General features: G+C 36.7%; 1 non-coding gene and 1 pseudogene across 1 annotated transcript; one reads left to right on the forward strand and one right to left on the reverse strand.

Moving 5' to 3' along the window:
- Positions 1-17,124: 17,124 nt before the first annotated feature.
- Positions 17,125-103,807, forward strand: LOC131813585 (heme-binding protein 1-like; annotated as a pseudogene).
- On the reverse strand, positions 32,490-32,593 carry LOC131814178 (U6 spliceosomal RNA). The gene has a single exon (XR_009347179.1). It is a non-coding gene; the product is annotated as a U6 spliceosomal RNA (small nuclear RNA).
- Positions 103,808-144,179: the final 40,372 nt, after the last annotated feature.

The following is a 144,179-nucleotide window of genomic DNA, read 5'->3' on the forward strand; positions in this document are numbered from 1 at the left end:
TCTAGTTCCATCCACGTCATCGCAAATGGCAAGATTTCATTTCTTTTGATGGCTGCATAGTATTCCATTGTGTATATATACCACATCTTCTTTATCCATTCATCTGTTGATGGACATCTAGGTTCTTTCCATAGTTTGGCTATTGTAGACATTGCTGCTATAAACATTCAGGTGCACGTGCCCCTTTGGATCACTACATTTGTATCTTTGGGGTAAATACCCAGTAGTGCAATTGCTGGGTCATAGGGTCAAATACAGTCATTCTTGAATACTTAGCCTACAGAACAGTAGGCTAAGTATTCAAGCCCAATTTCTGCAGTGTGGCTTATATGTAGGATGCTTGTGGCACAGACTCCCTCTCTAGTATCCTAATTCTCTCCCCAACCACACTTTGTTACCCAAAAACACATTCATGCAGATGCACATACATACATGCTCAGCATATGTGTGTTTTTAGAGCATTTTAAGATTTACAGCAAAATTCAGGGAAAGGTAAAGAGATTCCCCACATATCCCCTGCACCCACACATGCATAACCTCCCCCACTGGAGTCATCAACATCCCCCAGTAGAATGGGACATTTCTTACACTTGATGATCCTATATTGACACATCATGATTACCCAAAGTTCACACTTTGGTTTTGTTCACTCCTGGTGTTGTATATCATTCTATGGTTTGGGACAAATAAGTCATATGTATCAATCATTATGGTATCATACAGAGTATCTCCACTGCCTTAAAAAATCTCCTGCCCTCTACCTATTCATCCTCCCACTCCCTGCCAACCCCTGGCAACAACTGATCTTTCAATGGCCTCTGTAGTTCTACCTTTTCCAGAATGTCATATACTTGGGATCACACATTATACAGCCTTTTCAGATTGGTTTCTTTCACTCACAGCTGCCTTAAAACTCCTTGAAGTTTCATAAATGAATCAGATGAAAGTTAAAAGCTAGGCCGTATGTGGTCAGCCTAAATTCTAGATTATCTTGCCACTCAGAGGAAACTTCAAAAGGACTTTGGTTTGCTCAGGTGCCTTAGGCCTGTGGGGAAGGGCTGCTCCTCACCTACCCTCCCTCCCGCTGCACGGTGAACCACAAGGATCTCATGGAGCAGACATGCACTGGCCACACCACCCATAGCCACTCTCAAGGCAGACCGCTAACTGGACCCACGGAGGAAATGCCTCCTGCACCACCCAGGGGAGGGCCATATTATGATCTCTCGCTCTCCCTGAGGACCAGGAAGGAAGCAAAGACCAGCTTCATTTCTGGCACCTACCATGCCGCTAGAATTCTGCTAGTCTGTTATTTGCTGTGCTCCACAGGTCATTGGGGATGGAATCCTCCAAGGCTCATACCCCACTTTGTTCTAGAGCTAGCACTGTGCTCTGTTACTAATGACCTAAAGTAAATTGATAAATAAATATTAACAGCAATCCTAGCTACCATATATTGAGCGTTTCCAGTATACCAGGAATAGAATTACCCGTTTTTTATATGCTCTCATTTGGTTGAACAGTATCATCTACATTATACTGATGAGAAAGCAGATGATGAACATCATCGTCATTATCATTGCAACTAATATTTACGGAGTTTTGCTTTGGCCAGTCACTATGCTCAGTGTCTTAGCTATAATAACTCATTTAATTTTTATTGTCAGGTGAATTATAGATCACAGCAAATGAGGAAATTGGGACAGAGAGAAGTAAACTTGCCCAAAGTCAATCAGCTACTAACTGTCAATATCTGGATTTTAGCATAAGTACTTGGACTTCAGAGCAATGGTCTTAATGATGATGCAGTACACTGTTATTTCAACACTAGCCTCTTCAACTCTCCTATTATTATCCAATACTTTTTTTTTTTTTAAAGATTTTATTTATTTATTTGACAGATAGAGATCTCAAGTAGGTAGAGTGGCAGGCAGAGAGGGAAGAAGGGAAGCAGGCTCCCCGCTGAGCAGAGAGCCCCATGCGGGGCTTGATCCCAGGACCCTGAGATCATGATCTGAGCCGAAGGCAGAGGCTTTAACCCACTGAGCCACCCAGGTGCCCCTATTATCCAATACTTAAAGACTTAATGATATATAATGATTACATGAATTACAAAACTATTCCTCTTCAAAAATTGTAAGCCGTATTTGTTAGTCTTTCTTGTAACATACAATCTAGAGTACAGATATTTAATAAGATATATGGAGAAAGAAACATATCTAGGATATAAGAAATTGAAAGAAAATTAAATTTTACTATGAATCGAGAAATAAAAATAAATTTCATTAATTAAAAGCAGTTTGCGGGACGCCTGGCGGGCTCAGTTGGTTAAGCAGCTGCCTTCGGCTCAGGTCATGATCCCAGCGTCCTGGGATCGAGTCCCACATAGGGTTCCTTGCTCGGAGGGGAGCCTGCTTCTCCCTGTGCCTCTGCCTGCCATTCTGTCTGCCTGTGCTCACTCTCCCCCCCTCCCCGATAAATAAAAAAAGTCTTAAAAAAAAAAAAAAAGCAGTTTGCAAAAATAAACAAAAGTAAGCTGTTTGCTAAGAGTACATTATATTAGTCCCCTAGAGAATGTTATTCATTTGCACCCTGGTGCAAGGCCACTGGCCTATATTTAGAGAATATTTTAAGAAACTATCTCTATGAATCTTTGTGCTTCACTTGCGTATGGTTGGTGATGAGATAGTTGTTTGTGTATCACAATGTCTTCTTAATTGGAACCATTGGGGAAACATCTCTCTCATCTCATTTTCATTAAAAGTTGTGCTTCCCCTGAGAAAATGCTTTGCTTTAATTTTGTGAACCTTGTGAATCATGTAACATATTTTGATTACCCCTTCATAATGGCTGCTAAAAATCACAGACAAAATTATAACATACCTAAAGGAAATGTTTAGAGTATCATAGCCCACATTTGATATACCAATTTCTGTAAAAAGTATACTTTGCACTCCTACATTTATTTCATCATCAATACTAAAATATCTTTGTTAAGCCAAGACTATGGTAATATTATCATAGTGCCCACACCAGCAGATAAATCTGCTCCATTCTTGTTTGCCTTGATTGAAAAAAAAAAAAGAATCTATTTTTGGAGATTCAGCACACCAAGGATCTAAAATGGAAATAACCAAAATGTGAGGGTTCTTGAATTTGCAGAATATAGGAACAGGAAATGCAATTTTGTCTGGAAGGCCTAAATGTAGAAGTACAACACAACTATATTCAAAAGCAAAAGCTGTGATCTTCACTAGATGTTAGTCACTAAGTCCACAGACTCTGGAGCCAGACTTTGTGGGTTCCATCCTGTCTCTTATTTAAAGAACTAAGTCAGCTACTTAACATCACCATGTCTCAGTTTCCTAATCTTTATAATTGAGAGAACAGTTCTTACTGTATAGGAATTATTGCAATGATTAAATGAATTTATTTACATGAACTTCTTAACTGTGTCTTTCATATTGTAAGCACTGTAAGTGTTAGATTTTACTGTTTGCTGGATTTCCCACAAGTGCTGATATTATCAAGAATGATATTAAGAGTAGGAATAGAAAGAAGGAATAGAAAGAAGTAGGGGCACCGGGGTGGCTCAGTCAGTTAAGCGTCCAACTCTTGACTTTGCCTCAGGTCATAATCTCAAGGTTGTGAGAAGGAGGCTCGCAACAGGGTCTACACTCAGTGGGGAGTCTTTTCCTCTCCCTCTGCCCCTCTCTCCACTTGCATGAGGGCTCTGTCTAAAATAAATAAATAAATCTTTAAAAAAGGAAGGAAGGATGGAAGAAAAGGTGAATGTCTTCAATGAATGAAGAAAAATAACTGGGCGGTGAGTTTATGATCACCCAAGGAGGAGGAGTAGGAAAAGTCCTTTAAGACAAAGGGCACTTTGAAAGATGCAAGAGAAAGCAAAAACAAAAATGAAAACAAAAAACAAAACGAAAGAAAACAAAAACCAGAATGGAAGCTTCAATAGGATCAAGCATGATAATACTTCCACCTTTAGATCCTGGGGTCACAGGTGAGGTAAAAACCAGGTCTCCCCCTGAAAAGGCTGCAGGAACAGGAACTATTGCAGAAGCTAGTTTTCAGTGAAGAAGGTCATGGGAAAAGCTAAATAAATTTGAGGACTGTAGGTATTTTTTATTGCCTCTCTATCAAAAGTTACAGTTTCAAACTAGTTTTGCTGTACTCCTTCCATTCTCTGGGATTTGTTACAGGTCTTCAACTATTTCAATTCTTCCTAAATAATACCTTTTCCATTTTCATATTATTACAAGCCTCTTCTGAATGACTAGATGCCCTCTTGCCACATCTGTGTTAGATGCTTCATATATGTGTTTCCTTTTTATACCTGAAACAGAAACCACCTTTTATTGTATATAGTGTCAATGTGAAGAAGCTAATTTCCCCCACAGTCTATACTGGAATGCCAAAAAGAGAGAAATTGACCCTATCCATTAAATTTCATCCATCTTCAGAGACCAGCATTTTGCTGAAAATGTATCATCTAGAATGTCAGACATCATCAATAATGCTACTTACTTTAGAAGTCATTGCGGAGTAGAAGACAGACTAAGGTATTTTATCACTGATTGGTAGGCATCGAACACCTATGTCCTTTCCCTCCTTCATATCAATAGGAAGCTGAGAAGAAAACATGTATTCACATGGATTGTATTTGGTGTTTAAGGCTGAAAAACAATGAGAGATGTTGGAAAAATCCAAGATATCCAGAGGTAGTCATTACCAAATATTTTCCAGTTCACTGAATTGATTATTAAATGTATCCCAAAAACTTGGAATAAGGAGGTTCCAGAACTTGATTTTGGGTATGAGCACAAAGCTCTACCTGAGGACACTTTGGGGATACATCATTCTCATGGAAGTCAGGTGTGAGTTAGGGTATGAAGGTGATAGAAAAGCCAAACAAATTTGAGGATTCTAGAGTTTGTTGATCATTCCACAGTAATTTCAGAGCATACAATGGAAAGGTTTTGTAGATCTCAGATTAGAGGATGCAGAGAAGAGTAAGTCAAAGTAGGTGCTCTGGGAGTTTTGGGTTTCTGGAAGTTAGATAAGAATATCCACAAAGCATGATAGGATTGGTCTTGAAAATTGTTTAAAGAAAGGTAGTCTTGGGGCGCCTGGGTGGCTCAGTGGGTTAAAGCTTCTGCCTTCAGTTCAGGTCATGATCCCAGGGTCCTGGGATTGAGCCCCTGCAGGAGGCTCTCTGCTCAGCAGGGAGCCTGCTTCCTCCTCTTTCTCTCTCTGCCTGCCTCTCTGCCTACTTGTGATCTCTATCAAATAAATAAATCTTTAAAAAAATAAAGAAAGGTAGTCTATAGATTTAAGCTAAAATTAGTGATTCTTAGCTGCATGAAATGGGGCTTCTGAATAGTTACCCCCTTCAAGGACCCTGAATGATTGACGGATAAGGAAGGAAATCTAACAGAGAACACCTGGTAAGGTAAAGACACCTCTGACAGTACTTTCCCCAAAAGCCATAGGAGGCATGGCAACGCCAGAGAAAGATGCTAAATGATAATTCTTTAGAAGACTGTTTTCACTTCTGTTAATGTTGTTTAAATGAGAGAGGGCATATATTAAGTGGATTTATCCATTAATGGGCCAGAAGAGTATGGAATAAGTGAATATATTGCTGAAATTTGCCCAGTGATGGAACATATGCCTCGCTCTTAGTGAGTTTGTTGCCAGTTGGAAAGAAAGCAAGAGGTCATGAAAAAACTTAGTAGTAAGTCAAGTAACAAAGGGTAATATCCTGAGAATAGCACAGGCCATGGGTTTGAGGTGTGATGGAGTTTGCCCAGTAGAGAGGTTGAGAGGGCAAAGTAGCTAGAGTACAAAATGGCGAAGTGGCAGACAGGGGAGCTAGAGATGGAAGCAGACCATTTTAGGAGTGGTTTTGAGTACTGAAGCAGGGGGTTAAACTAAGGTTTGCTTTAGTCTGGAGCTTTGAACAGTTAAAAGGCTGCAGCAATAGTACTGATCAGAAGAATCTACAATAATTGCGGAATTCAGTTGCCACCTGAGATTTTCCTGTCCATAGAATCCAAATTTTTGTAGGAAGACTATACAGTCCCCTTAATTTGGTTTAATTCTTTGGGGCTTATGTTCTGATGATATTTAAAAATTTTAATTTATTAACATATAATGTATTATTAACCCCACGGGTACAGGTCTGTGAATCACCAGATTTACACACTTCACAGCACTCACCATAGCACACACCCTCTCCAATGTCCATAACCCCACCACCCTCTACCTCCACCCCTCCCCCCAGCAACCCTTAGTTTGTTTTGTGAGATTAAGAGTCTCTTATGGTTTGTCTCGCTCCGGATCCCCTCTTGTTTCATTTTTCCTTCCCCACCCCCTAAACCCCCCACGTTGTCTCTCAAATTCTTCATGTCAGGGAGATCATAGGATAGTTGTCTTTCTCTGATTGACTTATTTTGCTCAGCATAATACCCTCTAGCTCTCTGATGATTATTTTTTGACTTGACTTTCTACTGCTGTTGGGTGCTTGGTCTGTCACAGTTTACTTGCAATGGCTGAACCCTTCTCTGCCTCAGTGTGCACCAGCCGTACTTTGCAGGGCATGTTCCATGCTTTCTTCAATACAACACTCACCCATGACATTTTTAGACTCGGTAACTTCTATGGAGGCTTTTTTGGTGATGGGAAGAGAAGCCTACCCTACAGTAAAAACGAAACTTAGTATTGAAATTAGACATCATTGTGCCTAAAAGTATTTGACGCTCACCCTAGCAGCCAGAAATTCCTCCTGAGGGCGTTTCCCTGTTCACTGCAGATTGCACACATTCTCAACCTTTCAATATCTCATCTATCTCCCAGCAACTTAGTCTGCATCCATACCCCTGAATTTAGATGAATTCACATGCAAAACACTTTAGCTGTCACTATGTCACTGTTATATTATCTCATGGAAGTATTTTACCTTCAACAAAAAGCAACTTGCACCAGAGGAAAAATTATGACAATATTTTGTGCAGAAAGGACTGCAGTCATTTGTGGTTTTAAACAACATGTTTTTATGCCTTGAAAAACACAGACAGCTACTGATTATATACTTACTGAGAAAAGAAAACACCAGAGGAAGTTTCTAATAGAGATCAGGAGTTGTATTCAAATGGAATCTTTCAAATTGAGTTTATCCTTACCTGCTAACATCTGGACAATCTGCCAATGCAATAAAAATTCAACAAACTTACAAATTATTACCAGAGCATGAAGGTCTCTTTTTCTAAAAGTGTGTATAAAGATCGCTTATAGTATTAAGCTTGTGAAAAATTAATTAATAACTATAACTGCTACTTGTGTAACAATTTACTATTACTGATTTTTATTCTTTGGTCTAAATATAGTGCTATGGGAGAAATGAGGATAGACAGGGAAAAATGAAACTAGACTTAAAAAGTTTTTAAGATCTGCAGCTGAGATGAGAGAGGAGCTCAACCTAAAGGAAGTACTTTTGTTTCTCTGTCGCTGTGCATGAATCTAGTTGGACTTCTCCATTACTTCATTCTGAACTTTCAAGTTCAGAATATATTTTTATGTATCTTAAAGAAGATTTCCAGATGGAAGTATTAACAAGTACATTTTTAAATAACAGGTACCCATTGGGAAATAAACTGGATTCACCGAAAAATTCACCTGCCTTTGTTAAAATTCACTATCTTGTAGAGAAACGTCTTTGATTTCCAATGCCAGATATGCTTTTGAGTTCTTGAATGAGCCATTGATTCTGGAATAAATCCTTGGGATAGCTTTGTTGGAAAAACCATGTAGGGATAGGACAGTCTGTTTTTGCCAAATTCAGGATTCATTGAAGCAGTGCTGACTTCAGGAATTACTTTGTATCATGCTGAGTAGGTACATAGAAATATATATGACAAAATAATTCGCAACACATTTCTGGTGGGATTCACCTGAAAATAAATGACTTCTGTTCAGTTACTGTTGAATTTATCTCAATACCGATGAAATCATTGATTTAACTGGGTATTTACTGTACATGGCATTAGAGTCAGTCCACAAGGGGGCTCCCTTGCTTTAATTTTTAGATTTCCTTTAAAATGGATTATACTTCGGAAGATTTTTTTTTTTTACCTTTGCAGAAGAATTTAATAAACCAATTTTAAATGCACCAGAAACTCTGAAATGTATTAATGGGTCACATTAACCTGAAAGAAAAAAGTACAGCCTCCACACTCTCTGAGGCATCTGATTTTTCTTAGTAAAAACTTTTATTTATTTATTTTTTTAACAAATGTTAAAAAATTTGTTTAGTTAGCTGTGACAAAATTGTACTTCTCTAAGTCATGCAAAGCCAACTGTATCCATGCTATACAAATCCTATGAGTCAGATAACACAATTGCAATGGTTAGTTTAATGAGATCATCATGATTTCCATAGGACAAAGTGCTATGTCAAATGGATAGATACCCAGCACATGTCATTTTTGTAATGTGAGTCTTAAAAAAAAAAAAAAAAAGGTATTCATTTCTTCCATAATATAGGATTTAGTGGCCTTTGAAAACATGTATTTGACTATGCATTTGTTAGGTTCTTTTTCATGAATCCCACTGTGTAGTCAAGAGATTGCTTGAGTGTGGTCTTTGTCACAAACATTGTTCTAAACTAGATGGATTTTATAAATGAACTGATACCTCCAAGCAACTTACATTTTCCTAGTAGGAGTGAAATAGTAAGCATGTAATTGTATGGCAACACGATGGAGGTACTGGATATGGGGAGGTTTGTAGCTTGGTAAGATAAAAAGGAAGACTATGGATTTATGTTAGGTTTACCAATACATGAAATACTGCATAATGTAACATTAAGGAAATTTTGTTGCTTATTTGTCTTACATCAGTCACTGCTGAATATATTTTTCTGTGCATCCTTTTATATAATCTTCATACTAAACCATGGCATGGCCTGCATTTCCGTCTGTTGAGCTCTAATTCCCTACGGGCCAGCAATGGAGGGCTAAACGATCCGGTGATTCCCAGTTTGGCCTCTAGGTGGCAAACAAGTCTTTTTTGTTAACCAAGAGGATGTCCCCATCCTGTTCTATCCCCTCTTTTTTAAGAGTAAAATCCTCAGGAAATATTATAGGCTTCCAAGTTTCATAAAATTCTGTGAGCAGCAACACAACGTAGATATTAATTCAGAAGAGGAAGAGTACACGTGACTGGAAAATTAATGGTACCGGGAACAACTCTAAAGTAACTGAAATATTTTTATATAGAGGGGCTGGGACTAGGAGGAGATTACATGGAACTGAGATGTAGAAATAAATATGAGCTGAGTCTGGAAGATAAGCTATAAAAGATCAAGGACCTTTATGTCTTTTCTCACTTCTATATTCCCTGCACCTAATATAGAGTAAATGTTGGAAAATTATTTGGTTGATAATCTGCTGCCCCAACTTTTTAAGACTCCAAGAGTAAATATTTTGAGTTTGTTGGCCATACTGGGTTTGTCACACCTATTCAACTCTGTTGTCGTAATATGAGAGCAGCCACATTCTCCCCCGCCAAAAAAAAAAAAAAAAAAAAAAAAAAAAAAGAATGAACGTGTCTATGTTCCAGATAAATTTAGCAAAAAACCCCCAAACCAAAAGCAAACCAAACAACAAAAAAAAAAAAACAGGTGTCCAGCTTATAGTCTAGGTTCCTTGGTTCCTGCTGCACATCTTCTTACCTATGCCTTGGATACTCAAGAGTTTAGAAAGTTCATGGTTTCCTGACAAACCAGATACTCTGAGAATACAGAACAGTGCCTTAAAATTTACAATGGGATCTTTTTTATGGCCTAATTTCGTCTCTTCTGAAGGCAGTGATCATTTGTGAGCCCCTCTAACTCTATTGGTCCTCTCCAAGCTCCCACATCATCAAGTCGCTAATAGCTCTGGAAATGAGTAGTAGTTACCACACACACAGCAGATTAAAGCCGAGGTCCTTACTATTTGGTGATTTTCAGTGTAAGTGTTTGTTTGCCCTGTAATACTTCCTTTACAATAATCACAATTAATGAAAAAATATTAAAAATCTGCCTCTAAACTCTCAATTTCTATAGCACAGCAAGAAACATCAGCCAGGTAGCACACAATTCTTAAAGAACTACGTTTAGTAGACAAAATTGTACAAATTCTGTTACTTTCATTCTCTATCCTCCATCTCCATCTTCCCCATCAGATCTTTACTATGATGGTGTCAGTGAAGAAGAGACACAATAACCAACCTAACAGAGGTATCCTTGAAAAGAGAATAAAGATACACTTAGCACATGTATTTCTAATTAATCTTTGGCATATGGTGATGGTAAATTTAATGTGTCAACTTGACTGGGTCATGGGCTATTCAAATATTTGCCCAAACATAATTCTGGGTGCATCTGTGAGGGATTTTTGGAATGAGATTAACATTTAAATCAATAGACCAAGTAAAAAATGGGTCCTGACTAATTTCTTTGAACTTGGAGGTAGTCTTTCTTCTTGCCTTTGAACGGGAACTGAATCATAGATTCTTCCTGGATTGGGAGTTTCCTGACACTTTAAATTGGAACTACACCATTCATTCTCTTAGTTCTTAAGCCTTCAAACTAAAACTGGAATTAAACCACTGGCTCTCTTGGATCTTCAGCTTGGTGACTCAACATGAAGATCTTGGGACTTGTTAGCCTCCATAATCACTTGAGCCAATTATTTATAATAAATCTCTACATAAATATTTAACATATATACTACACACATGCCACACTGGTTCTCTGGAGAACCCTCGTATATACACACATATGTATGGTTTCACTGGTACCTAGCTCCCTGCTTTCACAGTCTAGATACTCTCCTATATGCTCCATGCTTCATCTGTGAACACTGACTACAGACCGACCTTTTCTCTGTTTTGACTGGGGATTCAATGAACCTGCCACATTTTTTTTTTTTTTTCTTGGCTGCCTGCTGCAGCTGGAATCTTGATATTCTTATTTCTACAATGAATGTTTCCACTACTAAAGTTGAGTATAGGAAGGGAGCATACTTCTTCCACAGCTGGGTATACACCAGGAGAGATGATGTGCTAATATCCCAAACTGGAACATCATTGTGTTTTCCTAATACATTCTGGTGAAGCTGAATTACAAATATGTCTTCTTTTTAACTCTTTTAAGTTTTCATAGAAAATAAGCTTAGGAAAACATTCTTTCAAAATATAAAGACATTCAATCTTCCACAGAATTCTCAAATAACTCTTGAAACACAATATTGATGCAATTTAGAAACCAAGAAATGTCATCGTTCTTTTTGGTTTGTTGCCTAATTTCTTAAGGCTTGGATTGATTTTTTTATAAGTCTCTGGCTTGTGAATATACACTGATTTGTTTAATTTATGCAATGGATTAAAAAAAAAGCAGACATTAAAATGCACTGACATTAGTGATGAGGTTGGAGAAACCAAGGCATTTGGTTTACATAAAGTTCTATTGAAATGTCTGGAACCAGAGCAGCAGTCTGTATTTCAAGGCTGTTTAGAAAACAAGACATAAATCTTTACTTGATAAGAGGAACAAATCAATAGAAAACAAAACACATTTATATGTTCCTGATAGCACTACAAATGGGGTATAGGACACTTAGGTTAACCTATTGTTCAAGAAGAGCCATTCAACTGTGTTGTGCACAGTGAATATAATTCAGGAATTTTGATACTTTTTGAAGTAAGGTCTTCTATTTTTTAAGTACCTCTAACCCCTCTTGTATGAGTTGAAAGTTTGATAAGTTTTCTTATTTTTAACACTGTTATATTTCCCTGCAAAGTACAGAAACAAACAGAAAAAGAACACGGTGTCTCTTAGAACTGAAGAAAATCTACGTTGACATTCACAGTTGCTAGACAAAGTCACTGTTCTTTGTTTCATTTTATGAAGAGCTAGAAAATATGGAATAGTAATGAAGAAAGAAAATAATTGTGATCTCATATATATTGAATATTAAATTAACAGGCAAAGATAGAATTATGACCCCAGAGATTATATAAGGAAACAAATTTCTATCAGATCTGGAACTTGATTTATATCTGTTAGTGATGAAAACAATGAAAAATTATCTTTGTGTTATATTTTCTTAACCCTGTCTAATGAAGAGGGTTTTTGTCTTTTTTTATATGATTCTACTGAAAAATCCTAGTGATTCACTACTTGAAACAAAATCTAGCATTGTGAAAAATAAACTCCTCACTATAACTTCCCGTTTTATGCTCTCTATAGACATGCTTCAGAAAGTGATCATGCATAAAAGCAGAGAGAGGAATCCTGTATTCCTCTTCTATGACTGAGTAGAGCTCAGCCATGCAAAGCCAGGCTTCATTGTCCCATTTTAAAATGGACTTGGACATTCCATTTGGAGATGGATTTTGGACATCCCATGTGTTCTTTACACATTATAATAAAAAAATACACTTATTTCTGGTCACACAGCACAAACTTGCTGCTTCTGCTCTGACATTGGTAGATAGAGCACTAAAGGGTAATTAGAAGTATTTTTTTTTTAAGATTTTATTTATTTATTCGACAGAGAGAAATCACAAGTAGGCAGAGAGGCAGGCAGAGAGAGAGAGGAGGAAGCAGGCTCCCCGCCGAGCAGAGAGTCCGATGCGGGACTCGATCCCAGGACCCTGAGATCATGACCTGAGCCGAAGGCAGCAGCCTAACCACTGAACCACCCAGGCACCCGGTAATTAGAAGTATTAAAAAACGCTGAATGATATGGCCATGGGTCACACAGATGTTGAGAAGTTTCCCCTGTTGCAGTTTAAAGCAGTGAGTGTGATTAAACTATAAAGTAAGATTTCCAGTCTAGTGCCAAAAGAAAGGAACAAACAAATGAACAAACAGTCAAAGAAAGAAAACGGAAGAAATCTTTTAATTCAAATTTTGTTAAATTTAAAACTTTTTGATTTCTACCTTTTTCTTGCAATCTTTCACTTTCCTCTGTTTACACTAATATTTAAATTGGTTCCAATTAAATGAATGATTGGACTGCAAATTCTAATTTGTTTGAGCAATTGTAAATAAACATTCTTCTGATAATAAGATATAGGTGTGTGGCACTGGTACAAGAGATGAATTTATGAGAAAATCTCTTCTTATAAGACAAAACTTACAAAACCATTAAAATAGTAGGTCCACAAGCCCCTGGCCTTGATCCAACTCTTAAATGACCTCTCCAGAAATGCGAAAGGTGACTGCGAGATTGTCTACCTGACCCAGACTGCATACACTTAGAGGGATATCTGAATTATCTCCAACACACCAACTTTGTATTCTTCTAAGAACATTGCTTATGTATGGCTTTTTTCCCAAGAGGGTGAAAAATATTTTTATTCAACTTTTAAGCTATCTTTATAATTAATTGTTTATAATAGTTGACTTAATAAAATATGATTCTCTATTTAATAGGTTAAATATGGACGAGTAGGAGAACACACAGGCCACCACTTGGTGGTAAGAAACACAACATTCATGAGTCCTCTGATATATATTAACTGTTACATCCTACTAGTGTATATAGATACACAGCCGGGGTTCATAATACTATATGAGAGTGCAGGTTTCCTTGTCTCCGGTACTGTTCTTTCCCAAAGCACACTAAATGTATCTACATAATTGTTCACATAGAGTCAATGAAGAGTTGATCATCATTTCATAATCTCAAAACAAAAGCAAAGTTGATGGACAGATAATGCATCACAGAGGATCTGGGCATTTTCCTGAGCATCTAATGTTAGAAAGTGTCCATTTTGCTACAGTTTTCAAGTGATCTTTGATGATACAGCCCATTTTTTTTTTTCTTTGAACTTATCTTCCTTTCTCCACTGCCTCCCAAAGCCACCATGGGTCTTCCTTTCTTCTTCAAGATGTGCTCCTTCTCCATTTTTTTAGTCCTATCAATCCTTCAGGATTAATTAATTTGATTTCTGACCATTCTACAATTCTGGATGCTCTCACAATCTGACAATGGTCATGTTTTACTATTAAACTTATCATACAGTATTATAATTAATCTTATATTGAATATATTTCCTAAAATTGGCCAGGTACTTTTTAAGGGAAATTACCACATCTTAGATATTTGTGGACTTCCTTTGAATCACACAGTGGTTCAGTAGAAGGTCAAAGAGTGTGTGATGAACTTGTAGTTACTTAAAAACCTAAATCTGTTCTCTGTATCAATTCTATTTGCTTACTGCATTTCTCAGAGCGAGCATAAAATAATTGTTTTATATTTATATTGAATTCATGAATTCTACTCTATAATGTGGGCATCAATGGATCTCAGAATATTCAAGAAAATAAATTTTTTTGCCCATTCTGATGCCCATTAAACTTTCAATTAATGATTTTAATAACATTGAAATAAGTAACGGATAAATAATTAGTTGATTGAGAAATTCCTAACTTCACATTTCTTGATAGTTTAAATTATTGATCTTATTTGCTATGGTGCTGGCATTTGGCCAAGTATCCTGCCAAGTTAGTAATTAAAATACAAATTGCTTTTATGAATCAAAGTGCTTCCTTTCTAGATAAATAAATCCTCTGAGACACTGGCAATTGATATCATACACACTTCTAATGTCAAACAAGAAAAGGTTAGTTGCAATTGTAGACAGAAAACCATTAGTAGAGTTCTGGTTTGTATTGACAGAATAATTCTAAACAGAGATTCCCGTCTAAGCATTATCATGGTGATAAAACTTGCCAGGAAATCTGCACTATGAAGCATTTAGTTGATAATAATCCCCTTTAAAATTCAGATAACCCAATCTCATATGTGTCTGTGTTTATTTGTAAATCTATAATTTCAAGTTCAGAAAAATAAACACCTCTCATGATCATTATGATTCCTTTCTATCCTTGACAGGCTTATTTCAAACATAAACCATTCCTGGGGAATGAACTACAAGCATTAGAAGGCCTGAGCATCATATTTAGGGGAATATTGCCTAAAAGTTTAATTTTAAAAACTCAGTACACATGTTTCACTTCTATTGGGATTTTCCACCCCACCCCCACCTGTTAGACAGTGAAGAAGCATGAGTGCCTTCGAGGGAGAAACCAGGTCCTAGATGGGGAGTACTAGGGAATTAAACTTAGTGAGAGTCTGGGGATATGAGCAAGGGAACAAGCTGTAAATATAAGAACTGATGTATCATTCCACCTTGTGGGTATTATTGTTTTAGTTCCCCATACATTTCTGTTCCTCCTAACCAAGAACAGAATGAGAAAAAGAGGGCGTTACAGTAGTCCGGGGGGGGGTGTTTCCCTCATTTTCAAGGATATCCTTATTGAGGTTGATTTGGTTAAGTCTTGTAAGACTAGTGCCACTTCTTGTGATCTAGATATTTTTTCCTCAACGTATCATTTAGATCTTCCTCTTTTCCTGTGGATTTTCTGAAAACCAAAGAGATACTCCAGCTACTTTTCTATTTAAATAATAAGAGATTCAGACCCCTTCTCCTAGCCATATTCTCCACTGTATTCCAGCATAAAAAGAAAGTGAGAAAGCCATAGCTGTAAATGCGACAGGGTGTACAAAGCTGGGGTCCCCAGGCAGTGGTTCTCCATTTCTCTCTTGCTATTTAATCCTTTATCATGTAGGTAGGACAAGGGGGCTAGAATTAAAGTAGCCACCGTACATAGTTCATTTAGTTCATGTACATTTTAAAAATACTTCTAAAATGGTTCAGTATAGAATACTTCTAAAATGGTTCAATTCTCAGCTGACTACAGCAAACAAGAAAGGGGGATCTTGGATGGCTTCTTGTCATGGCCCTGTTCCTTAGCATCCCCCGTGGACCTAGGTGGCAAGACATCAAGAGCAAAGTATTAATCCAAAATGTTAATTAAAATGACACATTCTGTAGGTATTGTATGTTCATATCTCGGTCCAAGATCCCGTTGGGTGGAAAATCACCCACCTTTTCCCAGGTTACACAGATTAAAGCAGTAAGATAAAAGTCTCCATGGCCAAGCCATTCCAAGCATTTACAATGGCATATGCCATTGTTTGTATATAGGGATGTATATATGTGCCTGTGCACATACAAGTAGGTTTTGTGCAATAAAAGGAAGAGAGAGGAAAAAAAGAAGGGGAGAGAAGGCCAAGAGGGAAAACAGGGAGCAGCAGACCACACTACAAGGTGATCACAGCAGACCACACTACAAGGTGATCACAGCAGACCACACTACAAGGTGATCACAGCAGACCACACTACAGGGTGATCACAGCAGACCACACTACAGGGTGATCACAGCAGACCACACTACAAGGTGATCACAGCAGGGGGCTGAAGGAATCCAAATAGGCCTAGGAGGGCGACCAATGTGTGTAGGATGAAGACTGCTCTCCCTTTTCCCTCTGCCCGTTTAAATGTATCCTCCTAGCTACATGAATGTTATCGTTTAATACTGGAGCTTGGTTTAAAAAAAAAGAGAGAAAGAGGACAGACACTGATTGGGTCTGGGGTGTAGCAAAGGCAGCTCAGTGATTTGAACTGTAGGGCTGGTGGACAGCAGGTAAGAAATCATTCCCCTACACACCCAGAGAGCAAAAACAGTTCTTGTAAGACTCAGGGTATAGATGCCGTTCTTAGGTAACGTACGTACAGATGGATGGGGGAGATGACTTGTATTATCTGAATCACAAAGAGTTTTCAACAGGCCAAAACGATCTTATTTTTTCTAATTTTATAGGCTTAGTTGCCATTAAAAATCTTTATTATTTATAATAACAAAAATATGTGTTCCTCAGGAATCCTGTCAAAGTCATGATTATATTTTCTTTAAAAAATAATCTTTTTAGGGCGCCTGGGTGGCTCAGTGGGTTAAGCCACTGCCTTCGGCTCAGGTCATGATCTCAGGGTCCTGGGATCGAGCCCCACGTCAGGCTCTCTGCTCGGCAGGGAACCTGCTTCCTCCTCTCTCTCTGCCTGCCTCTCTGCCTGCTTATCATCTCTCTCTGTCAAATAAATAAATAAAATCTTTAAAAAAAAATAATCTTTTTAAACTCACATCCAGTCATGTGGAAACCCTCAGAGTCTCAAGCCAACAGAATCGACACAGATGAGGAAGTGGCAGACTTCGCGGGTTCTTCCAGAAAGAAGGTTTGGCTGGAGGGAGTAATTAGGAGGTGGAAGGGGAAAAAAATTCTTGCCTAGTATGGGATGATGCCACCCTCACTTCTTTCAAAGTCTTAGTAAAATTTATTCTTACAGAATGTTTTAAGCAAGTCATTTTTTTGTGGGGAGAGGGATAGGAAAGAGTTGGTCTTTAGCTTACTATAGGAGACATTACGTCAGCAAATCTGGAGCAGGAATCCATGGAAAAACAAGTAGAGAAGAAACTGTATAGAATTTGAAAAATTCCAAAAGCTGTGTGGAGGAGATAATCTAGACTTGTATATGATGTGACATTAGGAGTTAATCCAAATTTAATCAATCTACAGGGGGTCCTCATCTAACAGTTGGTTATTATAGAACATTTGAATTCACTTTTGGGGGGTCCAAATATAAGGGTGTATAAATATACACTTATAGGCAGTTGAGATCTTATTATATCGAGATGTCTTTTCATTTTTGAGGCGACAATTTGTTCTACAAAAACTAAAAATGTAGAAGTAAACATAATTTTTATAATATTTCATAAAAGGAACATTCCATATTTTATTTTAAATTTGCACTATTAAGAATTTTTTTCAACTTACTTTGGAATTACATTTAATACTATAATAAACAACCACATACTTAAATAGTTTTAAATATGATTGTCTCCTTTGGAGAAATTCCTGGAAGTTTTACAATATACAACATTTTTAAAACTATTGATGCTTACGGACAAATTGCTTTCCAGAAGCTTACCACCTTCTACTTTCCTCAGAAATGAGAAAATCTTCTTTTTATCACCTTTCTTTGGGATGGAGCTCTATCAGATTTTGATAGTTGTCAGTTTGAAAGCTGAAAATGTTCTATTTTTTATTTTTTTAAAGATTTTATTTATTTGAGAGAGAGAGAGAGAGAGAGAGGGTAGGTGGGGGTGAGGGAGAGAGAGGAACAGACTCCCCACGGAACAGGGAACCAGATGTGGGGCTTGATCCCAGAACTCCGAGATAATGACCTGAGCCAAAGGCAGATGCTGTTTTTTAATTTAAATAGGAGTACTAATAAACTAACAGTATGAGCTTGTTAATTTTTTGGAGGGTCTCAGTTTTCTAACAGAGTTGTATTATCTTTGTATAAGAATATGAATGAATAGTAAAGGTTTCAGACATATTATCTGGAGATATATTAATATATGAATTTTTGAAAAGGTTTCTTTAAACTCTGAATGAATTAACTTTACACCCCTTGGAAGAATTCTTTGGGTTTAGAAAGTGCTGCATATATTAGCTTTTTACACTTGCAAATCATCATTTATATATTATTACAGGTGAAGATATTTTAGGAGCTATGGAGAAAATTGGTAATAGACATTTTTATGATTGGATAACATCCTCTAATTATAAAGCATGTTTTACAGAAACAAGTATAACCACTTTGGGTCAAGTGGGTGGGGAGCGTGAAGTGCCACCAACTCAGCTTTTCCTTGTCTTCAGGGTGATCCATCTTCAGGACACTTCTTAAGAACTTCCAGTGTCATTGAATATCAAATATTGTTTGATCAAATCCCTTATTTAAAAATAAGATTCATTCAACCCTGAGAAACAAATTAACAGTCCTTGATCATACAAGTTAAAAGAGGCTCATCTCTTATATTTTTTCTTTACAGTTGATACAGAATCAAAGAAAAATCAATCTACTATACTCTCCAAGAGTACAAAGTAAAACAGCCCTTATTTCAAAACATTTTGGAAAAACAGAAAATCAGAATTATTTGCCCGGTTATGGCTTTGTGATACCAGTGGTGAAATGTATGTTAACTTTCTAGAAACAGCTATATTTCAGCCATCCAAAATTTTTGACTAGAATCACACATTTAATTCTAATTGCATAAATATAAGTAAAATACTAACTCAGCAGTGATTCATATTTAAAACAAATCTTTCACAGAAGTATAAATTATATGAACTTACATGGCACGCATACAAAAAAAAGACATTTAAAATATCAGAAGAAATCTCAAAGAAACACCAATGAGAATATTTTTCTTTTCCTAAGAGACTAACGAATAAGTATTTTATACTTTATTATTTTATTGCCTAACTTCATTATTTTCATTACCTACTTGAAGGGTTGGTTAAAAAAATTACATTTCTTCTACTTATTCTTCTCTTACCAAACCCAGTCTGCCAATAATGTTTATTTCCACATTTTTAAAAAGGATGTTTAGGTGATAAGCATTTGTTTCAAGATTGCATGCAATATACAAGAAACTAAATGCTAATGCCCCCAGTTCAATATGCTTTCTTTTTGCTTCTCTTCAGGTTGCTTTGTGAGATTATTGTATTGGTTATACTTTTTGAGTGTTCGGAAATCCAAGGAGTAGTTTATTCTTTCCTTTGGATCTGGGAGTTTACTACGTGCACATAACAACATGCAGTCCATCTTTATGCAAATAGCTTAAAAGGCAGTGTGCCTGAAGGGCTGTTTTATGGCATTATTTGGTTTTATATCTTTGCAATCAACATCATATAGCTAACAGGGCCATGTAAATTCATGAGAGATTTTTCTATTGAAACCCAAACAAGGTCACCGGCTTTTGAAGATCAGAGTCAGATAAAAGTGACACCGTTTCTATAACGGTACTAAAACAATGTGCACAACTTCTTTTTTAAAAAAAAACAAAACTATTGATTCCATCTTTGAAAGTACATCATTGATTTTTTTTCCCTCCGAATTTGGATTTCAAATGCTAATTCTAATGAGGGAGTTTTGGATGAGCTCTGGTACCAGCTTTCGTATTTATTTCCTTTTACAGAATGTTCTCTAAAACACTGGGGCACCTGGGTGGCTCAGTCAGTTAAGTGGCTGCCTTCGGCTTAGGTGGTGATTCCAGGGTCCTGGGATCAAGCACCAGCACGGGGCTCCCTACTCAGCGGGGAACCTGCTTTTCCCTCTCCCTCTGCCTGCCACTCTGCCTACTGGTGCTTTCTATCTCTCCATTAAATAAATACATAAAATCTTAAGAAAACAAACAAACAAAAGACATTTAAAAAGTTTCAAGACCTGTTTTGCTTCCCATGGCTATAGTGAGCTTTTTCAGTACATTTATGCATGGAGGTAAATGGGCATCTTATGTGTTTTTATGAATCCTTAGGATGCATTCTACGATATATACAACAGAATACGCTATGCTATTTTAAAACAGCAACTGGAAAATATGTTTAATGAGATATCTTTTTTTTTGAGGAGGGAGGGTGACTGTCTTTATCACCTTTTATACATAGTTTCATTTTTTATTAAAAATACAAGTATTTAGAATGAAACTCACATTCACTACAACAAGTTTTTTTCTTTGTTTTATAGTAAAATGTGTTTGTACTAAAGTGTGTCTTGCTAAATCCACTTTTTAAAAATACCATACAGTTTATTAATATTTTTATTGAGAAAGGGGAAAAAATAGGATCTTGATACCTAGGCTATATAAACAAGATAAAACCAAAATCAGGTCCCTGGCCATGCAGTTAATCAGTGAAGAAAACCCAGACTAAAGGTTTGGGTCTTTCCTTGGAAAATCTACACAATGGAGAACCAAGTCCTTATTTTTCCATGCCCTGAAATACAGACTGATAACCTTCCTTAAATATTTGTCACACTGTCCACTCATCTTCTGTAATTTTATCTATTCCTAAGAACACAATGTTAATTCAAATGACATTTTTTTTTAGTATAGTTAACACACAATGTCGCTTAATCAACTGAGCCACCCAGGCACCCCCATCAGTGGCATTTTTAATAGTAATTTCCATTGGGTTTAACAATACGGTCACTTTATTTTTATTTTGTATTTATTTATAATTTGTTTGGTCATTTTTTTAAACACATCGGCTTATGGTATCATTGTGTCAAAAACTGTGGAGGGTCTGAACATTTACCCAGCTTAGAAGCTAACACATGAGTCTGCACCGTTTTATATATGTTGGCAGAAGACAGGAGACTCCTATGTCTAAACTTTATTATGGTCTTGCAAGAAGCATGAACTTTATGTTGGCATCAGTTCCCTTTCCCCTACAAGTCCATGGGGGTAATGAAGGAGCCCGGGCAGATGTTGCACACATGGGTTTGTGCCACACCTGAGGAGTTCTGAGGTTAAGCAATCCCTGGTCTCCTAGAGGGAGACTTTAGCAAACCTGTCCAGCTTTTGATTTGGAGGGAGACATCTCTATTATCGTGGACAGCAAAACAATCTGCCTTTCGCCCTAAAAGGTGATATTTTCTCTCTCTTCCAAGGCTGTTCCTACATATACTTGAAAAGATAGTCCAGAAAGAGAAACTGCCATGAGAAGTGCAGAAATATACACAACCCTTGAAGCATTGTCTCCCAACTTCTTGACGTTTTACATTATTCTCTTTATACATTTACGAGGCACTGAAAGGCTGCTCTCTTGCACCTGGAATCCTCATCCTCCTTTTTAAAAAAGGTTCTCTGTGCTTTTTTAAAAATCATATTATTTGTACAGTTCCTCCCCAAACTCACTGTGAATTCCAGTTTGATTGGCTATGCTAAAGGATTCATTTAACAAATATTTACTGAGCCAGGCAGTGTACTAGCAATTAGAGATGCAACAGAGGATAAGACAGACAAAATGCCTCCTCTCCTGAAAGTTCAAGTAATTAAATAGAGATTGTTAAATACTACTAAGAAATACAGAGAGCTATGCGATAGCTAATGATTTGGCAATTGGTAGCATCAGAGGAGAGACATTACCAAAATGCCCTCTGAGGAGGTGATCTGGAAGCAGACACATGACAGATAAAAAGAGGCTGACAGGGATTAGAGACAAAGAACATTCCAAGAGAGAAGAGCCAGTACAAAGAACTTGGAATGGAAGAGGTGGCCCACTTGGTCAGTAGAAAGAAGCCATTTGTGTAAATATTGGAGGGATGGCAAAAGTCATAAGAAATGAGATCAGAAGAGACAGAGCCCCATACATGTAGGATTTCCTGGTAAGTCATAGTGAATATTTAGTTTTTATTCTGAATGTCACGGGTACCATTTGTCTAAGTAAAATCTAATGGTGTCAAGGTGGACTGGTTTGGTCTAGGGTGGTAGCTGTGAAAATGAAGAAAAGTAGGTTACCTTGGAAGTTTCAAAATTAGAATCAATGAAATGATGTCATGTGTCTGCTGGTTTATATGTTCAGGTTTAATTTTATATTCAAGCTTATTTTATATCCAATTTTAACTCTGATGCCTGTTAATACCCAAATCTCTACAAACATAAATAAGATTTTTGGTTATTTTATGCAGTGCAATTGGTTATAGTGTCTCAAACACATCAGAAAATAAATCAGGGGTATTGGAAGGGTCTTGCTAGGAAAAGAATATTGTTTGACAGAATAATATAATTATAAATGATATAATAATTAACAGTCTGACATTAGGAATAGGATTGAACACAACTTATCATTTCTTCTTAGTAGCATTTTTTTTTTGGTTTTGCAACAAAATGACTACTATAAACATTTAAAACAGAGCCAAAAGTCTTATTTAGGACACCAAAGCCATTAAATTTTGAATATTTCTTAAATCTTTTTGGACAGTCAGTCTCTTAACCAAGGAAACAAATTTTGTTTTGTAATATTGCTGTGATACTCTCAGGCTAAAATGCAAGAAAAGATTAACAAATGAGGAAACAGAGAAACCATGTAAATACATATTCATCCCAAACATGGAATTGATGAGGAAACCTTGGGTTCTTATTAAATATGATCTTAAACTCTTTAATTTATTCTGAAACAATTTGCTATATTTTCTCTCATCTTGAATTAAAAACACAGACATATGTTCAGAGAAAAAGAAAGCTAAATAACTTGAACTGAAAACAATTTGTATCATTATATAATTTGGTTCAATCTCAAAAAGTGTGACTTTTACCAGAAGAAAGGTGATTGCAGGAACTTTAAGGATTAATCATTCTAATGAATCAATATGGACGTAGGTGGCCAAACTATGCATGAGAAAGGTTTTGAAGTCATCACTTGATATGCCATCCAACAGATTTTATCTTGACACACTTATAAGTTAAGATTTAATTATAATTTTAAAAAATGTAATCATAATTTAGACTTATACTTTCCAATTTTTTTAAATTTAGCATATTCTAATATGTGGTATATGGGTCTAGATAAGCAGATACTTATAAAGGCTGATTTTGAAAAGCTTTCAGTTATTTAACACAGATACTTAAAAAGGCAAGAGGTGATTCAGTCAGTTGAGACCACTAGCTACTGTCAACGAAAAGCATACTGTTAATATTTTAAAAAAGAAGAGAACTTCTCACCAGTAGCTTGAGACTTTCCTGAGCAGAACAGGGAAGAAAATGGTGGTATAGTTTATCAAGAAGTATTTCAGTTGTGTCTAATATTATTATCCATATAAACACATAAAATCTATTTCCATACATCACACTTTATTGATATTGACAGGTTAAACCAGATCGTGTACTCTTTAAGCATTAGAGAAAAAACGTTATGTACGTACATTTTCATTTGCTTTGCTTTTAAGGAAGTAAATCTTTCATGGTAAGAACTTCTCAATCGAATTTACTAATTGATTGCAAAAAGAGTTACAGTGGTGCCATCTTTACATGTGTTAAAGTGGCTGAGAAACCTGATAAGCCACTGTCCACGCCACACTGTATATGGGTGCAATTCTTTTATTCTTGAAGCAAGGGGTTTACTCTCCATTCGGTTCTGTGTCTAACTGGCTCTTGCTTAACAGTACCTTGTATATATATATCATCTGTACATTTATTGGGTAGCTATTCTCCCTCTCAAGCCTTTTTTCTCTTTTACATTGTTTTAAGGTGTTTGTTATATCCTCAAGGTTTTTTGTTTGTTTTTTTTTTAGCATTCACCTTGCAGAGCATTATTCAACGTTGTGTATGACATACAATTACTATTAGCCTCCATGTAAGCTTTGTCCCACAGACTACATTGGATTAATCATCATATTTTGCTTGCAAATTGGCAGATTTTAGTAGCTTGTTTTCTATGGTTCTGTCTCCCTATTTAGCATTAAGTATGACTCATGAGTGACATTACTGAACCTGCTTATAAAGACTTTATTGCAAGGTGTTCTGAGGCACACACTATGCGTTCTGCACAAACTGCCCTGTTTCTATCTTTAACCTTGTCCTTTTTACTGCCCTTCCTTCCTGGTTCTATTTTGTATCAAAACCTTTCACCACCTACATGGTTTTTCATGTCAAAGACCACCTCTCTCGGTCACATTTTTCTACCCCTGAACCATTGTTGTTTGTTTTGACCTCCAACAGCTTCTAACAAATGCCATTCTATCCCCTCTCTTATCTAAAATAAACCTTATTTTGCACCAGATTCAACTGAATTGCATTTTCTTGGCTTAGTCTATAGAATTCCAACTTGCTAATTGTTTTATATATCTTTCTAAAAAACAATTTTGGAGAACAGATGGCTACAACTGCCCAGAATCTGCCCAGAATCCACAGCCAAAACCACTAGTCAACTACCAACAATCTTTGGCTCCTACACTAATTTCTTGTTATTAGATCCCTGGGAACAGGTTGATAGAGTTAGGATAATTCCTCTTATAGCCCTGACTATGTTTTCTAAAATAAAACACAGCCACAATGTCCATAGTAACGGTTACAGTTTTAACGTCATTATGACCATTTCCACTGCGAGAGCTGTCAACATGAATCTTTGATAAGAACATGGAGATTTTTACCATTATTTTCCTAATCATAGATAATTACTGTACCAAATAAACGTTCACAAGGAATTGCAACCTAGGTTACATCATAGTCCTTTGGTTTTCTGTGATATGCTTTCAGCAAAATAAATTACTTTCTACAGCAGTTGTGATGTAGCAAAATCTCTACAGATGTACCCCCTTTCTATTATTGTTATCAGATTCTCTTTTTCAATTGCTCTGCTTACATTGAGAGCCAAATGAAATAAATTCCCCTTATCAACAAACATTTATTGAGTGCCTGTCTTAAGAAATGTAATGGCACATTATCTACTATCATTAAAAAATAAATAAAAATGTCCACTGTTCTGCTAAAACATTTTTTTGAGGATTAGTTCCTTTATATTGATGCAAGATCTGTTATCTTGCATCCTTCTTCATGTGGCATATTTAAACCCTAGCTAGGATATTCTTTAGACTCAATGTTCTTCAGTTTGGGACATATATCCGTGTTGTGGATTTTCTTCTAGAGTGAAAATGTGATTTTGAGAAAATTTATCAGATACATTCAAACAATGTGGAGCTGCACTTTTTTTTTTTTTTTTTTTTTTGAGACAAAGAGAGCACATAAATGGGGGCAGGTGAGGCAGAAGGGAGAAGGAGGGAAAGAATCTTAAGTAGGCTCCATGCCCAGCAAGGAACCTCTGGCGGGGCTCATATCTCCTGGCCCTGAGATCATGATGTGAGCCGAAATTAAGAGTCGGATGCTTAACTTACTGATCTACCCAGGCATCCCCATGAAACATCATATTTACACTACAATTCACCAGAATGAAGTGTACATGATGGCAAGTGATCAAATTCTGAAGTCTTCATGAGTTTTCTTAAGTATATCGTTGCCTTGCCCTAATACCATGAACACTTCAGTTGCTCACTGCTTTTTCCTTGGTGTAACCTCCATCACGGTATGGTCTCAGAAATTGCTGTACTTTAATCCTATTTATCTCTTGAGCAATAACCATTTTGGCTCAGCTTAAAGAAATTATGTGCATTATATGAAAAGTGGTGGGAACAAACAGGTTCTTCCTATCTTCGTCTTGAAGTTGGCATTATTCATTAGTAGTTCTCTGTTCTAGAAAGTACATGTAATAGGCATTTTTTCCCCCTAAATAGAATCCCTTTTTTCTTTTGTGAAAAGTACCCATCCTGGCTCACTCAAGATGGGCACTTTTCACAAAAGTAAAAAGGAATTCTATTTAGGAAAAAAAAAAAATTTACCCATCCTGGGTATTTCATGGTTCTGGAAGAATTGCAAATAAGAGAATTCAGCACCATGGTCAGATCTGGACAATCAGATTATCCCATTTTCCAACAAAGAGTGATAAATCCAAGCAGTGTGCATGTGAATTCTTCTCTGGTATTGACATATGGAAACTGAGAGGAAAAATCCAAATTTTCCATCTTTGGTCACAAGAAAGTGTGTGGCCTAAAATATATTCCCTGACACTTAAAGATTTAACCACAATAGGTAAAAACAAAGGCAATATATAAAACTGGCTTTGTGAAAAACAAGCATATGAGAGATTATGCATACTGTATGTATTTCAGTGGCACTGAACTCAGTGTAAGGTCATGGTTCTTGGATCTGTGATCTCCCTACTATCTTTCCCACTTTCAGGAATATCACCCTTTTAAATTTTTCACTAAGTTATTTTGAGTTACTGGTCTATAAAATTGCATATAGAAATTATTAATACAGTAAGTAAGGTGATCCTATTTTAAGGTACATAATAACAATTATAATAGCTAATGCATATTCCAAGTTTTTTGTATATCTGAGACTCTTCCAAATGTTTTATACATATTAGCAGCTTTTACCCTCTCAACAACTCCACAAAATATTTAAGGCACAGAGAAGTTGAATAAATTGCCTGAGGCTTTGAGGCCAAAGTCGCCATCTATTTCCAAGAGATTTGACTCAGAAACTGACTTTAGACATGTTTATATACTGAAAAGGAGAGATAAGATCCATAGCAACTCCAAAGGTATCAGCTTTGGTGTTGTAAGACCTACAAGTTGTTGTGTACTTGGCTGACAAGTCAGGATTTCAGTACTTTACTGGCATTATCAAAAAAATGACAAAAATTTTATATATTTAAGGCATGCAAGTTTCACCATCACCCTGTGGTGTAGAGATGATTAGCAAAATGAGGGAACTAACTCTTGAATATTATGTAACTTACTCAATTCACAACTAGTGAGAAAAGGGAATGGGATCTAAATAACCACCTGAGGGGCACCTGGGTGGCTCAGTGGGTAAAAGCCTCTGCCTTCCATTCAGGTCATGATCTCAGGGTCCTGGGACGAAGCCCCACATTGGGCTATTTGCTCAGCAGGGAGCCTGCTTCCCCCCCCCCCCCACTCTCTCTGCTTCTCTGCCTACTTGTGATCTCTCTCTGTCAAATAAATACATAAAATCTTTAAAATAAATAAGTAAATAAATAGCCACCTGAATCTGAGAGTTGTGTTCTTTGCTTTGCTTGACTGAACAGAAACATGTAAATGTTAGGACCTGAGACTTACTTTAGGTCAGGGGTCTTTTTCAGTACATAACCCACTTTCAGAGAGAAAAGTAAACTCTTTCTATAGAATGGCACTTATAACCGATCAGATGTAACTCTAAATTCCATTTGATGTTACAAGGTAGAAATAAGTGTAAGGTGCTAGGCAAATAAGTAGAGGAAGAAATGTTTGGGACAGGTTATAGAAAAGAGAGGGCAATGAATGTGGGTAAAAGAATAAGAAAGCAGATGTTTAAGGCAAATTAGAATCTCTTGAGCAAGGCAGAGCAGAAAAGAGCAAAAAACGAGTTATTCGTTGTGGACTGAGGGACTGTGAAGACACTTGAAAACTTGTCTGGGGCCAGGCTTTTAGGCGCTGTTGGCTTAGATAAATCAAATGCAGTGGGCAGTGGAGAGTTACCATAGGCTTTTGTAAAAAGGAGTGGTGTGATTGGTTCATTTTCCAACTATTTATGGAAGCACTATAAGAATCAGTGGAATAAAGGTGTAGCCCAATTCTGTCACAAGGGTAGACAATAGTCATGCAAACACACAAGACGTGGTGAAATGGGACCTTTACAGATGTTCAGGCAAAGGTGCAAAGCACTATGCAGAGTGCGCTTGATAGCCCTACATACATCTACATAGCAATGTAACTGGGCAGGGAGGCTTGAGATGGACTTTAACGAAAGTAAAAAAGTATGAGGGCAGAAACACTTTAGATACAATCAGCTATAAGCTTTCTCCTTTTAGCTTTTTTTTTTTTTAACATTGTTTTCTTTCTTTCTTTCTTTTCCTTTTTTTAAAGATTTCATTTATTTATTTGACAGACAGAGATAACAAGTAGGCAGAGAGGCAGGCGGAGTGGAGGGGAAGAAGGCTCCCCGCCTAGCATAGAGCCCAACGAGGGGCTCGATCCCAGGACCTTGGGATCATGACCTGAGCCGAAGGCAGAGGCCTAACCCACTGAGCCACCCAGGCGCCCTAACATTGTTTTCATGATTAGCTCCACATTTAAGAATATGTCCCATCCAATCATCCCAACAAATTACCTGCTGACAACTATGTGGAGTATGTAAAGAATAGGTAGAAATTTGGAAGAATCATGCATATTACCAATTATCATTCTGAATTTAAAAAGTGAAATTAAAATAACGTGCATTGAATGTTATTGTCTTGTCCACGTGTCTGCATATTTAACTGTCTAATTTTCATTGGAACCATGTAACATACATAATAAGCACATGGTAACTTCTCAAAAAATATCTGTGGCGTGAATGGATTTGGTCCATATTTTTTCTCTAAACAACAATGTGCTTGGAATCATTAATGCACATGCCAATGTAAATGTTTACTATATTTAAACTTATTTCCCTTTATCTCATGCTGTACCCAGAGTTGATTGCTTTTCAGCTTATAAGTGAAAGGTCACCATGTATAAGTAGAGGAAAATGAAATTGGTGACTTATAAACACATTTATTTAAATGGAATCAGGGCAGCAAAATCTAATTCCATATATAGTATTGTGAATTATTCATGTTTTTCAAAGAAGTGGGCCACAAGCATTTGATGACATTTTGTAAATTCTAACATTTTTATTATGCTGAGTCTTATTGTGCTACAGATTTACAACCTTACAGGTGTCCTAAAAAATATACACTAATGACATTACCCCCTCAATACACACTGTTTTAATTGCAATTGTATTTACAAATAGCCTAATGAGTTGACACATCTTTGAATTACTCAGAAAACCAAATAGCTGAATTATTTTTGGTTTTTGGCTTAGTAGGAACAAATAGTGATTGTAAAGACTAAAATGCTAAGAGAGAATGGAACAGAGCTGAGTTACAATAGCTGGTTTATATTCGGACTGAGCCAGAACTGTTAGCGTTACTAAAAAAGAGTATCAAGGTTCTATAATACTCAGAGGTTTTTAATTACATAATTGACCTTTTCCCTTAATATACAGAGGTGCTAGTTCCCACATATACCTATTAATTTTAAATGGAAAGCAGAATGTGACCAAAGAAAAACAGAGTCATTGTAACTTAGCTATTCAAAAGAAAACCTCTGTTTGCCTTGGTCTAATCTAAAATGTTCATCCCTGTGATTCCGGCGCAATACCATTTTCTGGCAACCTTGACCTTCCTTTCTCCATTACTAGTAATACTTGGACAAAGGGAGTGAGAAGAGTGGAGTGAGTTGCTCCCTAAAGCTAAAGGAGAAGTATAGGACTTCAAATGTCCTCATGTCAAAATATACATTCAAGAATAATGACCAGAATATCATATATCAGTTGTGTTAGTTTTAAAACTGCAGCAATTTAATGTTAGCTAAGAAACTTGAAATTGGAGGTCTTCTCATTCAGTAAGGCTTTTTCTGTGTGTGTAGGTTGAACTAGTGATCCATAAGTATATTTTCTGTTTCCTAATGATGATAACTGCATATATTTATTCAATATGTAATCCTTGTTTTGTTCTTTTGTGTATAAAAACAGAGTCATTTTTGTAAGAGTATAGTTTAGAAACAGAGCATGAAACTGGAGATTTTGATTCAATCAAGTCAGGTTTCTCTATCACAAACCTAACTTTTCTCAACCTCAGATTTTTAATCTGTAAAAAGAGAGCATAATTGCCATACTCACAGGGTGGCTGTGAATTAATAGATGTGAAACCACTTTTAAAAACATTTTTGTAAGATATGCAAATCCAAGGTGTTAAGAGATTGTTGTATAAAAATGAAAAATTGGCCTACAATCCACAGAAATGATAAATTTTAATGTGAGTTTTATGTAAATGATCTTTAGATGCTTAGCAGGCAGAGGTATAATCTTTCTGACCCATTAATGCCTTTCTTCATGCCAGCCTAAAATAAATTTAATAAGGCTTATATAATTAAAAAATGTAACCTTGACCTTGTGTTACCTTTCTTTAAGGTTATCATGCGGCATGTCTTTATAGGATAGAGCCAACTGATGTTATTTTGGAATAACCAGGCTATCAGACACGTTTTCTAAGAAGTGGAAGTATTGACAGCTCTCATTTCAATAGTTTAATCTACTTGTTAAAGAAGAAAATAGCCTTATGAATCTTGGGCTAATAGGAAAGGAAGCCATCTAAATTCAAGCAGAAAGTCTAGTGAATAAAGCTTTATCTTATTAAAAAAAACAAAAGAAAAAGAATGAGGATTGACAACAGTCTTTGTTAAGAATTATTTAAAATAATTGTAGCTATAGAGAAAAGTAGTATTTTTATGGCATCATAATTTCTTTTTCAGTAAATACTCAAATACTGGTGAAGTGCTCCAAAAGCAATTGAATATGCTCACAGAATTCAGGTTGCTAATGAGTTTTCTTGCAGCTTTAGTTAATAATCCCAAAATGTCAATATTTACAAAATTTTACAAAAGTGTAAAATATCTTTATGAAGTCCAAATTCTATTGGTGTTTCAAATGGCATTCTAACTAGATGATTTTGTAACAGTTACTTTTATGGCACTAATCTAAAGAACTCTGAACCCTGGGTCAATTTGCACCCTAGTTGTCATTTTATGGACACATCAGTCTGTTCCTTCAAGTAAGTGAATCCTTTACTAAGGGTTCCCCCTCAAGGTTTACAGAAAGTGTATGTATTATTATCAGATTACATATATGTTGAAGAGTTGGTAAACGTTTCAGCCCCACCTTTCAATAATCACTCACAGGTACATCATTCTGTTTGTCATTTCAGTGATCACAGTCCGTAAATCAAGTTTATGGATGCTTTAAAGATGTAGTGGGCAAATCTTCCTGTAAAAGGCTGGATAATATTCTTGGCTTTGTGGGCCACATGGTATTAGCTGCTCTACTCAACTCTGCTGCTATAGCACAAAGGCAGCCATAGGCAATAAGCAAACACATGAGCGTGACTCTGTTTCAATAAAACTATATTTAGAAAGGTAGGCAGTATGTCATATTTGGACACAGGTCATAATTTACTAACCCCTGTGTTGGGGAACCACTGGCACTAGGGGAACAAACGATTCTTAGAATATGACAGAGTTGTAACAGTTAGGACTTCAACTATCTGATATTTGGAAGGTAATTCTTCCAGACTTAGTATAGCTCACTTTTCAGCTCCTTACACTATAGGATGTCCCTCAATATTTCATTCTCTATTAAATTATATTTACCTAGACCTGTGGTCATCCATATCAGGGACAACAATCCTGCCATGACTGAATGTGTCCCGTGAAATTCATGTTGAAGCTCTAACCCCCCAATGTGATGATATTTGGAGATGAGTCCTTTGGAAGGTAACTGGGTTTTGATGAGGTCAGGAGGGTGGGGTCCTTCAAGACAGAATTAAGAGTCTGGGGTCTCAAAAACTTTTGTTTTTTACCTAGGAATGAGGGAGAGGACCAGCTGAGCTATTCTACTACTTAAAGTGCTACTTAAACCACTGCTTTCCTCTGTTTGCTGAGATCATTCCATGTCCCTCCTGGTACCATTCCTGACTTGCTAAAGCCGAAAAGCAAGAGCTCTGCTTGAGCCATTTTAGAGAAAAGATGACTTTCAAGTTGAGATAACTGTTGTCATGTCTCTTGGATCTACTAGTGGCTTAGATGGGCCAGAATGGCACAATTTCATGGAGTCCTTGGTAGCAAAGATTGAAATAAAAACAAAACATAAAATTAAAAAAAAAATAGAAAACCTAGAATTAATGTTATACTATCCAAAAATTTCTCATATCCATTCCTATATGTTAGTAGTTGTCATTAAGTTCCAGTGAAATTAAAGTCCTCTTCCATTTTGGTTATTGTCGGTTGTTAACTCGGCTGTTTTGGGTAAGAAAAATGTCCATGGGTTAAAGTTAAGAATATTTTCACATACCTGTTCTTTTAAAGCCCATCAATCTCTCAATTATTTCCTCTGCTTAAAGATAAAATAAGAGGTGAAATTCCAGTTACAAGAGCACACTCTCAATAACAATGGTGGTGAAATGAGTGGTTTTAAAAATATGGAGCATTTTATCAATTTGCATGTCATCCTTGTGCAGAGGCCATGCTAATCTCTGTATCATTTCAATTTTAGTATATGTGCTTTTGAAGCAAGCATGAAATGGATTTCTTAATCAGCAGCAATAGGAGCAGGGATCCCAAATGCCAAGGATAGTTAATGAGTAAACCAGCAACTCACACATAAGGGATTCTTCATGACAATACACTACTTGTTTTTAGTCCTACTGAAATATCCAGGAATGGATACAAATTCATAATTTGCATATAAGATAATCTTTCAGAGACTCTTGTTCTTATTTGGTTAGACTACTTGTGTCTTATACATCCCCCATCCTCCTAGAATCTACTTCTATATAATCTACGCTTCCTTATATCAGTACAATTGCAGGTACAGTCTAAGCACGGATGGCAGAGACCTAAGAGAATTATCCTGAATACTCACAAGAATCCTCTTTAACTAAATATCATTAACTTCAAACATGAATCCTTAAAAGCCCATTCCTCACTTATCATGGTGGGTTTATGGAAGCAGTCAAACCTTTGAATAGTAGGTAGCCATGAGCCAAAATCCTAAACCACAGTTCAAACTTCCACTGTAATTTCCTAAAAATGTTCAGGCCATCAGATACCAAGAATTCTTATAGGCAATTTCAGGTTTCATTCTTAACCATTGTCTCCACTCACTCTCATATTAAATCACATCAACATGACAAACCCTTAGGAGTATGCCAAATGAGGTAGGCGAGGCTCAGAGGGTTGAACTGGGTTTAGGACTAACAAGGAATCATTGGATACAACTGACTTCCACTTAGTTTTAATACTCAACCAGGAAATAAGCTACATAATACACACTTGGTCAAGGCAATGCCTCCCTATACTTTTCAGGTTCCTCCTCACAGCACACCTCAGGTTTGGAGGTCTTGGTACTGTCAGTGGAGAGTGGGAAGTCACCCTGATGAATAAAGCCCAGAGACTTGGATTTGTCAGGTCCCTCCCACCCAAAGGCCCAACTCTACTCTATGGACCATTGTTTTACAACAGTAACCATTTCTTGCTATGGTACGTATATATATGTTTCATTTCTTCTCCATCAGAAGACACAAGATAGTTTGGGAAGTCTGGCCATGGCCTATTTTAGAGACTGCATGGAATTATATATAAAATTATGGGTATATCATCTCATCTTTATTTTTCAGAAGGGAAAGCTGTTCCTTTCATCTAAGTGGCCTATGACCCAAAATTTAAGAAAACAAAACAGGAGGACGCCTGGGTGGCTCAGTGGGTTAAAGCCTCTGCCTTCAGCTCAGTCATGATCCCAAGGTCCTGGGATGGAGCCCTGCATTGGGCTCTCTGCTCAATGGGGAGCCTGCTCCCCCTGTCCTGCCTGCCTCTCTGCCTGTTTGTGATCTCTGTCAAATAAATAAATAAAATCTTTAATTTAAAAAAAAAAAAAGGGAAAGAAAACAAAACAGGGGCACCTGGGTGGCTCAGTCATTTGAGCATCTGACTTCAGCTCAGGTTATGATCTCAGGGTCTGCACTCAGCAGGGGTCTGCTTATCCCTATTCCCCACCCCCTTGCTTGTGCTCGCTCTCAAATAAAATCTTTAAAAACAACAAAAAAATCTCACTGTTACAGAAGATGCCATTCAGACAAGGGAACAAGTGATATTGCAACTATAAGACAGAAAAAATACCAAGTGTTTTATCTTGGGAAAATATTCTAACATAATTCTAATTTATGAAGATATAAATCACCCACATTAATGGATTTCTAATCAGAAAATTAGATTTTAGCCACTTAACTGAGTCAAATTCCAACAAGTATTTCTGAGAAACATCCTATCTGCTGGAGACTAAAATCAGGTGTGAGATGCAAAAAGTGCATCAGGGGCTGTTTTTCCCCCTCATAAATGTGATTTTTATTGTACCTATCATACCACGTGCTGTAGTTTTAGAATCATTATTTCCACAAAATTAGTTCCCACATTACTGAAGACATAGTAGTTATTCAATTAAGCAAGTATTTATTGAGTATTTACTGAAAGTTAGATATACTTCCCTGTCCAACCACCCACCCCCACCCCGGGAAATTCAGTGCTAAGCAAGGTAAGTCTCTGTTTTTATGAAAGGCAGACTCTTAAGGTAAATTATTTATTTGGGAGAAAGAGAGAAAGAGAAAGAGGGAGAACATGAGCATGAGGAGGGCCAGAGGGAAAAACAGACTCCCTGATGAGCAGGGAGCCTGATGTGGGGCTTGATCTCTGGACCCTGGGACCATGGCCTGAGCTGATGGAGCCACCCAGGTGAACCGGGAGGCAGACTCTTTTTTTTTTTTTTTTTTTTTTTTTTTTTTTTTTTTTAAAGATTTTATTTATTTATTTGACAGAGAGAAATCACAAGTAGATGGAGAGGCAGGCAGAGAGAGAGAGAGGGAAGCGGGCTCCCCACTGAGCAGAGAGCCCAATGCGGGACTCGATCCCAAGACCCTGAGATCATGACCTGAGCTGAAGGCAGCGGCTTAACCCACTGAGCCACCCAGGTGCCCCGGGAGGCAGACTCTTAAGGTAAAAGCTTAGAGACATAAAATGTTCAAAGGTAAACAAATAAATGACAGAAGTTATTTTGGGCTATTAAGAAAATACAGCACAGTAATGTGAACTAAAAGAGTAAAATGGGCAAGGTTCTCCTCTTGGTGAGGTAGTTAGAAAATGCTACGCTAGGTCAATATATCTATATATTAAATAGCAGCTGGCATAGAGTTAAAAGATATTTTCTCTGTCCTCAAGAAATAAACAATATGGAAATAATATGTGAAAATAAAATAGTATGATGAAATTTCATAAATGCCATGATTGGTAATATGGACAAGGAAACAACAAATTCTATCAGTGCAAGAGACCCAATTGTCTGTCTGTCTGTATTAGCTTTTGAAATGAGATTTGGAAATAAACAGATAAAATGTGCAATATAATCTTTTAGAATACTGGTGTAATATAATTAAGCTTATTATTTGTCATTATTTCAACTTATTTATAATTAATTCATCCTACAAATTGCCCCTTATGAATATATTCAGCTAAATTTAGTTGCAGATAGATTATTTCATTTCAGAAAGATTAAAGGTCATGAAGAGAATGATAATTATTCAGAAATAGGAAGCAAGATCGGTCTAATGGTATCATATAATTAGATACAGTTTGGGTTTGGAGAACATGATATATGTTGAAAAAACCAAGAGGCAGGTACTTGGTTTAGAATAGTTATTGATGGGCTAGAACATGATAAGCCTACACAGGTCAAATTTAAATCACAGAATTGGTTCAATTCTACTTAAAAATAATTCTTGAACACACACAGATGAGGAATTATTTAAAACTTAGAGGTAATCATGATACTATATTTTTACTCTAAAACATTCAGCATAATGTTAATAGCATAATCTCTATGATCAGGCTCCTCAGGTTGGAATCCAAGTTCTAAGACCTACAAATGTTCTGTACCTCAGTTTCTTCATCCTTAAAATACATTTTTTGGTAATTTAAAAGGCTACAGGAGATAAAAACTAAACAAAGAACAATTATGAAAACTAATAATTATTAGCTATCTGTCATGTAAATAGGCATAATTCTAGCTAGTGGGAGAGACGCAGGGCTCTGTAAAATTAAAAAATGGGGAGACTGCTCTTGATACAATGGATCAGAAAAAGCTTTTTAATGAGTTGGGATTGAGCTATGCCTGTAAACAAGTAACATCCTAACATGCAGAAATGGAGGGAAAACGATCAAAAAGAGGAAGACCGGAAAGTAAGGCTCTTTTAGGAGCAGTCAGGTAAACTCATTTTTCTAGAGTGATGACACTTGGCTTAAGAAAGTATGAGTTTGGGGTGCCTGGGTGGCTCAGTGGGTTAAAACCTCTGCCTTTGGCTCAGGTCATGATCCCAGGACCCTGGGATCGAGCCCTGTGTCGGGCTCCCTGCTCAGTAGGGAGCCTGCTTCCTCCTCTCTGCCTACTTGTGATCTCTGTCTGTCAAATAAATAAACAAAATCTTAAAAAAAAAAAGGATGAGTTTAATTTATTCACTCTTAAATTGGCGTATTTTTTATAAAATGTAAGAATATATTTTATTAGGCACAAATATTCTTTTTTATTTTTTATAAACATATAATATATATTTTATCCCCAGGGGTACAGGTTTGTGAATACCAGGTTTACACACTTCACAGCACTCACCATAGCACATACCCTCCCCAATGTCCATAATTCTACCCCCTTCTCCCAAACCCCCTCCCCCCAGCAACCCTCAGATTGTTTTGTGAAATTAAGAGTCACTTATGATTAGGGACAAATATTCTAACATAACATGGTGACCTACATTATCTGAATTGATTCATTTATTAAACCGTTTTTGTTTTCCAACTCTGTGTGAACTATGCAGATGTAGAAAAAGAAACAAAAATCATGCAGGATAGAAGGGTGTTTGGGATATAGATTGTAGGTTTTCTGGGGTACCTGAGGTTCAATATTATCCATTCTCTAGATGAAAAGGGCCTCTAATCCACATGACACTGAGGATGAGAATATTAAGCAGTAACATAATGAGAAAAAGTTGCTTAAGATGTTTAGTTCCACAAAAAGTACCATCCCAGGAGGGCATGAAGAGACTCTTCGAGCCAAAGAAATTCAAACACATTCTCACCCTCACAGTATATGTAACACATTAGAATGGTTAAAGGAAAAGATGGTTAAACATTTACTGAAATTCAGTATAAAACTTTCTATCGCCAACCAATATAAGTGTTTGTTATGCATTTCTAAAAAGGATTTATAAGAGATGAAACATACCCTTATAAGAATAAATGTAAAAGCGAGCTTACTACAAGTAGGTTTACTGAAGCTTGCAAAGAAATGATTCCAAGGAAGACAGGTTAGCTAAGCAGGCACAGCCTTAGAAAGACTATACTCATAACATTATATTCAGATAACTAGCATGTCAATGAATATATTATTACATAATATAATCTATGTATTCAAAAAGTATTTCCTACAAATATAAGACACTTACATTGGGGGAAAAAAGGGCCATCATATATTTTTTACGTAAATTAATGTTACCTCTATTCTAACAACAACTATAGTTATGTTCAAATGTCGAAGAGTATGAAAGAATACCTAGTTGCATGTTATCTTAGGAAGATTTGATTTGCAATACTGTATTAAAAAAAAAAAGCTTCACTGCAAAGAAATAAAAATCCAGTTGTATAGGAACAGAAATAAAATGGCTACAAAGACTTTTTAAGAACTTGAATGTTTAAACATACTTGTTTCTAACTAGAACATCTTCTAGAGATTTCTTTTAAGCATCAGCATTATCTTAAGAAACACTTGTAAGGCTTCCAATTCATCCCCAGAAAGCTGATGTGCTAAATGAACAACTGAGGCCAATTGAGTTCTACAGGGACATAAAAAGAACTTCTCTGAGAAAGCTGGTTATTTCTAATAAAATATAAAAGATCTGCTAAGAGGAAAGATTAGTGAGACAATAAAAATAAGAGAAGACAAGTTATAAATACAAAATGGCAAAAGAAGAAATAAATGTCAACATATAAAAAATACTCTCCCTCAAGCAACAGTGTACTTTCAAATATATTCAAGGAAACAACACATATACTCATTTTCCCCTTTATAAATGATAGGGAAACAGGGAGAATGGTTTAGGAACTCATAGATCTGACATGTATTTGGCAGCCATGTATAAAAATGCTGTGTCTGGTTTCTGAGAGGGAACCTTGTTTTAAGTTTTGATTCATAGTTTATGGGCATATGGAACACGTTAGCTTTGTTCAATAGTTAGGAAAAGAAAAGAACCTTTTGTCCTAGATTTAGCTCTTGCAAAAATCCAGATCTTACCAGGAAAAAACAAAAACGAAAACAAACAAACAAACAAACAAACAAAAAAACCCACCCAAAACCAAATATAATGTAAAAGCAGGAAATAATTGGCCAAACACAGGTATTTAAAATATTTAAACAAATTGTCTGCATTTCGTATTCACTTCACCTTACAAAGTTTACCTGAAAGCAAATTTATTCAGAACACAATAGAACTACTAAAATATTCAAATTACCAGAGACTCGATTTATAAAATAAAAAGTACACATAAATTTAGCTATCAAGATACTATGCAGTGAATCATTTGAAGTAACGATTATTGCTATTTTGCCCATAAGACTTCAGGTACTAAGAAAACCATCCATTAATTTACATAATATGGTGAGTGTGGAGAAAAGGATGTTTGTGCCCCATGCCACCATTGTTTGTTTAAACAGGAGCCACATTCATCAGTAGACATATTTTAGGTTGTTAAAGCAAAACACTATTCTGTTGTACAACTTTAGACATATTGATCAAGTCTCTGTGTAGAGTACCTCATATTTCTTCTTTCTCTCTCTCTCTCTCTCTCTCTCTCTTTTTAATATGGGACATTTAATATCTTGCCTCTAATATGGGACCGTAATCTTTCTCCACTCCATTTCTGATCTCTCTTAAAACTAACATCATAATTCGTAGGCATATATATATATATATATATATATATATATATAAAATTCATTGTAATGTGTTTTTAAGGAATTGAACTATAATATATATATATATATATATATATTGCCATATATATATATATTGCCATATATATATATATATTATAGTTCAATTCCTTAAAAACACATTACAATGAATTAGGTTTTTTTAAACACTAAATAAGATGAAGTCAAAGGCAATGTGTAGGAAAGGCAATCCTAAATGAATTGGTAGCTCTAGCTGTGAGTTTGGAGACCTTTGAAATAAAATGATGCTTCTGTATGTTCTCTTATCATCAAACTGGGAATGTTCTTCAACCAATTAACCAAAACCTATAAAACTGTACACTCACAAGAGAAAGGGACTCATGTACCCATCCATCTTTCTCTTGCTCTTATTCTCATACTTGTATCTCTTTATCATATATATATCAAAACAATCGTGTATACCAAGCACGTTTATAACATCATGTGTGACTTAAGGTCCCTTCTATATGGAACTACATAGTTCTATGATAGATACTTTAAGATCCAAAATAGAGTGAATAATTTTGAATTTACATTTTCTGAATCATTCTTTGCATTTTACGTTACATATACAATTTGTTTCAAGCAAATGGTACCTGCATACTTTTTTTCCCAGTGGTGCTCCAAACTTGCTTCTACTTAGGAAAATATAGGTAATGACAGTACTCAGGAAACATATGATTTCCTTTTTAAACATAGGAATCTAAGCTATTTTATAAAGAGAAGGATAATGATGTTGTTTATGAATAGGCTGTTATTTATAAAGAATTGACCTATTCACAACTCTCAAAAAACTTTATAATACGAAGTAAGTAGTAGCAGGTCATCATTTTATCCTCAGTTGATGACTTAAAGCACAAGAATTCTGAATTGTTGGTTGTGGTTGGATCTATTTTCTTTAGAAAACAGATAAGCATAAATCTTGTATGGATGGAGGCATTCTACTTCCCCAAGGAGGGGACCTTGGTAGGCATGAGGGGAACTGCATAAAAATCTGCATATTTATCAATAATATATTCTAGGTCTACTGATGTTTTATTTCTAACTTTTCTCCCCAAAAAGCAAAAACAGTCTGGAAAACTTGACTGGTATGTTGGTGTAAAAGGTGAAAGATTTATATGGTTTGAAGAGAAACCAGAGTACTGAGGTCTTGCCATCAGACCTCTTTGTATTTCTCCATGTGTGGTAGCTCAAGGGATTACTATACATATCCTCCACTTGTCCACTAAAAATTATCATTGTGCCACTTCAGAGAAAATAACTCTGCAATAGTTAAGTACCATTTCTCCCATGGTTTTCCTCTGGTTTTATATTTATTATTTTTCTTTCTTTCAAGTTTTTATTTAAATTCTAGTTAACATATAGTATAACATTGGTTTCAGGAGTTGGTAACACCCAGGAATTCTCACAAGTGCCCTAAAATTATGTCTACATGTTTTAAGCTCCACAATATTATAACTATATATTTAAATGGTTTACATCCTTGGAATTTATTAATAAAGGAAAATTGTGTATGTCTTCTGTCACTTTATTCCTGGTTTCTAATATCATTTCCTTCAGCCCAAAATGTCTGTTAGAATTTCTTATAGCACAGGGATTTATCTTGCTCTGTATTCCCTATGTTTCTTAATTTCTAAATTTATTATTCATTAAATTTGGGAAATTTCCAGCCAGTATTTTTCTAACATTTCATATTCCATCCTCTATTTTTTTTAAAGATTTTTTTTTTTTAGTTGACAGAGATCACAGGTAGGCAGAAAGACAGGCAAAAGCAGGCAGGAGCACGCTCCCTGCTGAGCAGAGAGCTGGATGCGGGGTTTGATTCCAGGTCCCTGGGATCATGACCTGAGCCGAAGGCAGAGGCTTTAACCCATTGAGCCACCCAGGTGCCCCCATTCTCTATTTTTAAGATTCAAAATATACATAGGATAAAATAACTGATATTACCTCATGTTTATGGTTCTTTCTCTTGCTTATATTTATTGATTTTATTCTTTGATGTTCAAATTTAATTTCTCTGATCTTTAGTTTACTGAAAATTTTCTCTGCAATCTCCCACTGGCTGTTAAAGCTATCCATTTTTAAAAATTTAGATATTTTATTATTTATGAATATAGAAGATATACCTTAAGTTTTTATAGATTTTTTTTGTGATTGTATTTCATTAAAATATATTTCCATTTTTATCATGAACTAAATAATCTTGACATTTGATACTGAATGTAAAGCCATTACTTATAAAAATGTACAGATTTACTTAATGGTGAAGGTGAAAAATAACACTGGACTTTGAACTGATTTTCTTTTTGATCAAAAGTGACTGGCAGAGTTAAATTAGTATTAAACAATAAGAAGCAAAAATATTTAATAGTATAAGTCAATTAACAAAAGTTATGAAAAATTATGCCTGATTCTAATATTCTCTAATAGGCAAAATTCAGCATAATTTAACCTTACATTTTCTTTTTAACATACATTAACAAAGTATGAAATTTGGTAAAAACAATCAGTTTGGGGGGCATATGGATGGGTCATTCAGTTAAACATCTGCCTTCAAGTTTAGGTTATGATCCAAGGAGTCTTGGGATGGAGCCAGGAGTCCTGGGATGGAGCCCGCATCCCTGCATCAGGATCCCTGCTTAGCAGGGGAGCTTGCTTCTCCCTCTCCCTCTGCCCTTGCTCATGTACTGTCTCTTGCTTACTCTCTCTCTCAAATAAATAAAATCTTAAAAAAAAAATCAGTTTCCATTGTTAATTTCTCATGAATGGGCAGCTTTTCTCCATGTATTTTTTTTTTTTATGGTCAATGCTAGTTTTATTTATTTTCCTTAACGGTAACCAGGCATAGACAAAAATCATATGGATGTAGAATTGCACGAAGATATTGGGTCTTTGGCAGAGGGCTCAGAGAGTTCGTTATCAGAATAAAAGAGAAAAAGGAATAATGTCTCATACATCTTGAAATATGTAAAGCCTCACTAAGCACTTGGTACAGAGATAAGTGGCACATCCCTGTGAGTGGAATAAGATCTGGGGAGGGAGATGGGAGTGGGTGATACTCCACTCCCCTCTTTTCCTATCCTGTTTCCCACAGTGGCTTCAAATTCACTAAAAGACGGGTATACGGAGTGTTTTTTTGTTGTTGTTGTTGTTTTTTTTTTTTAACAAATAAACATTGAGTGTGTGCTCATGTTCAATATTCTTCTTTCACAAAGCACTCAATGACTAAATGCTAATAATCATGTTGTTGTAAACAAGCAAAGAGTGTATCCTCCCATTATTTACCATTTAAGTTTATTATGAGTGCTGTATATTACTACATTATTTGAAAAGCAGATGGAAAATAGGGTATTTTTTAAATAAAAATTATTTTAAGAGCAATTATTCTCATTTTAAAAATGATAATAATACATATTAGTATATAGAGACTACTTTAATGTTTCATACTTTCAATAAACTGAAATGTAATAAAAATGATTTTACTTAAGGTCAGTGGTACACATTGCACATATACTAAATTAGTAGCCACAGGGTTAAAATATAAGCATTCATTAAAATTCAGACTACTTTTACATATGAAAGACCATTATTTTTTCATTGCCTTCTTTCTTACTTAATGGTATGCTTCACTTAAAATGACAGTTTTTTACAATGGAAAGAAAACTTAAAAATGCTTTAAGCCACTCCTTTTTAAAAAATGAGATAATTGCTATGGGTAGATGTCCCCCCCCAAATTTTGTGTGTGCTGAAAACCTAATGCCCAAGGTGATGGTATTGGAGGGTTAGGTCTTTTAAAAATTTTTTTAATTGTTTATTAACATATGATGTATTATTAGCCCCAGGGTACATGTCTGTGAATCGCCAGGTTTACACACTTCACAGCACTCACCATAGCACACACCCTCCCCAATGTCCATAACTCAACCACCCTCTCCCTACCCTACTCCCCCCAGCAACCCTCAGTTTGTTTTATGAGATTAAGAGTCTCTTAGTGTTCCTCTCATTCCCAATCCCATCTTGTCTCATTTCTTCCTTTCCTAGGGTGGATTAGGTCTTTAGGAAGTGATTAGATCATGAGGACTGAATCTTATGAGTGGGACCAGTGCTCTCAAAAAGGGACACCAGAAAGCTAACTTGTCCTTCTTCCACAAGGAGAGGACACAATGAAAAACTGGCAATCTGCAGCTGGAAAAGGCCCTTCACCATAACTTGACCATGCTAGAACCCTGATTTAGGACTTCCAGCCTGCAGAATAGTGAGAAATTTCTGTTGTTTCTAAACCATCCAGTCTGTGATATTGTATTATAGCAGCCTGAGTGCTGCTAACCTAAGACGTTAACCTAATGATGCTGTGAAAATTGCCTGTGTTCATAGATGGGAAGTGGCAGATAGGAGACTGGAATTAGGTCTACATAGAGCTAATTCCAGAATATCTTACCTTTCTAACTATATTGAGCTTTTAAAAGAAGTTAATTGCATTTTCCTAGTCAGGGATATTAAAATTTTCCATACAAATTAACAACACTGTTATACATAGAGAAGCAATGGTCAGTGTTCGAATAGAATCTGGCAAATGGGTGGTAAAAATAAATTTAAATTTCCATTTAAAACCCAGGATAAAACCTTCATGTGTATGTGAATGTGTATTGTTTTCTTTGAAACAGTCAATATTCATATATATTGAGAAATAAAACACTTCTTTTCTACAGAACATTATGGTGATAGTTCCTAAAGACTTTTAAAGTTTTATGCCATGTACACTTAAATGTAAGATTATATTCACAAGGTCTTATTTTTAGGAAGAAGACTTTGTTTCAATGTCTGTCATTAGATAGAATACGGTCTGCTTAACTAAACTAAACTAAAAGTAGTAGATGTGAAACACAAAAAACAAAGATGGACAGATGTTGTAAGCAATCTCTAAGATGGCGCCCAATGATCCTGGCCTTCTGGTATTCTTACCCTTGTGCAATTGCCTCCAGTTGAGTATGGACTGCAATTATTGATGAACTTCTAACAAGGAGAATGCAGAACTGATAGGATTATCACTTCCAAGATTAGGTGCCCAAAAGACTTGTGCTTCCTGTCTCTCATCTACAGCAGTCATATTGGAGGTCACTCAGGTAGCCTACAGAGAAGCCTATGTGGTAAGGAGATAAGGCGTCCCAGTAGCCATGTATGTGAGTTTAGAAGAGCATTATTCTGCCACAGATTAGTCTCCAGTTGCCTGAAGTCCAGGCCAACAGCTTGCCAGAAGTTTCATGAGACTCTGAGCCCCAGCATCCAGCTAAGTTGTCTCCACATTCCTCACACCCAGAAACGATGAAATAACAAGAGTTTGTTGTTTTAAATCTTGAGATCAGAGGGTAACATTTTACATAGTTGCACTTCGCCACCATAATACAATTGAACAGAAGCAAAACTAAAACTCAAGAGTATCATCATTATTCCCTTTCCTGTTCCCAAAATATTGCTTTTGAGAAATAGCTTTTAGCTAAAGGTCAAAATCAATCTTGGCTTTCCTTTTAAAGACTATCTTGGTGTTTGCTTCCCAAAAGAGTATTTATATTTCCATAAACTTTAAGGCCACACTAGGTTTCATGTATGTTTTAAATAACAAAATCACTCTGCAAATTACATTGCTTTTTACTTCTTCTAATCACCTGGGATAATGGAAGAGAAATTGTTTGCCAGTTGAGTTCCCTCGAAGTAACATGCCACAGCTAATCAGCGCTCTGGCTCTGTAGTTACAGAGAGACTGTTAGCAAGGGGTTCTGCTTTATGATGCTGTGGGGCCACCATTATTCACCCCTGGTTTAACACCATGTAGAGGTGGCAATAAGAAATCTAATGAAGAAACCATCAAGCCTGGAGTAGTAATTTCAGGAGAAATCATGCATGGTTGTTTGAATAAGGTTGAGTAAGAACTGACATTTTATGTTATTGACTGTTGTATAGGTGCTTTACCCTCTCATCCTTTGTACGTTTATGCCACTGTGATTCCTTCTGTTTTAGTAAGCAATAGAGCATATTATCACCAGAGCCTTATCTTTGTGCCAGACTCCACAGCTGTTCCAGTAATAATTTTTTTACTAAACAACAATCTCTAAAAAATATTCTGAGAGGCTGTGCTACTCTTAGACTGGTTTTGTTTTAAACTTTTTATTGTTTTTCCACAAAATGAGATTGCCTAGCTTAGCATACTTGGGAATTCTTCCTTCTTCTAAACTTGTCTGTTTTCTTGCTAATTGAAGTAGAACATTTTACATATTTTATTAAGGTTGTGATATATACAGAAAGTCAAATGCTCCTCTTTTATGAAAGATAAGCGCAGGCTTGTCAACAAAATTGAAGCAATGCTATTATAAGCACATAAAATCTGCACTGGGTAATTTACAACATCTTGTCCTATTAAAGAAATCTATATACTTGAACTTCAAAAGTAATCTAAGTTTAGTTTCTTTAAACAAACTTTAAATATTGAATGTTTTGGCCTAGCTTTTAAAACTTTTTGAAGTTCATAGAAAAAAAAAGAATTACCACATTGGTCGATTTATTGCATCTTTGCTATCTGATACAAATAACAATATTTCCATTACTTTCATGTATTTTTTAACAAATACCTACAGAAGATAGGAATTTATTCTGTTTTATCAAGCTAAAGAGGATATTTCTATTTCGGGGATTTAAAACAGTGAGTCACTGGCATAAATGTTGAAGAGAAGTGCTTAATCACCAACTGAAATTTAACTTTACTATTTTTAAAACTGTGATTCATCATTCTTGGTTGAAAATCTATAGCTAAGGTAACTATTGTTTATTTCCCTGAGTACTCTAGTTCAATGCTAACACAGATTTTTTTTTTGAAATGAACAATTTTTGGAAACAAATTAAACCACAAATCACAAACCAAATTAAAACAAATCAGATTTCTCAAATATCTAAAAGCAAAATTGTTCTAATTCTTTAGGATGTTATGTACATCTGAAACATAACTTCTGTAATTGTGTTTAAACTTTAGACTCTATTGCCCCATGGCAAGGACACTAAGGCAGTTCATTTGGCTGATAGGTCTCTGAGAGACCAATTGAAGCTATTCAGTTCAAATGGTAGAAAAGAATTCAATCCAGGTGCCTTATTGAGTGATTTCTTAGCTTAATGAAGAGGGCTGCAAAATGAGCCTGGTGATATTTCATCTGAGATATAATTGTTGAAGAAAGAGACTCATGGGTGGAGATGAAAATGCATGGGTAGAATGCTCTAATTTCCTTATTCTGTCATTTAAATATGTCTTTCTAGTTGCAGCCTATGTCTATCAATTACTGTAACTTACAAACATTCCCAGATTACTCTTAACAGTGATGCTAAATGGAGTATATTGCATAATGAATCTGTGCCCAAATTTCAGTAGCTTTCTGACTTACAGAAATAAACATTTTAATTTCAACAGTCTCAGAGTTTCTACCTTATGAACGATACAAAGTCCAAAGTCTATTTTTCTACTAGTCTAATTTCTACTAGAAATTACTAGTAATTTCTACAAAGTCTGTTTTTCCCTTCCTAAAATCTTTCCACATGTTACTGAACAATGCATGCCTGTTCTACAAAACTCTCCAGGCAATTGCTGACCTCTTTGAGAACAGTTCCTGCAGAACCCTACAAGCCCCTGAATTCAACTACATGTTTCTTCCTTAGGTGGATGTTCCCTCCAAGCCATAGACTATTTCCTCCCTCAACTCAACAGATCACGTGAAGTCCAGACTGGGCTCTACATGTGATCACAAAAGACATGGAATGCATGACAATAAGAGAGACATGATCAGAATATGGTACACACTAGTTGTAAGTGGTTACTTCTTCCAGGCTATTCCTTGATTTGCAACCTCATCCCTGAATCCAGCACATCCTAGATATGACAAATAAATCTTCCTTTGTCTACTATAATGTTTTAGTAGTGCAGGAGGGGGGTGATGGTGGCTTAAGCACACTTGTGTTTCTGTGTTTCTATAATGGAGGACTAGAAACATTTGGGATGTGTTTTTAAGTGAGTACTGGATTTATCGACGGATTGGATGTGGAGGTGGTAGCAGATGAGGTTAGCATACAACTCCCTGATGGAATGGATGTGGGAAATCAAGAAAAGCTCTTTTGCCGGTTTTGAAAATCTGGAAACCCTCTCTCCCCACTAGTCAGTGCACAACTATTCCAGTTCTCCCCTCACACTCTATAGGCTCATTAAGGGCTGGAAGGAAATGGACCAGTCATCACTCAACTCTTCATGGTCATTCTAGTCCCTTAAAAGCCCAAATGGTTAAACTGTAATAATTCCATTTAAATGGACAGTTTGTAATTTGCTTCCTCAGATTAATAACGTTGCCTAAGTAGAGAGATTTTTAACATATAAAAAGTCAATAGTTGGATGCCTGTTTAAATGGACATACAAAAAGCACAATATAGAAAGTACAGTGAATCAGCTGTGAAGACTCAACAGTATTTCACCTGTTATTACATTTTGTAAAATGGCTGGGAAGATTTTCATTGAATTTATTTATTTCTGTTTTTATTTTCCATTGAATTTAGAAGGCAGGTACAGAAAAAATATCTTTTGGTTCTCTTAGGATTCCCTCAAACACAGAGGCGGACATTCTTCATCAAAGCTAACACTGTGGGATAGGAGAGACCACGATGACACACCTTGCTAAGTAAGAGGTCTTTCTCTCAACAAGGATGGCCTCCAAGGTCTTCCTACCACGCTTTGTAAACCACCACTGCTGGTTCTAGCCTCTCAACCTCCTTGATCTTTCTTTACAGCTCTGATCACTACGTGGCCAAGTTACGTATTGGCTTCCTTACTTTCTACTGCCTGCCTCTCTTTCCCCAGATCCAGAATGGAGAGCAGGTTTTCTATGCGTTTGCTTACTACTGTGTCTCCCACCCAGACTAGCAACTTATACACAGGAAACAAGCACCTCAGGGGGCTTGTGAAAAGTGCCCATGGAGGCATAGATACTCCAAGTGTGATTCTGGCTGCGGTCACTAGCAAAATCTGTCATTTAGCTTCTGTTCCAGCCTTAGCCTTTCAGAGACAACACAGGGAAATGTCAACTTCCTTGTCATTTCTGACATCCCTGACCTAGTAGGTGATCTATGATGATGTTAGCACACAAGCTACAATCATATCTCATCAGTAACACAACATCAGGCATAGAGACATAGAATGAATAAGAAAACATTTACTTTTTTTTAAAGGAAAAATTAGAGATGCAACTTACAGTAAAGAAAAAAAGTCACCTTATGTGTTTTAAAATTCTGCCAGTTAAAAAGCATATTGTGTGGAAAATAGTACAATAGTCAATGATGGATGTAATGGTCATTAACTATAACAAAGCAATTAAAAACTTTCAAGTATTTTAATAATTAGCAGAATAGATTAGTGGTTGATAATACTGTAATAACTTTGTATGGTGACAGATGATAACTAGCCTTATTGTAGGGATCATCTTGTAATGTATAAAACTATCAAATCTCTCTGATGTACACCTGAAATAGAATACCGTCTGTCAATTATACTTCAGCAAAAAAGAGTTTCAGTTACATATGAATTTGTTATGGATAATTTCAGTAAATTCACTTAGGCTTCTTCTGCAAACTTGTGTTTATAAAAAGCTCAGAGATTATACTAGGCACAAAATTAAAAATAACAATTTAACTTCCACAACATGTACTTCCACATAGACCATATTTGTTTCAAGAGAAGTCCTACTGAATATTCTTCATATAATTGAGAATGGAATAAAGTTAAGACAGGAACTTTGCCACCTCAAATTTCCCAGGGAAGCAAAATCTCCAAGATCACTTAGGACATCTATAATAAATCATCTCTCATCTGGTCTGAAAAAGAACATCAAAGTACAAAAAAAAAATGAAGTGTTCAAGTAAATGAGGTACCAGCAACATATTTTGTTTCCGCAACTCAGATTTCATAATAACAGGCTTTCAAAAATGCATTAAGTGTAAAATATGCTTAACAACAACAAAAGTAAACTTGTTCTAAAACAAGGCAATTCCTTAGAGTGTTGAGTTTATGGACGCAAAAGTTTAATCAAATTTGCTGGAATAATCGTGTCGGAACACCAAATATTTTGACTAATTAAAAACAAGTTGCTTTTGAGAACTACCCAAGGTACAAATGAGAGAACAACTTTTCTATCCTGCATTATGCCTCCTCAAACTCTTAAGATTTTGCTAAAATTTCAAAGAGTAAAATTGGATTTAAAATGTGCCGAGAGTTTTCAATTCTTTATCACATGTCTTTCTTTAATGTGTATGTTAAGGACTATATTGACTGATTGGCTTTAAGAGGCAAACATTCATCTGTCAACAAAATGTCTATTGGGTAAATCACTGTTCTGTGATACAAAACACAAAGAGGACTTTCATGCTCGAGCTCTCGGTTCTTAGCACAAGGCAGATACTCTGAATTTTATACTGAACTTTGATAATGTGGCCTCCCACCAGGACGACTCTGGAGGGGTTTGTGGTGAGGAGTAGCACGTGAAATTTATTTATTTAACAATACTTTATGAATCTTTATTGCGACAAAAGTAATGCCTACTTGACTCCAACCCTGAGTGTCCTTTTCAGAGCATTCGCTTGACTCATGTTATTGTCACAATAAGAAAATCTTAGATACTAGGTTGTTTTATATAAATGTGCGATGAAATGGCCTTTGAAAATGGCACAGCTTCTTTGATAAGAGCACAGGTTTCAAAAAGTGCAGATCTGGACTCATTTTCATACACATTATGATGCCCGGTGAGCATAAACAATGTAAGAGTAGGAAATTTGCATGAGAAAACATTGAAATTAGCACTTTATCAAGTAAATAAATTTTGCTTAGCTTTCTCTTGATCACTTTTCTGGTTTTTTCTTCTTGCAAGTTTTTATTTAAGTTCCAGTTAGTTAACAGAAAGTGTAATATTAGTTTCAGGAATAGAATCTAGTAATTCATCACTTTGCGTGTAACACCCAGTACTCACCACCACAAGGGGCCTCCCGTAAAGCACCCCCATTTAGGCCAGCCTCCTACCAACCTCCCCCAGCAACACTCATTTTGTTCTTTATAGTCGAGAATTTCTTATGTATTGCCTCCCTATTTTCATTTTTCCTTCCTTTCCCCTATGTTCATCTTTTTTGTTTCTTAAACTCCACATATGTGTGAAATCATACATTTGTCTTTCCCTGACTGATTCTTTCACTTAGAATATACTTTAGCTCCATCCACATCATTGCAAATGGCAAGATTTCATTCTTTTTGATGACTGGATAATATTTCATTGCGCGCGCGCGCGCGCACACACACACACACACACACACACACACACACATATATACCACCTCTACTTTATCCATTCATCTGTTGTTGGACATCTGGGCATTTTTCATAATCTGTTTTTGTTGATAGTGCTGCTGTAAACATTAGGGGGGCATTTTCTTTTCCCTATTGAATTAGTATTTTTGTATCCTCTGGATAAATACCTAGCAGTACAACTGCTGGCCTATAGGGAAGCTCTATTTTTAACTTTTTGAGGAACCTCCATACTGTTTTCCAGAGTGGCTGCCTCAGTTGGCATTCCTACCAACAGAGTAAGAATTTCCCTTTCTCCCTGTATCCTTGCTAACATCTGTTTGTCCCGTGTTGTTAATTTTAGCATTCTGACAGAAGTGAGGTGGTATCTCTTTGTGGTTTTGTATTTCCCTGATGCCAAGTGATGCTGAGCATTTTTCCATGTGTCTGTTAGCCATTTGTGTTTCTTCTTTAGAGAAATGTCTGTTCATGTCTTCTAATCATTTCTCAACTGGATTATTTTTTTTTCCATGTATTGAGTGATAAATTCTTTATAGAGTTTGGATATTAGCCCTTTATCACAATATCATTTGCAAATATCTTCTCCCATTCTGTAGACTGCCATTTAGTTTTGTTGATTGTTCCTTTCAGTATGCAGAAATTTTTATCTTGACGATGTCCCAATAGTTCATTTTTGCTTTTGTTTCTCTTGCCTCTGGTGATGTATCTAGTAAGAAGTTCCTGCGGCCGAGTTCAGAGAGATTGCTACCTCTGTCCTCCTCTAGGATTTTACGGTTTCCTGTCTCACAGTCTTTCATTCATTTTGAAGTGATCTTGGTGTATGGTGTAGGAGAGTGATCCAGTTTTGTTCTTCTGCATGTGGCTGTCCAATTTCCCCAACACCACTTGTTAGTGATGTTTTTCCATTGGATATTCTTTCCTGCTTTGTCTAAGATTAGTTGACCATAGAATTGATGGTCCATTTCTAGGTTTTGCATTCTGTTCCACTGATCTCCGTGTCTGTTTTTGTCCTAGTGCCATACTGTCTTGACGATTCAGCTTTGTAATAGAGCTTAAAGTCTGGAACTGTGGTGCCTCCAGTTTTGTTTTTTTTTTTTTTTAAACATCTCTTTAGCTATTCAGAGTCTTTTCTGACTCCATTCAAGTTTTAGAATTGCTTGTACTAGCTCTGTGAATAATGCTGGTGTTATTCTGGAAAGGATTGCATTGAATGTGTAGATTGCTTTGGGTAGTACAGACATTTTAAAAATATTTGTTCTTCTAATCCTTAAGCATCAAATGTTTTTCCATTTCTTGGTTTCATCTTCAATTTCTTTCATAAGCGTTATTTTCTATAGTTTTATCTTCTATATCACTTATTCATTCCTCTGCTTCTTCCATCCTCACTGTGATTACATCCAGTTTTGCCTCTCAGTTATAGCATTTATTTCAGTCTGACTGGTTTTTAAGTCTTTTATCTCTGCAGCCAGGTTTTTTTCCATGCTTCTTTCAAGCCGGCTAGTATTCTTATGATTGTTCTAAATTCTTGTTCAGATATATTGTTTTTAATCTGTTTTGAGTAAATCCCTGGCAGTCGTTTCTTCTTGATCCTTCTTGTGGGGAGAATTCATCCATCTTATCATTTTGTCTAGGTTTCTGTCTTTTGCATGTTATGAAAGTTTGGTAGGGTTCCTGCACATAGTCCTCTGTAGAGTTCTTCCTTGCTTGCAGTAAAAAGAGTCTGGACCTTTACCTAGGTGCTTTGATTTGTTAAAATAAGCCTAGGGTGGGGTTGAGGGAGCCTGATCTGAGAAAAGAGAAAGGAACCAAAAAAACTCAAACAAACAAAAAGCTGTGAGCCTGATTCCAAAGCAAAAGGAAAAAAAAAAAAAAAAACAATTAAGAACTGCTCCTATTTCCACCAGAACGAAAGCTGGTGCTTTGGAGCATTCTACGATGAGTAGACTTGGTGCCTGCAGGGGTCCGGTGCTAGGATTCTGGGAGAGAGCCCTGCTACATTGCCTCACAGACCTGCCCTGGTAAAGATGCACCTATTGGGAGCGGGAGGGGGGCGATCAGCAGCTCTAACCTCGCGTGGGGACCCAGTGTTGGTCATTGAAGCCTGACCATATGGGTGAGTGGGAGGAGATCCCCTGAGAGGAGAGAACATACCCTCTGCTGCTCAGGAAGTTCTCATAGAAAAGTGAATGATCTTTCCTCTTGTGTCCCTGGCTCCCGTCAGGTGCTGCCCTCCCCCTGTCTGTGCCTGGGTCTGTCGGCATGCTTGCTGCCGCAGTTCTGTGTTTTCTCTCTGGCACAAGGCTGGGATTCAAAATTCCCAGTCTTAAAGGACCCAGCAATAGTGTGGACGTGCTCCCCTCCTCCAGAGGGCCTCACTGTATTATGAGCTGCGCCACGTCATCCCAGAATAGCCACATGGCGGCAGAAGTGCTTGGAGTTTATGGTAAAGCACAGCACAGAAGCAACAACCAGGTTCTCTGCCATCTACAAACACCTCTGTCCACCCTGACAATGAACAGATGCTCAGTGGCGGCGACTAGGTCTTTTGTTTTTGGAGAGGCAACGTACTTTTTCAAATGTACTTTCAAATATATGCCAAAAGGGGGAACGTTCTTACCCAGTGCAACCCAGGGGATCCGCACATCATGACGTCCTGGGTCATGAGGTCCTCCTCCCCAGGACCGCCACCATGGCCACGCGGCTCATCTCAGGCCAATGGAATGTACTTTCAAAGCCTCAGAATTTAAGCTCTGCTGCTTGCAAAAGCTTGGCATCCTTCTTGACTCACCAGTCAGCAGTTTGGGGGAAGAGCTTTTCTTGCACGAACCTGAGACATTGGTCTCTCTCTCCCGCCTCTCTTTTTCTTTCTATCTCCACAGAAAGGGCTCCCTTCCCTCGTGGCACTCTGGCTTTTCTCTCCAGTTCCCATCTCCATACCTCATACCTGCCATGTTCTCTACCTTTAATTCTTCAGCTTGTCTCTCAGATCTATTTCCTAGGTGTTCGAAATATTTTGATATTAATCCATCTGTGCTCCAGGGACAATGAAAGCCCAGGGTACCCCACTACTTCGCCTTCTTAACTCTCTCAATGCTTCTGTTCAACCTGACAGATGAAAAAGGTCTTAGTCACCAATGTAGTGATTTTTTTGTGTACCATTGACTTCCAGCAAAATGAAGAGAGATGATCTTGTTTAAAATTAGAATTCTTGTTTGAAAACATTTAGTGAGGTGATAATGTTTTTGCTGGCTTTGGTTAAATGGAAGATATAGATACATCCAATAGTATTTATATGTTTTTTACAGAACTAATGAAAAAATAGCTGGAAATGATGCAAATATAAGTATCTTTATTTCTGTATTCTCTATGGAAATATAATGATATATTGGCTAGTTGAATTTAAATTTAAAAAACTAAAAAAAGAAATATATTAGAAGGCATCTATAGTTATATAAAAAACCTACATTGTTTTTATAGAACATTTTATATATTGAAATCTAAAAAAATCTCGATCCACTGTATGAAATTAAAAAAAAATTATATTGGCTGTATCCATTAATATATTTGTGCCCTCTCACTTTTACATGTTTATGAAAAAATCTAAATAAGAGTCTTAAGTTTTGCCCCTTATTACATCAAAATCATACAAAAACTTAAACATATTTTTGAAAATTACTTATGTTTTTGGCAGAGCATGCCTCAGGCATCATTTTCACCTACAAATATTCAAGAAGTTTTCTCTACTACAAAAAAAGTTTAAAATTGTCTCAGAAAGTTGTATCAGACTGGGTCTGGTTAAGAAAACAAAACCACTACAATTATTACGGGATAAGAAGTTTCATGTAGGAGTCAGCATTTCCACCCATAGAGAAGGAGCAGGATGGGGTTCTGAAGATTAGGAAGGGGAGAGCCAGCAAGCAAATACCACAACCAATAACGTGCTTCAACAGCAAGAGGAGCTGGAGGAGAGGAAGGCAGGCAGGCCCACAGCTCAGGGAAGCCTGCAAAGTGCATGGCAAGAAACCCTCTGGGAACATGCCCCACGAATGGGGATGTGAGACTCTGGAAATCCTGGCTTCTGCTTCACTTCCACCTTGCAAATCTCTCATCGCTTCTGCTCAGCACATAGGCCTGAGCAGCACAGGAAGGGAATTCTGAGAAATTATTGATGGTACTAAGATGATAACCACCAGGGCAGTGTCAAAAATACACTAACAGTGCATTTTTAGTGTACTAACAGTATATCAAAATTCAAGTAAAAATGTTAAATTGCTCTCACTGCCTAGATTTTGTACAGAAGGAGAAGGGCCTGGAAAGGGAGGGGCTATACCAGAGTCCTGCGGAAAGGGACAAGCCTTGTGCCAGGCGCTTATAAAAACTTTAATTCAGGGGCGCCTGGGTGGCTCAGTGGGTTAAGCCGCTGCCTTCGGCTCGGGTCATGATCTCAGGGTCCTGGGATCGAGTCCCGCATCGGACTCTCTGCTTGGCAGGGAGCCTGCTTCCTCCTCCTCTCTCTCTCTCTGCCTGCCTCTCTGCCTACTTGTGAACTCTCTCTGTCAAATAAATAAAATCTTAAAAAAAAACAAAACCAAAACTTTAATTCAAAGTGGATACACACAGCAGGATTCCAGAGAAACTGGAAAAATATCCCAATTCCCTTCAAATGCTGGCCTACTAGACAGACACTGCACCTTAATCCTTTCAGTTAAGTGTTTTTATTATTCCTTTAAAATTAAAGTGTCCTACAGTGGATGGTCTTAAGTTCAAGTTGACTCTATAATCAATTAAGAATCTGAGAAAAGGTTTCCACTAGGAAAAGAGAAATCATTTAAAAGCAGAGGGTCACTGATGGAGAAACAGAGAACAGAGATGGACATCTATGTATATCTATTTCTTCTACTTGGCAATCACGTTTGCAATGCTCTTTCAGAAGCACTTTTCTGTTCTTTATTTTGGTATAAACAGCTTCCAGATTAACCATATGAGATTAGCATTAGTGTCCTGCCTTGTTGTTGGCAATGTATCTGTGTACCAAAAAGACATTATGATTAAAAAAGTGATAGTGCAAACAACATTCACCAGCAAGGAAAAACACACTTGTGTTTTTATTTTTTAATTTATTTTATTTTTAAAATATTTTATTTATTTACTTGACAGACAGAGATCACAAGCAGGCAGAGAGGTGGGCAGAGAGAGAGGGGGAAGCAGGCTCCCCAATGAGCAGAGAGCCTCATGTGGGACTGGATCCAAGGGCCCTGGGATCATGACCTGAGCCAAAGGCAGAGGCTTTAACCCACTGAGCCACCCAGGCACCCCTACACTTGTGTTTTTAAAGAACAGCAATAGGTTGTGGTCCTGCAGAAGGAGATCAGCTTTTATACCTCCTCCAGCATCAACTTAAGCCTAATAACCTACTTATGAGGCCATAATAGTATAGTTTCTTCAAATTAGGTGGAAGGCTTGTGGAAACTTTTAGCAATGCATCTCACCAATACTAAAATTGTCTTACCTATTACAAAATATTCATACCTGGAGGAGCGATAGAGGACACAGTTAATTGAACTGTATTTCTAAGTGGTGCACATTTATGGAACATTTATCTTCTCAGAACCCTGGAAAACGCATGTATCTAAAAACAATTCTACTAGTCATAAGGAGAAGTGGAAAAAATATAAAATAGAATCTGTTCCATATATAATTAATGCATTTACATAATTGAGTCATCCAGTTCCAAAATTTCATTTCTCCTTGAAACTCAGTCCAGGAAAAAAAAAGGGGGGGTGGGGGAGGCAGATATAAATAGGTCTTCCACCTGGGTCTATTTCATTTTACTAAGAGAAAGTCTTTGTTTCTGTAATTGCTTTACTGGTCCCAGATAATGTTGCATCACTGGTGAGTAATTTGAGTTTGGTGAAAAGTCAAGGAATTTTTTTAATGTTAATTACATTCGGATTTTTATAGTCACTATCCTTAGGTTGAAAAAAATTAAGTTTCTACTTTGACTCGTGGCTCTCCTTAGTCTACAAGACTTGTCATATGGTCTCCAAACAATGCAGGGACAGAAAACCCCAGCACAAAATTGGAAACCGTGAGGCTTATCTTACTTACCATGGTATATGGTAGAAAGCTACCAGAATCAAAGTTAGCAAGCGCACATTATCTCGTGCTAACTTCATGTGTGACTGTGAGCATTTGACTACTTTGAGCCTTCTCTTCCTTATTTGGTAATTTTTAAATCGACAAGAGATCCTTTTTCAGGCAGCATTTTATAATTCTGTCACTTTGTGTTATTTGTAGAACTAACACTTTTTGTGTGAGAAAGACTTTCAGAAGACTGTGCTCCTAAGCAGAGAAGACGGTAAATCAGATGCACCAATCCTGATGGGGCCCCCCTGAAGAACAAAGGAGAAATTTTCCTAGGGGCCTTTAAGAAAGAGATTTCCTAAGGAATTACTAAAAGGAATCGCACTATCTCCCCCTGGGAATAGAAGAAGCCGTATAGTGCCTTCATATAACAGAAACACAGAGGTTTATTAATCAATTAGCTTTTGGTGATGATCCTCCCCCCTCTGGAGATGACTAAAAAGAATCTAGTAGTGGTTAAGAACTCTAAAAGCCTGACTTTCCAGCTTTGCAATCCCTGCCAAAAAACCCACTAACTGAGCAAGCATGGACCAATTACTCCACCTGTTTTCTCATCTGTATCCTGGGGGACAATTCTCCACGATGCTTCTACACCTCTTGTAGCAGATCTTGTCTTGGCCTAACTTTCCACAGATGTCTGGGTACCAAACAGTCTTCAAAGATAAAGAAAGGGTCTCCCTGTGGGTCACATGGCTGGTTTCTTTTCTGATTTGGATCATAAAGAGCAGGTATATATAGATCTCTCCAAGTCAGAGGGTGGGCAAGTTCACTAGCAGACTCCATTATAGGTCGGGGTTTTAACTAAGTCATTGTTTCTTGTGACATAAATACATTGGGTACACGTCATCCACTTGGCCCACCTGGATATCCCCCACTATGGGGACTGGAAAGACTAGAGGGATATGAAGTTCACGGGGCTGCTACACCATTAGAAATGAGGTCTTTTGTCTCAAAAGTGCATGTTTTCTGTCAGCATCTACCCAGCTTTATCAGGTTAACCAATGAGCTAGAAATAAGGTATAATCTCCAGCCCTTCACAGTTCTTGATGCTGTAAAAGAATGTCACATGACATTCACCTCTTCAGATTATTAAGAGGTTTATGGCACTAACATCTGTAAAAGCCTCCCAAAGGTAACTTTTTTGTCCAAACAAAAAACCTAATTTACATAAAGGATATAATTTCATTTGTTCCAAGCATCTTCTCTCACATGACCCCTAGGACTCACATATACATATCTTTATATTCAAAGGGATCCCAAGAATGCATAGGAGTTTAAAATGTAGCTGGCACATCTGTATTTTCATTATTCCCATATGAAAGGCTCTATTTTGAAAAGAAAACACTTGTATGGGAAATCCTTCACCATTTACCAGTTTTGTGGACCTAAGAATTTTATTTAACCTCCATAAAGGCCCAACAACAAGTTTTTCTATAGCTTAACTTAATTTCTTTTACAAGATCCATTCCATGAGATGTTAAAAACAACAAAACAAAACAAAAACAGAAACAACCATCCTTCCATGGAATCAAGTTCTTTGCCACCCTTGTTGTTCAGTTGCACCTGAGAGCTGGAGAGCGCTGCAGTGTCTTGCTAAGGGTCCTGCATAGAGAAGGTCTTCAGCTCTAAGCTGCGCACACAGACAGACTGAGCTCTTTACCCAGCAGTGGATCCAGGTTTTGTATGTACTAAAATGTGTGCGTTTGGTGGTGGGCAGGGGAGGCTTTAATGAAGCCATAAGATTACAGGCACTGAATTAGGTACAAAAACAAGCATTTACTTAGAATGAGAAAACACATGGCTATTTACAACTGTAATAATGCTCATTACCACTATACTTACCAAACTCCAGAGAAATAAAAACTGACACTTGCCTAATCCTTTTTCCTATACTTTGGCTACGTGTTGTGTCCCTCTTCCAATGGCAAGAATTTTTTTAATTATTGGAGAGGAAATAAATAATCCATTTCCCTCTTGATCAAGTTTTATTATTGACAACTGAGTTCATAAAATGTGATTTCACATGAAGACAAACTCACTGTCTATCATTCAACTGGAAGAATAGGACCTGCAGATAAAGGGGTTTTGGTAAATTCTATATGGTGTGATTCTTACATTATCTTTATGTATGACAATAATAATTATACATTCCTGGAAGTTATAACTTCCTGACAGAGAGGACTAGAAAACAGTCACAGATTATCTTCTGGTTTTCAAGATGGGAATGGAGGGAAGTCAAAGGGACAGAGGAGCCAATTAAAAGAGCTCTCAATGATCAAACCTAAAATAATCTGAACAAAAATAATAAAGTAATATGAGATTAAACCCAAAGTGTATGAGTCCATAAACAAATAAATAATTAAGGAAGTAAGGAAGTAAGTAAAGGAGATAATCCAAATCTTCCAGGCAGAACTCCAAATGATTTATGCAGATACTTTACCCTTAAGGACATGGAACACAGCTCTTCATTCCTAGAGAGGGCAACTCATAGTGACTTCCTTACAAAGAGTACAGTTTAGAAAGAGGGAGAATGATTTCACAGAGGAGAAACATGAGGAAGCTTAACTCAGAACCCTGGCAAACATCAATAATGAGAAGTTGTCTTGTTGGCCATTACCCTGACAAGAAATGTTAACATGGCTACACAGAGATAACTCTGTGGTCCTCCGGGGTCATCAAACCTATAGCCCCAACCTAATCATAAGGGAACCATCAGACAAAATCCAGTTGAGGGGCCTTCTAAGTAATGCCCAACTAGCACTCAAAACTGTTAAGATCATCAAAAAACAAGGGAAACAGAAATAGTCACAGCCAAGAAGAGTCAAAGAGACACAAGTAAATGCAATCTGGCATCCTAGATGGGATTTTGGAATAGAAAAAGTACATTAGACAAAAGCTAATGAAATATGAGTAAAGTACGGGCTTTGATTAATCACAATATATCAATATTGAGTCAGTAATTATAAGAAATGCTACTATACTAATATATAAAGCAGATCAGGGTAAGCTAAGTGCAGAACATAAGGAAACCCTCTGTACTATCATCACAATTTTTCTGCAAATCTAAAGCTCTTTTAAAAATAAAGTATATCAAAGGAGAAAAAGATTCTTCTGGTTTTGAACATGTTACATCTTGTTCTCACCCACTCCCCATGTATTTCTTGTGTTATAACCTCCGGCACTATACACTTAAGTTATTATATCAGCAGAGAAAGTGCAATGGGCAATAAGAATATTTCTGGAAGCCATCCATTTACAAAATGCTAGCAATAATCTATTTGAGAATCACCTAATATCCCAATAAATTCAAACTATGTGTACTGCCAACTCTGTTTTTCCTTGAACAGATCCCTAAAATGCCTGCAACTACTCTAAGGCCACCTTGAATAAATGAAGTGTGCTAGAGTGCAAGTCACCATAGAACGAAGCAGTGCTCTAAACAGAATGCAGTTAAAAATACATTATTTCCATGAATTTTTAAAAGGAAAGGATAGGTCCAGCTTCTGCAAATACTAGAGTCTTATATAGGATATTAAAACATCTTTCAAAGACAATTATACTTTCTGACTAGACAAACTTTTTTATTTTTATTTTTTTAAGTTAACTGTCAAGATGCTGGAGACTGAACAAAACTAATCAGAAACAAGAGGTTATAGGTTTCTTGAAAGAAGAGAAAGAGACTAGGAAAAACTAGGTCTGCCCAGCTTTTGTCTGCTAAACCATGCCCATGAAATAAGTTCTCATTCAGTGAAGTCCCAACAGACTGAAAAGTCAGAGGCCACAGTTGAAGGTCAAAGCAGCTGGAAAGTGAGGGAGGAAAAATGCTATTTAAAATGAGTCCTAAATGGAAGCTCCCAAAACCTGCATTTGGGTTTCCTCAGACTCTTGGCTGTTTCCTGAACTATACGCACATTGGGTGAGACCTCAAGCTGCTCAGAAAAAAGCAATAGCTGGAAGCCTGAGAGAACAGGGGATCAACAGGCACTGAGTACTAAGGAGACTGAATTTAGAATTTAATTCCTGCTAAGTGAAAAGTCCTTTTGAAGAAATTAGAAGGAGATTCTAAAATTTATATGAAAATGTACACACTGAGGATGGCCAAAACAACCTAGAGAAAAAAAGAAATTAAATAGGAAGAGCATTCGCCTCTGAGTGTGGGATAAAATGAATACCTGGGAACACAAGAGAACTTTCTGTTGTGATAAGAACGTTATATATCTTGATACCACTGATGGTTGTTACATGAGGGTACACATTTTTCGAAATTCCTTGAACCCATTTTTTTTTAATTTTTAAAATTTATTTGGCAGAGAAAGAGAGATAGAGAGGTCACAAGTAAGCAGAGAGGCAGGCAGAGGGAGAGGGGAAGCAGGCTCCTGGCTGTGCAGAGAGCCTGATGTGGGGCTCGATCCCAGGACTCCAGAGATCACGACCCAAGCTGAAGGCAGAGTCCCAACCCAGTGAGCCACCCAGGTGCCCTGAACCCATTTTATTTTTTAAAGATTGCATTTATTTGACAGAGAAAGGCAGAGAAGAGGGAACAAAAGCTAGGGGGGTGGAAAAGGGTGAAACAGGCTTCCCACTGAGCAGGGAGCCTGATGCAGGGCTTGATCCCAGGACCCTGGGATCATGACCTAAGCCCAAGGCAGACGCTTAATGACTGAGCCATCCAGGCGCCCCTTTGAGCCTATTTTAAGTCTGTACATTATATTTTTGCAATTTAATCTCCAAGTTTTAGAAAATAATAAGATAATTTCAATGTATTTATGTCTTTAGAGGAACTTCTACAAGTTAGGAGCCCAAAACTTAAGCTTCAGTAGCTTCATGAAAAACCTGTCTTGGTGGTTATCCCACTGTGTCCTCCAGTTTCTGTCCATTGGTGTGGAAATTTCCAGTCTGGGCAGCTTTCTCAGTTAATTCTGCAACTTTCGTCTCTTCTCCTCCCCACCTGAGAGGCTCCATGGAGACTGAACTGGTCTTGAGCTCTTCTAGAGCTCTAAGAAATTTAACAGAATTGCGACATGCTCCATCTCTGTGTTTTCTATGGATCAGGAAAAATCATACTACTTTACTTGGAATGCTGAAGACGCATGAATATGGTATGAGGTCAGCAAGTTGCATGGGCCATCTACCTAGATGTACCATGCTAACCTTTCTTCTACTCTGGTTTGTTGGTGTGCTTAGAGGGACTCTTTGTTCTTGCAATTTCTCCAGTGTCTAACTGCATTACAAAAGCACAGGTGCACTAGATCTTTGGACCTCCAACCTGTACTTTTTAAAATCATCTCCTCTTTAGTTGGGCTCATCGAAAAATCGAAGAATACAGGGTGTAAGACCCTCGCCAGTCTCTCAGGTCTTTCTGGGTGGGTAAAGCTTAGACTTTTGAAGCCTTATTCTTTACTTCATAACTTCTAAGTAACCTGGAAAAGATACCCTATTTCAGATTTGTGTAAAGTTTTTATAAAACCACAGATATGGCTTTATAAAATGTGCATGATCATAGCATGTATCTCCTAAATAAGATAATGCAAGATTAAAAAAAAAAAAAAAAGTTTAGAGAGAAAGAGTGCATGCAAATGAGAGCACAAGCGGAGGGGAGGGTCCAAAGGAGGAGACTCTCCAGCAGGCTTCCTGCTGGGTGCCTAGCCTGATGCGGCTGGCTCATGAGCTGAGATGAACGAGAATTGAAATCAGGACTCAGATGCTTAACCGACTGAACCACCCAAGTGTCCCTAATGTGAGGTGTTTTAAAAACTCCATATTATGGAGTAAGAAGTCAAAATAAAGTTAACTACTACTATTATTATTCAATGAACTTAACTACTATTATTCAATAAAGTTATTATTAACTATTATTACTTAAACTTTAGTTTTGAAAAAAATGAAGATTTTTTTTTTGTTACAATTATGTAATTCTGTAGTGACTGAAGCACTGTTCATAAAACATCCTAACTGTGGATGAATGAGAAACAAAAAAAAATATGTAAGGGAAAAATAATTTCATTTATAAAAATATTATCCTGACTTACTACTTCAGGCCACTGTTCCCTATGTAGAGAAAAGGACATCCTTATAAAGTTATTGGAAGGATAACACAGGATAATAATGTGTTCAAATTTCCTAGCACAATACCTGATGTACACTAAGCACTCAATAACATTAAATGAACTAACCTGTAAGGTCATTTTTTCTCATGAATGCAGAAAGGAAGTACACATATTGGAAAACATTTATCAAGAATAAAATGTAACAAGGGCCCATAGTTATTTAAAAAAATATTGACCTGAGTAAATTAAGCATTTAATAAGAATACTGTCCCTACCTTTCTAACTTAATAACTTACACTAACATCCTACAATCTTTTTCAAAAAGTCTTATTATACTAATTACCTGAAATAGTCCTCTGAACCTGTGAGATATGTATTATCTCTTTAATGAGAGGTTACAAGTCCTAGGGAGGTGACATACAGCTAAATGTCAGAGCTGGAATGAAAAGCCACAAATCTTGATTCAAAGTCTCTGGGCTCTTCCACCAAGGTGGAAATTTTCATATGCCAAAATAGAGCAAGCTATTTCCAACCCTGCCCAACTAGTCCCAATTAGGACTCCCCTGAGAGCTCTCTCTTAACCATCTTTTTTCTGGTTTGTTCTTCCATGTAAATTTTTGTCCCTTATTTTCCTAATTAGTTTTGAAACAGAATGATCTTGTGCATTCTTTTCACTGGGTCTGAGCTACTGCTGAGACTAAAAGAAAGGTGACAATATGTTGTGGGGATGGGAGGTGTGAGCACTTAAGAAGAGAAATAAATGGAATTTAAATGGGTATGTCGGTTCAGAAATGGGCAGGAAAGAGCCAAGAAAATAGTTTTCATTTATCTTCCTTTTAATCAAAGCCTGCATTTGAGAAGATGAGGTCCATCATTCAAGACAGAAGGCTAAGGGCTCTGTAATCACTAGATATTAATCTATGGTAGAACGGACTCTACTGTCCACATCTTTCCTAAAATGGGGAAAATTCATCTTCTAAAGACATATCTTTAGTTTATCTTCTGGTTAGATGGAATTCTATATCTAGTAACTCCAATATTTATTAGATCTCATATTATGTCAATGTTCAATTGTTCCATTGTATACAAATGACACAAATTAACCAAGATATCAACCAGTAATGAAAATCTGTGAAAATGGAGAACCTGTGAACAAGAATGAAAATAGAGTACTTGATAATGTAAAAAATATTTTCTGTATCAGTGTTGATATAAGAGAAGTTAAAATGGATTTTCTACCATTGTTACACTGAATTTCAAGATTTGATCAACCCATGATACTGCAATTTGGGGTGAATTTTAAAAAGTTCTGTTGGGTCCCCAATGTTGGGTCCCCAATAAAGAGTCTATGGTCAAAGGAGCAAAACTGATACAAAGTGAAGGTCAAGCAAAACTTTATTTCGTGCCAAGCATCAAGAATCAGACCAGCCGTCAAACAGACTTGTTCGGGCTGCCCCTTACAGAGAGGATGACTCCTCCCTGCTTTCCAGACTAACTTTTATAGAGCAAAGGCCATTTGGTTGGGCCTGGCCACACACAGGTATCTAACTGAATTACAATTAACCCCCTAGTAGCTATGGAAACCAGGCTATCACCTCGGTAGCTAGGGGACAGTATGTGCCCCCACTGATTGAATGTCTCCACCTGACCTGAACCACCCTTGCATTTGGGCTGTTACCTGGGACTGGTTTCCCAGACTTGCTTTTAAATAAGTTCCCCTTGTGGGGGAAGGGTCAATTTAAGTTTTATTGCATAAACAACAAAATGGCTGTTCAATCGAGGTGGGGCCGATTAAATAGGCCCTTACAGTTCAAGGACTCACTAGGATAAACTATATTTATATGAAAGCACACTGGTTTGGTGTAGCCTATTGAGTCATGTACTTGTGAAATCAAATACAGAAGTGGGTCATTGTTCTTTAACAGCATCATAAACATTCATGACTAAAGAGTCATGTAGCATCATATACTAATGTCCTGGCATTTAAATACAAATTTAATTATTTCTAACACCTTTGTAAGAGGGAGTAATGTAAAGTGTTTGAATGTGGTCTTGATGTGACAGGAAAAATTGCATCTCAAATCAGGTTTTAACAAAACCATGCCTCAGTCAACAGTAACATAAAATAACAAGGTGAGGAGGTTTAAGTCATATTATGAAACGCTGTATTCATAAAAAGGAAACCTATGTACCAGAGCCTTAAATAAAAAGAACTCACTAAGTGAAGCTATAGTTCATAATAGGTCTAATCGTAATAAATTCAACTATAATCAAGAATAAGACCAAAACCAGTGTGCCTAAGAGACACATAAATGTGAAATGTGCTACCTGCTCTCTAGGAATAAAACTAAATTTTTAGTCATGAGTGTCACTTTCAAGAAGCTTCCAACTGGCATAGGATTTCATCATCAGGGCTTACTGTTTCTTTATCAAAGTGCAAAAGAACACTTTGTGTCCTTCCTGGTTTGACCGATCCTTACTGGTGACAACTAAAGCATGATGAGGTCTCACTGGCATTTTGGAGTGAAGAGCTGCTACCTGTTTTTGGAACCTGAGTCCCAGCCTTCTGCTTATTCTCCTGGCTTCCAGAATTTGGCTGCTAACAACTTTGTGTCACCTCACAGGGAGCAAGGAGAGGCTGAGGGCCCCCTGAGGACCACATGACGTGACCATAATCATTCTGGAGCCCCTCTGGTCTCCTGCTGCCTCATGTCCTAGGTCAGGGGTAGAAGAGGTATCTTTTCTAGTGGGAAAATCTCCATAGTTTGTTTCCCCTGAAGCCTGCGTTTTGATAAATCCTTAGGAATTCAGAAAAATATGTTTTTCTTCACAAAGCCTGGTAATTCAAGAACTTCCCCACTGCATACTCAAAAACCCCATTTTGGATGCCAGAGGTAGAGAATAAATGTTTTGCTCCAATAAGCCTTATGCCTTGTCCTTCAATCTGTTCCTTCACCTCTTTTCTTCTCTCCACAGGTCATTGTCTCAGGAAGCCGTGGAGAACTGTATATAAAATGACACAGAGAAGTAATCTACTAATATTTTTATATTACCTTTTTTACACATATGTAGTAATCCCTTATTAAATGCCTTTGCTATTAATATTGGTTTGAAATTTATGACTTTTGTGCTTATTTATAAGAAAAACATTGTCCATATTATAGTGACTTTTGTAACATTAAAAAAAAAAAAAGTTACACTGAATTGCAGAAAGTTTGTGTGAGCCAGACTGAACTTATCCTTACCAACCTTATCTTGGACAATCAACAGACAGAGAGGTATTGAGAGAGATTCACTTTATTGTATTTACATAAGAATGAGTTGACCATTGGCCTCCTTCCCAGGTTCCTTATTCACATTTTTGTCTACTCCTGACTCTGACAAGTTTTAAGACCAGTGTTCTTGTTCTTTTGTTATCAGCTTTTATGAGCTCTTTATACATTAAAAATCTTTGTCCTATTTATTACAACCAGTTTTAGATTTTACTTGATTGTATTGCTTATTGCAATTTCCATAATCCTTTTAGACTAAGTTCTGCAAGAAAATGAACCACAGTTGTTTTATTCTTTAGTTTATTATCTCAAGTGCTTTAAATTGATGGCTATATTTGTTACTCAATAAACAATATTGTTTAATCAGTAAATGTTTGAATACTTTCAAGTCCCAGGAAGCTTTGATTGTATTACTCTAATTCCTATAGCAACCTATGGAAAGCCAGAAGAAGTAAAACACGAAAAAAAAAAAATTCAATTATTGCTATGTAGAGTGATTTAGCTTAAATGTTTCTTTTCAACTGTAAGAACAATTTATACGATTCATGTAAGTTACTGTAAATTTAAAAGGAACCTGAAAAGGACTGAATAGTTTCAAAATCCACACATAATTACTGATTTTTAAAAATCTCTCCTTTTCTCTATGGATGCAATTTGCATTATGTTTACGTTTTTAAGTAGCTATGAACATACTGAATGTGTCAACTATTTTCCTTTCTAATACTAAGTATATCACTGATTTGGGAACTGAAGGGAGTAACCTTCATAACACAAGCCAAGAAGGATTGTTTCATCTGACTATATTTTGTTTACAAGTTTGTTTTGACAACTCTTTCCTCAAGCTCTGTAACCCTTCAATATAAGCGCATGCGGGGGCATGCGCGTGTACACACACACACACACAGTCTTGCTGGGGGACAGGTAGAGGGAGAAGGAGAAAAAGAATCTGCTCAACTCAGCTCAACTCAGTTTTCCTGGCTCAATCTCTTGACTCTAAGATCAGGACCAGAGCATCAATCAACAGTCGGATGTTGAACCAACTGAACCACCCTGCTGCCCTGTGTAATCTGTCAGTTCTTAATTTCTGTATTAGTTTTAGATAGTGGTGTTAAAAAACTAAGACACATTAAAAATTTTAATAACTTATTTAGCAACACTCCAGTTAAATCAGGCAGTTCCAAACCGGAAGTGGTTGACAGCACTCCATGAAAGGAACCTGGGGGAGAGGCTTTTACACAGAGTAGGCAGAAGCAAAGAAAGGAAATTATTGATTGGCTACAGCTTAAAGCATCACTGGCTGTTTGTGATTAGTTGTCCTTAGATTTCAATTTTGTAAACTAAAGGCACTTAAAAGCTTTATTTTATGTAGGCCATCAGGGCATCAGGGCCACTTCAGTATAATTAATTTTTTCTAACAACAGCAACAACAAAAAAGTAGGTATTCAACTGATGGCAGTTTCAATTTTTGTACCAACAGATTAATTGGTAATGGCAAGCAGCAAATGAATTTTACTATATTTATCGGCAAAGCAATGTAAATATCAGCCTACTCTTGAAAAATGAACTATTCAATCTGTAATCATACATCTGGATTCCTAGATCCTTTTCAGTGTCCTGAATCCCCATTGTCACCTCCCACTTGAGCCCCTGTGGCTCTCACACGTTATGGACCCATTTGAAGAGGATAAATGCATCTGTCAGTCACACACAAAATGTATAATCCCATTAAATAAACAAATGTCACTTAAAAAATGGTTGATTTGTCTACTTTTTTCCTCAAAGTATAATTTCCTTATCCCCAAAGCAGACATTTTAAAAGACATCCTAAATATGTCTATCATTCAAGATTTTAAAAAAAATGGTGTTACTTTACTTTACAGCAAAACCCAATGATAATTTGAAAAATTATGGGCTGACTTCTTCACCCCAGATGGAGGTAGGATACTGTGGCAGATGTTCCTTTGAAGAAGGAAGTTGGCATTTTTAAAAAACAAAAGAGCATTTTGCTTTTTCATCAAAGAGGCACTTCAATATCTTAAGTGCTCATTTGCAACCTCATAAAATGTTTTCTTTTCCTTTAAATGTCAAGGTGATGTTTCAGGATTAATATAAAATCATTCTTTGCATTTAAGTGACATTAGCAGGAGGGATGCAATTTTAAGTAGGTTTTCCTAAGACTAAAGCTAAAGCACCTTTACCTTCAGAACTTAAATTCTTATGTAAGTGGTAATAATTTAAAGAGCATTTTCTGCTCTAAATATTTTAAGATGTACAATGAACACTAATACACCAAGAAGGCAAAAATATTCACACACTAACAAATTTAATTGCATATCCAGCAGAGAAGCAGCTATATTTAAGTGTAACTATCATTACCCACATAATCAGATTTATTTTAACTGCTAAAATTACACCAGCAATAATAGATCTTATATTTTACCATTCACATTTCCAAATTACAATATTAACAGAGTTATTTTGCTCACAAGGACCCTAGGAAGAATGTAGATTAAGTATTTTTGTCTTCATGAAAATACCTAAGCAGAGAGAATAACAGACCCCAGCCAAAAATCACATGCTTAATGATTAAGATAAATCGATTATCAAGAGAAAGATAAATCAAAAATAAAAATAATTTCATTGTTTGCCAAGTTTTTATTCAACTAGAGTAATCTCTGTTGGTGATAATATAAAGCATGTGGCAATACTTAATATTTATGAAATCTTACTTCTGTAATTCTATGTAAAAAAGATGAAAAAATAGGTTGTGCACAACATTGCCAGGAAAATATCTTATCAATATTCATAGAAATGACAATATTCTGCTGGGCAGGGGATGCACCCCGTACGACTCTGGGCAACTTTGCCTTTTTGTGGCTTCAGTGTCAGGCTGACCTCAGGTGGTGGCCCTAATGATATCTGCATCAAGTCCAGGGCCATTCTGCCCTTTTCTGGAAGAATAGCACAAGTTCACAACCAAAAATCTTCACCATTTTGTCCTATAGAACCAAGAAGTCCAGCAGCATTCCTACTTCCATCCCATTTCGCTGTGTTCTCTTTGGTCCCAGGTGGCAATATTCTTGCTGGTTTAATCCCTTCTCTATTCCTGGCTTCTCTTAGATGGCTGATTGGGTTCCTGGATTGCAACCACTTTAATTTCCTTATTAACATAGGCAGTCAGTCAGTCATACTCTGAGTATTCTCTTTGGAACATGCTCGCTCTCTCTCTCTCTCTCTCTCTCTCTCTCTTTTTTGGCAAAAGGCTGAAAAAATGTCAAATCTCTAAATTCTAGTTCCTTCTTGTTTATTGCTTAACAAATCCTCCAGTTTTTTTTTTCTCTTTTTCTTGCATTTTACTGTAAGCAGTCAGGAGAAAATAAGTTACTCCTTCAACACTTGGCTTAAAAATCTCCTTTGTTAGGGGTGCCAGGGTGGCTCAGTCAGTTCAATGTCCGATCCTTAATTTCAGCTCAAGTCGTGACCTCATGGTCTTGGGATCAAGCCTGACATGGGGCTCCCTGATCAGCGAGAAGTGTTCTTGTCTCCCTCTCCTTCTGCCCCTCCATCTGCTCACACTCATTCTCTCATTAAGTAAATCAATCTTTTGGGGCACGTGCACCCGAATGTTTATAGCAGCAATGTCCACAATAGCCAAACTATGGAAAGAACCTAGATGTCCATCAACAGATGAATGGATAAAGAAGATGTGGCTATATATACAATGGAATACTATGCAGCCATCAAAAGAAACAACACCTTGCCATTTGCAATGACATGCATGGCACTAGAGGGTATTATGCTGAGCGAAATAAGTCAATCAGAAAAAGACAATTACCATATGATCTCCATGATATGAGGAATTTGAGAGACAAAGTGGGGGGTTTGAGGGTAGGGAAAGAAAAAATGAAACAAGATGGGATCGGGAGGGAGACAAACCATAAAATACTCTTAATCTCACAAAACAAACTGAAGTTGCCGGGGCGGGGGAGGAGGGTATGGTAAGGGTGGTGGGGTTATGGACATTGGGAAAGGTATGTGCTATAGTGACTGCTGTGAAGTGTGTAAGCCTGACAATTCACAGACCTGTACCCCTGGGGCAAATAATATATGTTAATTTAAAAAAAATGATCAATCTTTTAAAAAGAGAAAAGAAAGCTCCTCAGCTAGGGTTCCAGTTCAAGATGGCAACCTTCTCCTTGGGCACACCAAATTGCACCTATGAATGGAACAATTTCTCCTGAAGAATACCTGAAAGCTGACTAAACAGTTACTGAACAACCAATGACAGAAGGGCAAGAGAGATGGAGACATGGTAACAAAGGGAACTCCCAGCCCCAATGTCATGAAAGGGGAGGAATGGTAGTGAAGGACCAGGAGGAGATCCTTCTGTCCTTGGGCACGGGGTTGGGGGGGGGGGGGAAGCAAGCAAGCACAGTTTAAAAGAGCAACTAACATATAAAAGAGAACACTAGAAACCCTCTAAGTTGCTGCAGGGAAAGTTCTTCAGGTGAGAGGGCTAGAGATTGGAATAATGTACATTCCCCCCACCTTAAAGGCCAATGGTAGAGCAGGGTCTGGATACCAAAAACAGGCAGGTTTCCCAATCTCAGTGAGTTTGCAAACTTGGTGAGCCCAGGGTCCTCCAGGCCACACTACCCCTACTCTTGCTAGGGCACAGAAGAGAAGCCAGTGTTTAAAAAGTGCTGAGGGGCTATGGGAACATTCTTCACCACCACCACCCCCACCTTAAAAGCCCAGACTGAAGCAGGACCTGGCTCACAATGAGCTTGCAACCTCAGGAAGCCCAGGGTTTACAAAGCCACACCAGCCTCCCTGCAATGCTGGGGCACAGAGAACAAGTCAAATTTGTGCGTGATTTCTTTTAAATTTTCTTTTGTCTTTTACTTTTTAAAAATTATTTTTCTACTTTGTTTTTTTCAGCTCTCTTTTTCATTAAATTTTTTCCCTTCTATTATTTTTAATTTTTTTACCTTTTCCCTTTTTTTAATTAGTTTTTTCCCCTATTTATTTATTTATTTATTTTCTGTAAAAAGCCCAGATTTAAAAGAGTTGCTAGCATATACAGACACAGTCAGAAAGCAAGGGTCAACAAGCAAACACAGTCTATATAAGACACATCACACACAAAACCACTTCAGCTTTAGAGGAAGTAGCCATCTTGCTTAATTCAGAGAAACAAACACAAAGTCAAGCAAAATAGGCAGACAGAGGAATATGCTTTGTGACTTTATTGTTAGTATATAGAAAACACTACCAATCTCTGGGTATTCATTTTGTATCCTGCCACTTTGCTGAATCTGTTTTAGTTGTATTTTGGTAGAGTCTTTAGGATTTTGTATATGTTATATGTTCTCTGCAAACAGTGACATTGTTACTTTTCTTTATCAGTATGGATGCTTCTTGTTTCTTGTCTGATTGCTGTGGTGAGGACTTCTAGTGCTATGTTGAACAAAAGTGGTGAGAGTGGACATCCTTGTCTTGTTCTAACCTTGGAAGGAAACTTTTATTTATTTATTTTTTGATTGATTGACTTGAGAGAGTGCCAGCACACACAAGCAGAGGGAGGGGCAGAGGGTGAGGGAGAGGGAGAATCTCAAGCAGATTCTGGGCTGAGTCTGAGCATGAAATGGGGCTCAATATCACAACCCTGAAACCATGACCTGAGCTGAAACCAACAGCTGGACCATAACTGACAGAGCCAATTAGGCACCGGGAGCTCTCTTTATTTCTGAGTATGTTTGCTGTGTGCTTTTCATTTACTGTCTTCATTTTTTTGAGCGTTTTTGTCATGAATTGTCAAATCTTATCAAATGCTTCTTCTGTATCTATTGAAATGATCACATGTTTTTACTGTTCTCTTGATATGGTAGAATTGGTTTTGTGACTATTAAACCATCTTGCATCATGGTAATCACACCTGATCATGGTGAATGATATTTTAAATCTAGTATTATAATGCAGTTTGCTCATATTTTGCTGAGGGTTTTTGCATCTGTGTTTATCAGGGATATTGGCCTATAGTTTTCTCTTTTTGTGGTTCCTTTTTCTGGTTCTGCTATTAGAGTAATGCCTGCATCCTAGAATGTATTTGGAAGCTCTCCTTCCTCTTCTATTTTTTTGGAATGTTTTGAGGAGAATAGGCATTAACTCTCCTTTAAATGTCTGGTAGAATTCACCTGTGGATCCACTTCATCCTGGACTTTTATTTTTTGGTAGTATTTTTTTGTTGTTGATGCTGTAGTTGGTTTTTTGTTTTGTTTTGTTTTGTATAGTACCAATTCAGTTTTGTTGCTTGTAATCAGGCTGATCAGATTTTCTATTTCTTCCTTGTTCAGTTTTGGAGGGCTGTTGTTTCTAGGAATTTATCCATTTCTTCTAGGTTGTCCAGTTGTTGTCATAGAATGTATCATATTCTCTTAAAATCCTTTTTATTTCTGTGGTGTCAGTTGTACTTTTCCTTTTTTTTTTCTTCTGATTTTATTTATCTGGGTTCTTCTCTCTCTCTCTCTCTCTCTCTCTCTCTCTCTCAGTTAGTCTGGCCAAGGAATTGGTTGTTTTGTTTTTTTTCCTCAAAGAACGAATTCTTGGTTTCATTGATTTTTTTTTCCCATTGTGTCTATACCTCATTTATTTCTGCTCTCTTAATTATTTCCACTCTTTTAATTATTTCCACTCTCTTTAATTATTTCTTAATTATTTCTTCTATTTACCTCAGACTTTGTTCTTTTTTGAGTTCTTTTGGACATAAAGTGAGATTGCATTTTTTTTTGTTTATTGAGGTAAGACTGTATTGCTATATACTTCCTTCTTAGAACTGCTTTTTCTATGTCCTAGAGATTTTGGGCTGCTGTGTTTTCATTTTCATTTGTCTCCATGTACTTTTTGATTTTTTTTTTTTTTTGATTACTTCATGGATCCATTGATTGTTAACTATGACATTGTTTAGTCTCCACATGTTTGTGTTTTTCACCAGATTTTTTTCCTTAGATTTATTTCTAGTTTCATGCTGTGGTGAAAAAAAAATTTGGATGGTGTGAATTCAGTAAAAGTCTTTTGAAATTTACTGAGGCTTGTTTTATGACCTAATATATGATCTCTTCTGGAGAATGTTTCATGGGCACTTAGAAAGTACATATTCTGTTGTTTTAAGATGGAATGTTCTATATGTAATCTGGTTCAATGTGTCAAATATACTGCTTCCTTATTGGTTTTCTGTCTGGATGAGCTATCCATTGATGTAAGTGGAATGTTAAAGTTCCCTAATATTATTGTAGTACCATTAATTTCTTTCTTTATATCCATTATTATTTGCTCTGTGTATTTTGGTGCTCCAGTATTGGTTGCATAGGTCTTTACAAATGTGTTCTATCTTCTTGTTGGATTGATCCCTTTATTATTATATAATGCCCATCTTTGTCTCTTATTACAGTCTCTTTAAAGACTTTTTTGTCTGATAGAAGTATTGCTACTCTGGCTTTATTCTCCACTTGCATTAGCATGATGAGTGTTTCTTCATCCCTTTACAACTTCTTTGTCACTTATAACAACCACCTACTTTTCTCCATTGTCCAGTAACATTCCTCAGTTCTGAGACCTCATTGGAATGGCCTTTACCACCCATATTTCTACCAACACTATGTACATAATCACTTGAGTATTCTCTAAAATGGAACTCTCTACAGTTCTCTTTTCCTTTCTGAGCCCTTACAAAGATCACTTTTGCCAGTCCACCAGCTTTTTCTAATATGCCCATCAGAAATCTTCAGCCTCTAACAATGACAGTTTTAAAGCCACTTATGTGGAGATGCCTGTGTGGCTCAATCAGTTGAGTGTCCGACTCAACTCATTGGTTTCAGCTCAGGTCATGATCTCAAGGTTGTAAGGTCAAGCCCTTGTTCAGGCTGTATGCTTAGCACAGAATCTGCTTAAGATTCTCTCTCTCCAGGGGTGCCTGGGTGGCTCAGAGGGTTAATCCTCTGCCTTCAGCTCAGGTCATGATCTCAAGGTCCTGGGATCCAGCTCTGCATCCGAGAGAGCCTGTTTCCCCCCTCTCTGCCTGCCTCTCTGCCTACTTGTGATCTTTGTCAAATAAACAAATAAAATCCTTTAAAAAAAGTTCTTTCTCCCTCTACCCTTCCTCCTACCCTCTCTCTCTTAAATAAATATATCTTTTAAAAAAAAAAGCCACTTATGTGTATTTTGTAAAGTATACACTCTTGGAGATTGTTTCATTATACATCTGAAAGGGAATCCTGCAAGTCATTCAATGGTGGATAACCACTTTTATTAGAAGCAGGTTATACCTTGGGTATTCATTTATTTAACAAATATTTATTGAAAGAACACAATAGGTCAAGAACTTTATAAACTTAAAAAATCCCCAGTGCTGATAATTTTTATTTTTAATTTTTAAAAATATTTTATTTATTTATCTGACAGAGAGAGAGATCACAAGTAGGCAAAGCAGTAGACAGAGAGAGGGGGAAGCAGGCCCTCTGCTGAGCAGAGAGCCTGATGCGGGGCTTCATCCCAGGACCCTGAGCTGAAGGCAGAGGCTAACCCACTGAGCCACACAGGTGCCCCAATTTTTATTTTTTTAAAGTAATTTTTAGAATTTAAAGTTTTATGTGCTAAAAGTAGCTTATTTTTAGTTTTTAATATTCCATTCCCCAATATTTTACTTTTATAAAGAACTTTTATTTAGAACCTAAAAACTATATTTTAATATGATGTTATTACAATGCAGTATTAAGATATTATTTGTAATATACCAACTAATTTGTCCTCTACTGGAGATTTTCAAAGGGAATAAAAAAGAATTTTGAGACAAGCCAGATATAAATATTACATAATCCATATATTTTATGAGTGAGCTATAGTAACATACAGAATGAATTAATAGAAAGTTACCTTGATTGGAATAATTTATTTTTCTCTTTTCTTATCAACTACATCTAACTTTTCCATATATGCTCACATTCAAAGATATAAAATTTAGAATGTCATTTTATAATTAATTTAAAACAGTTTCCTTCCTTTAAAATTTTTTGAGCTTGAGGATTCCTTTTGAGAGAGTATCACTAAAAATGGTCTTGAGGGGAAATGAAAAGGGAAAGTGATAATTTTAGACATATCAGAAATGTTTAGGATACTACAGTGTCATTTTGGAAAAATATGTGCAGTGTAGTAATCAGAGCAATAAAAGTATGTAAAACAATATGTCTAAGGTTCACACTTGGCATATTGAATGCATATGTAACGTGAGTTAGATAAAAGTAGTTATGACATGTACCTTGAAATGGAGAAGTAGCTTATAAAAATGAACGGGTTGAAATTTATGAATTAAATAAATGTGTACTTTATTTCAATACAGAATATTTTAAGAAATAAAAGAGCAAATTTATGAGAACAAAATGCAAATTGAGATTAATATTAAAGTGATCTGCTATTAAAGGACATGATAAAAGAAAGAACTGGTACATTTCATTGACAACGACTGCTGTAGAAAAGTCAATCACATCTGCTTATGGTTATATACTTCTTAAAGTGTCATGAGTGACATCTGAAAATCTTTTTATTAAGGGTTTGTATCTGATTTGATCTGGAGCAAAAATTAACTTAGCATCCATGTTATGAAGTGTTGAAAACACTCCAGTAAAATTATTTCATAATAATGGAGGGAAATGGAATTACTGAAATAAATATACCTCAAACTTAGGTACAAAATATGAATTTCCACTCTTTTTAGAAAAACACAGAGCTCTATTATACTAGAAACTGTGTATTTATTCGTGTTTTTTCCCGCTATTGCCATTTATGTCACCCCAATAAAAATATTTGCAATTTATTTAACAGACAGTAATTAATAAGTCCATTTCTTATGTTAAATTTATTCAGATGACTATCCCTAAAAGAGTGCTAAATTATCTTATGCACAATTCTCCTGATGGCTATGTTTCATGTTTTTTCTTAACCACCATACATTGCCCTTTATCTCTTTAGTTACAGCTAACTAATCACGAGCAGATACTTTATCCAGGGGCATTGAATCTACAGCCTTGTCAAGGGGTTGTTGAAATAAAACATCAAGCAAATAGCTCAATGAAATATGAACTAATGAAATCTGAAGAAAGTTCTTTATATGAGAATATTAGATGAATGGTCATAAGGAAGGGTTAGGATTAAAAGAAACACAGAATGAAAAATGCTCAATTTGAAGTTAATGAGGAAAAGGACTTAACTCTCAGCAGATAAATGTTGGTAGACAGAGTGTTGTAACACTCAGCTATGCCATGGAGAACACTGATGCCACACTGGAGCAGAGTCCTACCAGTTTTGGATGACTTCCACATCTTTTCTACATGTGTCTTCACAGCAATATTCTTTGGACTTATTTCCCTTAAAAAACAAACAAACAAACCAGTGTTGGGGTGCCTGAGTGACTCAGTCAGTTAAGCAGCTGCCTTCTGTTCAGGTCATGATCTCAGGGTCCGGGAATCGAGTCCCACATCAGGTTCTCTGCTCAGCAAGGAACCTGCTCCCCACCCCCACCCCCAGCCTGCCTTTCTGCCTACTTGTGATCTCTCTCTGTCAAATAAATAAAATCTTTTTAAAAAATATTTTTAAAAATGTGCTGTTGCATATCAGAAGAACTCAGAGCAACCTGAAAACCATGTGGGTAGTGGGGGTGGGGGGTAGAAGGAGGAGTCTTCCAACAAAAATTCTCTAGAGAATTGCTTGAAGAATTCCTTTTCTATAAAGATAGATACATTGAGCTCCAAGTTATTTAATATAAATATACACATAGACTCATTGATTACCAACTTCTTAGGTGAAGAATCCTCATAGTTAGTGGAATTATCCTCATCATTTCCAACAAAAGCAACCATTTTTGCAAGACTAAAGCCTGGAAAGAACCTAGTATGTTGGCTTTAACACATATTGTGAAAAACAAAATAAGCATTAATCTACATTTGTGTATTAAATAAAAATCTAAATGAGACAAATTATAAAGATAACTGGTAGACACAAAACAACAAACTTGAATGTTGTTTGTTATCATTGGAACAATGCCACTTTAAATTGCTTTTGAAGGCACTTCCTCTACTGCCCCCCACTTCATCCTCAGGTTTTGAATATTAGATGTAGGAACTAAAAACTTCATTGTCACATTTATGCATTATTAAATGATATCACTTAATTTCTTTTCACAGCTTAATGTTCATTATGCAGAAATCTCAGCTCCACTGAGTCTTTACCGAGTAAAGCGATTATGCTCATTCCAGTATAGTTAGTAATCTGGTGCATTTTAATTTTTCCTTTGAGATAGTCACTGTTGAATAAAATTGAAATCTATTATTATCTACAATTAAAAACATGTTTTTAATAAAAGGGCATCTGTCATGACTGGATCCACTTAAAAGGGAGTGTCTATCTAACCCAGATCCCCAAAATGGCCAAAGTTCAAAATGAGTTAATATTTCATTTTTAAATTATCTTCCTCTGTTGAGATTTTAAATTTCTGAGTGACTTATGCTAGTCTATATTCACCACTATTTTGTTGGAATAAAAGGGCAATAGTTAGGTGTTAAAAAATCATGTGGAAAATAAATTTTAAATACAGGTCTACAAAGAAAAAATTTTTTACACAAAGGAGAACAATATTTATCCTAAGAACTGCTTTTTAGACCTCATCTTTTCCCCCTGTTACAGTGAAAAGAAAGACCAGTTATACATTTTTGGTCTTCTCTTGAGCCCTGGGACAGGATTAGCTTGGGGGGAATCTTGGGGCCAACTTGAATATGAGGTTTCCAAGAGAGAAAAGCAGGTCAGATTCAACCTGCATAAGCTTTTCTGCTGCATTAGCTGCCTGAGAGGCTGTTAGATTGTTCTAGTATTTTGAGGGTTAAGGCCCTGGAAATTTTTCTGCTGAATATAACCACTCTATGTCTGACACTTAGGATGCTATAGTGGTCTTTGGACTATGGAATCATCAAACGCATTGTGATAATAGGTAATGATTTTATGCTTCCCATTTTGTTCCAGCTAGGAATCAGCAAGATCTATCTGTGAGTGGCATTTTCAAAAAATTTAACAAATCATTACTACTGTAGTACTTAGTGCTGATTTCATGGTTTACAAGGTTGCTAGTAGGCCTGCTCTCAATTATTCAAGTCAATGGGTAACTATTAATGAGGAAAGATCCCTTTATTTTAACCAATTGTTTCAATTTCCTCTTTCAACTCCTCTAAAATGTCAGCAGCACTCCCTGGAAATGTATTTGAGCTACTTTCCTTTTATTTACCTTTTATGCCTCCTGATACACCTTCCACTTTAAAATTGCTCCTGTGTAAATCAGCACGTTTTCAAGTTACGGAAGCAAATGGTTGTGCGGTTTTTTTGGTGTTATATTGCTTTACCTCCTTTCATTCATTCATTTAATGAAATACTGAGTATCCCCCATTATAAGGTACTAGAGAAATCGGTCTACAAGACAGAGACAGACCATATCCTCCTGGTATTTGTGATTTAGTTTGAAGGTCAGGTACTGAACAAGTAATTACAGAGCTGTAAACGTTAGAAAAAGGAAACCTATAACTGAGTGACCTATCCTAGTTTTGAAGTTAGAAAAAGTTGCCAAGTGAAAGCAATTTTTAGCTGAGTTTTAAGTGTTAAGTAAAGAGTTGATCTGTGAAGTAGGGATAACGAGATTTTTTAATAGGAGTAATGAGGGAACAGAAGGCTGCTTGAGGACAAAGCAGAAGACTGACACCTTGCAACCTCCCCCTCACCCTCACTCCTGGGTGGGATATATGTGACATTCATTAGGAATCTCCCAACCATCTTAATTTTAACACCTTGCTAAGGGGCAAACCGACCTTGGCAATGGCAAGGCCTCTGGTATCTGGTAGGTTTTCTTTAGCATATGAAAGTTCTAATGAAACCTCCCTTTTCCTTACTTCCCCCACCCCCATAGTACATAATCTGCCACCCCTCACAACCCGGGGCAGCAGCTCTTCCTGACCACTGGTCCTGTCCTTGTGCTTTAATAAACCACCATTTTGCACCAAAGATGTCTTAAGAATTCTTTCTTGGTCATCAGCTCCGGACCTCACTCCACCGAACCTCACCTATATTCTAAAACTTCATCAGGAGAAAAACAAGTTCCACTTCCCCACCTTTCAGTTAACACCTATTAATCTAGCAAAGTAGCACTAAATCTAAATGAGAAATAATGAGGACCTAAATTTGGGAACATAAAAAGGAAGTATTCACTTGTATTAAGATTTGATAAATTGGGTGACAGTAGGTACCTAGTTTATCAAATCTTAATACAATTATTTTTTTTTTTTGCCCTCACTTTTATTCATGTATATAACAAGTATTTATTTATTTGGGTACATTCTTTAGTGATGTATCATTGAACATGATAGACACAATCAGCACCTCATCAGAACTATGCTATTATATCTTATACTTCCCTGTTAATTTCTTCAAGGAGTAGTGGTCCTGGTAAGTAGTTATCAAAAATATCTGAAGTATTCAGTTGCATTTAATAGTTAAGTCATTCCAGGAAACAAACACTATAAGGCCTTCAGTGACTCCAATGAGAAGGGAAGAAGAATTTAGACTTAGAGGTGGCCATCTTGGTCAGGAATGATTACTTAAGATTTTTATATTAGGAGTGGTTTTAAAGAGATGGTAAGCTCTATGGAGATAAGGAAGAAGTAGGGCATTTCAGAGAAACAGAGTTTCTGGTGAACATAAACAGAGTTTATGTCTGGTGAACTGGGTCCTAAGGTCGACATCGAGCCATCCCAAAGATGCCAACCAATGTCTCACAGTCTAAGGAAGAATTCAAGGACAGATACAATACAGCCGAAAAGGGACACAAATGGGAAAGCTTATTAAAATAAGAGCACACTCTTGAAATGTGAGAATGGGCATTGTCAAGAGAGTAAGCTGTGCTCTGTCGGGATTGGGTTTCTATCTTCTATTGACAGTTGTTCATAAGTGGGTGGAATATCTATCACTTGGGACAGGGATTTCATGGAAGAAGAGTTACATGTGTTTTCTTCCCTATTTGGTCAGGGTTTTCCCATCATAACACCTGCCATCTTGGGCTGGTCTGGCTTGATCAGGCTTCTTTTGGTTTTTTGGAGCCCTGCCAGGGACAGGCCTCTGCCTTTCCCCATGCCTGACCATGCCTTTGTTTGCTGGCCCCCAGGTATACTATTGGGATCTAATGAACTGCCTCTAACTACATTACCTACAGTTAGTTCCATACAATTATTAAAGATTTTTTTAAGTGGCAAAATGGATCCACAATCACTATCATAGTACCAGCAGGAATGAAGCATTAGAGAGTATATCTTGGAAGCAAAACTGGCAGGGGAGCATCAGAGACCCAGAAGAAAAATAGGTTTGGAGTCACACCTCTAGAACTTGCTCTGGCTGCCTTTTCATGAAACTAGGTTGGCCTTACCTATTTACTCCAGGTTAATCTCCACCGATTCTTGTTCCTGTCCTCATCTATACCTCATCTATAGATTTGTCTATTCCCCCTGCCCAGCTGATAAATGTGTAGCACAGGCTCTGGCAGTAAACTTGTTTTGTGAGACCTCAGTTATTGTCTAAATTCTGCCTGCTCTATGACCCTGGCTTTCCAGACAAATTTTGGGTTCCCCATTAACATAATTCCCTGATCTGACACACAGTCATTTAATGAAAGGAACATATCTTAATTAAAACATATGATTAGCTTTGTCAATTTAAATGAAAATGACTCTCATTTAGACATAGGCATAGAATTTTAAAGTTAGAAGGGGACTTAGAGATCACCTAGTAAATGAATGGTTTCAGTAATTGTCCTCCCCTGCTGGGTGCATTAGCATCTGCATTGCATTCAGTGCTGTCAAATACATATTTTAAAAGAGACAATATGACCTTAGGAATATGGAAAGTTTCTAATCATTGTACTTCCTAACAATCTTGCCCAAGTCCTCTGACCTTAGAGTTCATGACATAATTATTTATTAGGCTGGGGATAGAATTATTTATGGCTGAGAGTAGATAATAAAAGGGATTACTACCCAGGCAGTTTCTTCCTTAAATTCACAGTTTTCCTAATCTCTTTCCCTATGGCAACAGAGCAATTACTTTCCAGTGTGTGGATTCCTTTGTACTTTAAGTATAGATAAACGTAATCATGCTAAAAACTTGAGAGTTAGCTAGTGCTCCTGAATTAAAATCCCCAACTGCAGAAAAGCATTGATTCATAGCTTTGCTTTCTACAGAACCTGGTTACAACTGTACATAAATGACCAAATAGCCCTCAATTAAATCCTTAAGTACCATAGTTGCAATAGAGTCTAACATGCCCGAATCTTGATTAAAATGTCATTTGCAGAAAATGGATGAAGTTTTCTGGGTTTTTTCTTCTTAGAAATTTTAAAGGTTGGTATACCCCCCCAAAACAAGTTTATAAACAAAGAGATGTTGGCTCAAGATGGAGGAGTCAGTAAAGAACACAGTGAAGCAGAATCTTAAATCATGTAGAGAACTCAAATATATCATATGTGAAAACCAAATTATACCAGAAAGGGTATGTATTAAAATATTAAGATTAGCATTATAGAAGTTACCAAGTGACTTCAGAGAATTTAAATCTTTGTCCATTAAAATAGAGACAACAAGCCCAAAATAAAGTCACTTGAGATAAGCCCCACTTCAGCAAACCCAAACCTAATACCCACTTTGAGTTTCACTGCCTCCCCCAGAAGTCAATCTGGAATTACCTGCTCAGCATAGTGAAGAAATCCGCCTGAAATACCATTTCTCAGCTTGCCTAGGTGGCACAGTTGGCTAAGCGGCCAACTCTTGGTCTCGTCTCAGGTCATGATCTCAGGGTCCTGAGATGGAGCCCCACATTGGGCTCTATATTTAGCAGGGAGTCCGCTTGAGATTCTCTCTCCCTCTCCCTCTGCCCATCCGGCTTATGTTCGCTCACACTCTTGTGCTCTCTCCTTAAAATAAGACACATCTTAAAAAAAAAAGAAAAAGAAAGAAAAGAAAAGAGCTCTTCTTCTTCCCATAGCAAAGTGTCCTTGTCTGAAACAATCAACTCTTTGATAGAAACTTCCTTTTCCCATCTTTTTCTACCTATGAAAGTTTTCTCATATAGCTCTTCAGAGCTCTTTTCTATCTGCTAGATGGAACAGTGCCAGATTCATGAATCATTGAATAATGCCAATAAGATCTTTAAATTGTACACAGTTGTCAATTTTTTAACAATGTTTCTTGTGAAATGAATCTCAATTATTAGAACACCTGAATTATGTAAACTTGTCCTAAATGACAGTCAGTTCTACCAAAGGTGGAAAGTCCATCTTAAACACTATGAGAATCCATGTATTTCATAGGAATTACTCTATTTTTTCAGTTCCCAAATAGCTTTCAAAACACTAAATATATTGTAACTCAAATAACTTATATAATAGAAATATGTGGTAGCTTAGATTTAGTACAATTGTTTATGAACATAAACCTTAGGTTTGTTATCTCTTGGGTTAGAAAGACTGAGGAGTAGATAGCTAAAGTATCTGAAGATTTTCTTCCTCTTCAAGAATATTAAAACATCATTAGAAACTCTAATTGTATCACTGGAATGGTAAAATGAAGGTCAAAGTTGTTCAATGGCATATCTTATGATGATTAAAAGGGATAAAACAACATAGTATCTTCCCCAAAATACAGCCTTATAGTCATGTTCAATGATGGTCAGTGTGACATTTTGAGATAATCTGACTTCCACTTATTTCTAAAAATTAAAAACCAGTAACCAATGGCATAGGTGGTTGACTTGATAACACACATTAGATATTGCCTAAATTTGTAAATGTTATTTCTTACCTTCAACTAATGCTCTTTTCTAGTACAATAGTGAAAAGTACTTTGAGTTGAATTTTTATTTATTAACTGAACACCTTGAGACCTTGTACATAATTGATGTAGGTATTAATTTGAGTTGTATTGTGCAGAAAAGGCAGAAACAAGACTTACTAAGCAGACTTTAAACATATCCTAAAAAGTCTTAAGTGTGTAGATAAGGTCATATTTTAATCATTTAGTCAATGCTAATCCAGAGGTAATATTTTTAAGAAAAAGGGCAATATAATTAGATTCATCACTTAAAGAAGATCCAAGTAGTGAGGAAGGACTAACTGGAGACGACAGGAAAAGGAAAGGAACTTAGTTCTAATGTACATGGAAAACGTTATAAAGCCAGATCAAAGTTAGCTTCAGGATGGAGAGGAAAATAAAGATTTAAAAAAAAATGATTAGGAACTAGAATTGTATAGAACTTACTACTGATTTGATGAGGGATGAGAGGGAGAAAGAAGAATCTAGAATAACGGTCACATTTTTGGCTTGGGTAACTAGTGAGTAATTGTTTCATTTTCTTAGGAAGTAGGAAAAAAACACATTTGAGAAGGGAAGATCTTGAGTTCTGAATATGTAAAGCTTGAAATGAGTGTGTGAAGATGACAAGCAGCTGGAGGTAAATATTCTTTTTACTTACATGGTAAGATAATGGGTGTGATTGTGGTTGCCCAGGGGACAGACAAAAAGACAACTCAGGGTGAGTGTCTCAGGAAAATTGCCTTCAGGTGGAGAACCAAAGTTCAGGAGGATGAGGGGAAAGAAAATACAGAGCACAAGGTGGGGAACTCAACCAAGACTTATCCCAGCAGCCAAGTTTTAGTAGTATTTTATAAAGATTGAAACAGTGAAAAGGGTCACAATCCAATGCTGAGAGGAAACGGCAATGAAAAGATGCCGGTTCATTCCTGAATACCACTAAGTATCCTTAATCCATAAACGTTACGAGGTAAGAGATGAAATGTGCCTAGAAAAATTGTCAAATTTAAAGCTAATCTCCAGAGCTAGAATTTTATGGCCAAGAAGGCTTCAAACTTTAAGGTACTTATTTAACAAAAATAGAGCCCACTGCTCATATAAACTATTAATAAGTTATATACATTTACTATTCTGATATAGGCATATTTTAAGTAGTGTGATTAAAATTTTTAAATGATTGGGTTACGTGGAAATAACTATTTAAAATAACTTTATTCAGTTGATAAAATATTATGAACATGTTGGCACTCAGTAAAAAAGGGTGGAAGGACTAAAAAAGTGCAGTTTTGAACAATCCTCTGTGATGGTATGAAAATGTCATTGGTTAGAAGAACCTTGCCAAAGTCAACTAGAAAGTTTTGTTTCCTCCAAAGATTAGCTCAATGTTCATTAGCTAATCTTCTCTAACAAAGTTTTCAGTCTAATAAAAGAAGGCAGTTTATTTTTAAAAGGAGGAGGGTTCATGCTGCATATTAGTCATATTATTTTGATCATAATGTCTATTGTTTATCCCGGAAGAGGGAAGAAATTATTCTAAAGCTAATTCATATCCTAGGAGAGGAGAAATCCCATTACAATTTTCTCCTACTCTCCAGCATCCCCTCATGTCCTAAGGACAAAGAAATAAAAATCATTTCAAAAGCTTTGAGGAAAGCTGATCATCCTGATGATACGGTAAGACAGGAGTACTGTAAATTCTCTGAACACCAACCACCTCTAGATAGCATTTTAATAATTTGATTTAAGCAATTTACTTAGAATTACTTTATATAGATTAAAAAATATCTTTTCAGGAAATATGTATTCTTTTTTTAACATTTTTTAATTTTTTATAAACATATATTTTTATTCCCAGGGGTACAGGTCTGTGAATCACCAGGTTTACACACTTCACAGCACTCACCATAGCACATACCCTCCCCAATGTCCATAACCGCACCCCCCTTCTCCCAACCCCCCTCCCCACAGCAACCCTCAGTTTGTTTTGTGAGATTAAGAGTCACTTATGGTTGTCTCCTTCCCAATCCCATCTTGTTTCATTTATTCTTCTCCTATCCCCTTAACCCCCCATGTTGCATCACAACTTCCTCATATCAGGGAGATCATATGATAGTTGTCTTTCTCTGATTGACTTATTTTGCTAAGCATGATACCCTCTAGTTCCATCCACGTCATCACAAATGGCAAGATTTCATTTCTTTTGATGGCTGCATAGTATTCCATTGTGTATATATACCACATCTTCTTGATCCATTCATCTGTTGATGGACATCTAGGTTCTTTCTATAGTTTGGCTATTGTAGACATTGCTGCTATAAACATTCGGGTGCACATGCCCCTTCGGATCACTAGTTTGTATCTTTAGGTTAAATACCCAGTAGTGCAATTGCTGGCTCATAAGGTAGTTCTATTTTCAACATTTTGAGAAACCTTCATGCTGTTTTCCAGAGTGGGGAAATATGTATTCTTAAAGGCAAGATTTTCATTTGCAATGTGCACAGTCTACCTGGGAAGCACACAATGTCACTAAAGTGTTTTCACCGGAAGGTTACTATTACCTTTATTCTTTATTATTAATAGTAATCCATACTAGTTAATAGTAGGGCTGACACCTTTACATTTTTCTTCTACTAAGTAATACAAAGGTATGGAGAAAGGTATTACTTTTTCTTATATTGTGTGTTTCATTTTTTCAATATGTTTATCAGGTATTTATTTCATTCTTAGATTATCAATTGGATAACAAATCTACCAGGTAATTTTAGGTCAGAAAATGATATGAATTTTAAAAAATAAGATTTAGATGGAATATTGGGGTCTTGATTCAAAGATGTAAACAATTCACAAAGAGGGAAACAATAGGAATAAAATTGAGCAGTAAAACTTGCCCATGTTAATCCAAAATGATGGTAATTCAAAATGATTATATCATGGCCTTGACTCACTGGTTCTGCTCATCATCCTTATCTTGAAAAGTGAAATAAACTTAGCTCTATCTCATAGGGATTTCAGGATTCAATATTAATTAATTAATTATTACCACATATTCGGAAGAGACACACACTCATTAAGCATCAAGCTGTAGGCAAAGTTCTGTCTGAATCCCTCCCTAGTGAACTCTGTGAGCTTGAACAAATCATATAAAGGCTTGGGGTGCTTCAGTTTCATCATCTTGACAGGATAAACGCTAAATTGCCTTCGATGGCATTATAGGTCCTTGTGTGTTTGACTAATTCATACTTGCCTTGCAGGTGAAATTTGAGCTGGTATGAGAAGGGAAGACAGACCATTTTAGAAGGAGTGGATGCGTGGGATGTGAAAATATAGTGAAACTGTATTTTTAAAGAGCAATGAGAAGAACAGTGTGGTGGGATAAGAAATGTACATATTGTGCAAATGGAATGGTGGAAGTCTAAGGTTGTAAACATATTTTAAGCATGGGTAGGGTCAAGAATTATTCTTTATGGAAAAGAACTATATGATTTAACTTGTATTACTGGAAGAGGACACATCTCAGAACCTAGGGAAAAATACAGATGGGAATGGGGAGACAACAGAGGCAGGGAATGGAGATAAAAGGTGACCAAGAAGACGTTAACATTCCCCTGAGCATGACTAAACACTAGACAGGTTTATTCATAATTCTATGCCCCCTTCACTTCCCTTTTTCTGTAAAGCATTTTCTGTAAAACAAAATTGCAATTATAAATTCTTTACCCCTTTGAGATGTGAATCTTTTTGCACCCTCTTTCCAGTTTTACAACTCATATATATCTTGTTCAAAGACCTGAGAGCCACCCTTTGCAAACACAATCATCAACAAAGGGAGAAGAATGGGAAGCCAACTTTAATAATCAACTACCAAACACAAGGGCCCTGATCACATTGACCATCCCTCCCCACTCATGTCCTCCAGTATTTCCCCACTAGCTCATCCTCACCCTACCACCCCACTTAAAACTCTCCCACATTTTGTTTCAGTAGAGATCAGTCTTACTGCTCTATTGCAACAAGGTTGATCCCTAATGCAGTAGTCTTGAATAAAGTCTTTCTTGAAGTTTTAAATAAATGTGTGGTACAATTTTTCTTTTACACCTGAAAAAAAGCACTAGCTCTAAAAAGAAGTGCTTGTATGAAGTCACATTTCTGAGATGTGATCCTTAGGGGAAAAGTTGAGGATAATCCTGAAATATGTAGTTAAGTAGACAATCATACCAAGTGCCTGAAACTAGAAGAGAAGACTGGAGTACACTTTTTTTTTTAAACTTCAGTCAAGACTTGTTACACATCAGATTTCTATTGTATGTACTAATCGTTGCCACTGGAATGAAAGTCTGCAACAAGAGAAAAATATATGTCTGCTTCTATAGAAAACAATGGTTATCAATTAATTACACAAACTTTTGAAGTAGATGTGGATTGAATACAGTTATAACCAAAGTTTTAATGGAAAGAACACTGAATTTAGACTTTATAAATATGTATTTGAATTCTGGTTCTCAAGTTTAATTACTAGGTAATCTTGAACAAGTCTTTTATATTTCCTAAGCATCTGCCTGTCTCTATTTATAGACAATGGTAAGAATAAAAGCTATCAGCAGTGGTGGTTATTAGAGGTATTCAACCTTTATTTCTGGTTCTCCCACCTTCTAAGAACATAGATAGGTTATACTTCCTGATATCCCGATGGGTGAACTGGTTCTAGCCAATGAGTTGTGAGAAATGATGAATGTCACCTATAAAGCTCAATTTTTTTCCTAATTTTGAGATATAATTAGCACATATTGTATTTATGTAATAAAAATTTGTCTTAGAGATAATCATCCTTACAGTTTTAATTATACCATTTTTAATATTACCCTTAAGTCCTGAATCTTACTCAATTTTATACCAAAGTTACAACTTTCCATTACACATGCCCCCCCTTTTTTTTAAGAGAGAGAGAGAGAGAGAGAGAAGGAAAGAGAGAATCTCAGGAAGGCTCCATGCCCAGTGCATAGCCTAATCCTACAACTCTGAGATCATAACCTGAGATGAAATTAAGTGTTGGACACTTAATTGACTGAGCTACCCAGGCACCCCTTATATGCATTCTTTACCCTATTATTTTTACTAATAGAGAAAAGAATGCCAAATCTCTTGTTAACAAAATCCATCAAAAGTCATTTCTGGGCATATCTACCCATCTTAATAGTGGATAATTGCCATAGAAATGATTTTATTGATGTCTAACTTACAGTTCATTGTGAACTTTTAAAGACTAAAATGTAGGGGTGCCTGGTTGACTCAGTCATTAAGCATCTGTCTTCAGTTCAGGTCATGATTCCAGGGTCCTGGGATTGAGCCCTGCATTGGATTCCCTGCTCAGTGGGAACATTTTAGCATATATATATGCTAAAATGTTCATAGCAGCAATGTCCACAATAGCTACCCTATGGAAAGAGCCAAGACTCATTGGCAGGCGAATGGATAAAGAATATATGGTAATATATATACAATGGAATATTACTCAGTCATCAGAAAGGGTGAATAGTTACCATTTACATCGACGTTGATGGAACTGGAGAGTATCATGCTGAGTGAAATAAGTCAATCAGAGAAAGGTAATTATCACATGGTTTCACTCATACATGGAATATAAGACACAACACAGAGGATCGTAGGGGAAGGGTGGGAAAACTGAATGGAAAGTCATCAGAGAAGGAGACAAGCCATGAGAGACTTTGAACTATAAGAAACAAACTAAGGGCTGCTGGAAGGGAGGTGGGTAGGAAGATGGGGTATTTCAGTGATGGGCATTAAGGAGAGCACATGATGTGATGAGCACTGGATGTTGTATGTGACTGATGTATTATTCAACTGTACATCTGAAACTAATGATGTATGATATGTTGGCTAATTGGTTTTAAATTTAAAAAATAGACTAAGCTATAGTAAGATACACAATAGGATGCAATAAATATTTTCTCCTCTGTTAAATTATAATTGACATAAAATGATCTATTTAAGATGAGCTAAAACCAACATCTAAGGACTAACACATAAACAAGCAGCTTAGTGATAGGTTATAGTTTGCTAAGAAGAGATTAGCTTAAGTTTTGGGTCAAATGAAGAATGGATTTCCAGAATATCAGGACCTAAGAAATTGTTGTATGTGCAGATCGATTAGTTTTCAAATTGGAAGAACTTGCAAGACTACTGGAAGGGACTTGTCCATAATGAATCTTCAGGAGAGAGAAACTAATGATAGAGTGAACACCTCACAATTCAGGGGCCTTGACCGTAAGTATTTGAATTTCATCCCTCAAACAGCCAAACAAAGGATAAATAGTCACTGCCACTACGATTTTTATAATGTGTGGATCTCTTTATTTTCATTAACTTTCAGGGTCATGATGTTTTGAAATTAGGAGGGAGCAAAAGGACTCACTCCTCCTGCCAGGTAACAAATTAGCATCTTACATTGTTTATTAACTGCATCCAATTGCAAATGTCACCAAACAGTTATTAAACAGCAAGTCCTATGCACAAAACTCAATGGTGCATGACACCTCTGATTAGCTGCCATTTTTTTCTGAAAGGGTGATTATTCTTAGAAGGAATATTTCATTACCCTTAATCTGAGTCCAGTTTATGCAACCATAACCTGAAGCCTCATAAGGTATGTAACCAAATCTCAGTATAAATCTATCAATGCTGTGGGTTATCTTAATGAACCATCTGTATGATTGAAAAGCACTATTCTAAGTTATATGTCAGAGCTTATTAAAACTCTCATCAATTGCATTGTTGAAATTTTAAAAAGGTTCTACTATTTTAATGCATGATTTGTATTACCCTTCACTTGAAACAAAGCGGTACTCTCTGCAGTTTCCAAGCAACACATCTTTTTCAATTACTATTTAGCATTGAATTCTGTCCTTAGATTCCTAATGCACCTCCCTTCCTTGCTGTGTGTATATTCAGAGTCTTGCAGAACAATGAGACTATTCCATTACTTTGACCAAATCTGCCATATGTCATGGGTAAACCTTTTGTAAACAAGATAAATGCATTAGGATATTCAAAACTGAATTACATCAGTTGAACTGACTTTCAGCTAAGAAAGCATTTGATTTAGTTAACACTCTATTCAAAAAGAATTTTTAATGATTGGAGTTTTCATCTCATTTAGTACAAAAATAGAGAAAAATTTCTGAACTCAGTCATAGTCACTCTTACCTTGTAAATGGTCTAAAATAAGATTACAATTATGGAGCAGAAATAAAGTTTGACTAAAACAGGAGCATAAACATGATAATGAAACACACGTTATTTATCATGTGGTTGGCCTTGATTTAAGCCACTGACACATACAGGCTTTATAATGCTCAAACTAATATTTATTTATTTATTTATTTATTTTCAAACTAATATTTAGATAGATAAGTTAGCTACGAGCATTAGTCTCACTTTATAGATGGCAAAACCAAGACAAACGAGTTTATATATCCCCAAGGCCAAAAAAAAAAAAAAAAAATTAATAAATGGCAAAGGCAGTATTTGCACCAAGATGGCCTGACTTGGAATACTTAAGTAATTGGTGTTCCAAATTGTCATAATTGATAGTTTCACTTAAAGTTAAATCCAGTGATCTACCAAAAGAAATTATCAGAGAGTTTCAAAACATCCAACACTAGTTCTGAGTTTTACACATGTTGTACAGCAGATATTCCATTCAACAAGCACTTGTAATTTCACAGTAAACCTCACTGAGGGAAGTATTACTGGAGGTAAAATGAGATACATTTCATTCCCTGCGCATGGAGTTTTTTCCACACCCAGTGTTCCGAGGGCCATTCTTAACCCATTTCTCCAGAAGGTCCACTGTTGTTACATGTTGCCAGGTTAAGTTCCCCTGAAAAAATAGTAAGGATAGGGGTGCCTGGGTGCCTCAGTTGGTGGCTGCCTTTGGCTCAGGTCATGATCCCCAAGTCCTGGGATCAAGCCCTGCATCAGGCTCCCTGCTCAGTGGAGAGCCTGTTTCTTCCTCTCCATCTGTCTGCCACTCTGCCTACTTGTGCTCACTCTTTGTCAAATAAATAAATAAAATCTTGAAAAGAAAAAGGATATAGAAAAGTCTTCACAAAGTGACTATTATTGCAGGCAAGAGATTTTCCATCAACTGACTTGGAGATAGAGCCTCTTTCTGAGTTTCTCTGTAAACCTCTATGTTACTAGTATTTTCCAGGCCAGCGAGAAAATCAAGGTTAATAAAAATTTATCAGCTCATCATATATCTTACTCTACTTATTTGCTTTAACAGATACAGTTTGGTTTTCCCATACCAGACAGTGATTTAAAAACGTCTTAGCTTTCTTACATGTGCCTGGGTGGCTCAGTCAGGTAAGCATCTACCTTTGGTTCATCTCATGATCTCTGGGTCCTGGGATTTAGGTTCACATCAGGCTCCCTGCTTGGTGGGGAGACTGCTTCTCTCACTACTCCACCCCCCTGCTTGTGCTCTCTCTCTCAAATACATAATCAAAATCTTGAAAAGAAAAAAAACCACTTCTTAGCTTTCTAGCAAGTGTCGGTAACACATTTTGATTAAGTGACACTACTCAGAAGACAAAAATTGGCTCCCTAAAAAGATGTTTTAATGCTTGGTAGGTTTTCTTGGGTAGTGGGTTGAATTTATACATAATGAGAACATGCAAGGGATTTGACAGTTTTGATATAATTATCCAGCACAATAATGTAAACTGCTTAGCAACATACCTTTAGCAGCCAAAAGAAGAAGAAGAAGAAAAAAAAAAGGTTTACCACAGATATGTAAAAATAACCCTGGATGGTTAGATATTTTATGTGCAATGCTGTTGGAATATGTACTCTTTGCTCTACTGTTTTAAAGTCCAAAATAAATGGTATAATTCTCAGTTTTTACTTTTGGTGCCTTAAAGCCAAGTGTGTGGAGGAGCTCAAGTTCGCTACTAACTGTAAATGGATAAAATATGCTACTCCATTTGTTCTTTTGTTAAGTAGTTGGGGATTATCTACTAAACACCTGTTATCTCATTATACTGAACAGAATTCAAAAGAAAAATGTAAGTTATTAAGAACACCTTACCACATATCTTGAAACAATGGCCATGTCTACATTTTTTTTTAAGATTTTTTCTTATTTATTTGACAGAGAGAGAGAGAGAGAGAGTGAGAATAGGAACACAAGCAGGGGGAACAGGAGAGGGAGAAGCAGGCTCTTTGCTGAGCACGGAGCCCCATGTGGGACTCGATCCCAGGACCCTGGCTGAGATCATGACCTGAGCCAAAGGACGAGCTACCCAGGTGCCCTGGCCATGTCTACTTCTTAAAACAAAGCAAAGCAAAACAAACAAACAAAAACCTGAGTTATTTAAATCACCTTTTCATTTCGGTGTACCATTTTAGGCCAACCTCAGGGCCTGGTACAAAACGATAGAACACCCCTGAGAGAGCGTTGTTGAATAAAGAATTCCTACTGTGTCCTGGTCTAGCCAACCCCACGTGAGCCTACATGGGAGCATAAAGAGGATCAGAACCACTGCTATCAGCATCACTACTGCTCAGACATGAGACAGTACTAGTCAAACATTGAATGATTCCCGAGGAAAGATAAGTGACTGTGTGCGTGGGAAGGGGAAGAATGGGGAGAATAAGAATAGGAGCATCAGCAACAATCTTTAAGAAAATTCTCCATTTGCTTTACTTCCAGATTTACCACCTTAAATCCATTCTATCATTGCCAGAGAAATGTTTCTGAAATATAACTTTCATCATTATTCTCTTCCCCACATAAATTCCTTTACTGTGCTTCCACACTACAACATTTTCAGCATCATCTCTCATTAACAAGCCATGTTGTTTATGGTTCAGCCATACTAAAGATGATGATGCTTTTGCAAGAAGAACCGAAGCAAAAACATTAGAAAACCCAGAAACATTAAATATATAGAACTACTACCATTAATAGCTTTTCCTCCTATTCACCTAGAGGAAGTATCTTTTCCATAACAGGTGCGTATTCAGAATGCATTCTTCTATTCATCCATACTACTTCCATCTCCTCTTTGCTCCCTACTCAGGAACTGTTTATGCCAAACGTGCCTGGCCCCTCCTTGTATCTTTAAACTCTTTGTGTGTGCCTCCTTCCAATTTTCACTTAAACCATAATCTAGTACTTTGCATAAAAATTTCTCCCAAAGCCCATGTTCCTCTTTGAAATTATTATTCTCCTCCCTATATTCCACAACTAATTTCCACAACTCAATCTATTTATAGGCCAATAAAATCAATGTGACTACTCCTGCCCAAGTCACCAATGACTTCACACTTGCAAAACCTGGAACTGGATTCTGTTGACTGTGCCCTCAACCATGAGACAGTTTACCTTCTAAGTTAATCTAGTTTTCATAGTTTGTGTATAATGCTGATTATTCCTTCTCTGCACCCTTCCTGTTTTCTGTTTCTGCTAAAACTTTAAATATAAGAGTTCCTTAGGATTTTTTCCTATCCTCTCTTCTCCTTTAAGACTATAATGAACTTGTGAGGAATCACATCTCCTTCCATGGAAGAAAAGGCAATCTATATATTGAAGGGTAGCAGAATTGTACTGCCCTATATATGACATTTTGCCATATTGCCTATTTTGAGATGCAGGTACTAAAAAAAAAAAGCAAATGATGGTAGAGGTTTTCTCTGAATCCTCCTTTCTCAGGATGAATTTTCCAAATGGAACTCAATTGTCATAGGTCCATTTCCTGAGAGTGAGTTTTATCAGCAAAGGAGGTTGACTCATCAGAATAGACTACAAGTCAACCTTACACCCAGAAAAGCTTTGTCATAAATTATCACAAAAGATCACACCTCCCATCTGTTCTAAAGGCCTGTTCATCCCAAAACTCATGGACTCTCCCCTTAAAGGTCTTCAAGGCTCCCCTCTTTTCCCTGTGAAGATGATATTTAAACTTGAATCTTAAAGACATCCTTTTGAGTTACTCACTTCCCCCTATATATCTCTCACCTATACATGATGTAAACATGTTAATAAACTCCTATTTATCTCTTGCTACTTTTTGTCCAATTACTGGAGTCTCAGCCAAGTACTCAGAAGACAAAATTTTTCTTCCCCTACAATCCCAACAAACTCCAAGTTTAACTATAGGTGAGACCTCATTATTAAGTCCTATGCACACATATCTGACTGCCTATTCAGGATTTACACTTGGATAACTCTCAGGCATCTTACAATCTGTCCAAATTGTACTTTACAATTGTTTACAGAGAACCTAGAATAATCTTGACAAAAGTCAAACTTGCACGTCTGATCAGGCCAATTCTCTCCTTAATATGCTTTGCCTCCCTTCTGGTATTAGGATAGATTTATAAAATCTTGAGCCTACCTGACATAAAACCTACTTCCCTATGACCCTGAAATTGCACTCCTGGGTATTTACCCCAAAGATACAGATGTCATGAAAAGAAGGGCCATCTGTACCCCAATGTTTATAGCAGCAATGGCCACGGTCAACAAACTATGGAAAGAACCAAGATGCCCTTCAACGGATGAATGGATAAGGAAGATGTGGTCCATATACACTATGGAATATTATGCCTCCATCAGAAAGGATGAATACCCAACTTTTGTAGCAACGTGGACGGGACTGGAAGAGATTATGCTGAGTGAAATAAGTCAAGCAGAGAGAGTCAATTATCATATGGTTTCACTTATTTGTGGAGCATAACAAATATCATGGAGGACAAGGGGTGTTAGAGAGAAGGGAGTTGGGGTAAATTGGAAGGGGAGGTGAATCATGAGAGACTATGGACTCTGAAAAACAATCTGAGGGGTTTGAAGTGGCAGGGGTATGGGAGGTTGAGGTACCAGGTGGTGGGTATTATAGAGGGCACGGATTGCATGGAGCACTGGGTGTGGTGAAAAAATCGTGAATACTGTTTTTCTGAAAATAAATAAATTGGAAACAAAACAAAACAAAAAACAAACCCACTGTATTCACCACCACCTAGTGCAACAGTTTCAATTTAATGAACTCTTCTGTTTTTGCTACCTCAGTCTCCATGTCTTTATTTAAAATAAATCCTCATTTCTTCGCTCAGAACACTGCATATATGTATGTATGTGTGTACACACACACATACATATATGTACACATACACATATATAGATGTGCACACATACATACATATATGTACACATACACATGTGTACATACATATATGTACACATACACATGTGTACATACATATATGTACACATACACATATATAGATGTGCATATATATGTATATATATGTATATATACGTATTCCTTCTAGCCTTGAAAATCTTGTATCACTTTTCTAGAACTCTGTGCCTGACTCTCTAGGATATTTGGGGAGTTCCTTGTTAGAGTATTGTTATATTATTTTATATTTTCTTCATGTAATATTTAGCAAGTACATTGAAATCATGAATGTGATTTTCTGTTGCATATATGCATAACCTACCAGCTATGAATACCATGAAGCCAAGAACCTTGTCTTTATTTTTCATCACACTCTGCCAAATAGATATTAAGTAAAAATCTATGAAATGGATTGGATAAATTATACAACCACATTATGGGGGCATTTTTCTTTAGTTATTCCTTACTTTTAGCAGAAACCAGATTAGTGCATCAAATATCCTATGAGGTTATTTTGAACTTTGATGATTAGCAAGAGATACTTACATTCGTATCCTGAGAATTCTGTATGTCATATGTTAGGTCTCTCATACTAAAATGTTTGAGATTTAGATATTTAAATGAATCATCTGAAGTTTTTCTGTTACTTGTATCAAGGCCAAATAGGCATTCATTTATTGCATGTTTTATTAAAATGCATGAGGTAACTTATAAAAAATAACAGGGGCACCTGGGTGGCTCACTGGGTTAAGCCTCTGCCTTTTACTCAGGTCATGATCTCAGGGTCCTTGGAGCCAGCCCAGAATCAGGCTCTCTATTCAGCAGGGAGCCTGCTTCCCCTCCCCCTCTGTCTTCCTCTCTGCCTACTTGTGATCTCTCTCTCTCAAATAAATTAATAAAATCTTTTAAAAAATAATTAAAAAATAGCAAGGTAAAAAATTCTCAATAATACTCTTAATCATTTGGCTTTACATTCCCTCTTTCAACCTATTTGTAGATAATTAATCAAAAAAGGTCATCTTAAGAATTTTTACTTAAAAAACAAGTTCATAATAGATTCAAATCAACCATTCCAGAAAATTTCAGATTCCTTCATTCGGTATTTGCTCACAAGTTGCAGATGTTGTATCCTATTTATATTCATGTCCCACCAAGAAAATTTAAAATGTAAAATAGCAGTTGGTCCTTTTGAAAACCTAAATTATATAAAATTGGAATAGTACATTTTAAAAATATAGGCTTGGAATTTCATAATTAAAAATACTATTTTCAAAAAAATAATACTATTTTTTAAAATGTACATGGGGGTGCACGTGGGGCAGGTCGCAGGTTCCAACCTGGGACCACGGCATCATGACCTGAGCTAAAGGCAAACTCTTAACGGAGTCTCCTGCATTCCCCAAGAATACTATTTTCATGTAGATTTCTAGTACTCTAATACTTATCTTACAAAATTCAGTTTATATCACAAAACTAGAAAATCAGGGGAGTATAAAACTCTTTCACAGTGTTTGTACATGTTTAATCTCTATCTTCATTCAAAATTTTAATAAACTAAGCTAGAATCATGGGCACTTTGAAGATTTCAGTTCAACATGAAAACTGAACACAGAGCAAGGGGCAGGAAGACTTGCAATTTCAGTCTTGTATTGTTGCAAAACCACTCTCAAAGTATTATGCTCACAGATATACAACATTCAGGTACAGAAACTCAGTACATCAAAACCACATACAGCGAATTACAATGCTCTTGACACACATAGCAATATGCGTGTTTGAAGATATTTATCAACTACAATTTTGTTCAAATTGTGGACTGAATGGCAACTTGTACTAAAAGTTTATCTTTCTATTGAGAGGCGTGATACGACAGAGCTGGAATGGAGAGTACACATCAGAAGTCAATGTTTGGAAAGAGGTTGGACCCACGTAACTTCTTCACCTAATCATTCTATTCCTTCAGAGATAGGATAGAATTGACAAACGCAATATTCTAGGTGTGAAGTATTTTGCTCTATTCATACAGCAAATGTAACACCACCACTTGATTTCAGTTCAAGATTATTTAAGCATTGCTTCAATTTTTACAACACAGATAAATAATTTAAAATGGGAAAGGCCCAATTATAATCAAAATCTTTTTTAAAAACATGAATGCTTATCAATTTGTAGTGAACATCACATAAATGACTATTTTTCCTGATTTCAGTCCAGTGTTTCTTCTCATGGGTACCCAACTTCCATATGATATAAGGTACAGAGAAGCAGTGAGGCTGGGAGGAATAACAAGTACCTAAGTATGAATCCTACTTTCGAGAGTTTGAGCTCTCACCACCTGACGAATCACTTAAAATCTGAGATAATTATATCTACCTACAACCAAGATTATGAAGGCTGGAGATACTATAAATTGACCAACCATATTTGGCTCTTACTAGACAAAACTGTGGATGTTTTTAGTCCATGATCAAAAAGAATCTTATATATGTCCTATAAGAAAATATCTTCCATCTCTACAGGATGGCAGAGAATTCAAGAACAAGAACAGAAATATTTGGCAGAATTATGGAAGAATAAGGAATACCCTTTACAGAGGAAAGCAGTAGAAAAAAGAATTGGTACTTACACAGTGCCAGTTTTGTGCTGGGTGTTTTACATATTCAGTATCATACTTCGATAAAAGTCCCATAAAGTAAAGTTCTTAAACTCCAGATCTTCCAAAAGGGTACCCATGGCTCTAAGAGCTTCATGCACTCCGAAGCCCACGTTTGTGCTGAGGCTGGGCTCTGGAATCTCTCTAAAAGTTGTCCATGATTCAGGCAATCCATAGTGGGGAAAGCCTAGACCTGCCTTCTAGGGAAGGACAGAGAATAGTTCTACAGGTGCCACTAAATTGGGAATTGGGGACACTAAAACTTCCTGTCTAGATCTTTAATGGGAGACAAGATGGCAAATGGTGTTCTGGTAATCTCATAATTCTTGATGTAGATGGCTGCTGGGGTACATGTGAAGTAACTTCCAGAAGATATATTGATATGTCTACCTTTAATTTGTGTATTTCATGTATACCCACACATATATTTGTATTTATACATATATATGTTTTTATATATTTTTTCTTCAATATAAACAAAAAATCAATGCCCAGTGTGTACTTATAGCAAATGAATCTGGACCTAGCATAGGGGAATAAGAGAGCTCACTGAATTAAATAGCATTTAAGCTTTGACCTGAAAGAAGAATCTGAGCAGAGTTACATGGCAACAGGAAAACTGAAATGTGTACAAAATGGTCCAGGGGTCAAGGAAGCATTCACAAATGGAGGACGACATTGGGCGACCAGCCAGAGCATTATTGGAATAATCTGAACAGAGCAAGCTGCTTCTAATAGGTACAGTTTGTGAGTGCAATGAGAACATTTACTAAAAAAATACGAAGTTAATAACTTCACAAGAAAGCAAATGTTAAAATCTCACACCTTAAGTTAATATTAGTCATAACCCAACTTTTTGGAGGAATACAAGTTATTCTTCATGATTAGAGTACTTTAAAGGGAGGTCCTGCTGTGAGAAAAGTTTAATTGGTTGTTTTCTATATTCTGTGAAATGCACTTTTAAGAACTTGCTCCTTGGCAGCAAAACTGGCATTTTGCAATGTGTGTGAGCCTGTATTATAATGAGACATAGGGACCTCTTCAGGGATCGAGCAAAGCAGCCTGTTGAACATTTATATTCAGCTTTCTAAAAACTAAATAAGAACATAATTTCCCAGGTTAGCTCAGAGCTTCTGGCTGCCTATGATTAAGGACTGGTTGGGAGAAAGAACAGGAATGTCATAAAGGTCTGGACTATTCTGATTATTTACAAAATTTACTCTTATTTTTAAGGCAATTATTCTTAAAGTGTCACCCGCCAACCAGCAGCCTCAGCATCACCTGGGAACCCATTAGAAATGAAAATTCTTGGGCCCCACCCCAGATCTACTAAATCAAAAACGTGGAGTGAATCCAGCACCGTGTTTTATAAGCCTTCCAGTTTCTTCCAGAGAACACAGAATTTAGAGAACCAGTACTTAAAATTTCCATTCTATCACTAACCATCAGGGAAATGCAAATCTAAACCATGGTAAGATATCACCTTACATGTGTCAGAATGACTGGAATAAAAAAATGAAGCGTTGGTGAGGATGTGGAGAAAAAGGAACCCTCCAGCCCTGTTGGTAGATATGTAAATTGGGGTAGACACTGTGGAAAGCTGTATAAAGATTCCTCAAAAAATAATTAAAAATAGGATTGCCATATGGTCCAGTAATTCCACTAGTGGGTGTTCACCCAAAGAAAATGCAAACACTGGGGCACCTGTATAGCTTAGTCGGTTAAGTGGCTGATTCTTGATTTGGGCTCAGGTCATGAGCTCAGGGTCCTAGGATCAAGCCCCACATTGAGTTCTATGCTCAGCAGGGAGTTTGCTCTAGGGTTTCTCTCTCTTTCCCTCTGCACCACCCCCCTACCACCAAACAAATAAATCTGAAAAAAAAATGAAAACACTGAATTCAAAAAGATATTTGCACCCCAATGTTCACTGTAGTATTATTTATAGTAGCAAGGATATATAGGCAACTTAAGTGTCTATCCATAAATGAGTGGATAAAGATGTGGTATATATACAACGAAATATTACTCAGCTATTAAGAATGAAATCTTGCCATTTGCAACAGCATGGATGAGCAAGAGGGCATTATACAAAGATGAAATAAGTCAGAGAAAGACAAAGATCATGATTTCATTTACATCTGGAATCTAAAAACAAAACAAATAAGACAGAAAAAAAAAGAAAAAAAAAACCAGACTCAAATTGAGAACTGGTGGTTGCCAAGGGGTGGTTGATGGGAGGCTGGGTGAAATAAAGGATATCAAAGAAGAACAAACTTCCAATTATAAATCATGGAGATATAAAGTACAACATCAGGAATTAGTTAATTAGTAATGTTGTACGGTGATTACACTTATTGTGATGAACAGTAAGTAACGTATAGAATTGTATACTCAATACATTATAACCCTAAAATTAACATTGTATGTTAGTTTTAAAAAATTCCCCTTTAGCCTGTTAGTTAGAAGCTGCATAAGAGGAGGAGGTCATACACATCCAAGGACCCCTCAAATGTATCTAGTCCCATCTTAGTCTGGTTTTTGAACATGCTATCAACATATCTCATCAATCTCTATAGTGCATCCTTTCTCCTAACACCAGGCACAGCAATAAGCATGTTCCCTTTATCCCACTCTAACATTACCTCCTCTGAATACTTCAACTCATGATTATCTGGTGTCCACCCAGAGACTACTTCTCTTTAGTAATTGTGGTACGTCCTACCAGAATTTAATCTATTAGAAAGGTTATTTTTCCGTTTTGTTCACTATTCTGTTTGCAGCATCTGGAGGAGTACCTGGCACAGATTACTTGCTCAACAAAATTTTCTGAATAATAATAAAAATAACTTGTTTTCAATTCCTCATCCTACACATCTTTGGGGTACTCTACAAGGTTAACAATCTTTATTAACACCAATAGTAAAAAACCATCAAATCTCCACCATTGATTTCAAAAGTACTTCAATTTTCAGCTTTCTTCGAATGGTTTTCTGTCTTCTTTTTCATTCTCCTTTGCTGGAGATCCTTATCTTCATTTTACAACCTCATCCATTCATAGAGAGGCAGAAAATGATAGTAATTAGAGGAGATAAATCTTGAAATCAGATCCTATGCAAATTACACTCTATGAGCCTTGCTTTTCTCATCCATAAATTGGTGCTCTGATATTTATCCTAGAGTTCCTTGAATACTAGATGAAACTGTAAATTCCATTAACTGACTTCTATTATGTTTTGTTGTTGATTCTCTGCAAATGATGGAAATCAAGAACCTCCAACTTTTAACTGTTCCAGATCTACATTTGCAACTTCTTGATGGACAACATAGATTTTTTTTTTCTAACTTTCTCTTCAACTTGTGAAGACCACACTGATTAGTTTTCCTCTTCTAATGACTTGGAATCCTTTGGCACAATGTTCACTTCTCATCTTCAATATCCCATCAATAAGCTATAAGTTTTTTAAGTGACCTAATAATCCTTTCATATGCAAATTTTTTCCATTTCTACTGTAACATCAATGGTACACAATTGATGTACCATTAAAACAAGCCCATTAAAACAGTCAGCAAATGCTGTGTGCATTCTCTCCAGAATCTAGTTTTCCACATTCTGCAGTCAGAGTGCTGCTTTAAAATACAAATATATTAAGAGTATCCATTGCCTTTTCATTGTTCTTCACAAAAAATGAATAATTATTATTCTGGTCTAGTAATCTCAAGCTGGTCCAGCTTAATTCCAGCCCTCTAATGTAGAGAATGTTCCTTCCTAAAGCATGCTAAAGATCTTGGGGGCACTCGCTCTAGGATGGCCATAAAGGATAGCCAAAATTAGTTATGTACATCCCATGGCATGGATAAAAATCAAATGGACCCATATGTGGTCCTGATCAGTGATTCTGAGTTATTGAGAAGGTCTTAATGCAAGTGAATATATTTCACAAGCTCCATTCACTTATTTCCTTCTGGGTCCTCTAGTTTCTCTCATGATGCTGTTCAGGTTTCCCAGTCATTACAATATAACATCTCCTGCCTCCTCACTCCTCTTCCCCCACCCCCCACCCCCTGCTCCCGATCAATGCTAGGGTCCCTGGGTCCATATCAGCTTTTTTCTTTCCACGGGGAGAACAAGGCTGCAAGGACAACCAGAAACCTTTTTTTGACATCTCCCCAAAATCAAAATATGAATTTTTTTCTATTCCTCTCAAAGGAAGAAAGAGCTTTAATTTAAAATAATTCAAGGTTGTGGGGAAAAATATTTGTCCTCGATCTTTCTTAAAAGCATTCAAGAAAAGCAAGTAAAACCAATGCAAAGGTGGTTGAATGTCCACATCCTATTGTTAAAAGAGAAATTCTTAACATGGTCTATATGGCATCCTTTCTGGTCCAGTCCTTAGTGCTGTCTTCAGTCTCCCCTCACACCATGAACCCTCTTTTCTGTCTTCTGAAGTCACGATTAGACTTAAACTAGTTTTCCACATTTGCCAAGCCCTATCCTGCCACTGGAATTGCACAGGCTGATCCTACAGTTGAAATAGCCTCTCTTTGCTTCTTCACCTCAGTGAACCCTCACTGTTCCTTCTCATCAGCTTCAGTCACTTCCCTCATTTCCTTGACAAGGCAAAATACTTCACCATTTTACACTTCAATAACACTATATTCTTAGGTGCAAGATTTACAGTAAGCACTCTATAAAAGTTAATGAAATTAAGATTAGTAAATACTTTAATAAATTATTTTTGCAGGGTCTGTGGTCTAAGTTTGAAATCGTTTATGGGCTTCTCCTCACAACTATTACTGATCTGCTGCCAAGAAAGAGCCCTTCACTTTTTACTCTAACAAACTCCATGACTCAGATTTCTTCCCTAGACAGTTTTATATTTCCTGCTGAATCCGATGTTAAATTCTCAAATGTCAAATATAGTTAAGTTCCTTTTCTGCTCAGAATCCTTCATTGGTTCTTCATGTGCATGAGGAATAGATACAAGTATCTTAGCATGGTAAAGTATTTGTTAGTCTGAACTCTATTTTTGCCATATTTACCTACTTACAGTATCTCCAGCAAAGTAGGTTTGGTCTTAACTACGTCAACGCATCTGCTTTGCCACAGATACATACTTCAAGTTCCCATGGATTAAAGAATATATCAATAGAAGCAGAAAATTCACAGAACTTGATATGGGACAGAATTTAAAAATTAAACAGATTGGGAAGACCTTATTTCCCTTCAGGTCTCAGTGAGAATTTCCCTCCCAAATAGACATCGTTGATCACCCCATGTTTGCCTACATTTTTTTTTCCTCTCAACTTCTGTTCCCATTATTTTTAAGTAATGTGATTTTACTGGAAAACATTTGTAAATAAGTGCTACTTGTATTACTGATCACTATGGTAACATATAAGCCAGTCAAAAAAGGGGAAGTTTGAGTTTACTATTTTATGCATCAAAATAACATTAAAAAAGAGAACTGGATGGTCCACTGGTATGTCCAGAGCACTATAGCCACATCATTTGGGCATGATAAAGAACTTGCTCTTTGAAAGTGTAGAGACAGGGCCTTGGCAGGTCCTGAGCAAAAAAGGCAAGGGAGAAGTCTCCTGTAAAGAAGACCTGTGAAGGCAGAAGGTTTGCCAAAATGGAAGTGACAAGCCTATGGGTGAGGATCTATGGGAAGCAACACCCAAAGTCATGAAGCATGTGGGAGGCACTAATGACAAGGGAATCAGGATGGGGATGGCAGTTCCTATTTCCTTTAATGTGTTTTCCAGTGAAGATGACTCCCTATGGAAGAAATTAAAAGTCTGGTTCCAGATTCCAAACCAGTTTCAGAGGAACCTGCCATTTCCTCACAATGACAGCATTAAGATGGAGGACAGGGAAAGCATCACCATCTCTTCCCTGCAGTTTGGTGGTTATGTCAAGGAAGCTCACTGTGTAGCTCATGCCACCCAGCAGTGTATGGCCTCGGAAGGCACAGCCACTTAACAGAGTGACTTTTACCTCTGTTCTGGGTATGAACCCCTCATGAAGCCTATAGACATCACAATGAGGTCTAGCTCTGCAAGCATGACTCATTGAGCCGAAACTTCCTGAATACCTGTTTCTGTGTCTACTTTCTCAGGGGAAAGGAAGGGAGCAAAGCTTGCAACTGAATCTCCAGCTTAACCAACTTTTCTTCAAAGCCAGTTACTGTCAATTTTCTAAATAAGCATATTCTATTTATCCTATTATTTATTCTATTCTTATATTAATATTATTATTATTATTTATTCTATTCTTTTTCTCATGGTGGGAAATAATATGGTCAAAATAGGCAGCATCCCTCTAACAGACTTAGAAAGTCCTGTGCTGGACCAGAAAAAAATCCAGCAACATTTTCTCAGGTATCAGGGTCACTAAAAATGGATTTAAAAAAGAAATTATTAAAACTGTATTTTTTGCCATTGAGAGAAAAAAAATGATTTGTGCATGATCTTTCATCTGTGATTCATATAAGAACTTTGTCTAAAAGAAACTGAAAATAATAGGGACAACTGGAGATGATGGGGTAGTGAAAAGAACTACAGTATTTAACTGAACACTGTGTATATGCAACAGTGTTAAGATCAAAAAGTTTCACCCACAGGCTTTCTGTCATTTCCACCAACATGTGAAGGTGATTAAATAGAAACTATGGTCTTCAAGCAGGTTATTTCTCATGAGGACAGTAGGCAGGCGTCTGATTGCATTTAACACAAGCAAGATGCATAGGGCAAAGTGCCAAAAGTTCTATAAAAACTAAGTGCTTTGGCAATGCCTGAAAAGAAAAAAAAAAGATTAATTTTTACTGAGATGACTGGATCTGACTTGATGATTTAAGTGACATTTGACTTGAGTAGAAGACAGTGGAAGTTTGATTAGCCAGAAGTAAGGAGAGAGGTCATTCCAGGCTAAGGGAGAAGTAGGAGGCAGAGCACAGAGTATACAGGGCATGACCTCTTTGGAGAAAGGCAGCTAGAACAGAGCTGAGGTTCACATAGGTCTTCTGTAAGAAAGTGATTCATATACGAGATGAGGTTCACAGGACAGATTGGGGTCAGACTGTGAAGTCATGAATACCATGTGAAGAAATGTTTATGACCACAGCAAGGAATAACAGGAAACAGCACTTTCTGTTTTGTTATTGTTTGAAAATAACTAGGATTTAGTTTTTAACCATTCTAGCTCGAGGGCTTTGGGAAACACACAAAACCTATCTTACCCTCCATCTCCTACACAATAAAATTATACCTATTAAACTATGGGGTTTGTTGGTTTTGTTTTTTTTATTTTTAAATCATTTATTGTGTGCCAGCCTCTTTTCTGGAGCTGGGGATGTAGACGTGAACAAAAGAAAAAAAAAATCCATGCCTACATGAAGATTAAGTTTTTGAGGCAAAGCCATTGAGAAAGAAACCCACCCATGGCATGGAACGTGCAGATAAACTCCACAAAGGGAATGATAGCAGAGTTAGGACGATAGAATGACAGAGGCCACTATTTTAAGTAAGTTGTTAGGGTCGGGTACACTGAAGAGGAAACTGTTGGTCAGATTCCCACATGGCTCTGTGGTGTTCAAAGTCCAGGTGGAAAAGAGAGCAAAGGTGACCTCATGGAGTGTGCAGGAGTCTAGTGGTTGAATTTCAGCTATTTGGAAGGTATAGGCCACAGTATTTTCACACGGATCAAATGTGAGATGTGAAAAAGTAGTTGGGGTGACTACTGAGCATCCAAAGAGATGAAGATGCCCTTCATTGATGGCAACCTTTACTGAAAGGTGTCAGAATACAGTAAGAGGAACTGGCAAGGAAGAGAATTAGGACTTTTGTTCAGGATGTTCTTTAGATCTGCAAATGGGGATTTCAAGTAGCCAACTGTTATACACGTGTTTAATTCAAGGTGAGGTTGAGGTTGGAGACACACATCAGGAACCAGTGAGTGCATACATGGATGGTATATGAGCTTGGGAGGGCACGAGAGCAGTCCCAGAGAAAAACAGAGAGCAAGACAGGGCACAGAACCTCTGAGTTTTCTCATGCATTTGGGTTGAGAAAATGAGTGTCCAACACTGGCACCTGAGGAACTATGGTTAGTGAATAAACTTGAGTATTTGAGAAGAAAGGTAGAGATAGTACATCAAGAACGAAGAAATGGTCTATTTTGTCATAGGCAAACAAGTAACTCAGGTAAGAGGAAAACGGAACAACACGGAGTTCTTGGTGAAAGCAACTGGGGCTATTTGAAGAGTGGTAATTTGGTAGGCTGAAAATATCTCCAACCAAAAGTTCCTCATACTATAAAATGTTATTAAAAGACCCCAAATAGGGGCACCTGGGTGGCTCAGTGGGTTAAAGCCTCTGCCTTCAGCTCAGGTCATGAGTGCAAGGTCCTGGGATCGAGCCCCACATCGGTCTCTCTGCTCAGCAGGGAGCCTGCTTCCCGCTCTTTCTCTCTCTGCCTCCCTCTCTGCCTACCTATGATCTCTGCCTGTCAAATAAATAAAAATCTTTTTTAAAAGAACCCAAAATATTTAACAAGAAACTAAACTTTTTAAACAGGGGAAAAAAATTTAAAAACACAGCTGAAGAGTGTATAGGAAATTTTTGAAGGCCAAAAACAAAGAGAAAATACTATTTTCATGAGAGGCTGTCACGTAGCAGGCCTTGTACCAAGACCAAAATGGTTTTTATTTGCGAAAAGCATTATTTGTAACCACCAAAAAGGGAGAGGAAGGACAATAAAATCTAGGCCATACAATTGCCTGGAACTGGACTAGAGACACGAACAAGAAGCTGGGAATCTTGCAGACCTAAATCCTCAGTGAAAGCGTGATGTAAAAGCAAAGAAACAAACTAAAACACAGAAAGGATGAAAAAAACACTCATTTGTCACAGACTTGGATCTGGTGGAAGAGAGAATATATATATACTAAGGTTTTTAGACCGCAAATCACAGTTCACACATTTTGATGCCTGAATACACTCTTTAGGGTCTCTGCCCTCAGTCTCACTTGGTATTTAAGTAAATCCTCAATTGGAAATGTCTTCAGCTATGCAGCAGCAAATGCAATTTTTTTTCTACAGGCTCATCCGTGACCACAAAGAACTCTCAGATTTCCAAATACAAAAAAGCAAATGAAATAGATGAACGGAAAAAACACCATAAATGAGAGTCAGAACAAAACCCAAAAAATAACAGAATGAGAGTAGAGATGCTATTGTATGGGGTGTTTAGAAGAATTCTCACAATAAGCCAACTTTCCATCTGGGCTTCAGGTTAAGTATTTTATTTGGGCCTATTTTCCAGATCGTCATTTTTTTCTTAAGCTACATGGAGTCTTCCTTTACCTCTTAAATTGAGTAGTCAAGTTCAATTATATTTTGCAGCTTTATAAGTAAAACCCATTTTACTTATTTTTTTTAAATTAAGATGTAATGTATTATTTGTTTCAGGGGTACAGGTCTGTGATTCATCAGTCTTACACAATTTGCAGTGCTCACCATGGCCTACCCTCCCCAGCGTCCATCACCCAGCCACCCCATCCTTCTCACCCCCTTCCCCTCTAACAATCCTCAATTTGTTTCCTGAGATTAAGAGTCTCTTATGGTTTGCCTCCCTCTTTGGCTTTGTCTTGTTTCACTTTTCCCTCCCTTCCCCCAATGATCCTCTGTCTTGTTTCTCAAATTCCTCATATCAAGGAGATCATATGATTATTGTCTTTCTCTCATTTATTTCACGTAATACACTCTAGTTCCATCCATGTTGTTGCAAATGGCCTCAAAAAATTGAAAACATATGGACATTGGGGAAGGTATGTACTATGGTGAGTGCTGTGAAGTGTGTAAACCTGGCGATTCACAAACTTGTACCTCTGGGGCTAATACATTATATGTTTATAATAAAATTAAAAAAAATTAAAAATTTAAAACAGAACTACCCTAGCCCATTTGGTATTTAACAGTTTTTAATTCTCAAATTCTCTGAAAATAATTTCTGTTTTCTCTAACTTAACATTTTAATGAATTATTAAAAGTCAATGTCTAATTAAATCCATCTTGATCTTCATGCATCTTTGTTATGTTTTTATTTGGGGCTTTTGTTATCCATTTTTTTTTTTTTTTAACAAGGGGATATTCCAGGTAAATTTTGATTAAATTCCAGATGTGTGAAAAAAAAATTTTGAAGATCCGAGTCATCTTCTCTAGAGGGAATTTATTTTTGCTTTTAATCTGCATCGAGGGGAGGGAGCAGATCTCCTTAATCTGAGTAATGTTTAAATTTGTCTATAGTTGGGCTTACCTATTTCTTGTTCACCCTCTTCCTTAACTAAATTCATGGAGCATTTACCAAAGTCTCCCTATGTAGTCAGTCATGCAATCCAGTTTTGTACTTCATTCCTGTAAGATGCTCAGATTTTTCAATGGCCAAAATCTCTTTGTTTCCATACCACACCCAGCTTCTTAGCCTTATGACTCCTGATTAACACCTAGAATGTAGGTTTAAAATATTAGGTTCACTTTTTCGAAAAACTCTAAACATCACACTATATGTTAACTAGAATTTAAATAAAAAAGGAAAAATAAAAGGAACGTTCTGCCTTGTTAGCATTTGAATTCCTTCATACAGAGTCCTTTAAAAAATTTTTTTTAAAGATTTTATTTATTTGACAGAGTTAGGGAGCATAAACATGGGGAGTGGGAGAGGGAGAAGCAGGCTCGCTGCTGATCTGGGAACCTAATGGCGGGCTCCCAGGATCTTGCGATCCTGACCTGAGCTGAAGGCAGTCCTTAAGAACTGAGCCACTCACGTGCCCCGCCTTTAAGATGCTTTTCTTATTTTTGTGTGTTTCTTCCCTTAACTAGAAGCAGATCCGAAATAAACCAGGCTGCTATTTCTACAACCAGAAAGCCCAAAGATACAATTTTTCCTTTAGGAAGACAATTGGGAAGGTAACTGTGAAAGATTACAGAGGACCTCAGACACGCCACTGATGCTCGGCTCTGTGGCATTCAGGTTGTCTTATTTTTGTGCCCAATACAAACATATTAGTATTACATAGTCTGTAATGTGGATCCTGTACCTTAACAGGAAAAAAAAAAAAAAAAAAAAAAGAGTGGAGAATTAAAGAAACTGATACCAGCAAGGACAGAAAAGTTTTTGATTTTGTTTCAAAGGGGAAGCTGAGAATTTGGACATTATTTGAAAGGATTTGGAACAGCAAGTAAGAAAGGGTCTGCAATCCAGAATGCCTCCATGCTGAATAGGGGTGGTATGAAGATTGAATTCATCACCTGAAATACAAAGCGTGGATACTTATGTAATAAGAGTACATATTTAAGTTTCTTTCCACCCTTTTTATCGTTTAATAATGCCAGCTTTACGTTCTACTTGAATTCAATAGAACACTTAATCCTGAGCTCTGTAAGGGTCAGATAAAAGCAAAAATAAATCTCTTGTTGCCATACTTAAATGTCCTAATTTCTTTCTCTTAAGGAGTACAATTATCCGAAATTAGTGTTCAGTTGAAAAGAATAGCATCTCAGAGCAAAATAGATGAAATTCACGTAATCCACAGGGGATATTCTCTCACTGGGATTGCTGGTTTGCATTAACTTCGTAAATTTGGATTCCAAGAGCATTACTGCTCTGCTTGAGATGGGGAGCATTTTTTGTCAGTTAATTATGCTATGCTGTTCTGAATAGTCCCCAATGTACAACACTAGAGCCACTGTCACTTAGAGAGAAGGTTAAATAGTTATGAAAATGTGAGAAATTATGGGAAGATAAATTATTTCTTTTTATTTCACCTGACATTAAAACTTATTATCAACTATCAATACTAATATTTTCCCAAAGGGGAGAAAACTTTATGATAAGAACGTTTTTTAGAAAAATCCCCTTACTATAAAATGTGCCATATCCCATTTGTGTTTCGCTGTATTCTAGAGCTATCAGTCTTATGAAGCAATAAATTTCTGTTGTATACTCCATAAGCTCCTGTGATAACATTTTATATTGCTTGTCTGCTGCCTGAAGGAGGAGGGTAAAATATTATTTCAAGGTGCATTTTGCATCCAACGAGACTAGACCTGTTTATTGCAATCGTCCCATTTTTTACTCTAGGGCAGTGGTTATTAGATATGAAAGGAAATGAGAAGGATTGGTTTCTCTTTCCCCAAGGAAAGGGAAGAGGGAAAGGATGAGAGAGAAGGAAAAAATGGGAGGGAAGAAAAACCAGTGAAATCTTAAGAGGTGGACACAAAGTGGGTGGCTGTCTATTGAGGCAATCTGTCCCTTGGGAGGTGATTGGCTGAAATGTCTGAATTTAACAAGCGGCAATATTAAATATTTGTTCTGTGATAAATGCTGTAATTCTAATATTGCTCTATAGGAGGTAGTTTGTTCATGTGGTCCATGAGGAGGGGATTTGGTGAAATGCTTGATGTTGTAGATCCAACGGTATTTTCTCAAAACTCATATATTAAAGACCTAACCCCTGTACTTCATAAAGTAACCTGTTTTAGAAATAGCGTCACTGTAGATATGGCTTAGATGAGGTCACCTTGGAGTAGGGTGAGCCTCTAATCCAATATGATTGGTCTTTAGAGTGTCATGCATGTAAAGAAACACATGCAGAGAGATGATGATATGAAGACACAGGAAGAAAACCAGCTGCAAAAGACACCCAAGACTGCTGGCAAGTCCCAAAAGCTAGGAGAGAGACATGGAACAGATTTTTGTCCAGAGGCTCTCTAAAGGAACCAATCCTCACACAATTTGATTTTACTTTCAGTCTCCAGAACCGTGACACAATGAATTCCTTGTTGAGCTCCCCAGTTTGTGGTACTAGGCTATTGCACCCCTAGCAAACTATTATTTTTTAACCTGGTGAAAAAGAGAAACAGCATGAAAGCAATTTGTTCCTCAGTGGTGGAAGCACCTGGTGTGTAAGTTTGAGAAATTGATGCCGAGTGGGATGTGATGTGTACAGTTTAATTGGGGGGAAGGCCTGTGAAAGATAAAGGGAGCATAGGGAGAGGTAGCCACAATGCATGCCATTCTGACCCCAGAAGTAGGACCTGAGTACAAGGAATAGCAAGCTGAGTTTTTTTGTTTTGTTTTTTGTATTTGCTTTTGTTTTTGTTTTTCCCCGATTTGAGAGAGAGTGAGAGAGAGAGAGAGTGAGCAAGAGAGCATGGGGGGAAGGGTAGAGGGAGGAGACAGTGTCTTAAGCAGAGCCATGTTGAGCAGAGAGCATGACTTGGGGCTCAATCTTACAGCCCTGAGATCATGATCTGAGCTGAAACCAAGAGCCAGGGGTTTAACTGACTGGGCCACCCAGGCACCCTGAGCATATTTCTAAGCAAGGTTAAGAGAGGCTAATGGGGAATCTTCTACCTTAAGTTCTCTGTCACAGGAGTCCCATGTCTTGCAGTTGTAAGCTTTCATACTATCCCTGCAGTGTTGGCTCACTGAGCACAGCCTGAGGGCAGTGTGACCTCAGTACACAAGCAGCAGGGGCTAGTGAGGGGTGGCAGCTGAGCTGTGCTTTACTATGTTCCCCACAGTAGGACATCTGAGCATCACAGTTGCATGGCTGCCACACTGGGGGATGTGAAGATCCCTTAGGAGAGTGATTTATTTCTTGAGGGTCTGCTGCAAGTTATCTGTTTAAGGTACTATCCAGCTATACTGAGGACAGCCTTTTGATCAGGAGTTGGCAAACAATGGCCCATGTACCAAACCCAGCTTCTATTTTTGTATGACCTTTGGACTAAGTGATTTTTAAAGAGTAGGGAAAAAAGGAAATGAAAAAGAAGAGGACGAGAAGACCAAGAGACTATATGAGACCCATAATGTCTAGGATATTTGATATGTGGTTCTTTAAAAAAAATTAAAAAATAAATTAGCTGACCATTATTTTAGAAGTTATCTACACCCTCAAGTATTGGGGTTCCACACACATCTGGGTGGTCTGTCTCAGCTAGTTATCCCTAGACCACCTCTGCTTATAGAAGTAAGCCAAGCTGGGCATGAGGCTGTGAGGTGGAGTGCAGGTATATTGTCTTTAAAAGGAAGGGACATGGAATTATTCAGCATAAAATATAGTATCCAAGTATCCAGTATCATAAACAATATTTATTAGTTCAAGCTTCACTTCTGTTTTCTCCTTTCCAGATAAATAGAACTTTCATGTTCTGTATGGTAAGTGTGGCCAGTTTGCAGCCACTGACCTGCTGAGTAGGGGGTGATGGCGGCTAGTAGTTCGCCATCTGAACTAACCCGCTGGGTGTCATCCTATGCTAAATTCAATCAAGTTCATCCTTATAGTCCTTTCAGATCTCACAGAAAAAAATTAATGCATGCGGTCTAAAATTTGAAAGTCGGCTGATGAAATAACCCTTGAAGCTATATGCAAGAACAACAGTGTTTTTATAATTTTTAAATCTTATAGGTAAATCTGAAATCAACCATTTTAAAATTAGCAGCAAAAAACCAGCTATGTGGTTTTTACTGTGAGTGAAATTTAGGAGAAGCTTTTTGAGAAAAGAAACATTAAAAGAATCATTCAAGCTGCTAGAATGTGAATGCACTATATAATGGAATATAGGAAATCCAGAAACAGATCTGAGTACATATATGCAACCTATGTACAAGTCACCAAACCCAGTTATTAATTATCAACCATCTCTTTCTCACCCTATCATTTTTAGGCTCAGTTGATTTTATCTTCTCCTTGTACTCTTTCTTCACTTGGTTTCCAGAATGGAAAAAGAATGAGTTACTTAACCTTTGTCAGAGGAAGTGGCTAGCCATTATAAAAGCTCCTACTCATTTTTAAATATAAAAACAAACCTGAGGTAGAACTTGACTGATACAAAAAATATGCTTAGGAATTAAGAGCATTTTATTTATTTTATTTTATTAATATTTCTTAAAAGATTTTATTTCTTTGTCAGAGAGAGAGAGTGTGTGTATGTATAAGCAGAAGGAGAGGCAGGGAGAGGGAGAAGCAGGCTCCCGCAGAGCAGGAAGCCTAATGTGGGGTTCGATCCCAGGACCTTAGGATCATGACCTGAACCAAAGGCAGATGCTTAACCAACTGAGCCACCCAGGTGCCCCTATTAAGAGCATTTTAAATTGAATGGGGAAAAAATGTTACAAAGAAAACAGTTCAGAAATTTAATATATATGTGCTATCATTAATAATCAAATATTTCATATCTGTTACGTTTCAGGAAGTGAATCAGTCATTCTTATGTATCTGTGAATATAGTAATCCACAAAATAGACCAGTTATGAAATATATTTCTAGGAAGAGATCATAAAATAAGACTAATTAGGAACAATTATTTACCATTTTAGAGAAGTACTCAGGAATCATGAGAGCTAGGGTGGAAGAAGGGGCTTTGCCGGGTTAGGAACGGAGGTCTGTGTAAACGTGATTGAAAGGGTGAAATGTAAGGAAAGACTGAAGAAATTTAGCTTAGTGGTACCAGGAGAGGGAGTGTCCTGGGTAAAGAAAATAGTAGAGCCATTTGTGAAGTGTTGTAGGAAAGTCAGGCTGGCCCATGTGCCTGGTGCAGGGTGAGGTGAGAGGGAGTCCTTGGAGAGAAAGTCAGAGAGGTAAGTGCCTGGATAATGATTGACCTTGGTGGCCTCGTGGTTTTTACTACAAGTGAAACGCAGAACAGGTCATAGTTGCATAATGAAGAGACATCATGCAGCTCGTATTTTCGAAACATTTCTCTGTAAGTCTATTGTACATAGTGGAATCACAAAATGTTTGTCTATTTCTGACTTATGTCACTTCGTATGAGGTCTTTTAGGTGTATCCACATTTTTGTAACTATCAGGATTCCCCTCTAAGGCTGAATAATATTCCACTGTATATATATTTTCTTTATCCATTTACCCATAGGCAGATATTTAGATTGCTTTCACATCTTGAGTATTGTAAATAATGCTATAATAATGTAAATAATGCTATAATGTAAATAAATAAAATATAACAATGCTATAATAAAGCATATAAATAATGCTATAATAAATGCTATAATATATTATATTCTAATAATATAATAGAAATATAGACAGCTCTTTGAGACCCTGATTTCCATTCTTTTGGATATAAACCCAATAGTGGAACTTTTGCAACATATGGAATTTCTATTTTTAGTTTTTTAAGGAAATGCCATACTCTTTTACATAGCAGCTACACCATTTGACATTCCCAGTATCTTGACTGTACTTAGGGTATTATGGGTGTAAATATACATCCAAATTGCACACATTAAGCATATACAGTTTTTTGTACAATTGCACCTTAAAGCTTTAAGAAAAATTTCACTCCAGCTGATGACATGGAAATATAGAAGTACAGAACAGAAGCAGAGATTTGTTTTGTTTTGTTTTGTTTTTTTTAAGGAAGCTATAGATTTATAGCAACTCAGGTGAGAAAATGGGGACATATTTTGGTTCAGAAAGGTAGCAGTAGTGATGGTAGGGCATTTTTGATTCCTAGATAGGTTTTGGTGGTAGAAATAACAGGATTTGGGACGCCGGGGTGGCTCAGTTGGTTAAGCAGCTGCCTTCGGCTCAGGTCATGATCCCAGGGTCCTGGAATCGAGTCCCACATTGGGCTCCTTGCTCTGCAGGGAGCCTGCTTCTCCCTCTGCCTGCCTCTTTGTCTGCCTGTGCTCACTCGCTCTCTCTCCCTCTGTCTCTGGCAAATAAATAAATAAATAAATCTTTAAAAAAAAAATGACAGGATTTGATGACATACTGAATTTAAAGGAGATTTCAAAAAGGGAGCCAGAGAGGACTCCAGTAACTGTTATTGCCATTAGCTGAAGGAAGGAAGGAGGACTCAGTAGATGTGTAGGGGCGGGAGAAGTAGGTGAGAGAGGTCAGTTTCAGACATGCTTTATTAGGTATCTAAGGGAAATGTTGAGTAAACAATTGTGTATTTATTCTGGAGATTCCAGGATAGTAAGTAGTACGGTTTTGTATCACCAGCACATGGAGGTATTTGAAGCTATAAAAATGCACATAGTTGGGGCACCTGGGTGGCTCAGTGGGTTAAGCCTCTGTCTTCAGCTCAGGTGGTGATCTTGGGGTTCTGGGATCAAGCCCCGCATGGGGGGTCTCCGCTCAGCGGGAAGCCTGCTTCCTCTGATCTAATTCTATGTATCAAGATGAGGGTGAAATGGTTGATCAGCAACAGGTGATCACTGACAACTGGGGGAGAGCAATTTCAAGGGCTTCCTGGATGACTGAAGTGAAGAGCCTGGGAGGAGAGCAGAACTTTTGAAGTGTCTTGTTGCAAAAGGGACCCAAGAAATGAAGAGGCAGGGCAAGTAGGGTCCTGAGAAAGCTCATTAAAAAGGAGTCAAGTAGGCTATTCTGTGGGAAGAATCTGGTAGAGAGTTAAAAAATATATAAATATATACTCGAAAAGAGCATGAAGTGATGTTCTTAAGTGAGAATGAGGCAATCTAGTGCTCCTGAAGGGGAGCTGCATTTACACAGAAATCCGTGAAGATCTGATAATAACAGGTGGGGGAGAAATGAGGGCGAATGCTGTTGGATAAGGCGGCTTTGTTGGTAGAAACATGTGAAGTTCTCCACTGATGGCTTTCTTTCAGTGTAGTAGGACGGGGACTATTTTAAGGACTGAGTTAAATGATCCAACAAAGCACACAGAGGAGTTCCTAATGTGTATCTGTATTTTACTGACATAGAAAATATATTAAGAAAAAGGGTTACAAGTATTATGTATGGTATAACCCCATTTTCTGTGTCTAAAAGTGGTTTTTGAGAATGAACATGAAATTCCTAACAGATGGGACCCTGTGCTGAGTCTGAACCCATGAATTAGAGGAAGAAAACAACCAGAACACTTGAGGGTCACCTGGATGACTCAGTTTATTAAGTGTCTGCCTTCAGCTCAAAGCATAATCCCAGGGTCCTGGGCGTGAGTCCCTACATGGGGCTCCCTGTTCAATGGGGAGTCTGTTTCTCCCTCTCCTCCTGTGCCCGCACTGTCGTTCAAATAAAAATCTTTAAAACAAGGACAAAGAACACTTTAAAAATTAAAATGCGAGATCCTTAAAGGTGTAAATCAAAGGTCAGAATATGTACCAAATTGAACAATACTCTAGAGGCAACATTAAGAGAGGATATTTGGGGGAATCCCAGAAGTGTATCTATGCTTTCTGGCCTTTATGATACTTTTAAAGATAAGAGTTTGCGGGTGAAGTATTATAGAGTAGAGGCTTTAAAAAGCAAACAACATGTTTTTCATTTCTCATATAGTTTTGTATTTTGTACTGATTACTGTATTGGTTGTTGCAGACCTGAATGTCCAACTCTCAAGTTCAAACTGTTTTATTACGTATGCTGAGAAACAGGCACCAGATGATTCGCAATGACTCTACAGAGCTCCTATTTAATGTTCTTTAATAAACCTTTGCAAATTTCTAATTGAGTTCACGACTTGTCCAGAGATTAGTACAAGGGTGTTTTTTAAAGTTTAAAATAATTTCATAACTTGAAAGATGTAGTTTATAAAGGAAGTTTTTTAATAATTAAAAAGTTAATTGAAATCAAAAGAATTTTGAGTTAGAAGAAAGACTTCTAAAATACTATAAAAAAGTTAAAAAGGAGTATATTTAAAACATTTATTCTTTGTAAAATGCTTTGCAAACATTGTCACTATTTTCTCTTCAGGCACAATCTTCACCCACTTGATCCTCTGTAAAAAAAAATTTGTTTTTTAAAGTTTCAGTTCTCCTTTATATTGCTTTTGAATATGTCATTTTATATGTTTTGATTAGCTATTAAAAATTCTGAATTGCTTTCTGATACCCTATGTATAAATCAATATGACTTTGAAAAATAGTGATTAATATAAAGAACTTTACTTTTAAATATACTTTTCAGTCTCCTTTAGCATTTTTTTTTAATGTGCCCCTTATGACATTGGGCAAGATGCTTCTCACCCAGAGACTTCGATTCCTCATTTGAAAACATTGTTTCAGACGATCTAGTAGGTGCCTTCCAACTCTAAAGCAGAATGACTATGTGTATTTTTTCTTAAGTATTTGTGAACTTTTCTAGGGTTATGAAACTTAGCAAGAACTAGGGCAGCATATTTTCTAGTTCATGCTAAGTTTCCATTTTGCCAGATAATGTTTAAAAAATTAAGACAGACTTTGGACCATGCTGGGTTGCCAGTCAATAATCAGTTATTTTCCCCTCTTAAAATAATTATTGAAGAATTATTTATACAATGAGATTGATATATCCATACAACTTTCTGGAAAATTAAGAGCAGTGGAAAGCAAAGAAATTTTTAAAAATCTGTTCAAACATTTTCAACCATTATGGTCATTTATAAATATGATAAGATTTATAAATATATATAAATTAACTATGGGAGTGAAATCCAACCATATTATTATCTATTATGTCACAAGGAAAGTTTGTGGAGTTGTTGATGCTGTTTGTACCCAAATGAAATAATTCTCAATCTTATAGAAACAAACAAAGAGTTGTGAAAAATGTAGATTTCAGAAACATAGATTTTCTCTTGAATGCCACTTAGTAACTCTGGGGTTTTTGAGTATCAATTAACATTTGGAATTTTTATTTCCTTATTTAACAAAAGGAATACTAACCAACTAGGTTATGGTAAGGATTAAAGCATACAAACTACTTATGAAAAATGGTTAGTATATGTTGATTTAGGATGACTTAGATACATTTCTCTGATTGCAAATAAGATGCTCTTTGACAGTTTTCTTCCACAAAATGCAAAATATTTATGCTTCATAAGTGGCTAGATTTTACCTTTGTTTACATTCATTTCTTTTCTCTAATGTTTAAGATTTTTTCTTCTTCTCCTTTCTTTACCTTCACTTGCCTTTACCCTTCATCATTTTTGCTGATTTCATGAAATATTGGGGACACTCTCTGTATTAGTGTTCTCCAATAAAGCAGAACCAATTAGGGGTATAGATGTGTATACACATATATTTAGACACATGTATATATTTTTATGTGTATATGTATGTGCAAAATGTGTGTGTGTATATGTATTTGAGGTTTTATTTTAAGGAACCGGCTCATGTAATTATGGAGGCTGGCAACTCCAAAATTTGCAGGGTGGGCCAAAGACAGGAGCTCCAGGAAGAGCTGATGTTGCAGTGTAAGCCTGAAGGTTATTTGCTGACAATTCCTTGGGAGCCCAGTCTTTTGTTCCATTGAGGCCTTCAACTGGTTGGTGGAGGCCCACCACGTTATGAAGGTTAATCTGCTTTATTCAAAATCCACTAATTTAAATTCATTTCTTAAAAAAAAAAAAAAAAAAAACTCAAAAACAATCAAAACAAAACCAAAACAAAAACTTCCCAGAAACATACAGAGTAACATTTGACCACATATCTAGGCACCATGGCCCAACAAAATTGACACCTAAATTAACCATCCCACTCTCTAAATCGGTCTTCTTTGGGAACGCTTCAATAGCACTGAACTCACCCTCTAGGCACATGAACAGGAATCCAAGCATCAACTTTCAGATGGTGCCTAATCAGATATGTTAAAAAACAAAGCAAATCGGAGGTGGGGGTAATCAATCTTTTCTGAATGTACAGGATCCATTGAGCTGTGAAGACCTAGGGCGGTAGGTAATTCATCACCACCTTTTATTTTAGAACCAAAGGTATTAAATTTATAATATCATGGCTTTAACTCCATTCATCACAGAATATTTGTAAAAATATGAACTCGTCATCTACTTGTTCATGATAATTATATAATGACTAACCACTATGAAAGTTATATGCATTGAAAAAAAATTTGTATTGAACTTCATTATCCATATCATATAACCTAGAATGACTAGTCAAAACATTAGGAAAGGTAGTTAACACTAGTAATTTGTAGGATTAGCTTTGTGGCTTGAGAAGCTCTTCATAATTGGAATTCAATTTGTTATACCAGAATTTCAAAAGAAATGCTTCTAAAGCCTCCTAAAGAGAAACAGAATTACTGTGTTAACACAAAGAAAACTTTGAAGGAAATATTTAAGTGTCTAGCTCCAGAAATTATAACTTGTGATTTATTTCCCAAGTCGGGATTTCACATTAAATTCACTTATGTACTAACACTATGGCCTTGCATAACTCCCCAGCTGTCGGGCCTGCATCGATCACCCAATCACTGGGCTAAGCAGTTACTGTGGCTGCAGGAGTGATACAGGAGATGCTTTGATCCACTTTAATTGGAGAGTAGATTCTAGTTCCCAGCTTTAGTTTGGATGGACTCCAAGTAGGAAAGAACTTTGAAAATTGCTCTCATCATTTCAGGCTAAAGAAAATGCCAATGCTGATGGAAGGAATTAGCAAGTAAAGAAAAGGAATGCAAAACAACACTGCACAATTTAGAGAGAGAGCTGGCTACATCTCACCATCCTTGCATCTAATAACAAAAGACTCAGAACTCTCCGCAAAGAATTTAAAGGACTTGGAGAAACAAAAGTGTACATTCCAGGGCAGTACAGACAGTGGGAGACAGAGAGCAATGTGGAATCCAGGGAACAGGATGAAGAGCTGGGTTTATCGTCTGAGCCACAACAGTGAAGGGTTACTGATATTGGGTAAACTGTGTCTCATCCCCCCGTCCAGTTCACATGTTGAAGTCCTAATCCGTAGTACTTCAGAATGTGATTATATTCGTAGATAATGTCTTTAAAGGCTGGTAAAGTGAGGTCGTATAGAAATGGGTCCCAGTAAGACTCATGTCCTTATAAAATGAAGGAGATTAGGACACAGATGTGTATGCATGTGAAGACAGAATGAGAAGGAGGTAACCAACAAGCCATGGATAGAGGTCTCAGTAGAAACCAACCCAGTCAACACCCTGGCTTCTGGCATTAGAGCTGTGAAAAAATGACTTTGGTGTTCAAGCCACCCACTCTGTGGTATTTTGTCATGACAGTCCTAATAAATAAACTACTACAGTTATACTATTAACTACTTGGTTAGAACAACTTCCTGGATACCTGGCATAAGAATCAAATACTTTGAGGCACATCTTCTGTTAGTGCCTACAACTCATTAAAAAAAAATAGTTCTCATTAGGGACACCTTGGATGGTTCAGTTAGGTTGCTAGCTCTTGATGCCAGCTTAGGTCATATTCTCATGGGTCCTGACATTGAGCCCTGTGTCAGGCTCCTCCCTCAGTGGGGAGTGAGCTTGAGATTCTCTCCCTCTGTCCCCTTCCCCCCACTTACTCTATCTCTAAATAAGTCTTTAAAAAGTGCTTTCATTAGGGGAGCCTTGGTGGCTCAGTCAATTGAATATCTGACTCTTGATTTCAGCTCAGGTCATGATCTCAGGATCTTGGAATCAGGCCTTGTGCAAGGTTAGCGCTCCTCGAGGGCAGGGTGGGGTGGGGTCTCCTTGAAGATTGCCCTCTCTGTCTCCCCCAAGAAATCTTTAAAAAAATAGTTCTCATTATAAAATGTAGTTTCTTAGATTTTTTTTATTCCTATTAACATTCAAAATAAACAACAGGAGTCTTTAATAGTTTTCACATGAAGGCTCTGAATTACATGGTCAATTGTGTTTGCATCAAGATTTTAAGGTCTAGAATGAAATAAGCCAGGTGATGTGGATCCACTGGAGGACCCTCTGGGTATGCCATTCCCTGTTTTTATACATGTAGTTTAAATATAAGAAACATCCATATTAAATAATGAAATCTGAATTGGAGAATAGGCAAATAGTCTAGAGGATTTCATTGAAAAAATGGCATATATAAGAGGAAAATACATGTTACCAACGGAAAACAAGTTCTAAGAGTGGGATAATATTTAGTCATTATGCCACTATCCCTTTATAGGAACTGTAACCAGAGCCTGACTTAGGCATACATCTGTCCATTCACATTTTACTTGTACATTCTAAACATGGCATTTGTGCTCGACTTTGAAATAGGCAGAGGGCATAGTTCCAATAAGACTATATTGTTGGAATAAGCAAATGCGCATAGAATGAAGCACAGATTTTAACATTCTTTTTCTGTTAGGAATACAGTTCTGGGGATATCATTTAAAAATTTATCTGCAGGGGTGCCTAGGAGGTTCAGATGGTTGGGTGTCTGTCTTCACTCAGGTCATGATCTCCTGCGGTTGTATAAAGCCCCCATCCTTGTTGGGCTCCTGACTCAGCAGGGAGTTTGTTTTCTCCCTCTGCCTCTTCACAAACCCCCTCATGTTCTCTGTCTTGCTCTCAAATGAATAAAATCTATCTATCTTCTACAAATACTGAACTATTTTATCATTCTACAAATATCTTTTTGTAGTAGCAAAAGCTGTGCTTTCACATTAACCATTCTTTAGGTCAAGAGCAAGTTCAACAGATCTTGACATATATGAACCAAATGAATATAATTTAACACTTATGTGACAGACCCAAGGCTAGTCTAGGGTGGAGAGTTCTTTGGGCCATTTTGCACTTTCTAAATTATACCAGTGTGCCTTACTAATTCAGCAACTGTGTGGCTGGAGCATTTCTGAAAGAATACTTTCTATTAGCAAGATAGAGGCAAAAGTCTTGTAAATGATTCCCAGTGCAGAAACAGATATTGAATTAACACATCTGTGTCAATGAAATACATGGGAACATGAAACAAAAATATGTAGTCCAGTCTTGACTCTGCCCTAAGTGCTTTATTTATAAAAGAAAATTACCTCGGGCTCTCAAGAATACTTTTTCCACAGCTTGTGTCTTGTAAGTATGTCTACACTTTCATTAATGAACTTTTACCCTGCATATGAATGCTTATAAATTTTTAAATAACCATGTATAGACCTAGATTTTTTTCCCCAAAACATTCTTGAGAGCATTGATAAATTTTTATCTCACTTGCATTGCTGACTGGTTCAGTACCATAGTTATAAAATGTATTTTGAACCTACAGGGGAGCTTTATTTAAAGCTTTATTTGAAAGTTTTGGGTCACTGACATTATAAAAGACATGTTATATTGAAGCTGAGCTCATTGCCTGGGAAACAAATGTGCCAAAAGAATTATTTCAAGGTAAACTGCCATTCTGGAATTTGAGTTACTGATCTGTCTATATATAAATCAAGTTTAATTTTATTTGCAAGTTTACAGAAACATACCTTAAGACATGTGTGTAGATAGAAATATAGGTATTTAGGGTTCTACTGCTCTATCTAGGATATTTATAAAATATTTCCAACATCAAAAGTAGAAATACTATATTAATACAATAGACCAAGGAGAGTCATGAATTCAATATTTTAGCTTCAAAAATAATCAAAAACAACTTAAGCCACAAAACTTCCTGTAATAGATTGTTTGTATTGGCCATTTACGATAACGTAAATGCTACTTCAAACACAGATATATTTAAACAATGGCATTTCTTTTATAGCTGTCATATTACATCACTCAAATTTCTGTTTTGTAAAAACCAGTCATAATTTCATATCTCAGAACTACATCCTTACAAAGGCTTGAGACTTTTTAAAATTTTGCTTACATTTTAATCACTGATCTAAATTCACATAAAATTGTTGAATGTTTGAGTATGGGATTATCAGTCTGTGGACTAAGCTTGTTTTTCTTTTACAGAAAGATATGGCTCAGTAAATATATATCCTTTTTATAAAAAGCAATAAAATAAAGGTTAAATAAAAATTAATTTGGTGAAACCTACCAAACATTCAAGGAACTAATAAAATCTTCTTAAATTCTTTGGGGTGGGGAGAATACAAAAGGAGGGAACCCCTTCCCAAACCTTTTTTGTTGTTTTTTTTTAACAAGTCCAGCATTACCTTCATAATAACACCAGACAAGAACACAAGAAAAAATTACAGGCCAACATCCCTGAGAACATTGGTGCAAAATTCTCAACAGGATCAGCAAACTGAATTCAGCAATACATTAAAAGGATTATATGCCATGATTAAGAGGGACTTATTCCCGGGTTGCAAGGATGGTACATTACCTGCCCATCAAAATGACATATACTGCATTAACAAAAGAATAAAAGTCATGATAACAGATGCATTAAAAAATATTTGAAAAAAATCAACATCCATTTTTGCTACAAACTCTCAACGTAGTAGATGTAGAGAGAATATACCTCTATAATAAATGTTATATATGACAAGATCACAGCCAACAATATACCCAGCACTCAGTTTTAAGATCAGAAACAAGACGAAGATGCCCACAATCCCTACTTTTACTCAGCATAGTATTAGAGGTCCTAGCCAGAGCATTAGGCGAGAAATAAAATGCATCCAAATTGGAAAGGAAGAAAATTGTCACTATTTGCAGATAACATGATATCGCATAGAAGACCCTAAGGACTCCCCCTAAGAACTGTTACAAATAATTAATGAATTCAGTAAAATTTTAAGATAAAAAATCAATATACACAGAACAGTATTAGCACAGCAGCAGAAAGAAAAAACAATCTCACTTACAAATACATCCAAAATAACAAAATACCTAGGAATGAGTTTAATCAAGGAGGTTAAATACTGAAGACTCTAAAACATAAATGAAATAAATTAAAGATAGACAAGTAAATGGAAAAAATATTTCACGTTCATGAATTGGAAGAACAATGTTAAAAAATGGTCATACTATTTAAAGCAATCCACAGATTCCATGTAATCTGTAACAAAATTCCAGTATTTTTCAGAAATAAAATAAGCAATCCTAAAATTTTTATGGAACCACAAAAGACCCCAAGTAGCCAAAGCAATCTTGAAGAAGAACAAAGCTGAAGGCATCGTGTTTCTTGATTTCAAATTATACTACAAAGCTACAGTAATCAAAACAGTATGTTGCTGATCAATAAAATAGAATAGAAAGCCCAGAGATAAACCTAAGCATAAATCTCCAATTAATTTATGACAAAGTAGCCAAAAATATACAATGGGGAAAGGACAGTCTCTGGAATCAATGGCATTGAGAAGACTGGACACTTACATGTAAAAGACTACAAATTCACCCCATTCTTAAACTGTACACAAAAATCAATTCAAAATGGATTAGAGACTTGAAAGATAAGACCTGAAACAAAATTTCCAGAAGAAAACATGGGCCATAAACTCTTTGAGGTCAGTCTAGATAATGATTTTGTGGATTTGACACCAAGGGCATTAAGAGTAAAAAACAAAGAAGTGGAACTACATCAACCTGAAAAGCTTCTGCACAACCACAGAAATCATCAACAAAATGAGAAGGCATTCTATAAATGGAAAATCATTTGCAAATCCTACATAAGGGACTAATATCCAAAATATACAAAGAACCCATACAACTCAATAATGAACAATTAGATTAAAAACTTAGCAGATCTCAATAGACTTCTTTCCTAAGACAACATACAGATTGCCAACAGGTAAAAGAAAAAGTATTCAACATCACTTACCAGAGAAATGTAAATCAAAACCACAAGGAGATCACCTACACCTATTAGAATGGCAATCACCAAAAAAACAAGAAATAATGTTTGTTAAGATGTGGGGGAAATAACCCTTATGCACTGATGGTGGGAATGTAAATTTGTGCAACCACTACAGAAAACAGTATGAGAGTTCCTCAAAAATCTAAAATAAAACCACTATATGATCCAGCAGTTCCCCTTTTGGGTATTTATCCAAAGAAAATGAAAATACTCATTAAAGATATACACTCTATGTTTATTAAGGTATTTACCATATCCTAGATATGTAAACCACCTAAGTGTCCACTAATGGACAAAAGGATAAAGAAAATGTGATACACACACATAAACTCAGCCATAAAAAGGAAATCCTCCCATCTGTTCCAACATTGATGGACCTTGAGGTCGTTATGCTAAATGAAATAAGTCAGAAAAAGACAAATACCATATGATATCACATATGTGCAAAATCTTTAAAAACAAACAAGCCAACAAACCCCCACATACACCTCACAGATACAGCAAACAGATTAGTGGTTTCCAGAGGTGAGGTTTGGAGAATAAATGAAAAAGATGGAAGTGTACAAATTTTAAGGAAGAAATAAAAAGAAAAGTAAGGAAGAACATGAAAGGAAATCTTCCTACACAATGAAGTAGAAGCAGATGATCTCCAGGGGTAGGAGCCTTTGATGAATTTCTGGAATAGGGTTACTAGAAGCTTATGAAGGCTGAAGTTGACTGTAGTGATGTGGAATTATAGTTTGGTTTTCCCAGGAAGTAGACTGAAGCCAAGATTAGGCCTTTTGGAACTTTCTTAGGGAGTACTCTTCAGATCAACATCTGAGGATGGAAGGGAGGAATGCAGGTTTGAGCAGAGAAACACAGCTTCTGATACAAGGGTCTCAGGGGAACTTCAAGTAAAGTCATTATATAACATCAAGATCTGTCCCTCATTTGGGCAAGAAAACAGGGTCTTATAACTCAACCAGGCATCGGATGCAGGCTGCCTAGGTAAGGTCCTGACCTTGGACAATGACAAGGTTCTCTTCATTTGAGGGGAATTCCTAGAGATGGTTGATAAACAAGGGTCAAGAGCTGGCAATATTTCCAGCAAAAGCCTGGGAAATTGATCAATTATCCCTGAAGGTAATGGAGCAGGGTCCACCATAGTGATGCCTTGCACCACTCAGATTCATTTTAGTAATATGAGTCCTAAGAGAAATTACTGGTGAACTTTTCCAAAGGAATCTTACAATATATTAATTATAATTCTTACTTTCCTTTAGGTCTTAAAGGTACAACTGCTCTCCATCTTTATACTCCCCTATTATCCATTTTTAGATGCCCTTCAACTCTCAGCTTATACTTTTCCCATCCAAATGGCCTGCTTGCCAAAATAAAACAGATCATCATTCGCAAAGTGTTTGAGCCTCCTCACCATAACTTTAAGACATGGCTGTTGCACCTGTTGAGTACCAAGAATTAGTCAGTTGGATCATTTGATTCCCAATACATTTCTCTATACCTCCATATGTAACATCAGTTCTATACTTTCTCTTTCTCTTCAGGGTCATTTACCCTCACCAGGTAAAAATTTCTGTTCTTGCTTTCTATTTTCTTAACCCAAGGAGCTCTAAGTACCAGGTGGCAGGTTTAAATTCAATAGTAACTTTGCTGGATCTCCTGAAAGTGTTTCCTTTGAGAAAGCAGGACCTCTAAATCTGAAGAATACAGAGCCATGGAGGAAAGAAGTTCCCCAAGTGAGTTACTCGAAGTGATGGTAAGTGAGGCCTATTACATTTCTAACTCTTGGTTTTTAGACATATGTAGTCTATCTGTTGGGGACTTAGCCTCACATAATTGTTGATTTAGGATGTACACTAGTTACTGGAAATAGGTGTCAGTCTTCACAGGGTAACATCTCCAAACTGTCACCCAAGCTATGCTATCAACTAATCCATCATTCCAGCAGGTCTGCAGCTTCTAATTAGTGTGGTACAGGACAGGACCAGTGGATATCATGGTCCTGAGAAGGATTTCTTGACATGGTTAAAGTTTGCATGTGATCCACTGATACTGTATCAGCAACTGATAAACATTTTAATAGTGGCACTTGCTGAAGGTCTGCAGGAAAGAAAAGCAAAATATACAGATATGTTGCAAATTTTCTAGTCAAAATTAATTGAGTTAAAAGCAGTTCACTGTGTTTCCTTGCCACCAATTGGCTGGTGGACCTAGTACTCCAAAGACGGTGCAGGTCACAAGGATGATGCATGTAACAAGGGCCCAGCGCTGGTGTGTCTGTCCAGAGGATTGAACACTTGGTGAAAACAGTAGATAGATCTGAATAGGAACCACCATAGTGATTCTATTCACATTGTGAAGTAACTCCATTGCACAATAATGGAGTCCAGAAGACTTAGACCTTTAGTGCCTTTTCCATGATGAATGCCTTCTGACAGGCATTAGTATGAAATACATTGAACTTCCCACTATGCTCTCCCAAACATTCATCCAGATTCCCTACCCAAGAACTCCTTGTCCTCAATCTTCTAATCTTCCTGACCAGGCCCCTCACTCAGCCATTAATTTCTTCTCCTAAATATTGATACAGTCTAAATGTCCCTTCTATTTCCATATAAAAATTGACAATCAGGTATACCGCCAACAGTTCTGCCCATCAGGATTTTCTATCAGTGGTGTTTTTTAAGGATACTCCTGAGTGGGACTGTACCACAGCTACATTTTATTTCAATTAAAACCCATATATTGAGCCAACTCAGTTGTTTAAACACACATTTGAAACAAGATAATTTTCCTTCTGGACATAAGAGATTCCCTCCCCATTAGGGAAAACGGATAGGCCCTATAGTAGTTCAGAGACTACTGAAGTGACTTCTGCCACTGTCTTCTTGCTTAGTCATTGGATAGGGGTCACTCTGCAAAGAGTATGTCCTCAGATCAAATTCTGAGGAAGATCCAGAGAAAACTGGTAACTAGAATTAGTCACTTAATTATGCCTTTTACAAGTAGGCAGCAAGTCCTTACAAGTGGGCAGCAAGTCTTTTTTTTGAAGGGCTTTATGACCTATTCATCTCTGTGCCCTCCAATCAGTATCACTATATAAAATTAAAATTTTTACATATAATCCATTAACTAAAAACTTACATCAAATTTTTCTCTAATTTGTTCACAATTTCTTCTACCACTGAAATATATGGAATAAATTTATAGCAACTACTAATTCCATCATCTTATTTCTGGGTCCTTCTATATTGATTTTTTACTCCTTAGTTAGAGACCATATTTTCCTAATTCTTTGCATACGTACCCCAGTGAGAAGACAACCTTCTTAGAATTGTACTAATATCTATGGCTTATAAGGTCTTTCTACTGTGGCTAATAGGACACAAATTATTCTAAGCCTTATGTGAGCCTCAGGATTTGTTATCTACTGTTTTCCAGTAGTTCCTTCTCTAGTATTGGATAAGTTCTTGCACATATTGAAATAGGTACTTAGGAATTCAGAATTCCCTTCACAAATCTCTGGACTCTCTATGCCACATCTTTCTGTATAGTATTCTGTCCCAAAAATTATGGCTCCCTTGGCCTCCTTAAATTCCTACCTCAATCTCTTCAACTCAGCAACACTACATGGTGTTAGTAAGGTACTACATCCCAGAATCTTCTCAACCATTATCTCCAAGTAGCAAGCAGAGATAATTGCATGGCCTATCTTCTTCATATTCCTCATCTACGACCTCTCAGGCCTGCATTGCTTATTTCTGTTGTCTGAAATAATTATTTCAGATATTTTGTCTAGTCCCTAGTTGTTAAAGTTGGAAGGTAAATTGGGTCTCTATTATGTCTGAAAGCTATAATCCAGACAATAACATTTAAATATAATTGCTCTATCACTGAAAGTCATCAAAAGCCTAGGAACAAATCTAAGAAGTATTTGGAAATCCTTTACAAAAGCCATAAAACATTATTAGGAGCCTGAAGGAAGACCTAGATCAGTGGAGGAATACACAATGTTGAAATACTGGAAGACTCAGAATTGTAGAGATAACAAACTTCTCCAAAATGATTTATGGTCTTAATGCAATGTGATTTAAAATGCTATTTTTTTTTTATAGTAGACTTTGACAAAATCATTCTAAAATGTCAAAATGCAAAGGGCAAAGTATATCTAAGACACTCTTGAAAACTAACCAGGAGTAAAGATTTAGTATCTCAGAAACCAAGAAATATTTTAAAGGTACGTGAATGAATACAGAATGAAATTGGAAGACTATCAGAAAGGCCAATAGTATAGAATAGATTGGCACATATGTGGATACTTGATTTATGTTAAGAATGATATTAGATAACTTTTGTATCAACATGGACGGGAGTGGGGGAGATTATGCTGAGTGATATAAGTCAAACAGAGAAAGTCAATTATCATGTGGTTTTACTTACTTGTAGAGCATAGGGAACAATATGGAAGACATTAGAAGAAGGAAAGGAAAAGAGAAATGGGGGAAATTGGAGGAAAAGAGGAACCATGAGAGACTGTGGACTCTGAGAAACAAATAGCATTTTGGAAAGGAAGGGAGGATGGGATGAACTTAGTGGTGGGTATTAAGGAGGGCACTGGGTGTGGTGCAGAAGCAATGAATCCTGGAACATTGAAAGAACTGAGAAAAAAGAAAAAAGAAAAAAATGATATTGGATAATATTAAAGGAAAGATGTTTTCAATAAAAGGTTCTGGATGAACTCGAGTCCCATTAAAAAAAAAATGAAATTTAACCTTTAATCTCATACCATAAACAAAAATCCATTTCATGTTGATTTAGTACAAAAGGCAAAACATTCAAGTCTTTAGAATATAGTAAAAAATAACTTTATGAACTTGAGGAAACAGTACACAAAAGCCTTGAATTAAAACAAACAAACAAACCCCAAACCCAATAACATGGATAGTATTAGTTTATGAAGTGGCCCAGTAAAAGTGTAAAAAAACTACAAAGAAAATATTTCAACAAATAGAGCCCACAAATGGTCTATATTCAAGATATAAAAGTAACTGCTATGCATCAGTATTGAGAAGACACACAACCTAATAGAAAACTGACAATCTGCAAATAAGGAATTACCAAAAACTGGCATCCAAATATTCAGTAAGTAACTGGATATTCTAATATCAATAAGATTCCAAATAAAAGAACCATTACTATATTCAACATGTTTTGAACTCAAAACGAATGCTGAAGTCAAACATAGGTAAAAATATTGCGTGATTCCATTCATAAAGTTAAAACAGGCATTTTTGAAATTTTATTTTTAAATCATCTCCCCCACAAAGTGGGGCTCAAACCCCAAGATCAAAAGTCACATGCTCTGTTGACTGAACCAGCCAGGTGCCCTGGCATTCATTGGCAGGGAACGAAAAGTGAAGAGGACCAAATTCAAGATGGGAGTGACTCCAGGACAAGTGTGTTTCCCAATGGGTCCTCTCTGGACAGACTGCCTGCTCTCTGTGTCTCTGTCGGGTCCTGTGGGTCTGGAGTGGGGCCCCAGGGTGGGAGGTGGCATCTACAGAGAATGGTTGCCAACAGCAGGGACCCAAGCAATGCCTAGAGCCATGGGGAATCTGCTAGAGACCACAACTGGGAAAATGGAAAGAATTAAAATTTTATAGGATGCAAAATATAATTAGAAGTCATCACAAGGGAATCTTCTTGTTTACAATCTTATTTTTCAACTTGGATGGTCAACATACTAGAAATGTTTTACTTAGGGATGACTCACTTAATAGTCTATTTATTGATTTATGTACTTCATGTATCTATTATACTTAAATAAGAATTTTTAAAAAGAACACAAAGACCAAGGACCAAGAAGAGGAACTGGAGGAAGAGAAAGTTTGCCACTCCTAATGAAGGATTTAAATGAAATGCATTTATAAATTGGTATACAAGAATAATTTTAAAAGGGCTGCATAATTTTCAGTGTTTTAGGAATCAAGAGAAGACTGAAGACTTCAAGACTGAAGAGGTTAACAGGTCAGCTCCATAGGAGGTTAAAACCTGGTGGGTTTTTTTGGACTTTGGACTGTAGATGATAAAAGCACAATAACCTCAAATTTTAAATGGAAAATTATAGTTAACCTGGAATTCTACACTGAGGCAAATTGTCCAATTATAGATGCAAAATAAATATATATTCATAAACGAGAGCATCTTACACAATTTTCCTTGTGCACAGTTTCAGACTTACTCGATACAGAGGTCAAACACAAGTGAGAACAGAGGCAGTAGAACTGCATAAACAATGGCCATGACTGAAGAGATCAATGAAATGAAACCCTGGAATGATGGTTACGTAGGGGGCTTTGTGTCCTAAATCATTTGGGCTACTAGAGGGAATACCAGAGAATGAGTGGCTTATAAACAACAAATATTTGTTTCCCACAGTTCTGGAGTCATGGAAGTCCAAAGACAAGGTACCAGCAGATTCAGAGTCTGGTGAGAGACCACTTCCCGATTTATAGACAGCCATTTTTTTATTGTAACCTTGTGTGACAATGGGCCAGAGGCTCTCTGAGGTCTCTCCCGAAAGGGGAATAATCTAATTTATGAGGGTGGACCTGATCCACTTCTCAAGGCCCAACTTCCATTTACCATGACATTGGGGGAATAAGTTTCAGCATATGAATTTGTACAGGGATAGGTTTGTTCTATAGCAATCGTAAAGTAGTTATACTAGGATTGAAACATCAGTGGCTCCGGAATCATTATTTGAAAAAGACATCGGCTAGAGAACAAGCTACTGAGTGTAAAAGAAAAAGATGGAAGATAGTCGTATATACAATGAATTATCTTTTCATCACAAGATCAAATCACTGAAAATTAGAAAGCGTAGGAGAAACAACCCAATCGCAACAACAACAAACCAAATACAAGTAATGGAGAGTCAAGCTGTACATATGAACAAAAGTAAAATGTTTGGGGATGCCTGGGTGGCTCAGTTGGTTAACTGGCTGCCTTCGGCTCAGGTCATGATCCCAGCATCCTGGGATCGAGTCCCACATTGGGCTCCTTGCTTGGCAGGGAGCCTGCTTCTCCCTCTGCCTCTGCCTGCCACTCTGTCTGCCTGTGCCTGCTCTCGCTTCTCTCTCTATGACAAATAAATAAAATCTTAAAAAAAAAAAAAAAGTAAAATGTTTGTATTGGGTACAATTAATAGAATATAAGAAATACAGTTTGTCCTTGATGTTAGAAACATTTTCTTAGTGTCATTTCCGTCCTAACACTGGACCTTAGAGAAGCTAACAAAGAGTGAAGTGTTTTAACCTCTTCCGTATTTTTACAATGAAAAATATTTAGTCAGATTCATGGAAATTCTTGTTTTCAACTTTCACAACTTATCCTTGGACCAAGAACTAATTAATTGTTTTTTTTTAAAATATTTTATTTATTTATTTGACAGACAGAGATCACAAGTAGGCAGAGAGGCAGGCAGAGAGAGAGGAGGAAGCAGGCTCCTCGCTGAGCAGAGAGCCTGATATGGGGCTCGATCCCAGGACCCTGGGATCATGACCTGAGCCGAAAGCAGAGGCTTTAATCCACTGAGCCACCCAGGCGCCCCTAAATAATTGTTTTTTAAAGAAAGAAGCATTTATCCTGATAAAAATATAGGGAACGACAAATGTTGAGAATGAAGTGGGGAGTAACAATGAGATGTGGAGCCCATACCACTAAGTAATTAAAAGAAAATGAGAGGGAGGGGTCCAAACTGGTGGCAAAAGAAGACCTGAAACTCCCCTTCACCATGGATACATTAACGCACACTCAAAATATAGAGCCGTTCCTTCTGAAGAAGGGCTGACTGAACAGCTTCTCCACAATGAAGGACAGAGGGACCACAGAGAACAGCAGGTCAGATAAGAGACATGGTAAGGACAGGAGCTCCACCCTCAACACTAACAACTACATTAGAGGAGCACAGCGCAGACACAGACCACGATAGGTTTCCCCTCTTGGGCCACAGGGAAAAAAATCTCTGGTTTAAAGAGCATTTAGGCTAGAAACACCAAGTGACAGGAAAACTGCTGGAACATTCTCCAGGTTGGAGGTGCTAGTAAGTGGTATGGCTTATATTTCCCCAGGAATCTGAGAAACCATTCCCAACCAAATCCCACCCATCCCCAAGGGGTCTCCAGTATGGCACACACTAGGACATCCCCAAACAGCACCCATTACAACTTCAGCTATGTCACACCAAGGTGGCACAGACATAAGGCATACTGGGATACTTGCACTCACTTTGGCTCCAGATGACTAGCCAGAATAACCCTGCAGAGAGCAGCCTAGGATATCCTGGCTCACACCTGCTTAAGTTCCAACTGTCCTGCCATGTAGTGAGTACCCCAAGATATCCCCAGTACATACCTGTCTCAGCTCCAGCCAGCCTTCTATGGTATCCCTTGTTCAGAATACCCCAGGGCCCCTCCAGCCTGTGCCCACTTCAGTTCCAGCCATCTTGCCAGGGATCAACCCAAGAAAAGGATATAACAATTGTAAATACCTATGCACACAACATAGGAGGATCTAAATATGTAAAGCAAATATTAAAGACAAAGGGAAAAACTGACAGTAATACAATAACAGTAGACTTTAATACCCTACTTACATCATTCAGACAGCAAATCAGTAAGGAATCAGTGGCTTTGAACAGAACATTAGCCCAGATGGACTTAAGAGTTATATACAGAACATTCCACCCAGAAACAGTAGAATACATTCTTTAAGTGTACAGAGAACATTCTCCAAGATGAATCACATGCTAGGCCAGTCTCAGTAAATTTGCCAGTCTCAATAAACCCCTCTCAAATTTACAATTGAAATGTATCATGTATCTTTTCTGACCACAACAATATGAAACCAGATGTTATAAGAAAAAAAAAAAAAAAACAGGCAAAAAACCAGGCTAAACATTCAACTAAATAATCAATAGATTATAGAAATACACGAGGAAATTTAAAAAAATACATGGAGAACAATGAACATAGAAACAATGACCTAACATCTTTGGGACACAGGGAAAAGTTCTAAGATGAAGTTTATGGTGATACGGCATACTTCGAGCAGTGAAAGTCTGAAATAAGCAATCTGACCTCTTCCCTAGAGGAACTAGAAAAAGAACAAAGCCCAAAGTTAATAGAAGGAAATGCCAAAGATCAAAGTTGGAATAAATGAAATACGGACTGAAAAGGAAACTTGAAACCACAAAAGAGTAATGAAACCAAGAGCTGATTCTTCAAAAGATAATCAAAATTGATAAGCCTTTAACTAGACTCATGAAGAATAAAAGAGGACTCAAAATCAGAACTAAAACCACAGAAATAAATGGGATTTTAATAGACCAGTACGAAAAAATTATATAACAACAAATTGGACATGTTAGAAGAAGTGGAGAAATTCTTAGAAACATACGATCTTCCAGGATTGAATTAGGAAGAAATAGAAAATCTGAACAGACCAATTACTAGTAATACAATTGAATCAATAATTTAAAAACTCCCAGTATCAGATGGCTCCACAGAAGACTACTGCCAAACATTTAAAAAAAAGTTAATACCTATCTTTCTCAAACTACTCCAAAAATATAAGAGGAAGGAATACATCCAAATTCTATGAGGCCAGGATCAATATAATACCAAACCAAAACCCAACAAAAAGAAAATTACAAACCAATATCCCTGATGAATTTAGATGCAAAAATCTTTAACAAAATACTGACAAACCAAATTCAACAATACATTAGAAGGATCATTCACCATGATCAAGGAGGATTTATTCTGGGGATAAAGGATGGCTCAGTATCTATAAATAATATACTACGTTAACAAAATAAAGGATAAAAGCACATCATCATCTCAATAGATGCAGAAAAGCATTTGTAAAACCTAACATCAGTTCATGATAAAAAACTCTCCACCAAGTGGGTTTAAAGGAAACATACTAAAGGTCATATATACAAATGTTAATATCAGGTAACATACTTAATGGTGAAAACTGAAAGCTCTTGTAAGATCACAAACAAGACAAAGATGTCCATTGCCACCACTTTTATTCAGCATAATACTGGAAGTCCTAACTGCAGCAGTCAGATAAGAAATAAAAGGCATCCAAATTAGCAAGGAAGAAAACTTCCACTATTTGCAGAGGACACAATACTACATGTAGGAAACCCTAAAGCCTCCACCAGAAAACTATTAGGATAAATGAATTCAGTAAAGTTTCAGGATACAAAAATATATTTCTATAAACTAACAATAAAGTAGAAGAAAGAGAAATTAAGAAACACTCTCATTTACAAATGCATCAGAAAGAATAAAGTGCCTAGGAGTAAATTTAATAAAGAAAATGAAAATGCAGTGTACTGAAAACTATAAGACAATGATGAAAAAAATTGAATAGGACACAAATGGAAAGATATATCATGCTCATGGATTGCAAGAATACAGTTAAAATGGCTGTAATAGCCAAAACAACCTACTGATTCAATGCAATCTCTATCAAAATGCCAACAATATTTTTCACTAATCTAGAATAATCCTAAAATTTGTATGGATATGCAGAAGGTTCAAGTAGCTGAAGTGATCTTGAAAATGCAACTGGAGGTGTTGCAGTACTAGATTTCAAGATATGCTACAGATTTATAGTAACCAAAATGATACGGTACCAGCATAAGAACAGACACTTAGATCAGTGGGACAGGACAGAGAGAGCCCAGAAATAAACCCACACTGATATGGTCAATTAATCCGTGACAAAGGAGCCAAGGGCATTTAATGGGGTAAGACTCTTCAGTAAGTGCTATTAGGATAACGAGCAGCTATATGCCAAAGAATGACACTGGCCTATTTCTTTTATACAAAATTAAGCTCAAAGCAAATTAAAGACCTGAAATGTTGAACTCCTAAAAAATTTCTATTACAGTAGAAATGTACACTGGTGCGACCACTGTGGAAAACAGTTTGGAGGTTCCTTAAAAAGTTAAAAATAGAACTACCATATAATCTAGTAATTCTATTTCAGGTATTCACACAAAATAGAAATACTAATTCAAAAAGATACAGGTACCCTTATGTTTACTGTATTATTTTATTTATTTATTTTTGATAGCTAAGCTATAGAAGCTACTGAAGTGTCCATGGATAGACGAATGGATAAAGATGTGATATACACTCACACACACACAAATATTGCTCAGCCATAAAAAAATAAAAACTTGTAATTCATGATAACATGGAAATATTTAGAGGATATTATCCTCTAAACTGGTGGTTGCCAGAGGCGAGAGGGGTGTGGGATGAGTGACATAGATGAAGTGGATTAAGAGGTACTTCTAGTTTTAAGTCATGGAGATGGAAAGTACATCATAGGGAACAGAGTAAAAAATATTGCAATGTTGTATGGTGACAGATGGTAACTAAGTGTGGTGAGCATTTGGGTAATGTATAGAATTGTCAAGTCACTATGTTGAATACCTAAACTATAACACACTCAACTAAACTTCAATTAAATAAAAAGAATGTCTAAAGTAGATTAAACTGGAAATAAAGGAGTATGTGTCGCTGTCATTTTCATTTACAAACTATCAACTAAAACACTAAAGTGATTTAAGATTTCGGTTGAGTGGGTAAAAGGCAAAGTGTCAAACAGTTACACACTTGACTTTCATACCAGGAGTCAAAGATAATGGACAAAACTATTAGGAAAGAGCTCAATTACTTATCTTTTTGAAATATGGGCATTACCATTAGAACAACAAATAATATATGGCTAAATGAAATTGCCTCTGGGTACTCAAAGTTTTACATTTTGAATACAAATTCTTGGATATTATTTTACATATTTAAAGGTAATTTTAAAATTATAATTTTAAAATTTAAATATGTAAAGGTAATTTTAAAATTATAATTTTAAGTCTTTTTTTTTTGCCTTGTCTTTAATTTGAAATACTTAATACTTCAAATCATCCTATCCTTTTTCTGTGTGGGATTTTTGCTCTGAAATTATCAATTTTCACTCTTAGAGTAGTAACAAGGTCATGTTACTGGTTATGATCAGCCAAGGACATAATCCCAAACTCCTTCAATTCCCTCTCCAAATTAGCTAATCATCTTCATGCTTTAGGACAATTTTGCCAACCTTCTCCCTGGTAGATTTATGAATGCTTTGGCTCAATTAGTACCTCTATCCTCACTTATCCCCCACTGGGGGGTAGAGGAGAATTAAGCAAAGTCAAAAGTGAAGACCTCTGATTTTGCTAATTCTTGTTTCAACCAAATGATTATAATTTGATTCTCTGCTTCCAGCTGCTGTGATGGCCCTTTTTACTAAATTTAATCAGTCAGATATATCAATTAGTACTTGTTGGTGTGGAAAAGGGAAACTAAGAGGAATCATCTGGGATCCACTCAAGGTAAACACCTATTCATTATATGTTGCTTCTCCCCCCCAGTCTGAGCTGGCATTCCGTAAACCATTTAATGACCTCTGTTTCTCCTCTATGTTTTACCAGTCGAGAATGATTTCTCAATAAATTTCCAGTAAATAAGCTGCAGTTTAGAGGAAGCCTGATATAAATTATAAGTAGAAAATACATGCAACAGTTTACCAAATGAGTGCCTGGCATATCCAAGTGGTAAGACAACATAGTTTACCAGATTGGTTGCTTTCCTTTACGCATCAGATGTTATATTGGCATATTGCTTCAAAGATACGCTGACATTTTTTTCTATGAGAGAACATTTTTAAAACATGGATATTACTTGAAACTTTTACATGTCATTTGTTTGGCTCACTGCAGAGGTAATTCTTCGGGTCAAACACAGTGTGTTACTGATCAATGACATTTTCAAGTAATGTTGTAAAGTGCATTTCTGACACATTTCCAGTTGTTTCCATTTCATATAATAGCATCATGCACATTCAGCATAAGAACAGATTGCCCATTAAATGGGCAATCAATCTTTGGTTAGGTACATTTAAGAAATGTTGAGGAAATTGCATCCATAATGATGTAATTTTTCAACTGTTGCCTTTTCTCTTCCTTGTAGTGCTACTAGTATTGAAATTGGCAGAGTGTTTGCATTGTCCAGATAGTATTTATAAGAAAGGATCCCTCAAATTGAAGAAATCACATCTACTATCGGTTTATAAAATGATGCAGGACTCAATGAGAGATTTCAACTTTTACTATTGTGCATTTTATCCAAATTCCATTAAGCTATCACAATGCAACATTAAATAGTCAAACTGATTAGAGCTATAAATTCATTGAAAAATGACTAATAGACCTTACACTATATAGTTCTAGTTATTCATTTATTGAACTTATCTCATAATGTAATGGTTAAGAGAAATGACTTGTGTCAGGGTGCCTGGGTTTGAATATTGGCTCTGATTTACTAACAGTCTGGACACTGAGCTTGTATCATCTGTAACAAGGGGATATACTTTACCTAGGCCATAGTCTGTAATATTAAAAGAGCAACATGGAACACTATGTAAACCATGTAGAATAGCACATAGTTATGTAAGTGTATGCACTTATTCTTTCTTCATTCATGTATTTATACAACAAATAGTTCCTGGGCATCCACCATTCAATGATTTCTAAAAATTTCAGGTATTTCAAGAATCTCAGACACATGTGAGATTATAAATTTCAGAAGTAACCAAGTATTTTTGAAGTGACAACTGTGTATAAAAAGTTGTTTCAGGTATGTAAAGATGTGCTAGATATACAGCTAAACAGAAAACATTGCTATTTTATCATGTAAGTTAAGAGATCTAGCAAATGTGAAAAGCAGTTAAGGTGGAAAAGGCCTTTAGATAAGATGATGGTAGATTCTGTGTCCTATTTCACTTTTCTCAAATGATTAATCCATTTTGTCTTTAGTTAAGATTCCCATGGACCTAGGGGAAAAAAATGGACAAATTCCTAGAAATATACAATGTATTAAGAATAAATCATGAAGAAACAGAAAGCCTGAACAGACCAATGACTAATAAGGAGATTGAGTTGGTGATAGAAAACATCCCAGAAGTCCAGGACCAGATGGCTTCACCAGTAAATGCTACCACACATTTTAAAAGGAATACCAATCTTATATGCTCTTAAAAAATAGAAAAGGGAACACTTTCAAACTCCTTTCACAAGACCAATATCAGCCTGATATCAAAATCTAACAAAAACAGCCCAAGAAAATTACAGGCTAGTATCCATAATTAACGTGCAAAAATCTTCAATAGATCAAACTGAATTCAACCACAGATTATAAAAATCACACACCATCATAAGTGGGGTTAATTCCAGGGATAAAAGAACACTTCAATATCCACAAAATCAAACTAGTACACACTTAAAAAATGGATTAAAAAGAGTATCTCAATAGTTGCAAAGAAAATGTGATAAAATTCAACATTCATTTATGATAAAAACTCTCAAAAGTGTCTATAGAGGGAACTACCTCAACATAATAAAGGTCATATATGACAAGCCCACAGCTAATATAGTTAAACATGAAAAGCTGAAAGCTTTTCCCCTAAAATCAGGAACAAGAAAAGAATGCTTACTCTTACCCCTTTTATTCAACATAGTACTAGAAGTCCTAGCCAGAGCATTGAGATAAGAAAAAGAAATACAAGGGATCCGAATTGGGAAGGCAGCATTGCCACTATTTGCAGATAACTTACAAGCATATCCCTTTTTATTGTACTTCACAGTAATGTAGTTCACAGATTGCATTTTTTATACATTGAATATTTGTGCCACCCCGGCATGAAGCAAGACTAGCAGCATTCTTTTTCCAATAGCATTTTCTCACTTTGTGTCTGTCCCATTTTGGTAATTCCCACAACATTTAAAAAATTTTCATACTTCGGATAAAAATATATGTTTATAAAAAATAAAAAATTAAAAAATAAATAAATAAAAATTTTCATTATTATATTTGTTATGGGGAGCAACAACAGTGATATCTGATGTCACTATAGTTTGGGGGCACCACAAACTGCACCCATATAAAATGTGGGACTTGAGGGGTGCCTGGGTGGCTCAGTGGGTTGAGCCTCTGTCTTTGGCTCGGGTCATGATTCCAGGGTCCTCAGATCAAGTCCCGCATCGGGCTCTCTGCTCAGTGGGGAGCCTGCTTCCCCCTCTATCTCTGCCTGCCTCTCTGCCTACTTGTCATCTCTATCAAATAAATAAAAATAAAAATCTTAAAAAAATGTGGGACTTGATCAAATGTATGTATTTTGACTGCTCTATCAGTTGGCAGTTCCATTTCTCTTCCCCTCCTCAGCCTTTCCAATGCCCTGAAACACAGTAATTTTGAAATTAGGCCAATTAATAAACTTACGATGGCCTCTAAATGTTCAACTGAAAGGAAGAGTTGTATATCCCTTAGATCAAAAGTTAGAAATAATAGTAAGGAAGACATGTTGAAATTTCAGATTGGCACAGGAGGCCTAGCTTTCAGTCTAACAGTTGGCCAACTTGTGTATACAATAGAAAAGTTCTTGAAAGACGTTATTCTATTCCACTGAATACATGACAGGTAAGGTAAAACAGCATTATTGCTGATATGGAGAAAGTTTTAGTGGTTTAGAAGATAAAGTCAGCTACAACATTTCCTTAAGCCAAAGCCTAATCCAGAGCAAGGTCCTAACTCTCTTCAATTCTACGAAGCCTGAGAAAAATGAGGAAGCTATAGAAGAGAAGTTTGAAAATAGTGGGTGTTGGTTTACGAGTTTTAGGAAAAGAAGTCATCCCTGTAATGTAAAAATGCAAAAGGAAGCTGCAAGTGATGATGTAGAAGCTGCAATAAGTTAGCCAGAAAATGTAGTTAAGGTAAGCAATGAAGGTGGCTCAAGAGCAGTTTTTCAACGTAGATGAGACTTCTTTCCATTGGAAGATGCCATCTAGGACTTTGATAGCTGAAGAGGAGAAGTCAGTGCATGGCTTCAAAGCTCCAAAGGACAGACTGACTCTGTTAGGAGCTAATGCAGCTGATGACTTAAAGCTGAAGCCAATGCTGCTTATTTGCCATTCTGTAAACCTATACATCCCTTAAAGAATTGTTCTAGATCTACTTTGCCAATGCCCTATAAATAAAACAAAGCCTGGATGACAGCACATCCCTTTACAACATGGTTTACTGAATATTTTTTTTATTGATTTTTTATTTTTTATAAACATATATTTTTTAATCCCCAGGGGTACAGGTCTGTGAATCACCAGGTTTACACACTTCACAGCACTCACCAAAGCACATACCCTCCCCAATGTCCATAATCCCACCCCCTTCTCCCAAACCCCCTCCCCCCAGCAACCCTCAGTTTGTTTTGTGAGATTAAGAGTCACTTATGGTTTGTCTCCCTCCCAATCCCATCTTGTTTCATTGATTCTTCTCCTACCCACTTAAGCCCCCATGTTGCATCACCACTTTTAAGCTGTTAAGATCTACTGCTTAAAAGTTTTCTTTCAAAATATTATTGCTCGTTGACAATGCACCTGGTTACCCATGGGTTTGATGGAGATGAAAAATGTGATTAATGTTTTCATGTCTAATACAACATCCATCCCGCAGCCCATGGATCAAGGAGTAACTGACTTTCAAATCTTATTTAAGAGTTACATTGTGTTAGTCTAGAGCTGCCATAGGTAGTGATTCCTCTGATGGATCCGGGCAAAGTCAATTGAAAAAGTTGGAAACAATTCACCACTCTCAATGTCATTAAGAACATTAGTGATTTATGGGAAAAGGTCAAAATATCAGTATCAATGAACATTTGGAAGAAGTGGATTCCAAACTTTGTGGATGACTTAGAGGTGTTCATAACTTCTGCACAGGAAGTAATAGCATATGTGGTGGAAAGAGCAAAAGAACTAGAATTGGATCCTGATGATGTGACTGAATTGCCTCAATCTCATGATAAAACAGATGAGTTGCAGCTGCTTATAGATGAGCAAGGGAACTGCTTTCTTAAATGAAATCTCCTGGTGAAGATGCTGTAAAGACTGTTGAAATGACAACAAAGGCTTTAGATTCTATAGAGAGAGTTGATAAAGCAGCCCCAGGGTTTGAGAGGATTCACTTCAATTTTAAAAGTTCTGCTGTAAGTAGAATGCTATTAAACAGCATCACATCCTACAGAGAGGTTGTTCATAAAAGAGTCAATCATTGTGGCAAATGTTATTGTCTTATTTTAAGAAATTGCTATATCTACCCCAACCTTCAGCAACCACCACACTGATCAGTCAGCAGCAAGGAGGTAAGAACCCCTCACACCCATCATCAAAAGATTACAGCTCACTGAAAGCTGCTTTCATGGTTAGCATTTTTAACAATAAAGTATTTTTTAATTAGGGTATGTACATTGTGTTTTTAGACATAATGCTATTGCAAACTTAATAGTTTACAGTATAAACTTTTGACACACTTTATTACAGTGATCTGGAACTGAATCTGTTAGCTAGGAAGCAGCAAGGAGTCAGAGGGCTAAAGCAGATCAAAGGGCTAAAAGCTATCAAGAGGAAGGAGGAGGGGGAGGGGACAAAAGCAGGTAAAGAGGGTATCTGTTTTGCAAAAGAAGTAGCTCTTACCAAGGAGATTTATGGCCAGGTGATCAGCAGCTGCCCCTTTGTATGAGCCAGCTTGAGCCTGATTGAAGATGAGAACCCAAGTTGCCCTAAAGTGACTTTCAGCTCACTATAGTAAGCTCTCTTCCTAGGGATGGGATTTTTCCACCATTTTTTGAACATATGATGTACTAGCATGTTGATATGCTATAAATGCAGAGCTGAGCCAAAGTGCCTAACAGCAAATGTATATGCTCCTTACTATAACAAGCTCTCTACTGCTGTCCACCCAACAAACTGAAGAAAAGCTTCCTGCACTAACCCTCAAAGAGTGCTTTGAGAACCATCTTCCAGACTCACTCTGTAAAGTAAAAAAAAAAAATTGGCTCAAACCAAAAGACTGGGCTCATGTATTGGCTGACTGACCCCCAAGCAACAATACCTTTACATTCACTAACAAACTCAAAATATCTGAGATTAGAGAAATATCTAAAGACTCCACTAAAATTGTTAGAAGTCAAATTCTGTGAAGTTGCAGGATACAAACTCAATACATAAAGATCTGTTATCAGAAAATTAAAAAAAAAAAAAGTCTTTTATTCAACTGCATTTTTCAAGGTAAATTAGCTAGGAACAAATTTAACCAAGAAGGTAAAAGACATGAACATTCAATTTCTAAAACATTCAGGAAATCGAAGACACAAAGAAATGTAAAGATGTATCCATGCTTAGGAGTTGGAAAAATATTGTTAAAATGCCCATACTACCCAAAGCAATCTACAGAGGCAATGCAATTCTTATCAAAATTCCGATAGATTTTTTTTCAAAGAAATAGAACAATTCTAAAATTTGTGTGGAACCACAAAATCCTGATGTAGCCAAAATTATTTTAAGAAAAACGTTAGAGGCATCACCATGTCTGAATTCAAATCATATTACAAAGCAACAGTAATCAAAACAGTATATTGCCATAAAAATAGACACATAGATCAGTGGAACAGAGAGCCCCAAAATAAAACTGCATGTATGGCCGGTTAATTTATGATAAATGAGTCAAAAATATACAATTGGAAAAGGACAGATACTTAAATGGGTTGGGAAAACCAGAAAACCACATGCAAAAGAAAGAAACTGGACCACTATATTTCACATGCAAAAATAAACCGGATTAAAGACTTAAGTAGACCTGAAACCATAAAGCTTTAAAAAGACATAAAGCATTAAGTTCTCTAATATCAGTGGTGATGGTGATTTTTTGGATTTGACAGTAAAACAAAAACACATGAAACGATAACAAATTAAAAAGCTTCTGTACAGCAAAACCAAAATTCAACAAAATGAATAGGCAACCTCCCCAATGAGGAAAATATCTACAAATCATTTGTGACAAATAATTGATATCCCAAATATTGAAAAAATCCTACAACTGAAAATGTGATTAAAAATACACAGAGTTTCTGAATAGATATTTATCCAAAGATGACACTCAGATAGCCAGCAGCTACGTGAAAAGTAGCTCAACATCAGGGAAATACAAATGAAAACCACAAGGAGATATCACCTCATACTTGTTAGAATGGCCATTATTAAAAAGACACCTTGCCTGGAAAGAGAATGCTTGTTGTAGGTTTGATGGTAATGTAAATCGGTGCAGTCATTATGGAAAAAAAATAATGGCATTCCCTTAAAAGTTAAAACTACCATATATACAATGGAGTACTATGCAGCCATCAAAAGAAATGAAATCTTGTCATTTGCAATGGCGTGGATGGAACTAGAGGGTATAATACTGAGCGAAATAAGTCAATCAGAGAAAGATGATTATCATAGGATCTCCCTGATATGAGGAATTTCAGAGGCAGAGAGGGGGCTTTGGGAGGTAGGGAAGGAAAAAATGAAACAGGATGAGATCGGGAGGGAGATAAACCAGAAGAGACTCTTAATGTCACAAAACAAACTGAAGATTGCTGGGGGAAGGGGGATGGAGAGGACGGTTGGGTTATGGACATCGGGGAGGGTATGTGCTATGGTGAGTGATGTTCTGAAGTGTATATACCTATATACCTGATGATTCACAAACATGTACCCCTGGGACAAATAATACATTACATGTTAATAAAAATAATTAATAAAAAAATTAAAACTACCCTATGATCTAACATTTCCACTTCTGCATATTTTTCTTAGAAACAAAACATTAACTTGAAAAGGCATCTATACCACTATGTTCACTGCAGTATTGTAATAGTCTAGACATGGAAGTAACCTAAGAGTCTATTAAT

Source organism: Mustela lutreola, chromosome 13 (genome assembly GCF_030435805.1).
Source record: "Mustela lutreola isolate mMusLut2 chromosome 13, mMusLut2.pri, whole genome shotgun sequence".
In the NCBI taxonomy this organism is placed as follows: Eukaryota; Metazoa; Chordata; class Mammalia; order Carnivora; family Mustelidae; genus Mustela; species Mustela lutreola.